This window comes from Mercenaria mercenaria, chromosome 11 (genome assembly GCF_021730395.1).
Source record: "Mercenaria mercenaria strain notata chromosome 11, MADL_Memer_1, whole genome shotgun sequence".
NCBI lineage: Eukaryota > Metazoa > Mollusca > Bivalvia > Venerida > Veneridae > Mercenaria > Mercenaria mercenaria.
The window spans coordinates 81,799,805-81,943,983 of NC_069371.1; the positions used below are offsets into that span (position 1 = coordinate 81,799,805).

Sequence of the window (144,179 nt, forward strand, 5' to 3'; positions counted from 1 at the left end):
TGGTCACTTTGTGACATGTAAGCTAAAAATAGAAAAACCTTGTGACCTCTCTAGAGGCCATACTTTTGAATGGATCTTCATGAAAATTGGTCAAAATGTTCACCTTGATGATATCTAGGTCATATTCGAAACAGGGTCATGTGCCATCAATAACTAGGTCAGTAGGTCAAATAATAAAAACCTCTCTAGAGGCCATATTTTTCAATGGATCTTCATGAAAATTGGTCAGAATTTTTATCTTAATGGTATCTAGGTCAGGTTAAAAACTGGATCACCTGAGCTCAAAACCTAGGTCACTATGTCAAATAATAGAAAAAACGGCGTCATACTCAGTTCAAAACTGGGTCATGTGGGGACAGGTGAGCGATTCAAGACCATCATCGTCCTCTTGTTTCATTTTAGACAATACCATAGATTTTATTCAAAATCAAAACTACACTGCAATGACCTTGTAATACTACTCTTACTAAAACTGAATTTGACATCACCAAATACAACATTCTAAAAATTAAGGCTTTTTAAAGAAAAGTGCACTGAAAACAGTCAAAATGTAACTATTTGGCATTTATCAGTTTTAATAGCGAAGTTGAAGTAAAATTAAAATTTGACCACAGTAATCCATTTAAATCATATCTGGACAAATTTTAATTTTTACCCATGATTTCTCATAACCATTCCAGCAGACAGATGGGTGATGGGCATCTAAGTATCCTTAAACCTCACCGTGAGCACTATGTACTAGAAAGTATAATATAACATTTTATAGGATTTCTTATACAGATTTATTATAAAAATATTACAGTAATTTACAAAACAATGTCATTATAAGTTCTAATCAACATCTGACCTACATACTTTCATCAAATTTACACAATATAACCTTTAGCCTGCTGGCAGCAAGTGATTTTGGATTTGCGACCAGTGCAGACCAAGATCAGCCTGCACAGATGGTCATGGTCTGCACTGTTTGCTATTCAGTGAGTAAATTTTCACTGAACACCCCTTCGAATAATAAATGGTACTGTCCAAATTGAGTGATGGACTAGTCAGTTTTAAAAATATAGCAGCGTTAAGGTTAATTCTCGGAAAATACCATGAAAACGTTTTGAGTATTATGACATATTTGTTAGATGAAGATGATGCTTTGAAAGTGATTTTTTTAAACAACTTCATGAAACATTAATTATAAAATTTTATGATAATTATTCATTTATTTCTCCATTTTCTCTGAAACAAAATTTACAAAACGAGGTACAATTGAACACTACAACTCGGATTTATTATGTACACAAAACACAGTCACTTATATTACATATAAGTTTCTCCTTAAAAAATGTCATGATTTATATCCAGAATCAAAACTTGAGTCTGTTTTATAAAAGTTTGAATTTTTTTCTGTATAACTTGACGGCGTTCCATCAAGCTGGTCAATACTGGCAGGATCAGTTGCAGGATTGAAATGGGCTTCGTGATTTGTGGAGCCGTCACTGTCTTCTATGGAGCTCATTATACGAGAGCTATCTGATGCACCATTCGCTCTAGCTGACGTATCATTCGATGTGTTTGTATCAGAAAATGGGGAAGAATTGCGCCGCATTAACCTCTTCATTTCTTCTTTCTTTGATCTTTTGAAAAATCCAACCTGTGTTAATAAAGAAGGATTAAATATTTCTAGGCGACCAGGTTTTGGATGTGCAAATAAATCCCCTATAAATCAATCACATGTACTTTCGAAAAAAAAAACCAAAAAAACAATCAGACCGTTTATGAACAATAATTCTTTGTATTTCTATTATATTAAGGTAATATTCATGTATGATTATTTGCAGATGTGTGAAAGGGGGAGGGGCTTAAAATAATGTGATATTCAAAAATATATCTTATTGGTAGACAAAAGCAATGAACTTTTTCACTGAAAAACTAAATACTGTACACAGAACAAAAGAATGATCTGGCAAAAATACAAAATAAATTTTTTCCTTTCATTGTTTTCATTTTACCACAATTAAAAATGCCCAGGTTGTATAACAGGGAAATAAAAATTAATAAAAGTTTCATTCGCTTGTTTTGTGCAACCAAAATTTCAAATTATTTCTTAATTTGTTATTACTTAAGAAAAAATATAAAAATAAAGAACATATAAGAATTAAATAAAAAAATCTTACCTTGATAAGAATGGCGACAATAACCAGTAAAACAAGGAATGCCGACACAACAGAGACAATAATAAGCCATATTGGTATTGAGATCTTCTTTCTTTCCATGGCGTTTGTCGTCTTGTGGAACATCGTCTCAACCTGTGTATTATATACACACAGGAAATTAACACATTCATATGGAGGTGCTATTGGTGTATTTACTTACCAACCTTTCTAACTCCACATTTTCACATTTTATTTTTGTCATTTTAATATCTCTTTTAAATATAGACATAATTCAGTGAAAACTGAACAAAATATTGAATGACTGTTTAATTTTAATAAAACATTTAATTTTATTAAAACATAACAAAGACAACATTTTTAACTTTGGGATGGCACTAGTTTCTACACAGCAGCCAGCACCCAAATCCACTTGTGAAGTGACTTTTGATTAAGGGTTATCTTATCATAACTGATATGGCTAAATGATTTTACTTCCAATCATTATAATTTTTATGTTTTATTAAAGTTAAATAAATTTTAAATATTTTGTCCCATTTTCACTGAAAGATGCCAATAGTTGACAGAGATACCAATACAACAACATTAAAGGCATTTACTTACAGGTTGTGGCTTAAAAAATGATCTTTCTTTAAGATTGAACTTTGGTCATATTATAAATATTATTTTTTTTGGATTTAACGTCGCACCGACAAATGATAGGTCATATGGCGACTTTCCAGCTTTAATGGTGGAGGAAGGCCCCAGGTGCTCCTCCGTGCATTATTTCATCAAGAGCGGGCAGCTGGGTAGAACCACAGACCTTCCATAAGCCAGCTGGATGGCTTCCTCACATGAAGAATTTAACACCCCGAGTGAGGCTCGAACCCACACCGATGAGGGGCAAGTGATTTGAAGTCAGCGACCTTAACCACTCGGCCACGGAGGCCCCCTATAAATATTAGAACATGAGTTTTTGCTTCTAAATTATCTTAACAATGCCAAATCCAGATGAAGAAAAAACATTCAAACCTAGGTCACCGTGGCAATAAACATTTTCTTGTGGTCTTGACAAATAAACCATGCAGGAATACGTAATTGACAAAACTTTATAATTAAGGCAGTTAACCTCCAGTAGCCCGTTACAAACACTTCCCAATTTGAATGGAAAAATGAGTAAAAGCAACTAATTCTTATGTGTTTCCATAACTTTTCACCTGTCAGTAACTAAGTTTAAATGCCTCCTTGAAAATAGCAATAGTTTTCTGATATCTATAAATTTTTGTTGGTGTCGTAACTATGATCTAGAGGTCAGTGCCTTTAACCAAAGTGTTGAGTTAGTAAAGCTGTCGTACCATGCTAGGATTGTGTTACTAGAAATTTATGGTTATAAAATGTGGGAAAGGTCTCGGAAACATAACAACAATGCTCATCCTAAAGATACCAAACAATGCCTGTGTGTTCTAGATGCATATCTATGCTTTAATTCTCTCTTAAAAAAACACACGCAAAATGAAACCCTTTTGAATGGAAAAAGCCCCCTTTTAAGGAGGTAAGAGTTTGGTGAGGGGATAGAAGTCCGATGATGGGGTAACAGTTTGATGAAGAGGTAAAAATTTGGAAGGTGGTTACCATTTGGTGGGCGGGTAACAGTTTCATAAGCTGGTAACAACTGGTTAATGGGGTAACAATTTAGTGAGGGGTTATAGTTTAATCAGGGCTTAACAGTTTGGTAAGGGGATAACAATTTGTAAGGGAGTGAGAGTTTGGTGAGGGGTAATAGTTCGATGAGGGGCTATCAGTTTGATGGGGGATACCTATTTGGAAGGGGGTAACTGTTCTTGAATGAGTATCAGATTGGTTTACATGACTGATTCTGCCTTTGAGATGAGTGTAGATCATGATCAGCCTGCACATCTATGCAGTCTGATCATGATCTGCATTGTTTGCCATTCAGTCAGTATCTTTTTGGTGAGCACCCCTTTTAACAGCTAATGATACTGTCCAAGTTGAAAGATGGACAAGTTCATTGTAGAAATTTAGCATGGTAAGGGTTAAGGAGGTAACAATTTGGGGTTAACATTTTTGTTAGAAGGTAACCGTTTGGTGAGGGATAATAGTTTGGAAAGGAGGCCTATGGTAAGGGGGCAAGAGATTGGTGAGTTTGGTAAAAGTTTATCAAGGGGGTAACAGTTTAATGAAGGGGTAAGAATCCTATACTGGGGTAAACATTTGGGAGTGGGTAACAATTTGGTGAGGAAGTAACAGTTTGAAGAGTGGAATAACAGCTGGGTGAGGGGGGTACAGTTTGGAGAGGGTAATACTTTGGTGAGGGGGTAACAGGTTGTTGAGGGGACTTCTATACATTACAGATCATTTCTTACCTCTTTGTCCAATGACTTTCCAAAGTTTACTTCTGGTATAGAAATTCTTGATGCCAGTCTCACAGTGTCTTTAGCCTGCAATAGAATTATGTCAACAGTTTAAAATCATTAAAAGTTCTCAATTCTTGTCTCAAAATGGAAAAATCTAACATCAACTTGAAGTATTTTCATCAAATTACTGAAATAAGACTTAGCAAAGGGTGATAATCAGACGTTTTAACCACTGAGACAGGTGACAAATTACATTATTGTATTTTTAATATTTCAAAAAGTTATGATTACATCATTTCCAAAGAGATATAAGGAACTTTACATAGTTCATAGTCTAGTTTGCATATCTTACTTGTGCATGATAATTCAAACAAAGTGTTTCAAGTCTTTGACATATCATATATAAACTTAAAGAAGCTTCTAACATGGCACTTGATATCTTGGATATCTTGTTACCAACAGTACATTTTGAAATTTCTTACACATTTAGAAAAATATGTTGTCAATAACATATTAAAATGTCAATAAAATCGATTAATGCTATGATATCATTTTCTTTATTTTATGACCTAAACCGAATTTTAAAGTCACAAAAATACAAATATATGCCTGTAATTTTTTTTTATAGGTATGTAAGTATTAACTCTTATCATGCTGGACACAACTGATTCTGTCTTTGTGACCAGTGCAGATCAGGATCAGCCTGCACATCCATGCAGTCTGAACATGATCTGCACTGTTCGCCATTCAGTCAGTATTTTCCGTGCAGTCTGACCATGATCTACACTGTTCGCCATTCAGTCAGTATCTTTATAGTATGCACCCCTTTTAACAGTTAATGGTACTGTCCAAATTGAAAGATGGACAAGTTCATTATAGAAATTTAGCAGCCAGTAAGGGTTAAACAGAATAATGAAGACTGGAAAATTGTGACAAGAACAAAATGATTTCTTTATCCTATCTCGGAATCTTGGGGCTTGGTTTGATATTGCAGTGAAATTTCAATATCGACAGCTCTGTATCTTATACCTGACTTTATCTCCATGAATTAAAAGTTAAAAACAAAACATCTGTATTTTTTATTATAAAAAAGGATTAAATGATATCTTTGCACACTGTTTGATCCACAATTTTTGTAACAAACTTTTACCTTTATATTCACTTATAATATAAGACAAAACAATTCATACTATATATTTAAAATTTTCATAATATCCCAGTCAGTTCTGAAATTGTCATCAAATCTGATTTTGAGAACGTATTTTCCATTGCAATTTCATGCTTTTTGGACATCAAAAATTTCCATTACAATGCTGTATAACTTAAGTCTGGATCTAGTTAAGTTAAGTTGCCATTCAGGAAAAACCCTGTTATGGATCGAACAGTTCACATGTAAAAGAACTCATAACTTGCCATCTGATTTTAACAAATCTAAGCACACCAGTCCTCATTCAAAATTAAAGGTTTGTACTTTCAGAATGGTAAACAATGTACAATATATTACCTGCATTAAGCAGCCAGGTAAGAGAATTATGAAATTTGACTTCTAAAGGCAGGCGGCTACATAAGACAGATGGAAAATTAGGTCAAAATTTCAATTCAGAAAATTTGTTGACTGGCTGCATAAAGCAAGTATCTCTTAGATACAAGTGGCCATTTAGGCAGGTTAACCTGTATGTGAGCAAGATATTTTTTTTAAAGAAAATACATAATCAAAAAGCAACAAGAATGGGAACAAATCTAAATATTTCTCTGAGAACTTCATTGAAGTCAGAAGTGATAGGGGACAAGGAACTCTACACTAACCTGCAGTCTTGTTAGAATCTGCCGACTTACAGACACATTCACAGATACCAGGATAGATTCATCTTTTTTGAACAACAAAAGATTACAGGAAAATCTTTGACACGGAAATGATGAACAGTCCTGTAATAAAAAAAAATGTTCAGTAAACAACTTCAAATAAATGGAAACTAAATTAACTTATTAGACTATAGCACTTTGAATTATGGTGTAGAGTATAATGCCTAGAGTTATGGTCTCGAATTATGGTCTAGAGTATAATGCCTAGAGTTATGGTCTCGAATTATGGTCCAGAGTATAACGCCTAGAGTTATGGTCTTGAATTATGGTCCAGAGTATAACGCCTAGAGTTATGGTCTCGAATTATGGTCCAGAGTATAATGCCTAGAGTTATGGTCTCGAATTATGGTCCAGGGTATAATGCCTAGAGTTATGGTTTAAATTACAGTCTAGAGTATAATGCCTAGAGTTATGGTTTCAAATTACAGTCTAGAGTATAATGCCTAGAGTTATGGTTTCAAATTACAGTCTAGAGTATAATGCCTAGAATTATGGTCTCGAATTACAGTCAAGAGTATAATGCCTAGAGTTATGGTCTCGAATTACGGTCTAGAATATAATGCCTAGAGTTATGGTCTCGAATTACGGCCTAGAGTTCTGGTTTAGAAGAGTGCTTTGATTTATAGTCTGAAATACAGTATATTGAGTGATGGCCAAAAATATAGTACCTTGTGTTATAGTCTAGAACATAGTTCATTGAGTTATACAATACAGTGCCTTTAGTTTTGGTCTAGAATATCTGGTCTACATTTACAACTGAGTATACATTATACACTTACTGACCAGCAAGTTTTTGAATCCATGTTTTAAGACATGACATAGGAAGTAGCAAAAACAATCATACGTTATATATCTATTTACAGGTCATTCAGCAAAAACTGCATATTGTACCAGGGATTTATATATTAAGGAGTCATGTAACTATATAGAAAGTTAGGATTGTTATTTCTGTAAATGTTTGTCCACCAGTGATTAACATGTTGCTATAAATGTTTCCTCAACTAAATTATTTTAATTGTGATAATATATACCACAGAGCAATGTCTACCTTCCTGTGTAGGGATGAGCAAATTGAAGTTTACAGGAAAAATAAAGGTTGGACATAGGCAAATTTTTTCAACAGTAATTTAGTTGAATATGGGCGTCTCCAGATTATAAACAGCTGAAATCATTTCCCTTCAAATAGCGTCCCTGTATATCGTCTTTGATGTACTCAAGTTCACCTTACCTGGGTATTTAACTCAAGACCTCTGCATGGGCAGTCTTGCTGGCTAAAGTCAGAGTAGACATAAAATGAAGCAATTTCTCAGTCTATGATAACAGGAGAGACTCTAGACAGTAAGACAATTTCATTCTTTATTTCAATAAACTTCTGAGATGTCATCATCAGAACATTACAGTTTTCATACAATTTAACAGTATATGTTCGAAACTGATTTTCAAGTCTTTAAATCCCAAGATCTATGTGTTGCGAGCAACTTTTGATGATTTTCAGCAGAGTTATGGCCCTTGATTCATCAAAACTTATGATGTTTTAGCTACTTCTCTTATGCAATAAGATATATTTCCACTAAGCCTTAAAGGAGTGACCAGTGCCAGGTCATATTATGCATATTATTGGCATGTTCTGGTTCAGTGATTTTCAGGGGGGTTTTGGCCCTTTATTTGTCAAATTTTATGATATTTTGGCAACTTTTATTACACCATTAGGCAGATTTCCACATAACCTTACAGGAGTTTTCAGTGCCAAGCCTAGTTACACATATCATCAGCATATTCAAGTTCAGTGAATTTGAGAAGAGTAATAGCCCTTGATTTTTTATATTTTACAGTCTTTACACTACTTGCTGTATACAGTTAGGCTGCATTTCACCAAACTTCATGCATGATTAGACTAAGAGTGAAATGCAGTTGTGCACATTACTGTCATGTTTTGATTAAATGATTTTCACGGAAGTCCTGACTCTTGATTTGTCAAGTTTTTGCTCTGTGCTGCTTCTCCTATCCCATTTGTTGGAATTCCACCAAACACCACAGAAGTTACCACTTTCAAGCCTTATTGTGTATATCTGTGAAAAATTATGGTTCAGTGATTTTCCCTGGAGTTATGGCCCTTAATTTGTGGAATTTTACAATTGCTGTGACGTATGTTTTTCAGGGAAAACAATCTCTACTTTTCTACAGAGATTTAGTCTACATTATACTGAAGTCAATATTACAGTTGTTCTAACACCACAATCATAAAGCATTCTTTTCATGTATATAAAAAATTATACACATTCAAAATTGCTTTACAATTAATAGTCCTAAACTATAAATAATTACCAATCCTAAAAAAAGTTTAAAAAAAACAACAATTTACCACACTGATGGCGTAACCTCCAGATGATTCAGTATTAGGAATATCTTCATCACCTACAACCTCGTAACATCGCTGTTTCAATGGTGGATCAGTCCCATACGTGGTCAACTGAAATAGTGTCCACAAACTGCTGTTATTGAAAAGTTCTTATTTAACTCTGGCATTACTAATTATATATCCTGAATAATTCAGGCAGAAATTTGCTAAACAAGTATAGGATGCGTCTTTTTACTGGTCATTTACTAGAAGTGATTAAATATAAATGAAGAATATTCAACATTAAATTAACGAATGAATTTATTAGGGATGAATTGTTAATCTCTCTACTTGAATATTTCTATTTTTAAAAATTCGAAAATAACCAAATTGTAAATTTCTCATATATTAGAATGTGTCATGTGATGCATTTGTGAAAACAATTTTGAATAACATCTCAACCGCATTTAACACAGTATTTTCAATTTGGATCAGATTTTCATATTTTTGATGGAAGTTTTATATCCTTGAATGTTTGCTATCTGTATTTGGAGGGAATTTCATATCAACCTTTGATAGGATTGCGGTACGATCCACCATGGTAGGAATGTGGTATCGATCTTTGGCAAAAATGTGATATCTATCATGGAATAAGGAATTTGATATCTATCTTGTTAGAAACTTGATAACCACCTTGGAAATTTGATATGAAATATGACATACATGTATGATATGTAAGATATTTAAACAGTGGTTATCAAGATATCAAATAACACACCGAGCTCAGTGATTTTACTTTCTGAATTTGTTTTGCACAATAATGTCACTCATCTTAAAATGCCAGACCCCAATAATCGAGAATTATAATAACTGAGAATCTGTTAGAACACATAACATAGAATATTTCACACAAAATTGTAATTACCCAGACAGATATATTTGTAACTAGTGGGTCTTTTCTATGTATAATAGCTGGAACATAGGCCAAAATCTCTGCATTCTCTAGTGGGCTCGGCCCGAAATTCTTGATAGAATATCTGTGTTCTACAGGTGTCCAGTCTTCAGATGTCTGTTGTACACTTAGTGTGACCTGTTCCGGACCAGATATACTGCAAACAGAAGTTCCAACATTAGAGACACATTCACAGGTTGTACACTTAATGTGCTATCCAGATATTTGAAAAACAAAAGGTACAACTGTCATAGATACATCTGCAGGATTTTGGTAAAAATGAAACATTTCAAATGAAAAACAAACGAAAAAATAATTGTACTTTAGGCCAATATGAATTAATGTTTAAATTTTCAAGCACTTCTTAAAGAAACAAATGATGGCATTTTTTTTATTGTGTCAGCATATTTTATTTCCTGTTGCTTTCTGGTTGATGGTGCAAAATGTACAGATGATGTTACTATTAAGAGAAAAATAATGGATACTTCAACTTCTTGTTGAGGTATTTAACAAAATGCACTTTAGCAAATAATTCTAATGGTATTCATGTATATGTAAACCTTGCTGAATAATGTATATATCATATAAAGCATTGAAGCATCAACACCAGAATATTATTATTTTCCCCTTACAACTCCAAATAACCTTATTTTCACAAAAATCTTTTCACTTTTCATGATTTTACTCTTTGCTCTAAAAATTTGGAGAAGCAAAAACATAACATAACCTCATGCGTGTTTGTATACCAGAAGAGAATGTTATTGCAGGTTTAAGAACTGGTAATAGATTAAAAACAATTTTTATTAAGGTGTTGGCAGCATCGATTCACATTACTTTCTCTTTACTCATTACAATAAGTCTTCATTGCAAAATAGGGGACAAGTGGAAGTCTTTCAGAAAGTTATCAGAAGTGATAAAAATGTAATAACATTACCCTTCGATTCGAAGTCCATATTCTGACTTGACAGGTAACTTTAGGATTTGTGATGCCTGATGATCATCCTGATCTTCTGTCCGTACAGTGAAGTTTGCTTCAAATTCTGTCATCTTGGCTTCATTTTCCAGCGGAATCTGCAGCGTGTATGTCACTTCCTCCATGGTTTTTAGAGGATACGGTTTTCTTACACGACATCGATGTATGGCCATCTCCAGTGCAGGGTCACTGTTATCATATTGTAGTAAAGCACAGTCAACGATTGTCTCCCCTGAAATTCAGTGATATCTGCTATTGCTATTTTTTGTATTGATTAGTTGACTCTAAAATGACTCTGTGTGTGTTTCTCTGAGGAAAACAAGTTCAAACATTTCAAATAATGAACAAACAAACAAGTCTGATCTTCACTGACTAATAGCTCATGTCTGAACTAGATCATTACAAACTATCAGTATGATTTGGCTGGGTCTGAGTCACATCATTTATATTATACACTATCATATTTAATTTATAAAAGGTTTAAAATATAGGGGAAATATTTCTTCAATATTCAGTTAGATTTATTGTATCTAATATTTTTACCCAAACCCTTTCTACCTTCATTGTATGTACATACCAAATGTATCCTTTGTCCTGATAGTGGACGAAAAGTTCCCCATCAATACAACATCCATGATTATATTGTATGCGTTTTCTCCATTGTTTAACAACCCGACTCTCACATCCAGATTCCTGTCACGTCCTGTTACAATATGACCACTTTCAGTGAGCGGAAGAAGTTTCAGCGTCAACCCAGTGTCACATTTATTGTCATCACCACACTGTTTGTCGTACTGTATCTGAAAACATTACACACATAATGTTAATCTTTTTAAATTCTTTATTGTGTTTTTTAAAGGGAGATACATGAAAGAGACAGGACAAAAAGAAGACATTATTAATTGTATCTTGATAATTAGAGGAATATCATTTTTTCATCTTTACTGACTGACATATTTACAGGACATTTAAATTGCCATATTCATTTCTTGTTACTATGGTAATTTGAAATGAAATTTGGTCACTTTAAAAACATTCAAAATTAAAAATGTTTCACTGAGAGATTTTTCGAAATTTATCATTTTTTGGGGAGATAATCGGTATTGAAGTTAACATGGATGCCTATGTGAAATATATAATTTCTTTGATTATGAGAATCTGAACTTGAGTTTCGAAAAACTTTTGCGGTAGAAAGCTGCATTATATGATCCTGATACAAATATCAAAAAGAAATCTAAAATTCCCCATAGGGAAAAGGAGATTTTTTTTTCTTCTAGTTTTCAGGGGAGATAACACATGAAAAACCAAAATTATCAGGGTTGGTAATCTAAAGGAAATTTTTGAGAACTTCTGTCACTATATAACTTGTCAATATGCACTTTAATTATTTCTATCGTTTGACATTTTCGAAGCTTACATTATCAAGTTGTAAGTGCCCTTTTGGAGAAATTGAGGCCTATAACGGTTAGTCATCCTTAAAAGGCATCTTACTTGGATGATGTACATTGTATTGTTTCTATGGTAACTTGACAAAGCTATAAGTCCAGGAAAATTCTGTAGGATACCAATTTGTTTTGAAGCTTTCTTATTTTTAGCATGAATTACAACAGTATGTTTTTTTTTTATTCAAGACATATTATATAGCCAAACAATGTTTTAATATATTTAAACACAATGAAGAGGTATATGTGCAATTAACATTAAATGCCTATCCATTCATAGGGTGGGAATTAATCGTAACACCTTTCTGTTACTATAAATGTACTTATAGTAGCAGATATAAAATTTTAGCGCTTTTAGCTCAAAGCAAAGTCCCGCTAATTCATGTTTACGCTATTTATGACAGCTGAGAATAAAGACTGTGATGTTCTCTATGACTTTGTTTTACATAAAAAAAACATTGTTACCTTTTTTTTGCACTAACATATCTTCTGCATGTTTCCGTTTCTTTTAAAAAAAACAAAATAACTAATCTGTTTCTTAAAAAACACAACACAAACAAAGTTTACAAAGCAACATTCTAATATGCTTGTTTCTGTTAAAACACGCTTACGCTAAAATGTCGTCACGTTAACATGCGATGATGCCGATGTTTTTGTTGCGATCAAGAAAGAGCGCTACTATATTTCATCTACTGTTTTAGAATAAGGGCACATTACAATTGAAATAATGTATAGCAAAATTGTGTTTTACCTAAATTAATACACTCAAAATTGGTTATACGCCGCCAGAATATTCACTCAGGCTACGCCCTCGTGAAATTATTCCGCGGACGTATTACCTCTTTCTGTGTATTAATAACTTTAAAACACGGTTTTTCTAATTACATTATTTTTTAATTATAATTCCTTCAGGCATTTCTGAGATTACTCGTAATTACTGGGATATTTTGAATTGCATGTATCGCATATTATCTATCACCAGCCATAGACTTAATCACGGCAAACTGTAAGCAACATATAAAATGTAATACAATTACGCCTATATGTTGACTGATGATTTTAGAAAACATTTTAATGTGAAAACATATATCAGTGTGACACTTATTCAATTTTCATTTATATAAGGGTTATCTTGTAAATGCAGTAGTGAATGAATTCATGTTTATAGATCTATTTTGAACACTTTTCAGAATAAATCTGCTGGGACACATTTTACTTCTACTGGCATTGCTGTTTTCGAATTTGCACTGATTTTCGGACATTTCTGTCAATGCGCTAAATTGGTAAATTAGCAGAGGTTAAAGGTGCGCTAATTCAAGTGTGTGCCAACATTTCAAATTTATTGAATTTGTAAGCAATGCGCTAAAAAATTAACTGCGCTAAAGAAAGTACGTTTACAGTATATCATTTTGAATTTTGAATTGTCTTTCATATGAAATAGTTGACCAAATATGGTAGCCCTCTTTTTCAGCACCATACTGGCACCAAATACTATGCTGATGTGACATCAATACTGCCATTTTATAATAAAAGTAAACATGGCTTTTTCATATTAGAATATATGTTCAACAAACGACTTAAACAACAAAGTTTTGTTTGATAAAAAAAAACAAAACTAAATACCATGCTGATAATTGTTGTTAGCATGCACAGGATTTCTAACCTCTCACACAAAGACTTCTGTAAAAACCAAAAACAGAGACAGACACTAACGTCAGGGATGTCAACAGAGAACATTTACACTCCTAGAGACTTTATAACATGTGAATGGTTGTCAGGTTGTTTTCTAGAAGTAAGTTCTACAGTCAAAGGACTAAAACTACCAGAAACAACAACATCTCAAAAATGTCAAATTTGGTATATATTGTTAGATTCTTAACTTACCACTTTTCTGAAGACATCTTGTGTGCTTGTTTGTGGATCTTTACCATTGAATCTCTCCAGGATTGGGCAGTTTCGGACACACTGGCTTGCTGTAGCAGGGTCAAGGCCATATCGTACCTCGACGTCAACATCTCGCCAGATATCCTGATACTAATAGAAACATAGAAACATCAGTACCATTCTAAATTAACTGTTTCTTTATATTTCTGCACATTGAAACACATATGAAAGAAATATAGCTTCATATAGTGATTCTTGCAGACCATGTTACTTTGTTAATTGTTCATTTTTATTCTAATATACTCTTAATCTATGATAAAAATGCAAAGTTCTGCATTCATTTCAGTGTAATCTACCTTACTTAATGTGTCAAAGTTTCTGCAAAAACTGTGACACATTGCCCATGACACTGAAATGACTAAAAATGCATCCAAAATTTAACAGGGTTCTACTACTGGATTAGCTATACAGATATAGAACCATGGGCAACATGGTTAGAGTTAGGTAAACAGATTTAGAACCATGGGCAACATGGTTAGAGTTAGGTAAACAGATATAGAAACATGGGTAACATGGTTAGAGTTAGGTAAACAGATTTAGAACCATGAGCAACATGGTTAGAGTTAGGTAAACAGATACAGAAACATGGGCAACATCGTTAGAATTAGGTAAACAGATTTAGAACCATGGGCAACATGGTTAAAGTTAGGTAAACAGATATAGAAATATGGGCAACATGGTTAGAGTTAGGTAAACAGATTTAGAAACCTAGACAAAATGGCTAGGGTTAGGGATAGAGATATAGAAACCTAGATAAAATGACTAGCGTTAGGGACAGAGATATAGAAACCCAGGTAAAATGACAAAGGGTTGGATATTCAGATATAGAAACCTGGGTAACAAAGTTAGGGTTTGTAATACTGATATAGAACCTTAGGTACAATTGTTAGGGTTAAATAAACCTAGGGAAGATGGTTAGGAATGCAGAAACCTTGGTATGCAGTTAGGGTTAGGTGTATTCATACAGAAACCTAGGTTATGTGGTTAGGGATAGGGATTGAAACCTAGGTATCATAGTAAATGTTAAATATACAGATACAGAAACCTGAGTGATGTAGTAGCAAAATTTCACTGAGTACTTACCGGTGCATAAATTCTAACGTTATTATCACAGACATGCTCATTCTTTTTGATTTGGAGTGCCCGTGAAATATACGGCACTTTGTTTGGTTCAAATATTGCCCGCACTGACCCTTCCGGGGTTGTTGTATCTACCAGCATAGTGTATGTAATATCTAAAATAATAAACATGAAATTGATAGGACATATTATACCTAAGTCAGTAATATCGTATTTTCATGGTATAGTAATCAAATTAATGATGAACCTATCTATATACAGATAACAGTTACCTTACTTTTTTTACTGGAAACTTCGACCTGGTCATTAGGTAACAAGCCTGTTGTGCCAACAAAGACTGAACTGACTGAATTCAACTTTTTCTTAACAGAAGACTTACCTAATGTTGATTTTTTAAACAACAGACTTACCTAATGTTTTTTTTTTAAACAACTGAAATGCCTAATGTTGATTTTTTAAACAACAGACTTAACAAATGTTGATTTTCTTTAGATTTACTTAATGTTGATTTTCTTAACAATAGATTTACTTAATGTAGGCATAGGAAAAAGATATCAATATAATTGCACCTTTACTAATCCTACCAGGTGTTCTGTATTACAAAAGTGCTTCTATTGTGACATTTTGATACAAGCAAAACTGTATTATCTGCACTATAAAATACTTACTGGTATTTCATTTTATTATCGGCTTGTTAAAAGTTAATTTTTACCATAAGTAAGTTGACAAAATCATAGGAACCAGTGGTTCAGGGGTAAATCAAACACATATTAATAAATCCTAAATGATTTTGTTGTGCAAAAAATGTATAATATTGTGTCTTAAACCGTTTTTGTTTTCTACTCTATTGTGTAATTGCAAGGGAAGTAAACTAATAAATATCTCTGCTTTAAAGTACTAGCCCAAGGCAAGAGTTGACATTCTTTGCGGATCACAACTTTGAATTAAATATTAAAATTTCTGTTATTGATATTAGCAAAACTATCATACATTGCACATTTATGAAATCATTTTTGTTAATTTCAAGGACTTGGAAATCAATTTCTAGACTTTATTTAATGTATTTCTATCAATGAAAATGTTAGGGTCTATCTCTACTTAATGTTGATTTTCTTAACAACAGATTTACTTAATGTTGATTTTCTTAACAACAGACTTAACAAATGTTGATTTTCTTAACAACAGACTTACTTAATGTTGATTTTCTTAACAACAGACTTAACAAATGTTGATTTTCTTAACAACAGACTTACCTAATGTTGATTTTCTTAACAACAGACTTACCTAATGTTGATTTTCTTAACAACAGACTTACCTAATGTTGATTTTCTTAACAACAGACTTAACAAATGTTGATTTTCTTAACAACAGATTTACTTAATGTTGATTTTCTTAACAACAGATTTAACAAATGTTGATTTTCTTAACAACAGACTTACCTAATGTTGATTTCCATAACAACTGACTTACCTTATGTTGATTTCCATAACAACAGACTTAACAAATGTTGATTTCCTTATAAACAGACTTACCTAATGTTGATATTTTAAACAACAGACTTACCTAATGTTGATATTTTAAACAACAGACTTACCTAATGTTGATATTTTAAACAACAGACTTACCTAATGTTTTTTTTTTTTTAAACAACTGACTTACCTAATGTTGATATTTTAAACAACAGACTTACCTAATGTTGATATTTTAAACAACAGACTTATCTAATGTTGATATTTTAAACAACAGACTTACCTAATGTTGATTTTTTTTAAACAACTGACTTACCTAATGTTGATATTTTAAACAACAGACTTACCTAATGTTGATTTTTTAAACAACAGACTTACCTAATGTTGATTTTCTTAACAATAGACTTAACAAATGTTGATTTTCTTAACAACAGGTTTACTTAATGTTGATTTTCTTAACAACAGACTTAACAAATGTTGATTTTCTTAACAACAGACTTACCTAATGTTGATTTTCTTAACAACATACTTAACAAATGTTGATTTCCTTAGCAACAGACTTTACAAAATTTTAATGTTGATTTTCTTAGCAACAGACTTAACAAATGTTGATTTCCTTAACAACAAACTTAACAAATGTTGATTTTCTTAGCAATAAATTAACTTCATGTTGATTTTCTCAATGACAGACATACCCAATGTTGACTGCAAGGTAGCAGCATTTCCTGTATATATAAAGCAGGTGTTTAAATCTAAATATGGCATTGAAGCTGTTATGATGTTTGGCCTGACGTACATCATTATCTTCATGGAAACCACTGGGTTTACCCGCAGAATGGCAACATTGTCAGTTTCATAGGCACCCACAGCAAATACTGAAATAATGTAACGTATAAGTTAGTGTATGAAGATGTTTTTGGAATGATCTTAAAAAAAAGGATGAAAAAAAATTAAAAAGGGAGAAAGAATGGGCTAAATCCACTACATAAACTGGTCCATTTGGATTAAATTATAACATAATTAGTTCAACATTACCTCCAGTGAGCTACAAAGGAAGACAGGATGTGCAGAATTAATGTAATCAATTCTTTACATTGTATATTATAATCAACTTAATATAGATTTGAACATAAGCTCGACTATTTGAATTTTTTAAACTAGAAGAGCTATTGTCACCCCCCTTTCCATCAGCATTGCTTGAGGCATCACAGAAGTTTTGCACGTAATCTGGTTTATCAGAAAATGCTCCAATGAATGCTTAAATACCAGTTTTTGGCAATGTTCTTTTTTAATCACGAAATTTTAGTGACAAGTTTCCCTTGTAAGCTGCTTTCTCAGCAACTTCTGTGGATAAGTTTCCTTTCGTACGCGATCGTCTAGGCTTAGTTATATGTAAAGCTGCATCACTACTTCCACTTTATCAAACATACAGAACAATGTTAAGAAAGGTACAGATATAGAATATGAACAAGAGGACCATGATGGTCCTGAATCGCTCACCTATCCCCACATGACCCAGTGTTGAACTGAGTATGACGTCGTTATTTCTATTATTTGACATAGTGACCTAGTTTTTGAGCAAATGTGACCTAGATATCATCAAGATAAAAAATTCTGACCAATTTTCATGAAGATCCATTGAAAAATATGGCCTCTAGAGGGGTCACAAGGTTTTTCTATTATTTGACCTAATGACCTAGTTTTTGAAGGCACGTGACCCACTTTTAAACTTGACCTAGATATCATCAAGGTGAACATTCTCACCAATTTTCATGAAGATCTCGTGAAAAATATGGCCTCTAGAGAGGTCACAAGGTTTTTCTATTTTTCGACCTACTGACCTAGTTTTTGACCGCACATGACCCAGTTACGAACCTGACCTAGATATCATCAAGCTGAACATTTTCACCAATTTTCATGAAGATCCGTTGAGAAATATGGCCTCTAGAGAGGTCACAAGGTTTTTTCTATTTTTAGACCTACTGACCTAGTTTTTGACCCTACGTGACCCAGTTTCGAACTTGACTTAGATATCATCAAGGTGAACATTCTGACCAATATTCATGAAGATCTCATGAAAAATATGGCCTCTAGAGAGGTCACAAGGTTTTTCTATTTTTAGATCTACTGACCTAGTTTTTAAGCCCACGTGACCCAGTTTCAAACTTGACCTAGATATCTTCAAGGTTAACACTCTGACCAATTTTCATGAAGATCCATTGAAAAATATCGCCTCTAGAGAGGTCACAAGGTTTTCCTATTTTTAGACCTATTGACCTAGTTTTTGACCGCACGTGACCCAGTTTCGAACTTGACCTAGATATCATCAAGGTGAACATTCTGACCAATTTTCATGAAGATCCATTGAGAAATATGGCCTCTAGAGAGGTCACAAGGTTTTTCTATTTTTAGATCTACTGACCTAGTTTTTGACCCCACATGACCCAGTTTCGAACCTGACCTAGATATCATCAAGGTGAACATTCTGACCAATATTCATGAAGATCTCATGAAAAATATGGCCTCTAGAGAGGTCACAAGGTTTTTCTATTTTTAGATCTACTGACCTAGTTTTTTACCCCACGTGACCCAGTTTCGAACTTGACCTAGATATCATCAAGATGAACATTCTGACCAATTTTCATGAAGATCCATTGAGAAATATGGCCTCTAGAGAGGTCACAAGGTTTTTCTATTTTTAGACCTTATGACCTAGTTTTTGACCCCACGTGACCCAGTTTCGAACTTGACCTAGATATCATCAAGGTAAACATTCTGACCAATATTCATGAAGATCTCATGAAAAATATGGCCTCTAGAGAGGTCACAAGGTTTTTCTATTTTTAGACCTACTGACCTAGTTTTTGATCCCACGTGACCCAGTTTCGAACTTGACCTAGATATCATCAAGGTGAACATTCTGACCAATTTTCATGAAGATCTTATGAAATATATGGCCTCTAGAGAGGTCACAAGGTTTTTCTATTTTTAGACCTACTGACCTAGTTTTTGATGGCACGTGACCCAGTTTCGAACTTGACCTACATATCATCAAGATGAACATTCTGACCAACTTTCATAAAGATACCATGAAAATTGTGACCTCTAGAGTGGTCACAAGCAAAAGTTTACGGACGCACGGACGGACGACGGACACCGCACGATCACAAAAGCTCACCTTGTCACTTTGTGACAGGTGAGCTAAAAAACCTGTATACTGGCCTTTAATTTGATTTTTTATATAAAAGAATCAATTATGAAATAACTGACTAAAAAGATGCACTGACCTTCACCTTCATTGACTGATCTAGGGGTCAATGAAGCTCCAAATGATTTAATGCCTTGTAGTATACTGGAGCCCAGAATCCTCTGTGTATATCTGGGCCACAGACCTCCACTGTATCCATTATATATATACACTGCTCCGGCTCCATCAGCCTCATACGGGGCTCCAATAGCTATATCTGCAACAACAATATATTATTTCATTATTTTTCAGTAAATTTATAAACTATCTTAAGTTTTCAGTGTATTCTGAAACTAATTTGATGTTTTCAGTCTAATTCCGAAACTATTCTATGTTTTCAGTATATTCTTGAACTGTTCTGTCATTTCAGTACATTCTGTCACCTGTATTAGTTAAAACTGTGATACAAAACGTCCTGTAAAACTCACTGTACAGGAAGCTTGTATGCTGTAACTGCATTTGTTTTTTGTTTTTCAACCTATGACCTCTATCTAAGCAGCTGTCTTTCATACTTGTTATATTTCTGCCATGTATACTGATCAAAAGAGGTATTAACCTAAGATAAGATACGATAAGATAAGATAAATTTTATTTTAAGTCGGCAAGACAGAAAAACAGTACAACATAAGCAGCAAGCGCTTTTTAACCGACTATATAAAACAAGGATAAACAGTTAAAACATATAGTAAGAAAGCTGTAAAATAAGAGACAAGGTTATAGCACATTACATGTAGCAGCACAAAGATCAAGTTAAACCTGTGAAAGATCTGATGCTCTTGATCAAAGGCCCAACAACCGCTTAATAATAACATGTCTGTTATTATTTCCATCCACTACTGATGAAACTTATATGTATTAATTATTAAGTTTTGTAATAAATTGTAGGTGTTATTGTGAAGTTGTACTTCAGTACAAATTTCACAAAAAAGGTGAGATTGGTTTTTGTGGAATTATGTTAACCTCTTACTTTTGGTAGGCTTATTTTTTGGTATATCAGAATGTACGGTTATTTTTGGTATAATTGAATGTAGGGTTATTTTTGGTTAGGGTTATTTTTGGTATATCAGAATGTAGGGTTATTTTTGGTATAATTGAATGTAGGGTTATTTTTGGTTAGGGTTATTTTTGGTATATCAGAATGTAGGGTTATTTTTGGTATAATTGAATGTAGGGTTATTTTTGGTAAGGGTTATTTTTGGTATATCAGAATGTAGGGTTATTTTTGGTATAATTATCAGAATGTAGGGTTAGCTGTTTTCATCAGTACAGTTGAAACTCTCATTCCATCTAGACTCCTAATATGATATATACTGTAAAAGCACATATTTTTGCTGGGTCAAAATTTCGCGAATTTGAAATTTTGAGTATGTTTGCGAGGTTTAATATTCGTGAAATTGTAAAAATGGTATCATACTTGAATTTGAATTATACTAATGGTGAATATTTACGCGTGTATTAATTGTCGAGAGATGTAGGGCCTCGCGCATATAGCGAAAATTAAACCTTTGCAAAAGTTTCTACTTTTACAGTACACTGGTAGAGACACAAGTTTTATGTGATAAGAATAAATTTGCAGGTTCATTTTATGCAATATATAAATATAGTAATTAAACTGCTTTAAATGATCTATTAGCACTGCTTGTTTTTTTCACAAGAATAGATACATGATGCAAACGAATAGATGACAAGTAAATATAAAAATGCTGTTCCTCTCTCTTAGGCCTAAAAAAACTGTATGTTTCTGGTAACATGCCCAAAAAATATAGGGTAGGTAGGTTGGAAATTTTATTTTTAATTTTGTTTAACAATGAAGAAAGCGCAACACAAAGCGAAAAGTATAAAAAAAATAGCGAAAAAATTGATTTTTTTCCAACACCATAAAAACATTTAGGGTCGCGGCAAAATTTTAGGGTAGGTCGGATACTGGAAACAAACATTTTTTTTAAGCATTAGAAAGACATATACATACCATTATAGGAGTCTTTATTGATGTCCCCTATACTAGCTATAGCACTGCCAAACCGAGCCTGGTTTGATGTGGAACCATTTATTCTATCTTCTTGTAACTCTAACTTTAACTGAAACACATAATATATAGTTACATATATGTCATCATATGTGCCATCATGTTATATATATATGCTGGTCATTATGTTATACATATATGTCATCATATTGTGCCTATGTGTCATCACGTTTTACACATGTCTCTCATCAGGTTATACATATATGACATACCATGCTACATAATAAATATTTATATGTGTGTGTCATCAAGTTATATATATTTGGTCAGCATTTCATACATATGTGTCTAATGATGTAATACATACATATGCCATCATGTTAAATGTATTTAAGTCATCATGTCATATATAATTTATGTTGGTCAGCATTATATACATGGGTATGTTATCATGTTCTACATATGTCTGTCATTTTGTTATCCTAAATGTGTCTTAATGTTACACATATTTGTGCCATATTATACATATGTGTGCAATCAATCATGTTATATAATTTGTGCATACCCATTTCTTGCATGAGTTTTGCATACAAACAGACACAAAGTGTACATAAAAGTTTCATAACAATTAAATGCTATATCTCACACATTTATCAAAAATTATGAAAAAATTTAAGATACTCATTGTCATGACAACATACAAGTAACTGATTATCACCATTTTAAGCTCTTCCTGTTTCTGTTTCAATTTACTCTTTGTTTTCTGTCTTAAGTTGTAAGTAAAGCTATAGTTTAATTAGCAAGTTTTGATAGATAAGAGTACACATGTCCATATTTAGAGGTAAGCCTTTGGTAAATCACCTGTTGTCTATTAACCATGCATAGATGATCACTAGCTAGCTATCAGTTACAACAACTGTCCATTTGCAGTATATAAAACTAAATACAGTAAAACACATTTTTAAGTTGAAATTGCAAACAATTAACAACAATCAGGATCCCAGTTAACAATGACACAAAATTTCAACCTAAATAGAAGAGAAAAATAACGGTATTGAAATGTACTTTCAACACAACTTCTAAGCTTCTGGGGGATCTTCTTATACTATTCATGGATTCACAACAGCAGTTTCTTAGTGATATGTTGCCTCACACTTCGATTCATCTCTGCGTTGTTATTTTATTTCGTCCTTTGGGGCCATGGAGTCCATTCAATATTTCTATATAAAATTCGGCTGAAGCCTGTGCTAGAGGGTGTGAGGGGTGTTGCACATTGCCTCTCACAACCAACCTCCATCAAACCAAGTCTGCTATTATTTTATTTTGTTGTGTTCTTTGCTTTATGGAGATCTAGATTTGATTAACAAATCAGAAATGTATGACATCAGGCAAAATTTGTGACCACAACTACATACGTTAGGTAGGATTTTTGACTTATTTAGTTTTGTAATAAAGAAATTGGAACATACCAGAAGGTTTAAATGTATGAATGAATCAGTATAAACAGTTTATAAATGATCATGTATATGATTTACCAAGCCTCTGTTCATGTAGACGTACACCCTCCCTTCCTCCGTGTTGTTGGTAGAATAATACGGCGCACCTACAATAATGTCATCCAACTGGTCATTGTTTATGTCAGTGGCACACAAGACTGAACCAAAATAGCTCCCTAGCTGATCTCCTATCAGGGGCTCATTTAGAATCCTGTCACTTTTATATTCAAACATAAAAACCTAAAAGAAAATGAAAAAAATGAGATATCTTAAATTGAATGTAATTGTTTTTGAAAGATATATAGATAATAAAAACAACACTCAACAGTTTAAAGTATTTAGTTTTTCTTTAGAATTACATCTTTCTCCCATAGTATAATTTCAAAAATATTGGTAAGTTAAATGTATGGCAAGAAATATTTGGTAAATTATGATGTAAGCATTTATATATTTATACAATTTTCTAGTCTGCAATATGACTTGTGTAAAAAAATTTTTGGTGTATGATGGTAAGTACAGTCTACCGTGAATTACAGAAATGATGATGCTAGTCCTACAGTTATTTGTGGAATGTACTTGTCTGTTACTTACAGATCCATTGAGGTTAGCTCTAGGTGCTCCAGCTATTATATAGTTTGTATTTGTCCTATACAAACGAGCAGATGTCACAGTGTAACCTTAAAATAAAAAAAAAATAAAATGAAATGAACAAAAAGCTTGCAAACGAAAATAATGCTCTGTTTTATTGTTTTGATGGCCAATATATTCATTTTTTTGCTCTTTACATGTTTTATGCTAGAATAAAGTAAATGCATGCTTGTTTCATGTTATAAAATCTGCAGAATCACAGGATCAGACAGCAACTAATCCCTTGGGATTCTACAGACTTCACAACATGAAACAAATAAACGTTAACCCTTCAATATACATGTACTACCCTATTAATTATTCCTTTCTGTGTGATATATCTTAACCTTTCTTTGTATGTAAAATTGCTTATTTCTAATTCTTATCTGTAAATGCAAGAACATAAAAGTCTTTGTCAGTAAATCCAAGAACACCAAAGTCCTTGTCTATAAATCCAAGAACATCAAAGTCATTGTCAGTAATTCCAAGGACATCAAAGTCCTTGTCAGTAATTCCAAGGACATCAAAGTCCTTAATTGTCAGTAATTCCAAGGACATCAAAGTCCTTAATTGTCAGTAATTCCAAGGACATCAAAATCCTTAATTGTCAGTAAATCCAGAGACATCAAAGTCCTTAATTGTCAGTAAATCCAGGGACATCAAAGTCCTTAGTAAATAACCTCTGCCAGATAATCTTACAAACAATAAGCAAGGATCAGGAGCAACAATTGTAAAAACAACCAAAGAATCTCCAAAAATTAGTTTACCAATCAGCCAGTTCTTTCGGTCATCAGCTAGGGGCTGAACGGTGAAGTTTCGGCGAAAGTTGTCCTCAATTACAAAACCTCCTAAAATAGAATATTAATGTATGTATAACCAAAACTTTTTTTTATAAAAAAAATGTGTGTATTAAAAAAAACATTGTTGAAATATTTCGTTATTATATTTCATTTTAATTTCTGAATACTCAAGATATTGTTCAACTTCCACGTGCATCCATTTGCGACTAAAGCAAAATTACGAAAGTTTACAATACAGCTGGTAAGATTGTGTAAGTTATGTTTTTCTGATGAATACACTATATGCACATGCTCACAATAAAAGCTTGTTTCTCTCCGAGAGTGAGTACGAGCCTTACTAAAGAGTTTTTGCATATATACAAGAAGCCGTCATGCTGGCTTATTGAAGGTCGGTGGTTCTACCATGTGCCCGCCCATGATGAAATAATGCACGGAGGGGCACCTTGGGTCTTCCTCCACCGTCAAAGCTGGAAAGTCACCAAATGACCTATAATTGTGTCGGTGCGACGTTAAAGACAACAAAAAACAAAAAGCAATAACAGGGCTATGTGTGGTATTGACATACATACTGGTATATGCGTGGTATTTACAGATATATAAGTGGTATTGGTAGATATACCAGGCTATGCGTGATATTGACAGATAAACCAGGCTGTGAGATGTTTTGACAGATAAACCAGGCTGCGAGATGTTTTGACAGATAATCCAGGCTACAATGTATATGCAATATTGACAGATATACCAGCCTATGCGTGGCATTGACGTACCTTGCCAATCGTTTAGACCAGGTGCCCCCATCACTAAAGCGTCGCCATTCTGTAAGTACAAATTAGCAATTATACAATAAATTCAAATCGGATTTGAAAAGTTTTTTTAAAATAAATTTATCACTAGAATGAACCATTTTCGTCGCTTGGCTAAATATGAAGCATAATGTCTCTAAGTCACAAGTAGCCTAAATATTTTATTTTATATTAATTACAGAACAAGCTTTAGCATTTTCACACATATAAAATGACGATCGGTGACCAGTAAAATGGTGTAAATGTCCGTTCATCGGAATCGAATACGCAACGTCCGTTGTCTAAGTTGTTTCGCGCCAAAAATTCAAAATGGGCGCGTGGTGTTTCGCGAGCATGTTTATTACCATTAAACATAAATATCATCAGTATACCTTTGTGTATTCAACAGCTTGTCCAAGAGCACCGTAAGCCCATATTGGATAACGTTCCTGCCGATGCACGAGACTATTGTAATCTACCAAGACCGGAAGTAGTCTGGCCGGAAGTTGAAATCCTGCATCAAGCTCGTAACACAGTCCTTGCATGTACAGTAAGTCGTTTGGCATAACAAACTTCGAATCTTTCCACCTGTGCGCACACACCTGAATAAAATAAAGTATGAAAAAGGGAGATAATTCTGAAAATATTGATAAAGCTGTAGTCTTATAATTTGTAAAGACTGTTCGAGTTCATTTAAAGGGTGCAGAAGTTATTACCTTAGATATTCGGGGCGAACGGAAGGGACAAAGTGACTCAAACATAGCCCCCGACCCCACACCACAAAAAAAAAACAACACACGCTTGTTGTTGCGTAACAAGGGAAGAGAATCTAGAACAAGAAATGATTACTGTAAAACGCTTGATCATTGGCGTAAAAATTATTATGGCGCTATTGGCACTCGAAGTCTGCAGCGCCAAAATAAATTTCCGCCAATTAATCAGCCGCTAAATTTGTTCCCGACAATATTGGCCTGGACATTTTTAACGTCACGGTAGCAATTTAAGCAAAATTACCTATAAATGTTTTATTCCCTGGAACTTTTTATTTAAAAATATTTACAACTCTAACAAACAGACACGTCAATCACTACCTTAGAAAAACGATCTTTTTATGATTTGTTTCGTCATAAAATACACGTATAGCCAGTCCAAGCAATTGCGATAATAACCCTAACCCTGTAAAAAATGAGACAAAAAAAGAATATGTATACACATGCACTTACAGCAAATCTGTCATTATTTGGAGCTACATCAACCGACACGCCAAGCCACTGGTTATTTTTATCGTGATCAAAAACTTTGGTTACACCATAAAATGTCCCTGCCACTCTTACATTCCCTGTAAAGAGAAACAATTATAACATTTTTCTTTTTATGTTTTGTACTGCGACAATCATGATTGTTTAAGAGGTATACAAGTAATCATATTTTAGAAACTAGCTCTCTTTGTAAAAGGAATACTTTTCAGACAAAACTTCAGTACAGTAGTGTAATACATTGTTGTTTGGCAGATAAAATTGTTATTCTGCGGAGAACGGTTTCATTTTGGCCGTGTATTTACTCGACATCGTCGGCAATAAGTCTCTTATCTTAAAATTATTAGAGAATGCTTCATATTATTCTTGGTTACAACGGTACGACGTGTCTTAATGAGGTACCTGAAGTGTCTACGACCACCTCCTCACAGCGGACACTGTCGCCATCTAGCGGACACCTCAGTAACACACCTGGGCTTGTGATACCTTGTTGAAGAGGATCGTTGGCTCTCGGTGCACCAACAAGAAGCCTGCATTAGATAAAACACTAGGTTATGGCAAATCTCTGTAAATATCACATACATGTACTAGGTAAATATCGCGTACTAGGTAATTATCACATATTAGGTATATATCACATACAATGTTTTTATCGCATACAAGGTAAATATCGCGTACTAGGTAAAAATTAAATGCTAGGTAAATATCGAATACAAGGTAAATATCGCATGAAAGGTAAATATTACATACTAGATAAACATCACATACTAGGTAAATATCGCATACTAGCACTAGGCAAATATAAGGCTGCCACAGATTCATAGTTATTAAGGTTGCATGCCTTCAGATTTATGCCAGATTTTTCGAAATTAAGGATATTATTTCAATAGCTTATAATTGCAATAAAAAGAAAATATAAAACTAATACGTGCTTTTCAGGACCTTTTTTCTATAGAAGTACTCTTTTAATCAATGAAATATTTAGAAAACTTTCAAAAACCGTTAGTCATACTCATGAAATTTGATGCAAAATAGCATGAATTTAGCCGTATTTATACAATACACATTAAAATATTCGATATCTAATGTCAATGGCAATCTGTTTAAAAAATGATTTCTATATGCTAGAGGCATGTCCCTTTAACCTTACTCTTGGATGAGACGACTCGTAAGGAACCACATCAATGTATACAATTAAATAAACTGTGAAGTTTGATCAAGATTTACCAGATATTTAATGGAAGAGTCGGACACACACCAGCTCGGTAAATGGAATATTACAATAAGGAAGGGGCGCAACTTCGGGAATCACGTCTTCATATAAATCATTCATCCTGGCGTTGTTGTTTTCATATGCCCTTAAAGGGCCTTGGCTTTTATCAATAAACTTGAACTTGATCCCGGCAATTATGACCTCTTCAAAATTTCTTGAATGCGACACAGAAGACCAGACTGACACAATTAAATATACAAGTATATGTTCTGTCCCTAGTAGACATTTACGGATTAAGTCTACGTGGACTGTGGACACCTAAGGCGATAGATTTTTTCAAGGGGACCGTCTCAACATAGTTTAATTATATTATGCGCGATATGAAAAAGAGTTTATAACGGCAATAGGGTTTGAGTTATTATATCATCACTATGCGGTAGGTGATATAAAATTTTGATGTGCCTGTTTTTAGCTCGACTTTTCGAAGGAAAAGTAAAGCTATTGCATTCGCTCCGGCGTCGGCGTCGGCGTCTCTGTTGGTTAAAATTTTAGATAAAGTCAAATATCTCTGTTACTGTCAAAGCTATTGACTTGAAACTTAAAATACTTATTTACTATCAAAGTCTACACAAGGAAGAACAATCCCCATAACTCTGATTGAATTTTTACAGAATTATCCCCCTTTCTAATTTAGCATTTTTGGTTATAGTTTTTGATAAAGTCAAATATCTCTGTTACTATCAAAGCTATTGACTTGAAACTTATAATAGTTATTTACTATCAAAGTCTACACCAGGAAAAATAATCCCCATAACTCTGATTGAATTTTGATAGAATTATGCCCCTTTTAACTTAGAATTTATGGTTAAAGTTTTTGATAAAGTCAAATATCTCTGTTACTATCAAAGCTATTGACTTGAAACTTAAAAATAATTATTTACTATCGAAGTCCACACCAGGAAAAACAATCTGCGTTACTCTGATTTGAATTTTGATAGAATTATGCCCCTTTTTAACTTAGAATTTTTGGGTAAATTTTTTGATAAAGTCAAATATCTCTGTTACTATCAAAGCTATTGACTTGAAACTTAAAATACTTATTTACTATAAACGTCTACACCAGGAGAAATAATCCCTATAAATCTGATTTGAATTTTGACAGAATTATGCCCCTTTTTAACTTAGAATTTTTGGTTAAAGTTCTTGATAAAGTCAAATATATCTGTTACTACCAAAGCTATTGACCTGAAACTTAAAATATTTATTTACTATCAAAGTCTACACCAAGAGAAACAATCCCTATAACTCTGATTTGAATTTTGACAGAATAATGCCCCTTTTTAAATTAGAATGTTTGGTTAAAGTTTTTGATAAATTAAAAGTCAAATGTCTCTGTTACTATCAAAGCTATTGACTTTAAACTTAAAGTAGTTATTTATTATCGAAGTCTACACCAGGAAAAACAATCCTCATAACTGTGATTTGAATTTTGACAGAGTTTTGTCCCTTTTTAACTTAGAATTTTTGATAAAAGTTTTTGATAATTTATGTTTTTGATTTAACGTCGCACCGACACATGATAGGTCATATGGCGACTTTCCAGCTTTAATGGTGGAGGAAGACCCCAGGTGCCCCTCCGTGTATTATTACATCACGAGCGGGCACCTGGGTAGAACCCCCGCCTTCCGTAAGCCAGCTGGATGGCTTCCTCACATGAAGAATTCAACGCCCCGAGTGAGGCTCGAACCCACATCGATGAGGGGCAAGTGATTTGAAGTCAGCAACCTTAACCACTCGGCCACGGAGGCCCCCAAAGGTTTTGATAAAGTCAAATATCAGAGGATGGGAGCAAAATTTAAAGAACTTTACTGTTGAAGTCCTAAGGAAAATGACAACAAAGGGAAGAAATTCCCCGAAAAACTCTTAGTCCACTAAAATTATTAACAGGTACAGATGTGTCAAAATACACCTTAACTTTGCAGGTACCATCCATGTTGTACCAAAGAAAAGTGGTCTCGGTTTTTACCTACGACTAATAATAAAAAAGTTACGAAATAACCTATTTCTAGTAACATAAAAGGGAAGTAATTCAATAAAAAATATTGTAAGTGAACAAAAAAAAAGAATCTGCCAAATAAAAACAAGAGCACCGCAATGCAAAGCAACATAAACACAAAACAAAGTCATGTGACCTTTAACCTCTAAGTGTGACCTTTACCTTGAAGCGAGCTATGTGCTCTGCACGTCGTCTCAATGTGGTGAACATTTGTGCCAAGTTTTTTTTTAAATCCTTCAAGCAGTTTAAGAGTTACACATCGCACTCGAAACAAAGTTATATGACCTTTGACCCCTAAGACGGACACACAGACAAACAGACGGTCAGACGAACACCAAAATACGTTCCTTCGGGCGTATAATAACAACAAAGGAATGGAGACGCAAGATATTACGTTTTCTACAGTTTTCACATGTTTCACCTGCTGACCTACATTTTGATCCCAGCTAACCCAGTTAAGATTTATTTTCATTTCGGACGACGACGACGATGGAATACGGATACATTGCGAACAGATAAGCTCATCTTTTCAACTTTATCGCAGATGCGCAACTTATAATATTGAAGAACCTTTCGGGAAAGTGTTATGACGCTAGATCAAATACTTTTTGCGATATGCATAACAAAACACCTCTCTGGCGAACAGACAGACGGACAGACAAATCCAAATCTTATCCTGTGCGGTAACATAATAAGCCAGACCTTACCATCATTATTGGAATGTTTTCCTACCACACATAAATTAAAATTATCATGTTGAGACGGTCCCCTTGAAAAATCGATCGTCTTAGGTGTTCACAGTCCACGTAGACTTAATTCGTAAATGTCTATTTGGAAGATGACAAGAGTGGCGAGAGGACAAAACAACAACAACAACAACAACAAAAAAACAGCAACAAAAACCAATATTTACACAAGTCAAGACTAAGGCGAATGTCAAACCCAGTCGGAAGGAACCCGACACTGATGTTTATGGCGTAGTGTTTACCTCGGCATGGTCATGGCGTAGTGTTTACCTCAGCATGGTTATGGCGTAGTGTTTACCTCGGCATGGTCATGGCGTATTTACATCGGCATGGTCATGGCGTAGTGTTTACCTCAGCATGGTCATGGCGTAGAGTTTACCTCAGCATGGTCATGGCGTAGTGTTATTCGTCGGCATGGTCATGGCGTAGTGTATACCTCGGCATGGTCATGGCGTAGTGTTTACCTCGGCATGGTCATGGCGTAGTGTTTACCTCGGCATGGTCATGGCGTAGTGTTTACCTCGACATGGTCATGGCGTAGTGTTTACCTCGACATGGTCATGGCGTAGTGTTATTCGTCAGCATGGTCATGGCGTAGTGTTTATGTCGGCATGGTCATGGCGTAGTGTTTATCTCAGCATGGTCATGGCGTAGTGTTATTCGTCGGCATGGTCATGGCGTAGTGTTTACCTCGGCATGGTCATGGCGTAGTGTTTACCTCAGCATGGTCATGGCGTAGTGTTTACCTCGGCATGGTCATAGCGTAGTGTTTACCTCAGCATGGTCATGGCGTAGTGTTTACCTCAGCATGGTCATGGCGTAGTGTTATTCGTCGGCATGGTCATGGCGTAGTGTTTACCTCAGCATGGTCATGGCGTAGTGTTTACCTCGGCATGGTCATGGCGTAGTGTTTACGTCGGCATGGGTATGGCGTAGTGTTTACCTCGACATGGTCATGGCGTAGTGTTTACGCCGGCATGGAAAGTATGACATCACGGTCTCGTATTGTGTATAAAACCTAGACAAACTATTGTAAAGCGATGCGCCAGCGTACCCTTTATTTGGCCTTAATGACCTTCTTTTGGACTATATTTGAGCTGAACTTTGGTGTGGGACAAAATCTGACTTACACAGGCAAGTCAAATTACTATAACAGACCGAAGACGAATCAATGGACAATTACAACACTATAACTGCCACATTGTCTACATCAAACTCATTATCTTACAGGCTATATACTTTTATAATATCTTTATTTTTTGCTTCAGCTTGATCTGAAAACGAACAGGGTGTATCGAATACCTTAAAATGCATGGGTAAGTGGGAAAATATGTAAATAAGTAAAATATAGGTCCGGGTAAGTAGACCGATGTATCAAGAAGGGAAATAGATTTTTATTTTGTTTGGTTTAACGTCGCACCGACACAATTATAGGTCATATGGCGGTTTTCCAGCTTTGATGGTGGAGGAAGACCCCAGGTGCCCCTCCGTGCATTATTTGATCACGAGCTGGCACCTAGGTAGAACCACCAAACTTCCATAAGACAGCTGGATGGATTCCTCACATGAAGAATTCAACGCCCCGAGTGAGTCTCGAACACCACATCGATGAGGGGCAAGTGATTTGAAGTCGGTGACCTTAACCACTCGGCCACGGAGGCCCCATCAAGTAGGATAAAGTAGAAAGTTTAAAATGCCTGGGTAAGTAGAAAAATGAGATATATAGAGTACATTTAAAATGCCTGGGGTAGTAGGAAAACATGTATAGAGTACGTTCAGATCGCCAGGGTAAGTATGAAAAGATGCATAGAGTACGTTTGAAATGACTGGGTAAGTATGAAAAGATGTAAAGAGTACGTTTAAAACGCCTGGGTAAGTATGAAAAGATGTATAGAGTACGTTTAAAATATCTGGGTAAGTAGGAAAAGATGCATAGAGTACATTTGAAATGACTGGGTAAGTAGGAAAAAATGTATAGAGTACGTTTGAAATATCTGGGTAAGTAGGAAAAGATACATAGAGTACGTTTAAAATATCAGGGTAAGTAAGAAAAGTTCCATAGAGTACGTTTAAAATGCCTGGGCTAGTAGGAAAAAATGCATAGAGTATGTTTAAAATGTCTGGGTAAGTAGGAAAAGATGCATAGAGTACATTTGAAATGACTGGGTAAGTAGGAAAAGATGCACAGAGTACGTTTAAAATGACTGGGTAAGTAGGAAAAGATGCATAGAGTACGTTGTACAGAATACGTTTTAAATGCCTGGGCAAGAAGGAAAAGATGTACAGGACGTTTAAAATACCTGGGCAAGTAGGAAAAGATGTATAGAGTACGTTTAAAATGTCTGGGTAAGTAGGAAAAGATGTATAGAGTACGTTTGAAATATCTGGGCAAGTAGGAAAAGATGTATAGAGTACGTTTAAAATATCTGGACAAGTAGGAAAAGATGTATAGAGTACGTTTAAAATATCTGGGTAAGTAGGAAAAGATGTATAGAGTACGTTTAAAATATCTGGGCAAGTAGGAAAAGATGTATAGAGTACGTTTGAAATATCTGGGCAAGTAGGAAAAGTTGCATAGAGTACGTTTAAAATATCTGGGAAAGTAGGAAAATGACACAAAATGGTTTGCATAAAGTATAAAGTGAAAAAAAAAAACTCCGCACCACCTGTTGATGGCACAGTATGATCAGTGTATAGTGAAACTATAATACGGAACTCATCCACCATGTGATATATAGATTCCTTTTTTCGAACGGAAAACCAAATGTCATGTAAAGCAACAATGTAAAATAATGGGAACCGGACAATGTCAAGTTGTCATGGAAACGCAAGGCTGAAAAAGACTTAACGTTTCATATATTACCAGTGTTTGTTTAGGAGAGTACTAGATTCTATCTTGTTAACAGTGTTCGTTATTATAAATTTTACGTTAAGGCAAACATACCTAATATTTTACTACGTTTACTTCCGTTGAGTACGTTATGTTTGTGTAAACAGTTATGTATCACTTATTTGCCTGGGGACATATTTTTGACTGTCAACATTTTTATCGTTTCCCATTTATATACAGGATGATTGAGTTTTTGACAGGACGAACATTCATTTTGTTAACCTCGGTGTAAAACGCTTTAATTGCGTTCACACTTTTATTAATCTAATTCAACAGGTGTTTCTTTCTTGGAGAAAAGGAAGAAAACACGGATAGATAAGATCCCCAACCCTCGAGTATTTCTCATTTGCGGAATTCCTTTTTGTAGTTAGTAAGATTTTGCCTTAATCAGATGTCAACGTCTACATATACGTGCTATAGAACGGCGGCACGTGATGGCACGAAAGAAAAACATCCACGAGATAATATTGACATATCAAATAGAAAAAGAAACAGAAATAAAGGGAAGTCTTACCAATTGCCTTGTATATTCCGTAACATTGCAAGAGAATATCCGAAATATATTCCAGCTGGACCTTGGAAAACTTTAACATTTTTGGTATCCACATTAAACGATAAAGCACCGTCCAAACAAAGTAGAAACAACAAAGCACTAGTCAATATATATTTTACACGTGCATGTATACAAATTGTCAAGGAATCCGATTTCATCATGGATATTTTCTGAAGAACCATTTTGCTCTATATGCTAGTTAAAAATTCGTTCCAAATGTCAACTATAATTATAAACCATTTTCCGGTACATAAGAGAAATGTCACACTTGTTTGTCACAGAGCACACTAGTTTTCGTATAGTAATTATGCATTTATTCGTAGCATTTATTTAATTTCCTAGCAAATACATGCATGCATTATTATACAGTTTTATTAATAGTATTATTTTACGTTTCTGCTAAACATTAGCAAGATGCAAATTCTTGAAACAGCTCTGCTTGTAGTTCCTTGAAGTTAATCGCTTTTGTTTCACTAAACTTTCAGCAAATTGCAACGTTTTTCTGTAGTTCTCACTGCTGGAGTCTTTTTCTTTATTTCAACGACAGCTCTACTGCTGCACACGCGTTTGAGTTAAAATTTCACGAGTGCTGAACGTAATAATTAAATCCAATGCTTTCTCAAAAACAATTGAAGCTCATATAAAAAATAAGAAAAACACAACGTTCACGGTAGGGATGATGTATGTTTTTATCTATCCCGCGAGCATATCTGTGCTATGATGCATACATGTATAATTAGTCGGCATAAAACATGACAGAATGACTATTGTGACCCCAATAAAACCAAAGGATCACTCATAACTTCTCACTCATACAAATGTAAACAATGTCAGTATTTGTAACTTCGGGAACGGTCGCATACAACTACGTGGTCAGCCTCAACTTTGTACCACAACACCTGTCCGCCTTATCATTTCTGTGTTTAAAAATCTAAGTTTGCCCGCTTCAGGTTTTCAGGCTAGTTTTACCGATTTTTCTAAGAATATGATTACTTTTCTACGTCGTTTGTGCTTCCGTACTTCATTTGTTTATATGTGGACAAGCGCCTACAAAAAACCGAATGCGTTCGATCTTTTGTTTATAGTTATGTACTCAAATAAATAACAGGTTTTATTCGCAAGGTAATTACAATTAGTTATGTACAAAGAAGTGTATTTACTCTACCGCTGCTCCGTTTCAAAATTTAAGCGGTGAAAAATAATCCGTTGTCACGTAATTGTTACATGTATCGAAAATTAATCCAAATTCTTGTAAATGTAACATATATTGAAAAACAATTAGTATCCATGTGAACACATCATATGACGTTACGTTGATTGACAGCAACGGTGCGTACTCCCCTTCAGTGGCGGAAATTCAATCATAATTAATCAATACATGTCATCGATCATCGATCTGGTCCAAACACATGTCTATACATTGTGTATTTACCTATATAATGTGTACATATGTTTACATGGCGAAGAAATTATAACTGTATAATCATTTAAATTCATAAATATTTCTTGAATGTACGTAAGTTATTAATACATCTTTTAGCCATTTGCCTAGCCGCCGTTGGAGCAAGAACTTCTGCTTCTAGATCGGTGTCAAATTATTTGCAGTTTCTGAGACATTAAATAACAGCTTTTATCAATCAGAGCGTTAACATTTAGATATCAAATGAGCCGCTGAACTGATCAACCCTGCAGCGAGTGCAACCTCGCCGAGAAAGCACAGGCATCAATGGATACCCTTGGCGTAGATGTCCACACTGGATGTTGCCAAGTACTACCATTGAGGTTGAGGATATAGACCATAATTATACTGGAATAAAGCCGTGATCGGCGACTACAGCTGGAGAAATGGCTCTACAATTATCATATGACGAGTAGGATGGACCGTTTTAGACTCATCGAAACTCTCTATGGTGATAAATCTACCTTAAATAGGCTCCAGTCACTCAGATCCATTCGTGTGGTATATTCATGACTCCTTGACTTCGGCGATCGAATGCACTTGAATGCGGAAAGTGAATTTCTACAGGAAACGTTATCACCAAGGAGGGACATCCAGCCTGCGACTGGAGTGTATATCAAAGAAGAGAGGGTACCACATGTAGACTCCTCATCCTCCATAAAACTGTCAACACCTTCGGCATATTGTCTGTTTGAGAAGTAATTGAAACCCTTTTGTGAAATCAAAGGAAGTTAAGAGGATGCCATACCAAATTTGGTGAGATATCAATACAAGATGCTACATAGCAAGTCTGGTGCTGGTGCATCAAGTTTAACTTGCTATTCGTTGCGATTTTTATTTTAGCTCTCGCAGTCACTTTGTGCACTGAATGAAATCAACTGAAGTTTTGAACACGTCTGAGACAGATCACGATTGAAAGAGGTCAAATAAGAACTTCATATGTAATGTTTTTCATTAAGTTAAGGTGATAGTGTATATGGTAACAGAGTCTGCATGGTAACAGAGCATCCATGGTAACAGAGTCTGCATGGTAACAGAGATCCACGGTAACAGAGTCTGCATGGTAACAGAGAATACACGGTAGACAGAGTCTGCATGGTAACAGAGCATCCACGGTAAAGAGTCTGCATGGTAACAGAGCATCCACGGTAACAGAGTCTGCATGGTAACAGAGCATCCACGGTAACAGAGTCTGCATGGTAACAGAGCATCCACGGTAACAGAGTCTGCATGGTAACAGAGCATCCACGGTGACAGAGTCTGCATGGTAACAGAGCATCCACGGTAACAGAGTCTGCATGGTAACAGAGCATCCACGGTAACAGAGTCTGCATGGTAACAGAGCATCCACGGTAACAGAGTCTGCATGGTAACAGAGCATCCACGGTGACAGAGTCTGCATGGTAACAGAGCATCCACGGTAACAGAGTCTGCATGGTAACAGAGCATCCACGGTAACAGAGTCTGCATGGTAACAGAGCATCCACGGTAACAGAGTCTGCATGGTAACAGAGCATCCACAGTAACAGAGTCTGCATGGTAACAGAGAAGCAGAACAATTGACCATAGGTAACAGAGAATACCTGGTAACAGAGCATCCACGGTAACAGAGAATACCTGGTAACAGACCATAGCAAACAGAGTAACTATTAGATGAGCTAATAATACTGAATTTTAAACAAACTGTATGCAAGTGTTGCAGTAAACAAAATGCCTTGTCAGATCAGCATCTCAAATGTTATATTGTATAATAGTAAACCTTCCCTAAACTCATGTGACATATATAGGTTAAAGCAGTCCAAATACCAACAATGACAAATCTGCATACCATAGTACGTTTTGAAAGGTGTCATCACACAAAGTATGTACTTTATTTCATGTCATGAATATTGTTGATAAATATTATTTAATTCATTTAAAACAACAGTTACTTTTCCTATAACTTTCCTACGGAACCATCAGTATTCAGAGATGGCCCAAAGAGATTGATATTCACTGTTCAATAATCTATCAAGAATTATAAATCTATTATGGAAGAATAAAAGTATGGTAATTGTTTAGCTTTACCCAACAGCACCATATTTTACTCAATCACAAAATAGTTTTGCATCATCTGAGAGGATGGTGTTAAACTTGACAAAATAGTGACCAGAAATGTTCCTAAAGTATTTTGCAATATGATGACTAATATCAGCTAGAGCATTAACTGATTTGAAAACAAACTCCAGAATCAACCTATAGAAAATAATTAAAAATTCTATGACAAAAATAGACCAGTAATATACAGTACAATTGAAATAACAAAATTCTCTGCTACTGTATTTTTTTTTTTTTTTAATTTTTATGGCATGGCATACTAAAAAGTTAGCAAATGTAGTTTTTAACCAAAATCACACAGACAGTTTTGTTATAAGAGTGTTACATTATAAAATGCAAGCAGAATGTTTTTTCTTGGAGAAGGCAGTGAAGATTATACTTGCATTGATTGTCTGATATTTTTTCACCGATACATATGTAAAGCATACTAAGATATGAAAAGTATGCATGTAAATAAGAAATGATTACTTATTGCTCAAAATATGTCATTTCTTTAAGTTTCTCCAGTTACTATGGAAACCTAAAACTTTGGTGCTATTGACTCACTGACCTAAAAGAAAATTAATGGAAGTAAGTCATTGTGTAAAGCTAGAATCACACTGATGAGTTCAGGATAGCATCCGTAACATATCCGTAGAACTCCTAACTCATTCATAAGTCATCCGGTGTATCTGTTCAGAAAACGGGGGGCATCCAGGGGCAAGGGTGCGAAGTTTTGAACATGCTCAAAATTTTGCCACAGATAATATATCCATAATAAATATGCAACAGTTCTGAAAAGACCGTAATAGTCCGGAAGACAATCAATGTGGTCAAAATACGAGCTATTACAGTTTTATTCCAGTTCTAATAAGGTTAATAAAAGGTTCTGTTACGATTGCATTATTTGCAAAACCCTTTTTTTTACACATCCAGGGATTGGAATCCAGAACTCATCCGCAAGCCCATCCGGGTATTAGTCAAACAGAAATTCCCAGTTACATTCCATAAATAGACCTGTCACTGACTTTCGTACCAAGTTTCTGTAAAATGTGAAGGAATAAACCCTAACCCTAACCAAAGAAATGTGTATTCAAAGCCGGGTAATGCCCTTTAAAATATCTGAAATGGAACTGCTAAACTCTGTAAAAATAAAGTGGTACTGAAAATTCCACACAGTGTAGCACAAAATAATTTAAGAGAACAAAGTTTGGACAAAAATATTCCATATACTTCTTGGATACCATTTACGAATGAAACACATATACTTTGAAGCATAATCGCAGTGACTATTTGAAGTATCTGCCTATCTTGCCTCAGTTAAAATTTTTCTCAAAAACAATTTTAACAGTACGGTTATGCAATACTGAAGCAGCAGAATACACTATTTCATAATAAGACACTCTGCAGCGGATACATCCCTACCCACACATACCCCTGCTGTGGGCATCATCAAATATCCAAAGAACTAGGTTCCACTGCCCTCTCTCATTTTTCTTGCTCATATTTAATCTCTTACTAACTCCCAGGGAAGTCATGAAAGTTACAAATATTTAGTTTTAAAAACAACTTTTAAACAAAAACAAAAAGACTGTATTTCAAAACTAAGGTAAGGGGAGGTCATGTAAAAATAATACAGTTAGTTTTCACTCTCCATTCAATTCTTTTTTGTTATAACTTATTATATATTATATCTCTCCTATCATTTTGATATACTTGTCTCTGTTTTTAAACTTAAAATGTTTGCATTAATACGGTATGTTTGTCCATTAGGAGCAACAAACTGCACATACTGTCCTTCAGTTTCTCCCTCAGTTACCTGCCCCTGATCAGCAATATATTGAATATCCACTGTTTCATAATTAAGCACTTCCAGGTCAGGATTTGCTTCATTTATAATCTGATCATTTGTGTTTGTTCCAGAGTTTGATTGATCTAACGCTAGCTTAAATGTTTCAACAGGCAGGTTATACTGAGTTCTCACAGCAGGTAAATCTTGGGACTGACTGTCAGAAATAATTTGTAGACCTTGGTCAGATGTCAAGTTAGGATATATTTTCACATTGTCAGAAATCAGATCTTGCACTATGCTTGTACCCTGTGAGTCTTCAACTGGTGTAGAAAGTTGTGGAACATGTTCTGTATAATTAGGCTCACTTGAAGAGGTTAAGATCTGACCTATATCATCACCTTGAATGCTGACAATGTTGATAGTGTCTGAGCCCACATTCTCCAATCCTGAAACACAAAGAGTAAAATGTGACAGGAAAAAAATGTACTTAATGTAAGAAATTAAATATATTTTCTCTTTCATTTTGCCCTCTAACATGTGGTCACATCATTGATAATAGAGATATATAAAACACGTAATAAGACAGATAAAGGAAAACAAACAAAAGGTCAGGGGGGACTCTGAGGCCTGCCATCAGATATTATGAGATAATATAATCATCAAGTATGAAGCCACAGAATCAAATACTTGTTTCACCTGCTGTTCACCGCTGACAAGAATGTATATGTAACATTTTGTACAAACCCACTGACAAGAATGTACATGTAACATTTCGTACAAACAAACTGACAAGAATGTATATGTAACATTTTGTAAAAACACACTGACAAGAATGTACATGTAACATTTCGTACAAACAAACTGACAAGAATGTATATGTAACATTTTGTACAAACCCACTGACAAGAATGTACATGTAACATTTCGTACAAACAAACTGACAAGAATGTATATGTAACATTTTGTACAAACACACTGACAAGAATGTACATGTAACATTTCGTACAAACAAACTGACAAGAATGTATATGTAACATTTTGTACAAACCCACTGACAAGAATGTACATGTAACATTTCGTACAAACAAACTGACAAGAATGTACATGTAACATTTCGTACAAACAAACTGACAAGAATGTATATGCAACAATTGTACAAACCCAGTGACAAGAATGTAGATGTAACATTTTGTAGAAACCCACTGACAAGAGTGTATATGTAACATTTTGTAGAAACCCACTGACAAGAGTGTATATGTAACATTTTGTAGAAACCCACTGACAAGAGTGTATATGTAACATTTTGTAGAAACCCACTGACAAGAGTGTATATGTAACATTTTGTAGAAACCCTCTGACAAGAGTGTATATGTAACATTTTGTAGAAACCCACTGACAAGAGTGTATATGTAACATTTTGTAGAAACTCACTGACAAGAGTGTATATGTAACATTTTGTAGAAACCCACTGACAAGAGTGTATATGTAACATTTTGTACAAACAAACTGACAAGAATGTAGAGGTAACATTTTGTACAAACCCACTGACATGAATGTATATGTAACATTTGTACAAACAAACTAAGAAGAATGTAGATGTAACATTTTGTACAAACCCACTGACAAGAATGTATATGTAACATTCTGTACAAACAAACTGACAAGAATGTAGATGTAACATTTTGTACAAACCCACTGACAAGAATGTATATATAACATTCTGTACAAACAAACTGACAAGAACGTATATGTAACATTTTGTACAAACAAACTGACAAGAATCTAGATATAACATTTTGTACAAACCCACTGACAAGAATGTAGATGTAACATTTTGTACAAACCCACTGACAAGAATGTATATGTAACATTCTGTACAAACCCACTGACAAGAATGTATATGTAACATTTTGTACAAACCCACTGAAAAGAGTGTAGATGTAACATTTTGTACAAACAAACTGACAAGAATGTAGATGTAACATTATGTACAAACCCACTGACATGAATGTATATGTAACATTTTGTACAAACAAACTGACAAGAATGTTTATGTAACATTTTGTAAAAACACACTGACAAGAATGTATATGTAACATTTGTACAAACCCAGTGACAAGAATGTAGATGTAACATTTTGAAGAAACCCACTGACAAGAGTGTATATGTAACATTTTGTACAAACCCACTGACAAGAGTGTATATGTAACATTTTGTACAAAGAAACTGACAAGAATGTAGATGTAACATTTTGTACAAACCCACTGACATGAATGTATATGTAACATTTGTACAAACAAACTGACAAGAATGTAGATGTAACATTTTGTACAAACCCACTGACAAGAATGTATATGTAACATTCTGTACAAACAAACTGACAAGAATGTATATGTAACATTTTGTACAAACCAACTGACAAGAATGTATATTTAACATTTTGTACAAACCCACTGACAAGAGTGTATATGTAACATTTTGTACAAACAAACGGACAAGAATGTAGATGTAACATTTTGTACAAACCCACTGACAAGAATGTATATATGTAACATTCTGTACAAATAAACTAACAAGAATCTATATGTAACATTTTGTACAAACCCACTGATAAGAATGTATATGTAACATTCTGTACAAACAAACTGACAAGAATGTAGATGTAACATTTTGTACAAACCCACTGACAAGAATGTATATGTAACATTCTGTACAAACAAACTGACAAGAGTGTATATGTAACTGAGAGCAGTAACTAACTGTTATATCTTGGGTAATTTTTATTCATGTTCAATTTTTGCCTTTCTGTAGGATCAGAGAATTATGGAAACGATTCTGTTCAAGTCTTCCACAGTTACTCCATAAGACACTCCAGCAAATACATTTTCAAAATTTATGAGCATATTTACTGGTTGCAGAAGGGAATATCTAACCTACAGCTAATTGTTTTTGCAGTAATGGGGCACAGCCAACTTCAGGCTCAAACAGTTACATATGAGCTGGATGTTCCTATCTGTTCTAACAACCAGGGAAAGACTCCTTTTCATATCTGAAAAATTCCTCTGGTATGCAAGAAATTTTTATCTTGGAGTCAAATTTGACATCAAAAAGGCAGATACAATTGAGTACAAAGGTTAATATTATCAAGTTGTGGAAACAAACTACTGCACTCACCTTGAATATAGACTTCCCCAATATCGCCGGTAGATTGCAACTGACCAGACACAGTTTGTAGATGCTGGGTAAACTCTCCAAGATTATCAGAAGATATTGTAATTGTCTGAATAGCAGTTGCATTCTCGTCCAGCTGTTCCTGACCTTGACCTTCGGTAAAATCTTGCTGCTCACCAACATCATTCACTCCAGCAGAGTTGCTAACTTGACCTAACATTCTTTTCCCTTCTGAATTTTCTTGCAAGTTTAGATTATTTTCATCATCATGCTGGCGTAGATGGCGTTTCAGAGTGTATTTGGAACTGAAACTACGCTTACAACGAGAACATTCATGCCAGTTTGTTTTGAGGTGAACTCCCTGTAGGTGGCGCTGCTGCACTTGGCGGGTCTTAAACATCTGTCCGCATATATGGCATTGAAACGAACGTACTGTTGTATGCACAGACATGTGCTCTTTAACATGGGCCTGGAAAAATGCTATTTAAAGTCAGGAAAATTTGCTGTATCTGCTTGTTTCTACATTCACCAAGGTTTCAATGCATCAAGGTACTAATGTACCAAGATACCAATTAAACAGGGTACCAATGTACCATAGTACCAATGAACAAAGGTACAATAGCACCAAAGTATTCATGCACAAAGGTATTAATGCACCAGGGTACCAACATAACTGAATATTTAAAATTATATTATATATGAATAAATTCAGATATCTGCCGACAAAGCTTATACTTACAACTTAAAGAAGACAATAACTCTACAGAACTTTATTACCCTGCTGAATTTCTTTAATTAACTTGTCTATCTTTCAATTTGGACAGTACCATTAATGTTAAAAGCAGTGCTTACCAAAAACAGGCTGACTGAATGGCGAACAGTGCAGATCATGATCAGACTGCATGGATGTGCAGGCTGATCATGATCTACACTGGTCGGAAAGGAAGAATCAGTTGTGTCCAGCATGAAAAGGGTTAAAGTATTGAAGACAGTAACTGTACAGAACTTTATACAGGAACATATTCATAAGTCAGGGTGGATACAGAAATCCATGAAGTACAATTCTTTGACTGTTGATAGAACGTAATTTTTTGTCATCTGAAAAATATTAATTATTTCACCTTGGCCTTCCTGTTGGAAGTTAGTTGGTATGCTGGAAACGCAAAGACTACGTGGTCATTTAATTTCTGAAATAGATCAAATATAAGAGAAAAATCTTACAAACAAGAGAAAATCTTACCATAGATTTAAATGCTTTCTGGCAGACTTTACATACAAACGGTAACTTTCTTTCCGACCTGTCCTTATGTACTTCTTTGTGGATACGCAACGCATCAGTTCTGCAAAAAGGGTATGTTTCATAGAAAAATAAATGGATTTTTTAAAATTCAACTTCAAAACTACCAGATATGTCTGATTTTGGTCTTTAAGCATGCAAGATGGAATGTAACAATTACAAACCTGTAATACTGGTTTGCTGGAAAGAAATTTATAAATGTCATTTCACATTGCTAGACAATAATTTGTTTAAAATCAGACGTTCACCGAATTCAAAGTAATGAAGTAATTTTATAACAATGAAGACTCTAAATCAATTATCAGAGTTTCACTGCTAACATGAAAAACTTTGGTAGAGGGTCACACACGCATAATATTTTTTTTATATAATATATAACTGTTTCAGACAAGAACATTTTTTAAAGTTTCCACTATATATACTTTATAAGAAAAATCTTGGTAACTAAACCTAAGAGTCTAAGACATACTAACTTGGAACTGAGTCACTGAAGGATGTTATCTAAAAATCTGACCATCAAATTTTGATAAAATGACCTTTGAAGATTTTACAATTAATACATTTGTTATCAAGTTTTTTGATGAATAAAATTAAAGAATGTAAACAATCTTGCAGGCGTCCCCCAAGAAATATATCTGCGAAATTATCTTAAATTCGAAGCAGCAATCGGAGTACATGTCAGTTAAAGATATTTCTATTCTTAGCTCTGGCCTCCACATTTTAGACAAATCAGAAAATATGAATACTCTTGGTGTGCTGGTGGTCTAGTGTTATGCTTGACTGTCAATCCAGAGGTCCGGGGTTCAAATCTTGGTCCAGGCACTGAAAATTTCTGAGATGCTCTTGAGTGTCTCCCACCTAACTAAGAGGCCTGTACTGGTTCTTCCCAGGAAAGATGGCTTTGCCTGTACCGGTGCTATACACCGAGCACATTAAAGAACCAGACTGTCTATTCACAAAGAGCTAGGCTAAGTTAGCTGGACAAGCCTGTATCTAAACAAGAGCACCGCCTTGCGGGTGCTGACGCTCATCTGATTTTTTTTGTGTAATAGAAATATTGTCCTACCCATGATTTTCTAAGTCTAAAAAGGGCCATCATTCTTGCAAAAAGCAGGATAGAGTTATGTTTCTTGATGTACAGTGTCTACTTATGATGGTGAAAAACTGTTGCAAGTTTTAAAGCAATAGCTTTGATAATTTATGAGAAAAGTATACTTAAACATAATACTCAACCAAGAAAATGATTTTCTAAGTCCAAAAGGGGCAATAATTATTGCAAAAAGCAGGATGGAGTTATGTTGCTTGCTGTACAGGGTCAGCTTATGATGGTGAACAAGTGTTGCAAGTTTCAAAGCAATAGCTTTGATAGTTTAAGAGAAAAAGTTCACCTAAACATAAAACTTAACCAAGAAATCTGATATTTTCTAAGTCCAAAAGGGGCCATAAATCTTGCAAAAAGCAGGATGGAGTTATGTTTCTTGCTGTACAGAGTCAGCTTATGATGGTGAACAAGTGTTGCAAGTTTTAAAGCAATAGCTTTGATAGTTTAGGATAAAAGCTGACCTAAACATAAAACTTAACCAAAAAAACTGATTTTCTAAGTCCAAAAGGGGCAATAATTCTTGCAAAAAGCAAGATGGAGTTATGTTTCTTGATGTACAGGGTCTGCTTATGATGGTAAACAAGTATTCCAAGTTTCAAAGCAATAGCTTTGATAGTTTAGGAGAAAAGTTGACCTAAACATAACCAAGAAATCTGATATTTTCTAAGTACAAAAGGGGCCATAAATCTTGCAAAAAGCAAGATGGAGTTATGTTTCTTGCTATACAGGGTCAGCTTATGATGGTGAACAAGTATTCCAAGTTTCAAAGCAATAGCTTTGATAGTTTAGGAGAAAAGCTGACCTAAACATAAAACTTAACCAGGCAACGCCAACGCCGACAACCGCTCAAGTGATGACAATAACTCATCATTTTTTTTCAAAAAATCAGATGAGCTAAAAAAGGATTTCTCTCTATCTGTTCTGGGAGCTTTATCTCACTCTGTTCCTCTGGTCAGATCGCTCTGTGTCTAGTAGAGGATGAATTTCGCACCCTGCGTGGCTGCGTTTGCTATACGCAAAAGCACCTTTGGACGTGTTTATCATGTAAAGGGCGCTATATAAATCTGGTATAATAATAATAATAGGTGGAGGGTCCTCTTGAAAACATTATTTCAAATTGTACAAAAAATTGTACCAGTGGTTAAAGGAGACGTTTGAAGATATTTCTATTTCTAGTTCTGGAAGCTACGTTTTTAAACCAAGCAAAACAATTTGGACAATTTTGGTCAAAAGTAACCAAGACAACACTTGTGCAGAGCCATTTCAAAATCAGGTAAGCTACTTCTGGAAGACACAATTTTTATATGCACTTTAACCTTTACCTTGCTAAATTTCTTAAATGGACCGGTCCAGTATTCAATATCGGCAGCACCACTTATTATTCAAAAGGGTGTTCACTGAAAATTTATTGACTGAATAGCGAACAGTGCAGACCATGCTGATCTTAGTCTGCACTGGTCGCAAAGGCAAATCGCTTGCCATCAGCAGGCTAAAGGTTAAGCATATATGGCAAACTGATCAAGACCCTTGGTGCAAGGCTCCAGATAAGATGCGTATTATCATAAATTACGCTTTGAAATAATGCATATACGCATGTCTGCTAATTTTTTAGCATATAAAAACGTACATGAAATTACAGAAACGCATGCAATGACTTTTTACTAGCGTAAACAAAATCTGAATCGTCTGGATGCTTTACATAACAGCACGATCGCCATTCATTCTGCCACATTGAACGTATACAGGCATTGAATGATACTCTATAAACCTAGGTTAAACTATATTATACACTCAATGCGTGCACAAATCAAATTGTTGGGAATTAATATTGATGGTAAGGTAGTGTATTTTAAAGCAGTGTCGATTTAAAACAACAACATGTCTCTTTCTAAGAATGTATGAAGTAAACAAACATGCTACGTATTCTTTAGACAAAAAAATGATTCCCAAAACATTGTTAAAGGTATATTGAATAATCTATTGGATTTGGCAGCGAGTGTGAAGCCAAAGCAAGCCAACGGAGAAAAAGAAGCAAAAACTTGAATGCTGAAAATGCAGCTGAATCGAAACTGAACTGCAAACAAATTCATGGGTGTTACACCCAATTAATATGTTATAAAACTTATTTCTGTTTTTTTTTCATTTACAAATTTTCAGGAGTGAAATTACTCCTAGTCAATTTCAGGTTTTACCATTTTACTCATTTGCAAGAATTATGATGAGTAAATACTCATAGGCCAAAAAAATTATCTGGAGCCCTGCCTTGGTGACCAAGAATTTTGACAAACCAAATAATTTGAACTGTCATGGTTGATGGTCCCCATGTGGAACATTTCAGTAAAATTATTTTGTAAACTAGCCAGTGGTGTTTGATGATGAGAATTTTACAGCTTTTCCTTTTACTGCCATAGCAACCAGAATCGATGAGCTAGATTTGGAGAAATGTTAAAGAGGACTACCAAAAGAACACTCCTTTTGTCAAAAATAGCTAGATGGTTTAGTAGATGTTACTTAAAGAAATAGTGGATGGTGGAAGAAAAACAACTTGAGACAGGCAACAGATATCCAACTATCTTAAAAGCTCACCATCAACATTTTGTGCTTTCATGAGATAGTGTCAAACTGCTTATAAAATTTCCAAACAATTTCAAAATCCTGATTGAATTTTTAACAAAGAAAAGAAACACAGTTTATTCAACAATAGTATTAGCCTGTCTATCTTTAAAATTTATGGAGCATATTGTTTTAAACAGAGGCACATTAAGTCTTTTAAAAGCAGTTATACTGAAGATGTTACTGAATAGTAATTGTCTAACCTTTTAAATGCCATTCCACAGGTATCACAGAGGTGTGGTCTTTGATTTAAGTGGACTGCCCTTTGATGCCGCTGGAAATTTAACTTATTTGTCGTATTATACATACACTTGTTGCAGTGGTACGTTTGGTGTTTTTTGTTGATCCCCTCATCAGTACTCATTCTTTCTTCAGGCAAATGGGTTTCAAGATGTTTTAGTAATTTCTTTTTATAAATTGTTGAAAAACTACATAGATGACAAGAATGGGAAGTTTTGCTTGAAATATGTCTTCTACGATGCATTCTCAACAAAGCTTCATTGTTTGTAGTGTACTGACATTCCGTGCACTTTAAGATTTTTCCTTCATCTGAGACATGAGTAAGAGAGTGCCTCTGTAGAACACTCACCCGAATTGCAGAAAAATCACATTTGTCGCATTTATACAGTTTCAAATCTGGATTTTTGCTATGCAACTCTAGGTGCTTAAAATAGTGACTTTCTCGTTTGCTTTTGAATGAGCAAATATCACAGAAGTATTTAAAAGGGAGTCTGTCTTCATAATACTTTTTAATACCTTTCTTCCCTAATAGGGCTTTTTCATAAATATATTGCATTCTAGGCTTGGCCTTCTCCCCTTTATTTAAATAAACATTGCCACTAACAGTTTCTGTAAAATCTGTCTCTTTTATTTGATCAGCTTTAACACTCTCGTCATCCTCCTGTACATCCGTTCCTACCACATTGAACACTTTTGTTTCTTTTACTTTTCTTGGCCTTCCCACTTTTCTTTTGGTTCTTCTTTTGGGTAAACTGTAGCCAACAGTCTCAACCCCTTCATTGTCCACATCTTCATCTTTAATTTCCAGCAACATGTCCTCATAGTTTGTCAGTTTTGGTGGTATTTTTATCTGCCTTCCACTTTTTGAAATGACAACCGTTGTATCTTTGCTTTCTGTTTCATGGATTACATCCGAATTTTTGAAATGATCTTTTTTCGAGACATTTTCAAAATTTTTTGGATCTTGCTTTGCGTTAGCCCAGCCTACATCTGGTTTTTCTTCATGATCCTCAACATCTTGTGGTAAATTTTTATCATCTAAGTCTTCTGGGCTTATTTCATCTGAATTGCCCAGAAGTTGGTATTCTAAGACTTGTTTACATCTATTTATGTCTTCAAGCTTCCCAGTGAGACAGATTAGATCTCTGCCATCTAGCTGCTGATGGGTAAGTACATTCAATGACCCCAGATGGTTGCTAAGGAATTCATCTTTGTCTCCAGGAATTAGCTTAATTAATGACTCCGACAGTGTGGCTATTACTTGTGAGAAAACCTAAAGGGAAAAAATAGAAATTGAACATGCACTTTACATGTAAAATGACCATCTTACAAGAAAAAGTATGCACATTTTCATTAAAACAAGACAATACTGACATCATGTCAACATATTTTTTGGTGCCATACACCCAAAAAGTATGACCAAATATGATCCAATATTTAAAATAAAAGACATTTAAGAACTGAAATGACAGAACAAAATGACTTTACACCTGATTCACATACTGAATCAATTATTAGGCCCGCAGAATATTCATCAATAATTCACTATTCAAACACCATGTTCTTTTAAATAGTCTTTAAACAGCAATGATGACTTAGAAACAATGATGATTAGTTACACACTTATATTTTGAAACAAGTTACACTGTATGTCATGTATATTGCTCATATGCTGCCTTAAGATATCCAATAGCCATCTTTCACAATTGTAAATATTTTATTGTTTGATATTTACTTCAAATGTATAAAATTCTCATCAAATGTATCCAGGGGTGGTATAGTACGTCATCAACAGGTACGCGCAACACTTCCCGATGCGGCTTTTTTATGTCAAAACATCTCGATTCGGTGAGTAAACTTGCGATTATAACATTGATAGCGAATAGATTCTTAAATGAAATATAGTCTAAAGTACCCGCACATGTGTCCAGTTTATCATTGACGTTTGCATTTTTCAAGAAAGCCTTCCATTTAAGAGAACATTCGTGCACAATGCATTTCATAGAAACACTTCCCTATTCACCACACCATATTATATCGCATAACAAGAGTTTCCATGCATTTCTGACATATCCAAGCATTGGCGGGTGTTCTTTTATAGTAGACAGATGTCAGTGATACCTTGATTATTTATCGGAATCTAAACTTCCTGAAAAATCAGTAAATTAAAATTTCGCCTTCCCGGTTCATCAGCTGAATTGACGTCCTTCCCGGCTCATCAATTTCCAGTACGACTAAAATCGGGACAGCGCTCACTGTAAATGTGACCTCTCTTGCCTTAAAGTTCTATTATCTGGAATAAATAGTCGTTTAAGTGCTTGTACTAGATGGTCCGTAAACTTCATTTAAACATTTGAAGGTTATATTAAAAGAATGTGGCATATCTTGAACATTTGTTGTATACTATAAACGTGTATGATATATGTTCTATCATTTCCTTATTTTTGTTATTTTAGGTACATGAAAGATGAAAAAGAAAACCAAATTTCTAGTTTTCATCAATGGAATTGTCAATATATGTTAAAAATGCTTGCTGAGTGATTGGCATGACAGACATAATTGACGTAATATTTTCGAAAAGATGTGCGATATAACACTGAGAAGTGACAGAATTGCCACAGACAAGGATTTCTACGCTCAGGGGTCTTGTACCAAACACGACTATGTCGGTTGCTGTTTGAAGGTATGGATATAAATGACTGATTTGATTTAATTAATTTTACAGTATATAAACCTTAGTCAGGAGTAGTTAGATAGGCATTTCAACACGTAATGATATTTAGTTTCACTTTAAATAGAAAGTATTTTGGAAATCATTAGTTAACTTGTTACTCTAATTACTTTTTCACGATAACACATATGTCGTGTCATCGAAAATGATCGAGTAGGATGGCTTTGATTCCGAACTCGAGTTCAAGGCAAGACTCGATGAGAGAAATAAGAACATGCATTGATAATATCATGCTAAGTAAAGCAAAATTGTATAGTAAAATTATTATCATGTACTGTGTTTTTAAGGAGCAACATTTTGATATAACTATGAAGGTATTAAGTCGCACCAATGCAGTTTAGTTTTTAATGATATGCTGCTATTTAATTTTGTTTAACGTTTCAGGGCCCACGTGTTCATCACAATGAGAAATAACTGTCTCGCGCCCATGTAATTTTCGTATCAAAGGGGTTTATATGTGAACAAGGAAAGAACAAGAAGGACAGCAACTGAATTATAATTACCACTTAGTAGAATGGGACATCGATCGAATCTACACTAGAAAGCGGTTCAGAATTTGATAGTGACCAATGTTCAGATTTTGCTGGCAAATCTTAACGCATAAAACTCGTAGTGAGCTTGAACACTGGTAGAACAATTTACTTGCAATGTAAATTATATTTCTTTTCATAAACTATTCAGTTGTTGAAAATGTTGTTGTATAAAAGATTATTCAAATTTGAAAATTTTATTGATTTTGTATTCAAACCCTTATCAGCTCATGTAATATATTTACAAGTTTTATTAGGATCGCGTATCTGACAAAGTCGTTCCACTTTTGTATGCCTTATTTTTTTTCGGTCAAGAAGTAGTGTACATCTCTATATCACATATTCTCAACAATTGGTAATATTCAGACATGACAGGAAATCCTAAAATAATTTTAAAAAACCTTTTGAGGTAATTTTATTGTGAAAGAAAAACGATAAAGATGATTGGTAATTTATCATTGCATATTCTAAAATGCATAATACACTCAACAACATGGTTATTATGAAATTAAAGGTGTTTTATTTTAATTTGCCGTTTGTTTTCATCTACATTCTGAACAGACGACAGCTGCTTTCTGTGGAAAAAAAAATGTCAAAGAATATGTCAACATATGTAGAGGAAGGAATAACAAGGAAAAGAAAGCTCTGAATGTTATTGATAAGTTACCGTTAAGGACGCTCGCTACAGTTTCGTAATTTTTTTCTCAATAATAGATTTTGATGAAATGTTTTGTATTAAATGGTCATGTTATGGTGTATTGAAAAATGAAATAAAAATGCTAGGTCACCAGCTTTGTTTCAATTTAATTTGCCCATAGATATGGTGCTATTTTAAACATTTTTCAAAATTTCTGTAATCCTAAAATATATTTCAGTAAAGTACAATAATCAGCATAAATTTGATTATCTAAGCATTTTTATAACGGAAAACAATATATCTATTTGAAACATGCTCAGAGAAATCAAAAGAACATGATTTTGTAAAGAAAGGAATACTTGTTCAGCAGACCCAAGGGCTATTTTTGCATATTTTTGTCAGTTTTAAGTTGGTACTTCTGCTATTTTATCGAGTTTCACATAATAGAATTTAATCAAACTCTGCACATACCTTTGGTTATGTCTACCTAATCTAAAACAAAAAGAAAATTGATAGGTCACCATATTAGATTTCGCTTAAATCAAATTTCAACGAAGTAGGGTGTGGCGGGCATTTAAACAACGCAGGTTGGTACTAAATACTCTTTCAGTGTTTGAGCAAATGACTTAGAAATATATATATAAAATTATCAAACGGCAGATTTCTTAATAAGCGGATTTTAAGGTGTTTCTGAAGCATTTTGATGGCATAGAACGATGAAAGTTTCCGCCCTTTTTTTAACAAAACCTATAGTTTACGAATGTACGGTACGGGTACGATACGGGATTAGAAACAGCTGTGACTCAATGCAGAGTTTGGGCGCTGGTATAAATAACAGACTCCAGTATTTGTCGGACTGAAGCAATTTGAACTAAAAGTACTTTAAATGTATATATTTTCTAACCAAGGTGATACTTACCCTAACCTTAAGTCAGTATGTTATACATTTTGTACATTAAATGCATGCGAACATACAATAATTTGCGAATTTTTGTCATACGCGACATTAGATAATCACTTCCGGCATGCGCAGAAGACCGCACCAGCTCTGCAGTGAGCTACATCGATTACAAATTGGCACGGTGTTGGGGTAAATATCGACCCGTCCAGAAAAACTGTAGCGAGTGCCTTTAAAACCTATTATTGCCATGATATACACCATGTACATGTTTTTGTAATTATAAAAATTATATCTTGAAGTGGAAATGCACTGCCGCTATGCTTCAAAATCAACAAAAATCAGAATATAATAACTCTTGAAACTATTAGATTAGAAAATGTTGAGATTTTGCACAACTACACTTATATTTTAACTCCAAAATGGCATTAAAATAACACAAAACTTGATAAAGTGGCAATGTCTCTATATAATTTGTGAACGTTTATTGACCGAAACATACAGAAAACAAAAATATTTACATTGTTGTGTTCTACCCGTTATGAGTGTCAACTATATTTCATACAGTTTCAAACTGCTGTTGCCTTTCATCAAATACTGTCAAATGATATTTAGAAGACAGGAGAGGCACTTCAACACAGACAGATGAAAATGTTTCTTTAAAAAAAATCACAATTGTTTTAAGGGCACCGTAGTCACGCAAAATCACATTAAATTCCGTCTACAAAAGTTCATGACTACATATTTTACGGTACTGGTCACACGTAACAGTGAGCTGTTTTAAACGGTGTCTGCACATATTACAAGTGAGTGAATCTCAAAAAACGACTTCTTTTGTGGTCTTCATTTCCGACATTTAATGATTTTGTCGCAAACTTCCACAAAAAGTGGGCATTGTTCTTTCTACAATTCTGATTTTTTGGACGTATAATTTATTCATTCCCGAGGAATGCATGAATTACTATATGCAGTTTATGTTCATCTGTCCACGGATATCATACTGCTGAACTCCAAGTGCTTGGCTTCAAATTTTTGAATTCTTATAAACAGTTACGACTATCTCAGGTCTTTTCAGTTGTGATCTGAAAAAGAAAGAGTAAATCTGTCAAAACATAGCCCTTACAAGGTAAATGAAGCACTGTTTATCACTGACATAAACGTTCATTGCTAAATACTAGTTTTGCTGGTATGGCAACTTAAGTATCATGCGTCAAAATAAATAGAAAGATTACTCAAAAGTATTATCACGATGCCACACGGGCGGTGAGCCGGGAAGTGCATCGTTTTACCTGGTGAACCGGGAAGGCGAAATTTTATATTACTGATTTCTTTGAAACTATTGATTCCGATGATTAATCAAGGTATCACTGAGCTCCGTTTGCCATAAAAGAGCACCCGTCAAGGCACTGGGTCATTAGAAATGCATGGAAACTCTTCTTATGCGATATAATATAGCGCGGTGGATGGGGAAGTGTTTCCATGAAGTGCATTTTGCTCGAATGTTCTCTTAAACGTAAGACTTTGTTGCAAAATGCAAACTTCAGTGATAAACTAGAGACATAGGCGGGTACTTTAGACTATATGACATTTCCAAAGCTGTTCGTTACGAATGAAATAATCGCAAGTTTACTCACCGAATCGAGGTGTTTTGACATAAAAAAGCCGCATCGGGAAGTGTTGCGCGCACCTGTTGATGACGTACTATACCACCCCTGGTATCTAACTATACTAAATATATAAAGTTTGCATACAGGGCTACATACAAAATTAAATGTCATGAAGTACCAGCTGAGCGTAAAAAAAAAACAGCCAGTTTTTTTAGTGGTAATACACATTTATACTGACGTGTTTATCTATACATGTAAACAGTGTGTACTACAAACCTTACTGATAAAAAAGACACACAATGTCATTTATTATTTCTTAAAAGCAATACACTATCTATGAAGATGTCAGTGTGAAGAATGTAAAGGGTAAATAACATTGGTCAAAACGTACCTCCACATCCGGCATTCTGACATCTATATGACTTCTAATATCTGAAAGTAGAAAATAGCATTTTACTACATAAATCTGATCAAATCACGGACAAAATTGTAAACTGTTGTAATTTCATGATATGTTTTAGAAATCTATATTTACTTCATTCACATCAAATTTTGATGAAGATTGTGTTGTCTTATAACGTAATCTTGATTTCCATAGGACACTTGAGTGAGCGCAACTGTCAACACAGAGCCTCTGGGGAAGTATCTACGGTTGCCCACATAAACCCATGGCCTTATATATACAGCTTTATCAAATTCTCATGAGTGTTAAAATTATAATACTTCTGTTTCTTGTCACTTGCAATATATATTTGAAGGAAGTGTCTATTGGCACAACAGTCATGCCAGTTATTTTTCTTATTTGCAGGGCAGTCGTGACAATTAGTACCCTTATTCGCACAACAGGTGTTTATGTAGCTTTTCTATTTTTGGCTTATGGTATATCGTAGTTAAGACTATCAGCATTATGTTCATTTTTTAAGATATTAACTCAATAGACATTAACTTGTTATTAAAACAACACCGCAACAAATGATATTATATTACATGTTAAATTGATTAATTCATTCATCAATTGCACAACAAATAAAGAAAAAGAATGCACTGAAAACTTACACATGTATGCATTAGTTATTATTATACCTAAGACTTAATATCATGTTTCTTACTTGTCATATTATGTTTTTAATTAAAAACTAGATGCCCATGGGCAACATGTCGAGCCCGCCCTTTGACCCCTAACAGTGACCTGACCTTAAATGAGATAGAGTCTGTCTCACTGAGTTAAGCATTCAGGCCAAATATAAACAAGATTCCTCAATGTTATGGACCAGACAAGATCTGACATGACATTTGACCTCCAACTGTGACCTTGACCTTTATGATAGGAACCTGGGGTTTGCGCATGACACTCTGTCTCACTGAGATAAACATTTATGCCAAATATAAACAAGATTCCTCAATGCATGTCAAAGTTATGGACCAGACAAGATCTGACATGACATTTGACCTCCAACTGTGACCTTGACCTTTGAGAAAGGAACCTGGAGTTTGCATATGACACTCCGTCTCAATGAGGTAAACATTCATGCCAAATATAAACAAGATTCCTCAATGCATGTCAAAGTTATGGTCTGGACAAACAAATCCAGACGGACGCAGGCACATACACCGAACAGCCATTTGGACAACAGTTTTTACTCTCTTCGCTTCTGCAAGCTGGCTTGACAAAAATTGTACATAATTAAGTTATTCAACATAATAATTATAGATATTATATATTACGTAGATATTATATAAATATTTAAAACAACAAGAGGGTCATGATGACCCTGAATCGCTCACCTGAGTATAATATTATTGAACCACATGTTTCAAATGGCAAACTGATGCTAAAATATTAGAAAGAAGATCAGTAGGTCACATTTATGGTCACTGAAAGACAGTTTAAAGACTGATGTGAGATATTATTAAGGTGAACATTATGACCAATTTTCATGAAGATCCATTGAAAAACATGGCCTCTAGGGAGGTCACAAGGTTTTTCTATTTTTAGATCTACTGACCTAGTTTTTGACCGCAGTTGACCCAGTTTCGAACTTGACCTAGATATCATCAAGATAAAGATTCAGACCAATATTCATACAGATCCCATGATAAATATCGCCTCTAGAGAGGTCACAAGGTTTTTCTATTATCTGACCTAATGACCTAGTTTTTGAAGGCACGTGACCCAGTTTCGAATCTGAACTACATATCATCAAGGTGAACATTCTGACCAATTTTCATGAAGATCCATTGAAAAGTATGGCCTCTAGAGAGGTCACAAGGTTTCTCTATTTTTAGACCTACTGACCTAGTTACCGCCTCGGTAGCCTAGTGGTAGAGCGTCCGCTTCGAGTGCGGGAGGTCGTGGGTTCGATCCCCGGCCGCGTCATACCAAAGACGTAAAAAATGGTACTAGCAGCTTCCTCGCTTGGCGCTCAGCATTAAGGGGGTAATGCTAGGACTGGTCAGCCCCGGTGTCAGTATAATGTGACTGGGTGGGGTATCATGTCACGTGTCTACGGCGTGATATTCCAGTGAGGCAGCACTATAAAGCTGGGCATTGTGCTCACTGCTACAAGTAGACACCGTCGTTTATATGACTGAAAAATTGTTGAAAAAGACATTAAACCCGAACTCACACACTGATCTAGTTTTTGACCGCATGTGACCCAGTTTCAAATTTGACCTAGATATCATCAAGGTGAACATTGTGACCAATTTTCATGAAGATCCATTGAAAAATATGGCCTCTAGGGAGGTCACAAGGATTTTCTATTTTTAGACCTACTGACCTAGTTTTGGACCGTACATGACCCAGTTATGAACTTTTTGACCTAGATATCATTAAGATGAACAATCTGACCAACTTTCATAAAGATCCCATGAAAAATGTTACCTCTAGAGTGGTCACAAGCAAAAGTTTACGGACGCACTGACGACGGACGCCGCGCGATCACAAAAGCTCACCTTGTCACTTTTTGACAGGTGAGCTAACAAAAATTTTTTTGATATCATCTCCACTTTTTGATAGATAAATTGTGATCTCCTCTCTGCAATTACCATTTTCAGTATTCACATTGATTAACAGATCGACATACAGGCCTATACAGGTTGTCTAGAAGTCCAGTTACTGAACCCCTAGTCATTTCCAACAAGCAAGTTCCACTTACCTGTAGCCGATTCCCACTCATATTTACAAGGGGATGAATGGATTTTCTACCTCTGCTATGTGACAATAACATAATATACGACACAGATTATGAATGTTTTTTTCTTTTTAGAGAAGTATTTAGGCCCTTGGTCAAGATTAGCGCTACTCTCACAGGTCTTAACATTTATTTATATACTTAATGCATATGCCTATTTTATGATTAACATAATTATGTGCTATAACTCATATGATGATTAGTCAAAATAATTTGACGTTAGATTGTTTTATATTTGTGACTGGCAATCTAAACGTCAAAACTTTGGACCAAAATAATGGAGGATAAATCACAGTACACAGTCATGTAAAGTTATTGGTTTTATCGCATATATACACATGGTAAACGTTAATCGTGTACAGTACATGCATAGGTTTAAATCACCAGAACTTTCATAATTTTGGATATCATTTGATAATTTTTACATAAATCAATGAGGTATTGAATCTCCTTTTGATACATGTAAGTTTTATTTGAATTTATGGCAAATTCGTGAAATAATTGGCATTAAACCTATAGCATGTAAAGCGTTGGCAGTGATGAAAATTTCATCAGAAATTGCTTCAACTATTTTGGTCTTTCGAGTGTTTGACACAAGTCGGGATATTGCCCATATGAAAAAAATCTCTCAATATTTCCTAGGATAACGTCAAATTAGTTGGACTAATATGATGATTTGCGTGTTACCTGTTTTTGTTATATATGTCAGTAAATAGCTATACATAGCTAATGTTTTCCTGTTTATATATATGCACCAAATTTAAATAAAATTTGTATTGTATAATTTGTATTGCAGGCTATCTATCTATCTTCCGTTGACGTCAAACCCCTTGCAGGAACGTAGACGTTTTGCGCGTCAAAATCAAAAAGAGAAAGAATATTGTGATATAAATTTAGAGAGGAAGAAACTAAAAATAACTTTGGTGTGCAGTAATTAACCTATAACAGGTCAGAGAGATGGCCTGTTTGCACCAGCTAGTTCTTTTGAACCAGGCTGGTCCAATTGACCCATAACAAGACATGTACACATGGGCCTAATGAACCATATTTGTCATAATAATAAAATTGTGATGAAAAACTTGTAAAAGTATGCGCTTAGAAACACATTCGCAATCTTGTTTTGATGTGTATGCTTACTTCTGAGCATGCACTTCGTACTCAGACAAGCTATATAAGCTGCCTTGACTGGATTTTTGCCGAAGAACGACGAGAATATGGAACAGATTTAGAACTTCAGTAAAGCAGGAGTTATTTACATCTAATTTACGGTATTTTTCAACTTTTATATATTATTTTGCTGTGTTTCATCAGTTCGCCGCCATTTTGCAATTTTCCCAGCTGTATTATGATCATGTGACTGAACGTAGCCATTTGATGCTGGCGAAAGCAGGGAGATAACTGAAATAGTATAAAGGGAGATAAATGTTGCCATATTTTAGTTACGGATGCAGCAGGGTACGAATATGCGGTTGCATCTCAAATCAGCGGAAGTCAGTATGTTTTCTTCCTCCTTTATCTCTTGGATTTTACAAATGGCCGAAATAAAGATTTTCCAAAAGCAACATTATTTTATTTTAAGAATTTTGCAAAATCTATGGTGACCCAAGTGTACAAAACAACGTACCTGTTTGCAAAGCGATTCACAGGTTGTTGTAAGTGTCAAATTCATTGAAATGTAGTTGCATTGCATAAGTAAAAGTTCAGTAAACCATAAAATGTCTGTACCATGATGCGAATATCCACACAATAATTGTTAGTTCTCTTCTAAAACCTCCCAGTTATGATCAGAAATTGATTGTTGGGAGTATCCCCGTAGATGTAGATGAAAACCAAAAATTCGTGCGTCTCATGATTTGTGGTTCATTAGGCCTATGTACACATGTCTTATTATGGGTCAATTGAACTAGCCTGGTTCAAAAAGGCCATCTCTCTGACCTGTATAACTTAGGGAATGGCCATATCGGGTCATTGGGGTAAGGTAATCTACGATTAGGATAGCAACCAGATCATGATGAATCTTATAGAAGAGTGATAACCTAGAATCTATACGCCAGGCTAAGTATGGCTAGACACTTCCTAGATAAAAAGACTGCAAGTACCCGAATCCTGCACTGACCGAATACTACTTAATACAATCTGAATAAACATTATTTCAAAATTTATATATGGTTTACCTTTAATACATTGGTTAAGTGTATTCTTTAATGTTTAATTATCGAGAGATTGTATTAGTTAAACAAATAAAGAGGCCGCAAATCACGAAGTGTCAAAAATCTACTTTTTCTTCTTCAAGGTAAAAAATTACCTCAACACCGGTCAGTCTAAATATGAGTATACGGTATCCTACCATCCTGCGCAGTAAAATTCAAGAATGTCAATTTTAGGTAGCTGGTTCCAATACAATACAATAAAATACAATACAATACAATAAAATACAATACAACAATACAATACAATACAATACAGTTTTTACAAGAAAGCATTTTTTTGGGAAGTTTTAAAATGATTAAAATGTTCTTATTATATATAGAAAAGTAACAGAAATATTTAACGAAGACAAACGACAACATTTTGTGTCTGATTTGTGAAAGTACAAAACTCCATTTACTAGTTGTTTCATTTAATTTGTTGTTCAACCGAAACGATAAGTTTTAAATATAGAATATGCAAATGATTATTTTGCTTTTACTCAGTTTCTGCTAGTACTCCCTTAATGTAGGTAGAGATTTCTGAAGTTGAAGGGAAGCAACTCCTGCGCGCAGTTTGACTTTTCTTAAAAAGACTGCCCCAGTCAAAATAAGAAAAGTCATATTTGGAAAGTTATTATTTCGTACTGGCAACAGGAAGAGTTTCGTATAGTGGTTTGAAAGCTACAATTTCCCCCACCCTTTTTACACAGACATCTATTTCAGCTGGATTTTTGCTTGAGAAATGCGTATAATTCCACTTTAACGAAGAAAAGAAAATTTTGTGTCTGATCTTGTTGCAAAGTAAAAACTCCATTTACGTAAAAGAACTTCGTTTCAAATTATTTTGTCTGTGTTCCACCAGAAACGTAATTTTCAAATATAGCATTATGCAAAGTAGTTTTTTTGGCAAATTTTACCACATTTTTCAACTACCTCTTAAATTTGAACAGTGAAAATGCTTCCCTTGAATGAATTTATATACATATAGCTTACCATTTCCCGTGAATCTTTTGTCACAAAAACAGAGCTTGACACTAAGAGTCACAACGCAGCGACTGTTTACATATGGCACATGAAAACATGCATTTTAACGAAAGCTGTCCATGGAGAAAAAAAGGAGAAAAGTCCAACAGGAGAAAACACATTTAAAGAACGTATTTACCTATACAGTGCTCTATACTACACACATACTGTGTACACATATACACAAACAATTAATCCAAAAAGATGTAACAGAAACAGACTTACATAAAAAGGAATGCTTAGCACGATCAGTGGTAAAACCACCACTCGGGACTCTTGAACCCACCATATTTAATATTGATTACAAGACAGTGTAAATAAGATTCCTCCCCGCTTGGTGAATCCCTTACATTCTAACAGTAACAAAAGGAACGCATAGTAAAATATAAGTATGTTGATAATAAAAACAGAAGGAACGGTAATCTTAGGTAATCAACGATATTGCAGACGCTATAGCACCAAAACACCATTAAGGGCGCGACGAAGCTGGGCGGGGCAATAACCAAACCCTTCTGTCACGTTGCCCTGGCATCGCATAATCAAAGAAAAAAAAGACTAATAATTAAACATGCAGTGTGTCTTAGAACAATACGGTCATATTCTCTTTCAATTATGTGTTTCATAGTTTAAATAAATAATGGGCGGAATTAAATGGCTCTGTCCGAAAATCTTAAGTTTGTAAATGAACACTTCCTTAAAATCTTGTGATATAACTTGCCGCAGAAGTGACTTTACAATTAATAATTATACGTGCGTTATAATTGAACGTTACAACGTTCGCTATTCCAACAGCCGGCGTTAGTTTAAAATATTTTACCATTTCAGAGATATATTACCTTAAAAGTATGTATCACTGGGACAATGAAATAAATATGAAAGAAAGAGAAAACAAAACTTTAAAAATAAGGATCGATTTGTAGTGATATAATAAAATACACTGGGCTTTTTAAAATACGAACCAGTGTCTTCAGATTAATGTAATTTTTTCTTGATTTAAGTACAATAAAATCTGACTTGGATCGTAAATATTTCACGGCAGTTTTGCTCACCGACAACTTTGCACATGAACTGCTCAAGTTTGGTTACAATCTTTAAGTTTTCATTATGTAAAGCTCTATCTAGGTATGGTGATTCAGAAAACATTTGAACAATTTAGAAGAGCTGGCATGAACATACCTTTGCTGTTGTTTTGTTTCTGAATTACATGGTTATGATGAAACAAAAAAAAAAAAGAGAACAAACCAGAATATGAGTCCTGGAAAATCAGCCAAAATATTAAAAATTGAACCAGAATCTGTTGCCATTGATTTCTTGTAAATTACGAAAATAACAGTTATAAAGTTCGATCGAGGACCCTTGTGAATATAAATATATATCTAGAAAATTATGTAAAAAGATTAACTATTTTGAAAATTTAGCGGTTGTTTCAGTTAGGCAGTATTTTAGTTGGCACACCGGCACAATTTTCGTTTCAATGCAAGAACAAAAACTCCAAGTTCTCCTCTGAATATTTTTTGTTTGTTAAATGTCACACCGACACAAATGTAGGTCATATGGCGACTTTCCAGCTTTTGATGGTGGAGGAAGACCCCAGGTGCCTTTACGTGCATTATTTCATCACAGGCGGACACCTTGATAGAACCGCCGGCCTTTCGTAAGCCAACTGGATGGTTTTCTCACATATAGAATTCTAGGCCCACAGGGGCAAATGATTCAAAGTCAGCGATCTTAATCACACGGCCACGGAGGCCTCTGTTAGACAATGTTAGTGTCGTTTCATATTACTAACAAAAATTCAAAGAATATATGCATACCAAGGACCATCTTGTGGAGTGACTACACGTGAAATACTTGAGCATCTGTGTCTGACTTGTGTCTTTTTAGAAACTTTGTATTTTGACAATTGAAATGTACATTTGGAGTTAACGCCAACGTGGCATTCACATCATAGCCACTTTTCTAGTCATTACTACTTTTTCATATTGTCTATGTCTATACAAGAGCTTTCAAAACATCTACTTTTGAAAGACATCTATAATGGCTTAAAAGTTGCTATTGTTGTTTGTGGAAAATATGGAAAATCATAAATTGGAATAAATCTCAAGCTAATCTTAAGTTCATACACATTTAGGAATAATATGTTTTAGCACGGAATAATAATAATAAAGTGTCTAAAATAATGTTTCAAAATGTACTCGGGTGGAAAAGTGCATTGTTTTGTATCTATTTGCACCCGCGTGACGCAAAAAAAAATATAACAACATGACATATGAGACTGATGATAATCCGCGCACCAAAACCCTAGCACTCATTAATCTTCGCCAATATTTTCGGGCGTTTTCGTTATTTTAAGCTACAGTCACACATACGGATATGTCCGTGCGTTGAGGTACGGTGCGGATGGGATTGGTCTGTGGTGGGGGCGGACACGGATAAGTACGGAGCAGTAGGTCTTAGTACGAGAAAATTGTGAGAAACGGGGAACAAAAAAAATACAGGAGGTGAATAGGTACTACGTTGAATTACGTTTTACTGCGCCTGGCAACTTGCTCAGCGCATGGACAGGTCTGCGTTCAGTACGGATAACTACGTTTTAATACGTTTAACTACGGATGAATAAGTTTCAACCAAGTTGGACTAAAGTCACGCTCAAATGGGATCGCTCAAACTTTTGTGCATGTTCAAAAGTTGGAGAAACTTGCAAGTTTGGGATAAGTCTTGAATACGTTTTGACCAAGTGTTGGTACGGATTGATACGGATTACTACTTTGAGGTACGGCTCAGGTACGGATCGATACGGATTACTACGTTTCTATCCGTGGCTAGACGAAGCTATCCGCGCCGTATGTATGACTGGGGTATTACGCAACATTGCGACGCAGTGGCGTAGTTATAAGCTTTCTGACTACAGTGCACCTTACAGTGAGTTCGAATTCAGTTCAAACCATGTTCTTAAAATCAATATAAAGTCTTTTATCGATAATATCTTTATTCTTACATTATCTTAGTTTATACTAATTTATTTTAGCTCGATTGTGATGAAAGCTTTGTTACACCTCAAAATGGTAGCAACGCACTTTTGTAGCGACAAACTGCGTTGCAAGGGTACATATGATATGTTAAGGATCATGGAATGGAACATATTTTGTTATTTTTGTCTACATCAGGGGCTGTGCTCATTTTTACATTACGCACAAAAGAGAGAGATAAAAGGAGGGAATGTCTTCTATAAAAATGGTGGGGGAGGGGGTTCGGAGTTCCCCTCCCGAGATATAGTTTTCGTATAAAAACAACCAAAATGTAGACTCCTGAGCGTGTGAAAGGGGCTTCAAACGACGCTTCCTATGCAATAACATTGTATTGTTTTGTTGTTTTAATGTGCTAGTGTTGTCGGAGGGATAGTCCATCGAGATTTTTTAAAGCACGAAAATGTTGAATTCTGTAAAACGAAGTATAAATGTGAGGATGGCACTGGGTCCTCCACTTAGATATTTTTAAAACATCAATGTTTTAGGGTCTTAGATAAATATTTCCGGCAAAAAAGATCTTTTCTCTTTAAAGGTGAGGGGTTTCGAGAGTCCACCACAGATATCTTTGAAACACAACGAAAAAGTATGGTAAAATGTGAGCGTGGGCTTACTTGAATAATTTTCCAAAACTAAATTCTCCGTCGTTAGATTTAGATTTTTATTTTGGTGTATACATGCGAGTGGTATTTTGGTGTCCTTCCCGGACAACGCATGGAAATGGTGGGTTCTGTGTGTTTAGATGGGTAAGAAATACATCATTTACTCAGAAATGAAGCTTCCTCCGCAATAAGATATACAATGTCATGTATCTTATTATTTATCTACACATATTTAATTGTATTTGACTATATTAAACAACATTGAAATATTCTAAAGATTTTTGGTGGATAAAGGTTGCATGTCTAAATTGCATATACTTTTAAAGATATTATACAACCCGTCTTATGTGACATTTTCTCGTGAATCTCCTGAATTTTAATCTCAAACAGTCTATACTTACATATGGGCGTTTGTGAAACCTGTCCCAGGGCCATGCGAACGACGCATCAAATAATTGTGGTGAACAGTTGTGCCAAGTTCCTTCAATATCTCTCGATGTATGTCAAAGTTAGAGTTGCATTGACCTCTGAATCTAGGGCTGTAATATTTTCAAGGTCAAAAGGGCAAGGTCGGATGAGCGACTAAGTTCCATCATGACTCTCTTTGAAATAATATTGTCCATTCGTCACAAAATATTCTTTTTGTAAATCATGAGATTATTTTGCTTTGGATGTGTACATATCCAACGCATTTTGGTACTACATTTTTGTAAACTACCAAATTGCGTTGAGTGTAACGCACTTTGGTAGTGACTTACAAAACTCGGCCGAATTTTGGTTGTGACTACCAAAATGCGATGCTACCATTTTGAGGTGCAACAAAGCTTAAAGCTTATTTGAACCACTTGCGAGTCCGCTTCCTGGAAAAAACTAGTACTGTAGTACTGGTGTCGTATGAGAAGTCATGGTCGTGACCCCAGTGGGGCTCGAACCCACGACCCCGGGTTGATCTTATGTAATTTATTTCTCGTTTTTAATTGTTTTTCTTTTTTATTATGTCTTGTTTCATCTACTGATGCCAGTTGCTTGAAATATTCGTTGAATGAACGAAGTCCTGCCCAGTTCTGGATATTCCTGAAAATATTTGAAAACGCTGATGACTTTTACTGTCACGTTCATAGAAATATGTTGAACACAACTCCATTTCTTTCAATAAATGAACCATAGAATATCATGGTAAGTGTGGCAATATTCCGCCGTTAACCGGCAGATAAAACTTATAAAAATATCAAATAAAGGCCCTAAATAGAGATTGGCAGCTAAACGTTTTGTCCACACAGCTATCTGCATATGCGACATAAGGTCAGTTAAGAAATGTATATTTTTTTACTGCCCTATCGGTACTTAGGACATCGAAACATTTTGGTTAGTGTTAGGTCAATACTTACGGACAATATATATATAAATTTGTATATAGAAGTAAATACATACCAATAAATAAAGAAAGCACTATATAAATTTCGAATAATTTCAATTTAATCTAATCTACAACGATTAAAAGTCCGATTACGAAGTTTTATTAAATAAATCTCAGCTACCAACCTCAAAAATTAGAAGATTAAGCTATATGACTGTAGAAACTTGTAACATAATTAATAAGCAAACAGCATATTATCTGGTTGATTCAATAAATTACTATAGACAAAACTTATATGCATGTTGTTGTTGAAAATAGCTACCACTTCATGATTTATTAAAATCAAAAATAGTTCTTATTCTTTTAATATACCCAACGCAGTTGAGAAGCACAAGATACGGTCTAAACTCTTTCCGTTCTGCAGCTCTTAATTTCTGGAACTCATTACACTAGTATTTCAGGGATGTAACGGGACTAACTCAGTTCCGGAGTCTGGCCAGCACGCGGGAGTGTCAGAATTATAGATGCTGTTGTTAGGCTACTCTAATTAAAGTTATCTTTGTTCTATTCACCTCTTCATTCGTTGCCATATTTTCATGGCATGCAGCTGACATTTGTTTAGTTCTCTTGTTGTTTTGTTCATATTTTAGTCCCCGAGCTCAGGCATACCTGATAGAAATTTCCCATGCAGGAAAACCTATGATCTACTGCAGCTTCCAGAAAAAGCTGTTTTTGTTTCACATGATACAACTGTTGTATTTTACTCGTGAATTAAGGCAGATACTGACCAGTTTTTGATACCAGATTTTTAATAAACTATCATTTCGTTTCTATTTACTTTTCTGACATTAAAGTAGTGAAAATTTGATTATGTAAACGTTCTCTTATCAACAATCTTGCAAACTTTTTAATCCCCCGCCACGGGTGGTGTGTATGTGTGTGTATGTGTGTGTGGGGGGGGGGGGGGGGGGGGGGGGGGGGAGGGTATAGAAACGGTCTCCGTCCGTCCATCCGTAACAATCGTGTCCGTTCCATATAACTTAAACCCCTTGAAGGATTTTCATGAAACTTGGTCAAATAATCACCTCGTCAAGACGATGTGAAGAACTTATGAGTCAACCATGTCGGCTCAAGGTCAAGGTCACAACTCAAGGTCAAAGGTTTGAGCCTTCCATTTCGTGTCCGCTCTGTATCTCCTAAACCCCTTGAAGGATTTTAATATGACTTGGCTGTAATATTCCCCTTATCAAGACAATGTGCAGAACTCAAAATTCAACCATGCCAGCTCAAGGACAAGGTCACAACTCAAATGTTTGAGCTTCAGTTCAATTTCATGTCCACCCCCCCCCCCCCCCCCCCCCCTTTTTCTGCTAAACCACTTGAAGGATTTTCTTGAAACTTTGGTCAACTGTTCACCTTATTGAGATGATTTGCACAACCCACGAGTCAGCCATGCAGGCTCAAGGTCAAGGTCACTATAAAATATACTTAACAACGTCAATGCTTCCACCTAATACCACCAACCCTTTCACTATCCATACCAGCAGCAGGAGATTTAGCTGTCTTTCAGACTGCCGCCTTGTTTAATATTTCGTATGCCAAATATGTATATTTTAACATTGATATTAATAATTTAGTTCTAAGATGTCAATTTATTATATTGTTATCATGCTGGTCAATAGCGATTTTTCGTTATTGTACACATACCGACTTTAAATAAAATTTGTATTCTGTAAATCTGAAATGCGTCCCTTTAAAAAACTTTTATCAAAACCTATTGTGAAAGTAAGCCTTATGTCTTAAAGTTCAACGAACGTATCAGATATCATACAGTTCCTTATTTTGCTAATCCTTAACTTGATTTCTCTCAGTTCTGAAATATGACTGTGAGCACTTCAAACGTCTGTAGGAAAGAATCCAGTTAAAGTCAACTGGACAGTAATTAAATACCCTAATAGGATTGAAATAAACCTTTTATCGCATAGTTAATATTTCATAAAAGCTTTTCAAGTGACTTTTAAGATGTATGTTGTGCGAAAATTCCTGTAGGAGTTGGTGAAAGTTTAAAAGATATTGATTCTGGAATAACGCTGTATGTAAAGGTAAGGAAATGCGTTTTACAGGTATCTTATTTTACACCCCATTTGTTAAATGCATGTTAAAGTTTTTGTCCTAAGTGTTATTGTTCAGCATAAAGCAGTTTTTGTTCGCTAGCAAAATCGTGTTCTGTCGTTCATTTTGCACGAACTATGAAGAAATAATTTCATTTCTTTAATGACATCAAATGTCACGTGAACATTCACGAGATCACGACTGTTTATACATGTCACGTCGTTATATAAGATACGTGCATTCTATCGCACGTTAACCATGGAAACCGTGCTTTGTTAGAACATTTCCTATTCCAACAACCGCCATTAGTTGATGAATTTGTTGTTACAGAGATCTCTTAGTTAATAAAAAAATGCTACACATCGGATCAGTTAGAAAGATAAAATAAAGGCGTTAGTATGATTGCGGTTTTGGTATAAAATACATGCCTCTGCATGAAGGCGGTTGGCCTCAGCGTACTTTAAACACACCCCCATGTATTTCATATTCAAATGAAAACTTAGAATGAATCTATACCGGAAGTAAAATGTAATCTTGATAAAATGTATCAAATGACAAAGATACTAATACGTGTCTCAAAAATCAAGTACCATCGATTACCAGATCGAATTTTAGCAGCTATCATTTAAAGTAAAGACCGTATACTTACTGCATAATTATGTATTTTCCTACTAAGACTTCACGGTGATATAGTCTTTCATTTCCCGTTTTTGTTTTAGAGAAGGACATATGTTATCATTTATCACGAACATAGAAAAAAAACACCCAGTTCAGCCAGTATTACACAAGAGATATTATTATTATTATTATTAATAATAATAATTTGCTAGAATTTGTCTTTCTACGAAGTGGCTTCAAATTTCGTTTGCCTTCATATAATATATTTTATCAAGGTCGGTAATTCGGTCAAAAATGTGCTTCCGTAATTTATCGAAGTCCACTGTAAATAGATCTTATTTTTTTCCATATTTGCGCATGTTTGTGAAGAACTGGCGCTTTACTCACACTTTTCACTGCATGCGCCAAGGATTGCATGTTTTACTGATCAGGGCTGGAAGTAGGGGTTTGGTATGTGGATAAAAGTAAATATGCGTCTTTTATAGGGTTGCAGACCACCACTCACCTGCATTAACTAGGACATTTTCAATCTCTTATGTTCTTTCTGTTTGATAGACCTGGTACTCAGATCGGATATGAATTGGTCGTTTTTACATGAAACAAAGAAGATGTCTTAGTGACATTTAACCTTTAAAAACATTCGCAAGAATAGTCACGGAAACTGGCTATTAGATACGGAATATATGATAGCGGGGGCCAGTACATTCCAATCTAATCCAAAAAATTAGCAGTTATTAAATTTGTTTCAAGTATTTTATTTGTTTTGTAAGAATGGTCATAAAAAGCAAGCTACAATTATAAGATGTAGGTATTACAAATCTTGATAGTGTTTTATTTTCAAACAAAATCATAGAATTAAAACACTTAACTTAATCACAGAATTTCTTTACCTAAATATTTACTCGCCGATAAGAAATATTTAGACTGTCGAAATGTCATGAATTGTGAATTTAGTAATATTTGTGAGTGCTCAATTTATTTAAATATTTGAATGCAGTTCTCCTTAATGGATTAAGAGCAACAAATTATTGCTTTTAATACATTGTTGCGGATAATACAACTTATCTAGGGTCTTATCAGCTTGACTTATAACTTGCCATTTAAAACATGACATTAAGGTTGACAGATACCCGCGTTCTTATGAAGTTGGACGGCAATCGGAATCAGAAAATCGGTAAAAGATTGGTTCCGTTTCACAAAACGTTCTACAAATAAAATTGAAATTTAGGAGTAAGTTGTTTCATGATAAAGATAAGGAATTGTTATAAATAACAAAAAAAAAAAAAAAAAAAAAAAAAAAAACACACACACAAAAAAACAACAACAACAACAACAACAAATACAGAAATTAGGACAGTCTGCGATACAGGCCTCCAACCGATATTCGACTTTTACTTCAAATATTATTTTGAAATCGACTCTAGAACCCCACAATGAAGGTGGCCACAAGACTTCATATACTAGTAATTGCCGAGACAATAGGAAACAAATAAGATCAACAAAGATATTCCAGATATTCCAAACTAAAAAATCCTTTCTTATGAAACTTGTAATACTAGTACAATAATTAGATAATAATTGATATGGCAATTTTCAATCAACATAGACCATTAAGTTTACCATTGATCGGACATTTCGAAACACATTTGTTTTAAAGATATATGAATGAAATTTGGTGTCATGAAGTAATATAGCTAAGGAGTAGAGAATCTAACATGCGTGTCTTTTCATATTGAATCTATTAACCTTTACTCCGCTACATTTCTGAAATGGAATGGTCTATCATTCAGTTTGGGCAGTACCAATTATAATTTGAAGGGGTGTTCAGCGAAAATTTACAGAAAGGATGTGCAGGCTGATCTTGGTCTGCGCTGATCGCAAAGCCGGAATCACGTGTCGCCAGCAGGGTCAAGATTAAACGAGTTGAATGAATGAAATGTGAGGCTCTGTATTCTGTCATGTTTCACAGAGACCAATTATAATACTAAGTAATGTGATGATGATATTGCATGTTTGTTTGTAAGCATATTTATGGTCGCCACCTGAAACCAATTTTGGCGACTTCTCCAGAAGACTGTAAGTAATGATAGTGGGATGATAGTGCAAGGTACAGTCCATAGCGTACCAGGTGTAAAGCAACCATACACGGGACTCATACTCCAATTTTAACTTTTTTAGTTTGAGGAGCGGGGACTCTAACTCACGACAAGTTTCGTAGTCAGACAGAGTTACCACTGCACCACTGCGTCCACTTTTACGATAATGTATCAAGCAATAGTGGCTACTCATAAGTACTCGTGTAATATCCTCTATGTAATGCTATTTTGACGTTGACGTCGACGTTGGTCGAATTGACGTCGTCTCTGATAGGTAAAAAGTTAAGAATTTTCGATGCTGCAGCAGAACAGAAAAAGCTAACATGTGATAAAAAAAAAAACTTTGAATATATTGAACTATTTGAATAAGATGGTAAAATTCTCGGTAAAGGGTCGAAGTCTATTATTTTATTCAACTTGTTTAATAAATTCAAAATGAAAATACATTCATATAATATCCTAATGCGTCCTTCGTGTGTTTTTTTTTAATGCTGGCAAAACATAAAAAAAAAGGTGAGCAGTGTTTCAAAAAAATTCGAGAAATACATGCTAGTTTATGGATAAAATCAGTCAGTAGAATAATGGATTGCTTTTTTCTGCAACAGTGTACCCTTTGTTTTCAAGAGAGGTACATGTATGTGACACATTCCCTGTTACTGGTACTGTCCATATACCTTAATGATAAACATTTGGCACCTGTCTTTCTGTTTTATATTGTTTAACCATAAAAGACGCAAAAGAGCTCAGTCAATTTTGGGTTCTTATCTTTGGAATACTCGAGTCAATTTCTCCTCTAATATTCGTTCCATATATCAGACATAGATGGCTTAGAAAGCACGAAATGAAACTGAATCTGAATTTTTTTATTCCGAAAGTTTTTGGTGTTACTGGGAACAAAGAAAGACGAAGGTGGGTATTGTTTGATTATAAAATATATCTATCTTTTAAGTGTACATAAGGGTGATTTCGTACATGTTGTTTTCTTTTTATTCACTTAAAGCAGTAACTGGAAATTCTTGATGTTGAAATTAAATGTTTTGGTCTTGTGCATATATGAAATCCGTGTTTTACCCTTAACCTGCTAAATTTCTATAATGAACTTGACCATCTTTTAATTTGGACAGTACCATTAACTGTTTAAAAGGGGTGCATACCAAAACGATACTGACTGAATAGTACAGATCATGATTTACACCGGATGCAAAGGCAGAATTAGTCGTGTCCAGCATGATAAGGGTTAATGATACGAAATTTCAGATGACTTCTCATTCCACTTAAATATATAGATCCTTGAGAATTAAAACGTTCTTAAATGTGTACCACGTGCAAGTTATATCATGAGTACAAATCGGTCAGCCAAATTCACAAAATCGGAGTCTAATATTTCGAATAATAAATTTAATTTAAATTGATCAGACACGCAACTCCCATTTATTTTAATAAACGGTTTGATATAAACAAATTATTTCTGCTATTTTAGGGCGAATAATGTCCCGATTGTCAAAATTTATTTGACCCTTTGATTTGTTTAATTCAGCCTAATTACTAATTTTCACGTCATTCCCACAAAACCTACCCGATCACGTGATATAGAATGTCGTGAGACACAGAAGAATTAATCAACCTAAATTAATTATCATAAATAATTATCATAATTGCTTTTGTTTGAAATTGTGTTCGACTATTGTCTTAGCAAGAATGTCAGTACGGTCCGTGCAGCGGGAGGTTTTGTATTAAACATTTGACAATCAGCGGGTCATCTTATTGTGTATGGTAAATAAATACCAGCCCAGTACAAGATCAGTGTACATGTTAATGAATAAATTTAATTGTCTCCATTTATATAGCTTAAACAATGAATAATTTAAATACGCCATGATGAATGGAGTAGACCGATAAAGGACGAGGAAAGAAAAATAAAAGCGGGATTTTAAAATAAATAAAGTAAATGTTATATGCGGTCAGTTTAAACGCTCGGTTGTGCAAAACACTTAACAGCATTTCATAAGATATTAAACGAAAAACACTTTTGAAATGCAAATACAGTGTAAGTTCAGACATGCAATGTTGGTGTAAGAAATACTACTTAATTTTTTATTTCTGTTATTAATACTCGAATTGACAGAAGGAAAAGAAATATATGTAATGAGGTATGCATTCGTTCAATTCTGACAATCTTTGACCTAACCGGAGCTTAATATCCACTCGTAAAGGACTAAATCAAGTGTTAATGAACATATTTGCCATCTTTTCAAAAGCGCTATTTGTAAAGGTTGCTGATATTTCCTATATGAAGTGGTAAACCTTGCGCATCCTCGTGCTGGAATTAAAGGATGTATCAATGGATTTATTAATATACGGTTTGAGGTAAAATGTCATTCACTTTTGCCTAATCCAAATTCGTTTTGCATACTTATTAAGGATTATACTTAAATGTGCCTTAATTGATCAATATAGTTTAAATATTTATTCAAAAGTTGGATCACCCGTATCAAGATGAGTGGATGTTTGGATAAAACTCTTATAGTCAAATGAAAATAAACTTCATTTGTATTTTTAAATTAAGTAGTCAATTTTTATCTTCAGACTTTGTCTTTTTATTACCATATATACAACAGCTGATCAAAAATGAGATAAGTGTGAGTTATGACAATAAAGCGAATAAAACTTCATCTTATTTTTCTGAGATTCTTTGAATGCCTTTAATACCCAGTCAGTGCGCATTTTTTTCAGTAAAAGGTCGAAATGTATTTCATTGACTGAACATCTGGCCCCGTGTTCACAAAACATTTTCAGTCTCAGCTGAGTTTGATAATGAAACTTTATTTGTTATTTATATCTAAATAGCATGTTTAAAACTAAATTTTAAGTTAATAACTATTTTCAAAAGACTTTTCAGTACAGATGGTCAGTTTCAACTGGAATTAAGTCTTGAAGTTTTGGTAAAATTGATATTAAAATTTCAAGCTCAAACTCAGCTGAGATCGAAAAATCTTTGTGAACACCGGGCCAGATGCACGATTTTCACGGTTGGCGTATCCAAAAGTGAAAATTTAATATCTGGAGTTCATGAGTAAAATATATTTTTGGCTTTACATGTAAAAGAGATATTTTTTCTTTTGTCAATATTGCTACGCATTTTGCAATTCTGTATGAATCTACTTGCTACAAATACATTTGAATTATTTGGTATACTTCACTGTTATATTTCAATAATTGTGATAAAAGAACATAGTCAGTAATTCGATGAATTGGCAGGTAAAAACAACAGCAGGTATTTTAGAGAAAATGGGTGTCGGAAAAATATTTTATCTAAACGCGCACGTGGCTCTCGGTAAAAACCGAAGAATGCCGAAATCGCATACGGAGAATACACAACTTGCCGAGTTGCATTTAAGTACGCGTGCACTACTTTATTATCTAATACTGTATGTCTAAACAAGTGTATAAGTTGCGGATAAATGATAATGAACTGCATTTAAAGAAAATGTTTTAAAAGAAATTCGTAAAGAATTTTTAAGTTAGACCTATTCTTGTGTTGTGACAAATCAATCTGTTGGGTAGTTTATTTCTACTCGAGTACATAATTATCAGAATGGACCGACACTAAACAGACAGGTTTCCATTTAAATAACCATCACTTTTGCCAGCATATATTAAAAAAAAAAAAACCTTAAGAAGAATTTCTATATGGATGCAGTTATTTGTAAGACTTGTAACATAAAATTCTTAAAGTAATTTGCATAGGTCCATTTATTGAACTGTTATCGACAGTGTAAACAATTTTATCACATGACACTTAATTATTAGTCTGTCGCATCTCGATGTCACAAATGGAAATCGCCAATAAAATCATATTTGTTTTTACATGCGGTTTAATATTGCATAAAAGCAATTCCATGTTCCTGTTTCATATCGAAAAGTTTGAAAGTCATTCAGTTGTCTTAATTATATTTTTATGCTTGTTCAAATGAAGAACTTAAAAAGTTGAAAATCATGTTTTTATTTTTATTTCAGACTGTTTTTCAAGAATGAATGAAAGAAACAAAGGATTACCGACTGTTTCATCAATTTTGAAAGTTTCGGATACAGAACAAAATATGCTTAATCGGAAAGATCAACGGCTATTAAAGTGACAAAGGGAATTACAAGCATAACTACAAGAAGCAGTTTAAACATACAGACTCTAGAAGGAAAAAGTGATATTCTGAAGTATACAGAGATATTAAAATCCCTGCTTTAATTTGGAGAAGCGAAGTGATTTTAATTTTTATCCATCAAATCTCAATTACAATGCAACAAATCAATCAATTTTAAACTAACTGTCGTTTAACACCGTCATGCTAACTGAGTGCGAAGATTAAGGTTTGATAGGACTTTCTCCTTATCATTAAAATCAATAACAAACAAGCCAGTTATATACATAAACTGTAAATTGAAAATGATATAACTGTTGCATTAATCACACCTGTGTTAGAGAAAGTACTTACATACCCTCAAAACAGGAATTGGATACGAATGTATCTGATATAGTATATAGGATTTCATTTTTCGTTCAGATCATTTGTTTTAAAGAAAGGAAAAATCAAGATAAAAAGTAAAATGGCATTTGGAAATTGGCCAGTTGCTAGCTTTAGACAGCGTATTGTTTATAAAACAGAATTTGATATTTTCAAACAAAACAGTGACATAGACTTAATAAGTCTCGCGAGTTACGAAGATCAACCTCCAAAACACTTAGATAATGAAGGTGTAAGACCAAAAACTGTTCCTGAATCAAAAATACGGTTAAAACAAAATTGTAATGGAATAACCGCAAGAACTACTGGTAGAAATAGAGTTCAAAGTGCCTATGATACAGATTACAAACTAAATAGGAAATATCAACCACAGGAAAGAGAGTTCAAACGTCGCACGTGGACGAAAAGTGAAACAAGTATATATAAAGACTTTGCCAGGACTACAAGAACGTTTCTCGCGCAAAAACACGGATCGTCTTATCAAAGGAAAGAGAATGATATAAATCGTGATTGTAAAAGTGCGCTTGAAGTCCGCGATCCGTCGTCAGAGCCTAGTGTACGCAGTCAAACTACGTGTGGGTTTCATCCGAATGAGGGAAACTGGATTAAGTCTGGTAAAACAAATACCCAGGACGTGTCAAGCGTTGGACAAACAAATAAAGAGGTTAAAATAAAACGCCATATAAACACCAAAACTGACAAATCAATATTGAATCATATTTGGAGAACTAGGTCGGCCCCAACAAGAGAGCAAACAAATAAAACCTTTCCACCAAAGAGACGAGACTCGTCACATCATGACAATTTTACTGTAGCTGAATCTAAACTCAATAAACGACCCCGCAGTGGATGGAGCGAAGACAAAGGCGAACGAATTCTTAAGACAAAGAAAACGTGTGTCGATAGGACAGATAAAAGTCGCGAAGAAGACGTTCAATCTCCTACATCTTCGACAGTCACTAGAGATGTTAGTGGTGTTATTGATGATAATGAAGTAGTAAATGTGGTTTGTACAAGTGATGACAACTATCATAGTGAAAATAGAAATCTAACGGAATGGGAAGCACTGGAATGTGTTGAGAATGAAACTGTAACATGTATAGTTGAAAAGGCAGATGAAAATTGTAACTTTAATGGAAACAGTAAAGAAACTGTTACGAGCTCAGTAACAAACTTAAATGAAGACGGAGTTTGCTCTAAAGATAGTGGATTTGCTAGTAATGCCGTTACACCAGAGCTAGAGTTCTGGAATAAAAGTAATACCGAAGACTGTAAAGACGAACTTAATTTTGAGAAACATAAACATGTAAAATTTAGAATACAAAATCCGGAAACCTGCGTTGGTTTGGAAGAAGCAGAAACATGTAGTGTTATAAGTGAAAATGGAAATTCGGTTACATTAAGTGATGCCGAAATTGAGACAGAGAGCAAGGTTTCTGAGATTGCTTACGATATAAATGACTTGATAAGTGATCTAGAAAGAATCGGTGCAAACAGTAGACTGTCCGTGATCAGCACAGGTGGACAAAGTAATTTTACAGCTGACGGAGATTTAGATTCTCTAAGCGGAGACGTGGCACAAAAGGCTCTTAGAGAATTACGCGAGGCCGAAGAACAAGAAAGAGCAAAGCTTGAAGAGGATAATAAAGAACTTAATAAACCAAAAGATCTAGAATCTTTAAATATGTCTAAAGAAGCTAGACATGCTATAATGGAAACCTTGCATGATATGGGTACTATGAAAGGTAAAAAGAGAAGTAAAGAGAAAGATTCAGCTGATATAAGATTTAAAGGAGTAAACGCACAGAGGAGACAAACTAACAACAGGAATAAATATGAATACTATATGAGAGAAAGGACTATATCGCATTACAAAAACCAGTTTAAATCTATTGATAGTGTAGGGAATGAAGAAAATAGTTCGTCATATAGTTCTCCGAGGGAAGCTAAAGAATGTGATGACACATCAAGTGAAGAATATGCTAAGGGAAAACTCTTTCCTTCTATAAGAGAAAACACGAAGTTAAGTAAAACAACAAACTCAACAAGCAAATCTAAAGTACTCACATTAGACCAAGCGAAAAAGAAAAAATATAAAATTCCTGGAATTGGAAATTATCATTTGATCGCAAGCCCGGATAATGACTTTGAAATCACGCCACCTGGTTTTGATAGCAGGTACAATCCAAGGCCGATAATATCAAAAGAGGAAATGGAAATTCCGCCACGTATCATTCGAGAAAAATCTATTCAGAAATGTAGGAGTTGGTTGTCGAATGTAAACATGTCCCCAATGTCTCTTAGCCCAGTGAAAAATACAAAGTAAACGACGCTTTCTATACCTCTTGAAAAGAGAAAATATGAAAACTATTCAGTTATTTTACTGAATTCATTTGTCACAGCTGGGAAAGATTTTTGTGCCAATTAAAGCAAAAAATTATGTTTCGTCTCAATAGTAAATGCAGCAATACATTGTACATTTGAATTGTTCAACAATACTCTGTAAAACTGTGCGACTGCTTCAAAATATCATTATCGGCTAGTTTTCTACGTTTACATAAAAACCGACTTGCACAACAGCAGTCTATTCCCGTACATGGACTCAAAGTTATTTTTTCGGGCTCTTTGAAACCATGTTGTCCATTCAATGTTCCGCTTTTTACAGAATTGTTAGGGGCGGGAGGACTGTACTCGTTTAAACCGTGTCTGCTAAGTTTTGTTTGGTGGCGATCTTTTCTTTCAGCGTATTACTATTTAGAACATTAAGTAGACAAATTGAACTAAATCAGAAAAAAACCCAGCGGAGAAGCAATATCTGACTGTTTCGACAGACAAAGTGTGCCAACAAGATGAGATACATAGCAGAACCTTGTTTGTGAATTCAGTGCAACAACATTCCGTTATATCATTTCGATTCTGAAATCATGGATCAAGTATAAAAAGCACTCTCGCGCAAGAAAATATATCGACGTGACGTCAGATTTCCGTGTTTTAACGGAAATGTGAAATGGTTTTTCATATCAGAATGAAGATTTATCATTAAAGAAGTAAATAATTGTATTGTAGTGTAAATAGACCCACTATTTATTTTCATTTGTTAATTTATACATAATACTGTTATGTATTGCCATATTTTACCAAGCATTTTTAGAATTATTTATTATGATAATAAAAGAACTACCACTCAGTTTTCTCTCTTTTAATACCTTGCATGAACGGCACGTGCAATAACATGTTCTCCGTACAGATATTAGCTGGGGGTTATTTACGTTGAAAACATTACTTCATATATATACATTTTTAAATGAAAACGTAACGTAACGTATATTTTGATCAAACAGGACATTTCTTACTGTTTCCATAGATTACTTTTTACACAGTTTTCAAGTCTAAAAGGAACTATGCAGTTAGTTAAATATTTATAACGAATAACTATACGGCGTATTTAGGTTGGTACATTTGCCAAAATTAACGTATAGTAGTAGCTGTTTTGGCCTTGTAAACGTGGGAAGTTTTACAGATAGGAGATCACGCCAGCCGCTGGATATTCGGCCAAGAGATCACTGTAAATTGTGCTTTATTGATCGTGAATTGACAATATCTGACTAAAATAAAGCTAATAACATGATCAACGTAATTGTCCCTGATATAGATAACAATTTTATAGTGTATAATACTGCAATAATATCTAGAAAGAAGACTCTATCAAAACCCACAAAACAACATCCACATATTATACAGGCAAAAGTAGAATTTATATAGTTTTAGATGAAAAGTTATTTCTTAACTTATTTCTAAATACGTATATATCCATCTGGTTTTTATCTAATGCTTTACGACCGATTTGTTCGTCCTATAGAAGTCAACACGTCAATTTCTAGTTGGTTGGTTTAAAATAAACGAGGGTTAATGACGTGTGTAAATATATGATTGACTCCTAACAATTAGCTTTATTCCACATTCTTTAGTCTCGTCGTATTGAAATATGTAAGACATTAAAATGTTAGTGCAGTATTTGTTTCAACTGATAAGGCATTTATTTGATAGCCAATTATATAACATAATTATTCATTTTTCTATGTACTATAATGAAAAAGAAATAAGAATGATAAATAACAGCAGTTACGTTCTGTCTATTCCGACAGTATATTTGTAATGCTTGTATTTTAGGAAGTGGTAAATGTCAAATATATCTACGGTATCAAAATAACACTAACGTGTTGTAAACTTTTACTAGTATCTTTTTCCCCCTGAGTTGTTGATCAACAGTTTACACTTATCATATCACTCTCACAACAAACTTAATAAAATCACTAGCATCATTATTTGTCAGAACAAATGGAAAAAAAAATCAGGAATGATAATAACTCGTATAGCGAGAATGACTTAGAAAGAATATATCTAAATTATATAGAACATCAGGAGTGATAATAACTCGCATAGACAGAATTACCTTAAATAGAATAGACTTACAAATGATTTTCTTTTATATAAAAAAATAAATCATTTTCTTTTAATTTATCCACAACTGTACATAAACACTTGTATAGAACATATTGAATAAATAGGAATGATAATAACTCGCAAAGCCAGAATGACTAAGATAGAACAGACTTACAAGTGCATGTAAAGAACATCAGCAAATGTCCAATGTCTTGTTTATTTGACTCCTGTAACAAAAATAAGGAGGAAAAACAAGTCATATTGGAATCTCGGAACACATTCTGTGAACTTGGATAGACGCAAACATGACTTTCACAGAAATGTCTGAATAAATAATAAAATCTGTAAAAAGATCCATGTGGAAGCAAAGAATGCAACCAAGGAGAATAATAGCAGACTCGGTTTGATTGAGTCTGTTCATGAGAGGTAATGAAATGTGCAACACCTTTCACGCCCCCCTAGCACCGGCTTAAGCGGAACTCTATTACACATATGTTGAATGGACTCCATGATCCCAAAGGACCAGAAAATATAACAACACTGAATCCAAGTACGGGGAGACATTTTACAGCCGCCACACGGCACTTAAAGATTGCTGTTGTGATAGTTAATAAAATCTGTAAAAAGATCCTTTGGAAGCAAAGAATGCAACCAAGAAGAATAATAGCAGACTCGGTTTGATTGAGTCTGTTCAACACTTGTCATTGATTACAGAAACTTTATACATCCTTGGAGTTGGGACATGTACCAAAGTAATTTAAGAGTTCGAGTACAAGACCTCTCCTCAAGAAACCTTGTCTTTAACTAAATATTCTAAAAAAAATAATGGACCATGTCCAATTTCAAATTCCATTTAAACATCTTGTGAGAGCATAATATGAAAGTCTAGAGCCACATCTCAATGTAAACAAACGTCATGAGAAACTGCAGTCCACATACAGAAACTTTCATTCAACTCAGTCAGCTTTCCCCGATCACATGACTAAAATCTGTAACGGCCATCTTTCTGATTGATCAGTATGCAGATTTCGAAACCACTTACCACCCCAAATACTGTTACATCGCCTCAAACACCCTTCTGGAGTTATACATAAAGCTCATGCGTTAATCACGTTATATCTAAATCACAGTTAAAACACAGTATACTTGGATGGTGAGTAATCGGCTGTGTTGATGAAATACAGAGTGCCTCAAGGATCAGTTTACGGACATAAGAGCTGGAATAAACCCATGAGTGCCATACACAGACCGTACACAGACTGCTTCTTTCTTAACGATTACGCTGTTGACTTCCATTTGTACATCTCCTTAATAGCCAACAGATGCCATGACTAGGAGCCAGGCATTGAATCACAAGAAGACTTGTCTCGCTGATATCGTCTTGTGGATGAATACAATAGCAAAATGCTTAAGATAAATGGTGATAAATTAGTAGTAATGTTGTTCAAATCATAGAATTTTTTTCTAAGCACATTGCTGACGGTTTCGTGACTGTGATAAAATTATCAAACTGTATGAGTTATTTGCGCGGGGATATGGGTTTCAGCGTTAGACTCCAGTATAGATTTGACAAAACAAATCAACTCTGCGTGCCGGGTTGGATATGCACAACTATGCTGGCAAATGTAATGCCTTTTAAACTTTACATTGAACAAAATGAAACGTTTTCTGAAACACAGTAGCTCTTACAGTCACTAGGATATTCCGCTGCATTTATATTACACCCATTAATTATCCATGGAAGACAGAGTACAAAATGACGTTTTACATTTATGATCACTCATCAACCTATCTTAGAGAGACATGATTTAAACCTAAAATCACAGGACACTGTGTCCGTATTGTATAGCAGTAAGAACCTTTTCATTGCTTCGAGGCTTCTCGCCACGATTACAAGAGCTGATATGCTGATTGCTTTTAAATGTCTGCTAAATCTCAATTCGTTGCACAACACTTCGAAACGGACTGCTTTATATAACAGTATAGAACAACATTTTACACTATTCGTCTTTTAGGGTTCATATTCATATTTGTTTGGCGGTATTTATTTGGTGAATTTAAAAGCAGTTTGTTTTCTGAACTCTTAATCGTTTGTATTTTTGGAATGTATTCTGCAAAGCACTTTTTTAACGTGTGCATATACATATAAAGTGTGCTATAATATCAATGTCATACCAAAATACTACTACTACTTCTGATACTACTACTACTACTACTGCTTCTGCTACTGCTACTGCTACTACTGCTACTGCTACTACCGCTACTACTACTACTGCTACTACTGCTACTTCTGCTACTGCTACTGCTACTACCGCTACTACTACTACTACTGCTACTGCTACTGCTACTGCTGCTACTGCTACTGCTGCTACTGCTACTACTGCTTCTGCTACTGCTACTGCTGCTACTGCTACTGCTGCTACTGCTACTGCTGCTACTGCTACTGCTGCTACTGCTACTACTGCTACTACTACTAGTAATGATAACAATAATAATCTACGGCATTCCATTATCTCATATAGCTACTACTACTACTATTAGTAATGATAACAATAATAATCTAAGGCATTCCATTATCTCATATGCCTTGAAGCATGTTCGGTAACTGTGAAAAATAATAAGACTATTTTCATTGAAAAAAATGTATCACTGTTGTCACAAGCTTGTCAAGCTCAAGTTCATCTGGTGGCTGAGTAGACGTAAAGACGTAAATTCTGGGGTTGTCCTCGAGTAGACAACCGTTTTTGTGGTTTCCTCAAGTCGAAAACCGTTCTTGTGGTTATTATCGAGACAAAAACGGGGTTTGTGGTTGTCCTCAAGTCGACAACGGTTCTTGTTGTTGTCATTGAGTAAACAACGGTTCTTTAGTTGTTCTCGAGGAGACGACTTAACCCGTCTACAGTATTTTTCCGTTACAGCATCTTTTTGTTGTGGGCCTACTTTACAAAGCATGGCTCTATGGCTGTGTTTGGGGTGCTCTGTGCTTCCGGGAAATCTACCCTTACCTTTTATCTTGTGGTTATCCTTAAGTCGAAAACAGTTCTTGTGGTTATCTTCAAGTCGAAAACGGATTTTGTGGTTGTCCTCAAGTCGACAACGGTTCTTGTTGTTGTAATTGAGTAGAAAACGGTTCTTTAGTTGTCCTCGAGTAGACGACGGTTCTGTATTTGTCCTCGAGTAGACAAAAAGTAGACAACGGTTCAGGTATTGTGTTTAATGGGATTTAGTTCTAAACTTGTTGCAGGTCGTTAAGTTTTATCAAAATGCACTCAGCAACTTTGAGCAAGGTTGCTATGAGCACTTGCACCAGGTTGCTAGAAGCACCAAAATAATTGTCAGTAAAATGTCTGCAGAAGAGTTTAATACAAACATATACGATATAATTACAATCTTCCAGTGAATATCGAGCATAAAAAAGCTGCAGAATAGTAGTAAATATTATCGTTAGTGTTCATTAGAATACTGTTTGTATACGCTGAAGTGCAGATAGCCTGATAAGTGAACATGTTTAAAGGCGCTTAACACTCAGGGTAACTTCCTCTACCAGTACCAGTACAGATACAGACTAATCTGACCGGAGGGAACGTCTTCGCTTTGCAGGACCGATATACGCAGCGCCGTTTTTCCTGGGAAGAACCAGTGCTGATCTTTTAGTATAACACTCTTTTCTTGTATATATACGTTTTCAAAAGTGCTTTTCATAACTCATTCTAAAAATATTTTAAACAATTGCTGATAAATAAAAATTGAAACATAAAAGCAGGCTGGTTTCAGTGTAAAAACGTGAGATGTCCGTTTGCAAAATGTTGACTAACAGCTAATCAAAAGTAGTATTGCATCGGCATCTCTTGTTGGGATAGGGGTTCATAGTTTTGCAGAACTCTGCATAAAGTTCCGGTTACCATACGTCACTGTTCAAGTCTTCCGCACAAGCCTTGATCTTAGGTTTGTAACCAGCCGGTTTAGTTCTATCATGTTCAAGGTATAGTCATAATTGTCCTTTCAGGTATGTAAGCCTGAAATTTAGACCTTACATTGGCGTAGGAGCGTTTTCAATAGATATCGCATCAAATCCTTATCAGTACACCTAAATGTCTTCTCAGATTGCCGTTTCCTCCTATATGTACTGTTTTTTTTCTGATGACAATATGTTTTGTGGTCAAAAGTTGCTGGGTGGGGGTGGAAGGCAAAGCATATGCTGGGCCCCACTCTTAGAGTTTGGGGCCCCTTGCTCCTACGCCTATGCCTTAGTGCCAAGATCTTCTAAGAAAAATGGAAGTGGGAAAGAGACACTTAAAAATCCAACATGAGAACCAAACAAAAGCTTCGTATAAGAGAAACGTATAACCCTATAAAATATCTCGGCATATGGTTTGGCACAAGCATGAATGGCAAAGAAACTAAACCCAGTTTGAAGAATTTGTTGAAACAGATCCACGATATGGGAAAGTTTCAAATCCAGATTTGCCAGTATCGCCCTCTGCAACGTCTAATGTGGCCATGGTCACTGATATTGCATTTTTTTGTTTGTCAGTTCTTCTTTTTATGACTTGTTAGCTCCATTGTATGTAAACCTGATGTCAAAGTCTAAACTGTATAACTTGTAATTTTGTATTCTTAAAAATTATGCTTCCTTAACTACATATGCTTATTTGTATACTCCGGGTGACCAAACCCTTGTGCCCTTTGTGATTTTCTCTATTTTCCATAAGAGAAGACTATACAATTATCGACTTTTTAAGGAAAAGTCAATAATTGTTTTATTACATGAATAGATGTATAGTCAGTCTTGTTGTTACAATTGTATTCTCATTTAATTGGACGATTGAAACTGGAAATATTGCCATCTATTTTTAGACCATATCAGTTTCCAAGCACCTACTTCGATCTATTTTTATTATCGTACTATTTAAAACCCAAGATAAGTTGATATGGTATTTACTCATTACTTTTCAAACCGTTTTCAGCCAATCAGAGAAACAATAGAATACAGTCATGTAATAATATCTGTTGTCAACTGGACGAGTAGACTGGTTGGACAGAAAAGACATTCAAACGTCAGTAAGAGCCAAGAGTTCTGATTACATTGGAGTATGTGTTTCATTGTGTTGTTTGCTTCTCTTTTATTTCCGTAGGGCATTTCTTAGCATGTAAACTGTAAATATGTCTGCTTTAGCTATTTTTTAGTCAATGTCTCTATTTTATAAGCACATTATGCTATTCCAACTATTTATTATAAGTATTAATAGATACTATTTATTATGCTTTATGAATTTTTAGCTGTTTTATTTTTATTTGTTTTAACCTTGTCATATATGCTAGTATATATAATACATTTGTATTATTAAAATATGTTTTACATTTTTTACAGCAGCTATTTAATAGATTACATTATTTTTTAAATTAACCGATTGCTTTTAATCTTGTGATAATATGGTAGATGACAGATGTGGGTGTGGTACTATGTATGACCCTTTCAGGCCCTTTATTCCCATTCTACACCTTTCTTTAAGTAGTTTGGGACACAAATACTTTTACTCAGGGGATTAGGTTTTGTCATTCACTTGTCACAATACCCGACTATCAACTACTAAATTTTATTTGTTTTCCTCCTTTCTCTTCTAATGCATGTATCATATGTATATCGATTCCCTTCTTATTTGCTAAGCAGGGGAGTAACCAAGTCATTAATATATATCTACTGTAACAGGGGTACTTCCCTTACCTTACCTTTAATGCTTGTTTTAACTGTGTTTTTTCTCTTACACCTGCTTTGAGTTTGTTATTACTTTACCACTGTTTGTCGGGAAATAGCTTTAAGCTAATGTTATTTGTAATTTATCTTGTATATATTGCATGACGTATCGCCATCAACAGAAGCATAAAATGTACGTTTTATCTACAAGTATCTGCGTTACAAGTTTCAGCATTTTAGGTCTTAGGTACTAAAACAATAGTCAAAGAATGACTAGACAGTAAATGCAGACTTAGACGTCGTCCAAACACGAATGCTCATAGGCAGAGGTCAGGAAGAAATCAAGGTGATGCAGATGAAGTCCATTGCCATAGGACTTTGAGAGGAATTCTGCAAAGTACTCTCAACTCGTAAGTGAAAAAAGAAAAAAAAGGAATTGAGTGTTTGGCTTCTCCAGTTGAGTAGGATGCAAAGCGTTCGCTGCCAAGTTCATTTGGAGAATGCTAAAAAGGCTGAGGTTCGAGGTGTAAACAGGAAGAAAATGATGCAGAGTGTGAGCAATGCCACTTAAAAAGCATCTAGCTGGATTTAGCTCCTAGTCATTTTAGAATGTCTTCGGACGAAAGAGAAAAAACCCTGCATCTGATGATATAAGTAGATCTGTAAAAGTACAGACATTGAATTGCAAACAACATATCGGTATATAAAGGAAAGTTAAACTACATTTAGTTTGAATTGCAAGTAACGTTCATTTGCATCGGTGAATATGATTATCAAACAAAATATGACGCATGGCGTAGCTAAATAGAAAAGAACTTATAATGATTTTATCTGATAAAGTGACAAACAGACCTATTTGACGAACATGAACAAGTTTCCTAGGTATCTGGTGATATTTTGAAATTACCCTGGCCTAAATATACCCAAGATTCAAATTGCTCCTCATTGTTTACATACAGAGACCTTGTTCCGGACAATTGCATTTAACGTATGGTAATATGCAGAGAATTGCTGACCAATACTGATATAAGCTTGTCAAAGCCCCAAGTGCCTGTGGTTAATTATGAACGATAAGTACAACATCAACTTAAATATGTATACTTCTTCATAGAGCTTCAAGCAGACATTTGCATGTCAGATGTTTCCAAGTTTTATTCAGTATCCCAGTATCTTTTAGGTGAGAGCCACTAAGCATCAGCAAGTTAGCTGGCTTACATGAATTAATTCGATTGTTGGCGGGACTTGAAGGTTGGACGGAGCCATTTGGTGGCGGTTTAATAGGGTGTGTTGGTGAGGTTGAATGGGGTGTGTTGGTGGGGTTGAATGGGGTGAGTTGGGGTGGGGGGCGAGTTGGTGGAGTTGAATTGGTTGAGCTGGCGGGGTTGAATGGGGTGAGTTGGTGGGGTTAGAATGGGTTGCGTTGGTGTGGTCTGGGTGGGGTTATTGATTTGAAATCAGAGGCATTAACTTTTTGACCAGAATAAATATTTGAGCACGAAAGCGTCCTTTCACCTCGCATGTTTACTGCATGGGAGTTGTCCTTCCTGTGGTCATAACTAAAAGCATTGTTTTAAAGTATTATTTATTGATATAAAATGAACTTTGACAAAAGACAAATATTTTAAGACATAATTTAAATAATTTAAGGGACTTAATACTAATTTTCTAGGAATCTCGTCTTCCGTTTCTAACAGGTACTTTCTCTACGCTAATATGGCAGAATTATGTACGGGGACTTCTAATAATTAAAATACAAATCAAATTGAGGGTGGAAATAAAAACAAAAATACATTTGATATTATGCTAATGTATTTATTTCTACTGAATCAAGTTATAGTTTCTAGAGTACGCTGTAACAGTATATAATATAGTCACCAAACACCATAATATTAAACAGCAGCTACTAAGAACGACTTACAAACAAAAGGAATAAAATTTAAGATTATATTATTAAATACAAATCAATGCATTGAAGGTGGAAATAAAAACAAAACACACACAAAAACAACAACAAAAACATTTGTTATTATGCTCATGTATATATTTCTACTGAATCGAGTAATAGTTTCTAGAGTACGATGTAACAGTATATAAAAAATAGATCAGTGAAATGGTTTCAGTCCTCATTCACTCTCACCAAACACGGAAGAATATTATTGTGATGACAGGATAATAAAAATGTTATTTAAAGTCCAGCAAATAGAACACGAAGGGTTTGTGTTTCTTTCTTAGCCTTAGCAAACATTGGAAGGATGTAAAGTGTTAAGGATCTCAAAGACTAAAATGAAGCTGCAAATATTGACTGATGGGAATTTAGTTTTCAGTTTGTGATCTTCCATTTTTTATGGATGAACGGTAATTCTGTTTATTGGGCAATACAAGAGGGAAAGCATACAGCAATGTATGCATAGTTTATAACTGATCATGTATAGAGCTTCAAAGAAAACACAGCGGAGCCTGGAGACCAGTCTCTTACAGCAACATTTCACTAGGTTGTTTAATTTTTACCCTGCTTAATTTCTTAATTAGACTGGTCTATCATTCAATTTGGACATTACTATTTATCATTCGAAGGGGTGTTCAATGAAAATTTACTGACAATAGCCAACAGTGTAGACTATTTTCGTGCAGGCTGATCTTGGTCTGCATTGTTCGCAAAGGCAGAATCACTTGCTGGCAACAGGCTGATCTTGGTCTGCATTGTTCGCAAAGGCAGAATCACTTGCTGGCAACAGGCTGATCTTGGTCTGCATTGTTCGCAAAGGCAGAATCACTTGCTGGCAACAGGCTGATCTTGGTCTGCATTGTTCGCAAAGGCAGAATCACTTGCTGGCAACAGGCTGATCTTGGTCTGCATTGTTCGCAAAGGCCGAATCACTTGCTGGCAACACATTTAAGGTTAAGAACTAAATCTAGAAATTGACAAAATAGCAAATACTAGTATGCATTTCTAAACTTCAGGCACGGAACTCAGACTTGTAAACCTTAAAACCTATATTACAGTCATGTTTTAGCTTTATAGAGAAATCCTGGTCAGAATTTTGATTCTAGAAAATATCTGGCTTGTAAAGTGTTGATGAATACCTGAAACCTGAATTAAAAAACACACAGTAGATCATGTAAACTATTATTGAATGTTGGAAATTTGATAGACATATTATCTTGTCATTGGAATGGTAGAGATTTCTGAAGTTGAAAGGAAGCAACTCCTGCATGCAGTTTTACTTTTCTTGAAAAGACTGCCCAAGTCAAAATAAGAAAAGTCATAATTGGACAGTTATTATTTCATACTGGTAACAAGAAGAGTTTGGTATATTGGGTTAAAAGTTATGATTTCCTCCACCCGTTTTACACAGACATCTATTTCAGCTGGATTTGTACTTGAAAAATGCCTATAATTCCACTTTAAGGACCACATTCATTTGATGATAAATAAGTAGTGACCTGATAATGCCTCTTTATTTATGACAATGAATCTAGCATAGCAAAAGTATTCTTAAGGAGTAAATTTTCTGTGTTTAAGATTTGACAAGAGTCATTATATTTGTTAATATATAATTTTTATAGGTTGTAAGAATTTTGTTGAATAAATGAGTGTAGAAGCATAATTGAATTGCTCAGGAACATTGCATTAAATCATTTAAGAATGCCACTGATCCAGGCAGGTGACTGAAAATTCATAGCAAAACGGTTGCACATGACAATTGAGTAAAAATAGAAATCTTGCATTTATTGTTATTTATTAGGGTTGTCATGTGTGCTTGCCAGTTTTTGTGTTGCTTAAAAGACCAATGGGGAATTAGAAACTAGGTCTTCTTAAGCATACCTTTGCTCTCAGCCTGTCAAAATTAACCTTTGCCCTGCTAAATTTCTAAAATGGATTGGTCCATCATTCAATTTGGGCACTACCACTGGTTTATCAAAGGGGTGTTCACTGAAAATTTACTGACTGAATGGCGATTAGTGCAGATTATGTTCAGTCTGCGATGCACTCTGGTCGCAAAGGCAGACTCGTTTGCCGCCATCAGGCTAAAGGTTAAAGATATTATGTACATTTGATTTTGATAAAATTGTACTTGAAGAATAGGATATATATTTTCATTTAAACATAGTTAAATTTTTTAAGTTAATGTAACATTCATTCATAAATAAGATTTAACTTCGAGGTGTTGAGATTATGTATTAAATTATGTTACCAGAAATAATTGTTTGTATGTATATAATGATTTTCCATACTTAAGAAATAATATATCTCATCCAGTGATTTGTCGTTGATGCCCGAGTGATATAATAATACGCATCTGAACGACAAACAATGATTTATTCAATAGCAAATCACTGTATGAGATATATTATTTCGATTCTAACACGTTACCAAGGATTTTTAAATACATCCTTGACGACATTCATTAAATAGTTGCCCGTTTTCAATCGGTTTCTTTTCCAGCGCGCCGCTATGCCGTTTGACGCCATGACATAATAATTGTGACGCCAGAACAGTGATTTGTTGTATAATAATTCACTGTTTTCTGCCTTCTTTGTTTAATAGGAAAATGAATAGGATCATGTTAGAATAGAGTTTATACTCTAACTTTCACCTGTAACAAAAATAAGTGCTTAGACGTTTTACTGCCGAGTGTTATAATTGACTTCAAGGTCATTAGTTGTAATTGCAGCAATATAGTTATATCTGTTAGACTTCAAGTTTACCTGTCCATTTTGCCTTTTTAATTAGTGTTTAATTTATTCTGTATATATGTATATATGTCTTACAGAATGTTGAGTTCATATTAATGATCAATGTCTTTTTTAAATTGCATTTGTATATATTTTCATATTCACGACAGACTGTTAGCCTTTCTAAGCTAAATATGGAGAACACAGGTTTACAAATCATGGGGTCTTCAGTTTGATTTCCACGCGAGGGGTATGGTCACCATGACAGTAAGATGAAATACACTGTGTCATAGTATATTGCTCGCATCTCATTTATTGAATTGATTTATTATCTAAAATTTTTTCCTAGGTCTTGTAGATGGTTTTCAGTATAGGTTTTGTAGACTTTGTTAAGCCAAAAATGTGGACATGGTACTCTAGTATTATTTTTTTAAGCCCGCTTATCTAACGATTATGTCACTTAAAAAGTGTCACATTAAATCTGAAAAAAAAAATACTAGTATTAGAAACTTCATGAAGTGATTTTAATACACTTGAACCTGTGGTTATCGAACATCATAGGACAACTGCCTTTGGTTAGTAAGCAGCCCCTGATGTTTTATGGTCATATGGTCATATTGTAACAGAAATTCTATTATGCTTTTCTCTGTTAAAACACTCTTACGTTAGAATGACGTCACGTTAACGAGCGGTGACGTCAATGTTTTTGTTGCGACCAAGAAAGAGCGCTACTGTATTTTATCTACTGTTTAAGATTAAGGGTATATTAGAATCGAATTAATTCATAGCAAAACCGTGTTTTAACACTATTTATACACTCGGGCGGTAATACGTCGTACAAATAATTTCACTCGTGCAGCGCCCTCGTGAAATTATTGAGTCCGGCGTATAACCGCCCATCGTGCATAAATAGTGTTAAAACACTCTTTTGCTATAAATTATTTCTTTAAACAGATACAGGAGAATGCTTAGACCATCATACTTTGTAGGGTGATTGCATGTTATCAGTTGTTTAAGATGTCAGTAAGTCAAAGGTCATATTCGCAGTGACCATTTGTCTCCGCCGACCAATTACTTTGAAATACTATTAAACTATTATACTCTTTCATTGACAGTGGTTGGTAGTTAACCACTGTTGTACTTTGATTCAGTAGTTCAAAAATGAAGGCCACAGTGGAAAATCCAACCTTCCCAGATAAGTGATTCGAAATGCTTAGTTAGTCTGTGGCTTATATTTCAAAAGACTGAGTCACTAAAATTACGTACTTGTAATCAGATATGTACGACATGCCATTGTATTGGGATAAACATAATAGATAAATTATGTGTTTTACAAGCATTTCTTGTATTATTTCTGTGATTAATACGGGATAAAAACTGACATTTTACGTCAATGTCCCTTCTTCTGTATTTGTTTATTGTTAAGATTTGCTAACTTTTTATTAAACATGCCCACAGATTTCTTATGTCAGGTCAACAGTTATATAAAAAATTGAACCATAAAAAGTTGTAAAGCCCAACTAATATCAAATTGCTGAGCATTTGATTTTTTTGTTGCTTTAATTATTTTTAAAAATGTATTTTATGTATTGTGAGCAATCGTTTTTGTGCTTAGTAAACGTATTTAAAGGATGTGTTTTAAGTAAAGCTCATATGTAAGTACCTTTTGTTTCTGTTAAGATTTCTACAGTTAATTGTTTCATTGATATTTATTATAAAAATATGTAACATGATAAATTTAACCAGTGTGTCGTCATATTTTACTATCACCTATTTATTGGAAGTGCCTCCATGGCCAAGTGCTTAAGGTCGCTGACTTTAAATCACTTGCCCATCACCGATGTGGGTTCGAGCTCACTCGGGGCCTTGAATTCTTCATGTGAGGAAGCCATCCAGCTGGCTTAAGGAAGGTCGGTTGTTTTACCCAGGTGCCCGCTCGTGATGGAGGGGAACATGGGGTCTTCCTCCACCATCAAAGCAAGAAAGTCACCATATGATTTATAATTGTGTCGATGCGACAAAAAAAGTAAAAGGTATGAGCTGGTGAGTATTTCCAGTATGTAGTAAAGTTCTTAAATACTAAACCGAGATATAGGTAAGACACAATAGTGTAGATAGATACCTCCGTACAGTAAACAAATTATACACTTATTGTATGGCTTGCCAGACGATAGTAAAAAAATGCTGTCGGTCTAAAACAGTCAATAAGTGGTAAGTTAGAAATGAATTATTATATTTATCCTGTGTATTTTGACTTTAGCCCAGCAAAACTCAGTGTTGAACTATAGACCAATCAATTGCACAAATCCTGTAATAAGTGGAATATATATTTCAAAGAATACCCTTTCTGTGGGTATGAATATTTTTCAACATGCACCGGATCTGGACGTGTACATGTAGCTTTGACCTGGATGAAATTATCCAGTTTTGGCAGATAAATGCATTTATTATATATCTACGAATTTTCTGTTTGAAACATAGCTTTATTTTAGCTCACCTGAGCCAAAGGCTCATGGTGAGCTTTTGTGACCGCTCAATGTCCGTCGTCCATCGTGCGTCATGTGTCCGTCAACATTTTCTAAAAAAAATCTTGAAAACCTCTGGGCAGAATAACACCAAACTTCACAGGAATGATCCTTGGCTGGCCCCTTTCAAAATTGTTCAAAGAATTGAATTCCATGCAGAACTCTTGTTGCCATGGCAATCGAAAGGAAAAACTTAAAAAATCTTCTTATCCAAAACCACAGGGCCTAGGGCTTTGATATCTTGTATGTAGCATCATCTAGTGGTCCTTCCGCGATTGTTCAACTAATGCCCCTAGGGTCAAATATGGCCCCGCCCCGGGGGTCACATGTTTATATACACTTATATAGGGAAAACTTTTAAAATCTTTTTGTACAAAACCACATGACCTAGGGCTTTGATATTTGATATGTAGCATCATCTAGTGGTCCTCTACCAAGATTGCTCAATTCATCCCCCTAGGGTCAAATATGGCCCTGCCCCGGGGGCCCCAAGTTTTACATAGACTTATATAAGTAAAAAAGTTTTAAAATCTTCTTGTCTGAAACCACAAGACATAGGCTTTTGATATTTGGTTTGTAGCATTATCTTATAGTCCTCTGCCAAACTTGTTCAAATTGTACACCTGGGGTGAAAAGAGGCCCTGCCCTGACTTATATAGGAAAAAACTTTAAAAATCTTCTTGTCTGAAACCACAAGACCAAGCTTTTGATATTTGGTATGATGCATTGCCTAGTAGTCCTCCTCCACCAAAATTGTTCAAAGTATGCCTCTGGGGTTAAAAGGGGCCCCGCCTCCGGGTCACTTAGTTATTATATGAGTTATATAGGAAAAAATATTTTAAAAATTATCTGATCAGATTTCTAAGACTGTTGAATTATAATTACCTGATGACCCCAAGTAAAATGATGTCACTTGACTGTGACCTTGACCTGCTGACCTACTTTCTTGTTTTTTAAGATACAGCCTTGAAATTTGGGTGACATACACAGTCTTGCACACGGATCATAAAACTGACTTTCATTGAACATGAATGTGACCTACTGACTTTCTTAATCTTTTAGCATCAGTTTGACATTTGAAACATGTAGCTCATATTACTCAGGGAGCGATCCAGGGTCATCATGACCCTCTTGTTACACTATTGAATACAAAACTCTGTATTCAACTCTCATCATATATGGAAAATACTCGATGGTGGAACTAGAACTACTTGTTTTAGTTGCGAAGCTCTATGCGTCAAAAATGTCATCGTTTCAAACGAGTTTTCAGCCTGATCTTGACTGATGTAACGGTAGGAAAAGGTATATTTATTCGATAAAAGGGCCATTAAAGCAGAACTTGATCTGCAATGATGCATTCGGGATTATACACGGCAAAATCGTCTCATGGGATTCATGCCTGTCAAAATCCACAGAGCCGAATTCAACATTACTGATCAAGGTACTGTTGTAATTAACCTATTTTATTGACTAACATACATTTAACTGGAATATAAATATTTCACTATTTTCTTACATTTATTGATCCGCCAAAGGAAAATGACCGAATACGCTGGAATGATGGTTGATAGAATGTCAATTATCCGGTACACGCCATTTTTAAACAGTATTTCACGGCGGTATTGAATAATAGGAACATTTTGGGTTGGGTGCTAGTCTAAATCTGGTGAACTCTTTAAATATGTAGTTACGTTAAGCTATTAAACAAGTTTTATGGGATTAAATTTCGTAGCACGAGGAGATGGAAATGAAATGCCATCAGAACACTTTTATTTTTCAAAAATCTAAATTTTCGGTCATCTTGATATTTGCCGCTTACAGACTTTCGAAAATTGTATTGTAATATTTGATTATATATAATATCATATAATAAACATTTTTGCACCATTTGCAACATTTAATGTCACTAAGATAGGCTAAGTGTTTTTAAGATTGGCGACCTGCTTGAATTTCTGCCGCCATGTTGTCATGCAATATGTGAAATACTGTTCGCTGTAACAATCACTGTAACTTAGTTAATCAATTTTATACTCCTACCCCCTCCATTGTTTGTCAGTTAACCGATTGAACCATAACTGCTTATTTGTTCTACACAAGTAACGGATGGATCAGAGGTAGAGGATGAGTGACTGGGTTTATTACGATGGAAATTCGCCTCGATCTGGAGAGCAAACTCGAATTACTGAGCACCAGTCAAGTCGTATCCACATGACGTGCGGAAAGTCGCAGGCTCCACCCAGGTTGTGGAATATAAAAACATGTGGCAGCATCCAGTTACTTTATTTTTAAAAAAAATTCCGTCACAAATGGAAATTGGGCCAGATCTAGTAAAAGCCGTGACGGTCATAATGTCCGTGACGGTTTTATCACGGACTGTCTCTAGTTTAGACATATCTTCCTTAATTAATCATATATTTTGAATTTATCAGAAGGTAAGAGATCTTGATCAGAGAGGGCTGACTTTGAACGGCAGTTTAAGAGATTTAGTACCCGATCTCAAAAGATTTTCCCTGTTATTTCTTAACTAAGTTTTGTACTGAAATAAAATTGTATGTGTACATGTACTATATATACATGATATATACTATCGCGCACAAAACCACTGGCCCGATTTTGCAAACTACACGATATATAACAAAAGGTTAAAATGGCACACTTAAGTATGCGCGATAGCAAAACTTGAAGATGCTGATATCAAATCAGTTTTACATAATTTAGTTGAGACATCAGTGACTGAATAATTGGTCATGCACGTAAGCCGCTCAAGTTCTGCAGTCAGCGCGACTATTGTTCAGAATCATGGTGGAAATATTTTCCCAGTGCGCCAGGAGATACACAGAAGCGTCAGCCAGCAGTTCATATATGGGTATGGACCCCGTCCGGCAACTGTAAACCCTGTTTTCGACCCAGAAGGTAAGTGTTCACCAGAATGTTAGTTGTGTTTTCGGGTTTCTTTCTCATTCTTTTCCACTGGTCAGATTGTTCTGTATTAGTACCAGTAGAGGATGAATTGGAGCCATAAGTGGTGCCTTTGCATGTACAGCGCTTTAAACATATTTACCACGAAAAGGGCTTTATATAATTTTTTTTTCAGTATATACTCGTACGTTTTGTATAATATACTAGATGTCATTTTACAAGTACGTGATATCTAAAGCCTTTGCGCCATTTGCGTTACAATTGTGTAGTGTTCAGCCCAGACCTTTGTAGGTATACATTGTCTCTACCTACAATTTTGAATGAAGTTATTAACTTCTTTGCAAATAATACCGTTGATAAGTGTTCTTAGAATGATTTCTATGTCGTAGTTTTGGATAGATGTAGGAAGATTTGGTCACTAAGTCCCATGTGCACAAAACAATTTCAGTCTCAGCTGAGTTTGATAATTAAACACAATTAAATTTTGTCATTTATATCCAATTTGTATGTTTAGAATTAAATGTTAAGTAAATAATTATTTTCAGTCCCAATTGGAATTAATTTGATATTGAAATTCTAGTAAAATTTACTATCGATATCAGCTGAGACCGAAAACTGTTTTGTGAACATGGGGCCACGGCTAAGTAAAAGCAGTTGAATAGACAAATAATCTTTGGCGATAGTGTCATTCGTAACCATTGGGTGTTGCTAATTGGTTTTTCGTTTTAATACTACATATTTCAATACCACAACTTGGGACATTTAGTGGTTTATTGTGCAAACATTTAGCATATTTCTAATGTATTTTGTTGACTTATCAATTTGCATTTGTGTCTAAGATATTTAAGTTATTCAAATATATTTTCCTATCATGTCGAGACATCATTGTAGGACTATCGTACTTGCAATTCCACTCATGACGATATTAAAATATACAAATATATTTCTGCAACTATGTTGTTTGTTGAGTTTTACGTCACATCGACATAATTATAGGTAATAACTTATGGAGACCCCAGGTGCACCTCTGGCCATTATTTCAGCGCCAGGATAGACCAATGAACTTGCGTAAGTCAGGTGAATGGCTTCTTCGCACGAAATATTTCTATTCCCCAATTGAGATGCAAACTCAAATCGGCAAGGGGCAAGTGATTTTAAGGAGGTAGGTTACCTTGTAACAAGGGTAATTTCAAATTAGTTGAACCGCAGTATCTTTTTGTATTTCGTGTAATATGAAGTTTTAACTGCTAAAATCTCAGTTTCATTTGTCTCTGTCCCTTCTAGTTCAATTTTTGTCCAGGTTTGAAGAACATGACCCTCCAAAGGTATTTCATATTGAAAGAAGAAGGAAAATACGGATATTTAACACTTTTCAGTGTATTTTAGTTTCACTGATATCCGTAGAAGTTGGCATAATCTATAATTTTACTAGTATGCACGTAAGCTTTCTAATATAAGCTTAAAATGTATATGTCGCGGGGCTCGTGTTTCCATGGTAACGCATTTTCTCTCATTTTTAAACAACTATGTATAAAAATAGGGGTTTTCGACGGCTTCAGTGCCATTCTGTTAATGACCAACATGGAATATTTGGGTACTATTATTAGCAAAATACCAAGCACTATACATGGTAACCTATTTTTCTTAAAGTTTAAAGTAACCATGGCAACAGAGATGTTTAAAATGGCTTACTTCTTGCTTTTTTGTCGTAATTTCTTATAAAATAATATTGAATAAGATTATCTTTCTAGTTAATGTAGCTTTAAAACATATTATTTCTAATGTAAGTTATATTTTCGTGTTATCTGCATTTATTCAAACAAATTTCTAAGCTTAGAATACTTACAGCAGTACCCCTCGTCTGGCATTTTTCATGGAAAAATCGTTCAGCATGCTACTATTATTCTCATGGGTATTGTTGAAATGAAAATAAAAAGCCGAAGCTGTGTTTCTTAAATATACTAGAGTCAACGCTTTAGAATTTTACATTTAGATACATAGGTCACGGGCTTCGTTTCCATGGTAGCATCAATTCAATTCAAGAAACCACAATTTTCTACTGAAATTTGAACAATTTTAGATCTTAGTTTTAGTATATAAGTAACAAAATAAAAACGGAACCTGAAAAATAGGTATTACAAATCAAACTGCTAGATTTTTTATTTGAAAATGGCCGTAACAAGTAACCTCTCACCCAACTATATTCCAAATAACATTGGTTACCATCATCCATTTTTTTACATTCCACATTTCAATATAACTACATAAAAGAAGCAAAATATTGATTATTATTCAGAGCAAAAGACTCATAAAAAATATTTCAGCAAATAATGGTTATTTGAAAATAGTTTGAATAAAGAAAATGCACAGAATTACGTACTTTCAAGATAAACGCTATTAATTTTGCGCGGTAACTGACACGTAACGTCATGACGTCAATGACGTCATTTTAAGGCAACATTATTTTGAAGCGTTCCTGCGGCAATTTATTCATTATTTCTGCATTATTAAACCATAAAACGTCAGATCGAAGACAGGTCTATTATTTGTTTTCAGAAGAATGAATATACAAACACATTTAGTTTGTCGTAAACGTCGTCGTAAATCGTCACGTTAGCTTCCGGTTGGACATGCGCACATACAAATATGAAGGTAACCTACCTCCTTAAGTAGGAGACTTTAACCGGTCGGCCACCGAATCCTGCCCTAATACAGCATAGAACAACACAGTTATGTACATTAACTTGTAACAATATCGTCATACGTGTACAAGTATAACATTATGCACTAATTCCGTTTTCTTTAAAGCCATCGAATATCAGCCACAGGCGATAGGTTATGGACCAGCAATCCCACGACCGAATCCAGAACTGCAAGCTGGAGGCTATGGTCATCAAATGAAGGATACATACAAAACGAACCTGTTGCACCCGTTATCATGAGAGGCCAATGGCAGTCTAGACCTGATGAAGAAGGGCAAGCAAAAAGCGCGGACGAAACAAAAGAAGCAAAGAAAATTCCAGTATTCACCATTATAAAACGCATTTTCTCTGCGTTGCTGATTATTGGAGACGTTTTCATAGATTGGACGTCCTTCGCAGATGTGATAATGGGAACCACTTCTGACAAGACGAATGAAAAGTTTGCTTTCTCTTTTCCAAAAATAGACGAAGCATTTGCTGTAATAAACAAAAGCAAGTCAGAGAGAATAAGTGAGTTTTAAGTTTAACATCTATACACGTAGAATATTTGTCTGCCCTCTAGTGGTTAACTTATTCATAAATACCGTTCTGAAACACTAAACAATAGCTTGATTCTCCTATTCCGTTAAATGGTTTTACGAAGGTTTTACGAAAATTTCGGAATAAATAAACTTATAAGTATTTCATTTACATGAAAGGAGTAAGTTTGGCTTCACCAAAGTGGAACTAGTTTACAAGTTGCGTCCTTTACCACAGCCAGTAACAAAATTAAGTCACGGGATGTTAGTGTCCCGAAAGAGGCTAAAGATACCTAAATTTCAAAATTAAAAACTTTAAAAATTTCGAAATTTACGACCCATTCTGCCTAGGTTTAAAACTGCTGTGATCCAGATTTTTGAACATATAAGAAGAAGCTATAAGTTTTCGGAATGACATCTTCTAATGATTATTTCGAAATGTGAAAAGACTTAGATATTTGTGACAATGCTAATCATTAAATTCGTCATTAAAATAAATATTTATTTTATGTTTGCAGAATGCAGTTCTACGGAATATTCGGATTATAACACATATTACCTTACGTATTCCTACGGCATTTTCGTACTGTTCGGCACATTGTTCACGATTGTCAAACTGCTGAACATCATCGGAGAAACCATACGTGAAATTGGAGAAAGGGACCAGAAAGAAAAGAGGAAAAGAAAGAAATCGGGAGAAAAGAAATGAAGTCAGTTGGGTTTCAAATACTTCACGACTGGATGGAAACGTTTCTAGCGCTTCTCTTCGAAGATCTTCCACAGAACTTAACATTAATGCTGTACTCGTGGACATGTAAAGGTAAAGCCTTAAATTCATCTAAAGTACTCGTTTCAATGATTGGCTCTTCTGTGAAAAACATGGTTCGAAAATCAACATGTAAGCAGAAAAATGCGTGCGCCTGCTGCCTTTACAGGTATGATTGCGGTTGCATGAATTTCACGTGTTGCTCATTAATTTGCTGTTCATGCCTAAAAGCGGCTCCAAAGTTTTATCCCGACGGGAGCTTAATTGCATACGGCAACATGATGCCTATCGAAGATGTAGAGGACGACTGCATATGTTGTAAATGCGTTATCCTTGAGTGGGGATATGAAATGCATTTTCCACCCGTATGCTCTTGTGGTCGTTTCATCTGTATCAAACAGATGGGGTTCTGTATAAATGAGTTTGAAGAAAAAGCGTGCTGTGAACAGGACTGTTATGGCTGTTGTGGGAAGAGAATTGACAAAGACCCGGTATGGGTAGAGAAATATATCAATCGACTGCAACAGGGTAACACTGTCATTATTGTCTTGTATTATTTTAAAAACGCTGTAAACTTTATTTTACGCATCCTCGGCTTCTGAATACTTTGAAGAGAGCAATGTATCATGTATTTGGTGTTTTCTACAGACAATTCCTTTATTGTACACAATTATAATGTATGTATTTGACATATACACGGAAGCACCAAATTACTAACCATGACATGTATTATCTTATTACATACTCAAATCTATCTTATGATCACAATGTTATAAATTGGTTTGCCTGAATAGATGGCTTTTAATTTGCATTGCTTCAACATTAGTTCAATCAAAGTTTGTTTATAGTTGTTATCAGTCGAAAACAGTGATTATTTTTCCACTGCACTTATATTCTAGTATACTGTCATTTTTGGGGACCAAACACTTTTCCGTTTATAGTGAACATTCGAAAGGCGGTGGCATCGGGATTAAACTATCAAAGATGTCAACAAAATATCTCAGAAGAAGCATGGTATTAAACTATTTCATCATTGTAAGGAGTCAGTAGGAATATAAACACTCAGAAGGAGGTCACTACCACCTTTATTAGCTGTATTCCATTAGGGTTTATGATGTATGTTTTCAAACAAACTTCTAATATTTGTTTTACTATCACAATATCAGTTTTTAAGTGCCGTGTGGCGGCCGTAAAATGCCACTCCACCCTCAGTGTTATATATTTTCTTTTTCTTTAGACCTAGGCAATATATTCAACATATCTGTAAAACAGAGTTCCGCTTAAGCTAGTGCTATGGCCGTGAGTGGTATTGCACATCTTATCACCTCTCGTAAACAAACTCGGACTCAATCTAACTGAGTCTGCAATCTTTTTGTTGGAATGGTTGCTATTGATGTCAAATGTTTGCTTCGTCCATTATTGTAATTTATCATGTAACTGCAGTGTACGCCTTGATTATAATTTCATGATTATATTAAATAAAATAACAGTAAAATAAGTTTTGTTTTGGGTTATAAAAGGTGCAAGTTTGGCTGGGACATTGTATCCATTATCGTAACCGTATGATGTGTAATCAGTCTAGATTGCACTATCATGCATTTAATGTACATAACGGGACTCCTGTATGTACATCTTAGATAAATTATACCCAAGGTATCATACAAGTGGCTAAAATATAAACAATTAGTACAATATTCAAATCAACTTAATCAAGTACCACTCACCGGATACTTCTTTTTACGAGATTCGAGCAGACATTGATATCAGATGTTTCCAAGTTTTATTCATCCCAGTATCATTTAGGTTAGAGCCAATATGCATCAGCAAATTGACTGGCTTACATAAATTAATTCGACTGTTGGCGGGTCTTGAAGACTGGGGGTAGTTTAATAGTGAGGGTGTTGGCCGAGTTAAATCGGATGAGCTAGTGGGATTGAATGGGGTAAATTGGTGGGGGCGAGTTGGTGGAGTTGAATGGGGTGAGCTGGCGGGGTTGAATAGGGTGAGCTGGCGGTGTCGAATGGGGAGAGCTAGCGCGGATGAATTGGGAGAGTTGGCGGGGTTTGACGGGGCTGCGTGGCTGTGGTCTGGGTTGTGTTATTAATTTGAAATCAGCAGCATTAACTAGTGGACCAGAATGAATATTTGAGCACGAAAGCGTCCTTTCACCTCGCACGTTTACTGTATGAAAATCTTAGCATGTTTGTAAGTATTAACCGAAAAGGCATTTAATACTAAAAAGGCATTTAAACGAAAATACACAAAGCGTTAAACTAATCAGTGATAATACTTGATATCACAATATCCATATACCAGTGTACTATAACACATGTTCATAAACCTTAAAATAAATACTTACTGATATACCACTTTATAACTGAAGATTTAATATTTCAGTACATATCTCAGTGTCTGCACTTTGAATCAAGCGCTCAAGATTAAGCTTTTGTCTGCCACCAATTTCATAGAAATGTCTATCTCGGTGATGTGTAAGTAATAAGATTTCATATTTGTCTTAGTTTCAAAACAAACTAAATTTGATGTTGATATTAAAGTATTCCCAAGCATAATCTCTCTTGCAATGTTAACTTATAGATAGATGTACGTTGTGTATTACTGATCCTTGAATACATACATACCCGAGACAGGAATTGTCCTTTCTGTGGTCATAGCGTACTCTAACAATAACCATTGCTTATAAAGTATCATTTACTGATATAAATTGAACTTTGACAAAAGACAAATTTTAAGACATAATTTTAATAATTTAAGGGACTTAATAATAATGTTGTATGATTGTCGCCGCCCGTTTCTAACAGGTACTTTCTCTACGCCAATATGACAGAATTATGTACGACCACTCTAGTACAAGTATCTGTGGACTTCTTATAATTAAAATACAAATCAATGCATTATGAATGGAAATAAAAACAAAATACATTCGATATTATGCTAATGTATTTATTTCTACTGAATAAAGCTATAGTTTCTAGAGTATGCTGTTACAGTATATAGAAAATGGATTAGTAAACTGGTTTCAGTCCTCATTTACTCTCGCCAAACACAGTAATATTAAACTTCAACCAACTACTAAGAACAATTTACAAAGAAGAGGGATAAAAATTAAATTTTATACAATTAAGGGAAAAGTGTTAATCTATTTCCAACAAAAGTTATCCAGAAAAGTAACAATAGGAAGATATTATAAACAACTCGGTTTATTCATATGGCGATTCAAAATGCTAATTTATTTTCTACAAAATTTCTCTAGGAAAAAATAAACACTAATAAGATACCTTGAATAACACGACCTAACCTAGTGGCGATGTAAACTGTTACCAAATTTCTAATATATGCAATTTATTTATGTTTTCACATGTTATGTGATTTAAATCATGAGGAATAAATCGTTTTGGAAAACAAATTTAACTTTATAAAGAAAAGACTGTGTACTTTTAACAATTATGTCGTGCCTTTTCATGAATGTTTCTGAACCAAAGATTAATTCAATACGCTGAATATAGCAGTATGGTTATTTTAACCATTTAGAAAATTATATGTTGAAATGTTTCCAGTAACGGTTACATTTTAAAAACTGGAAATATTTAGTACTAATGAAAAATAAATAAAGCCTGAATCCCATTGTATAAATGGCGTTTTGACGAAACTCATTTAAGCGAGTTTAATATTAATATTCAGTATGCACATTAAATGACAGATTTCTTAATGTATTTCTTTTAAAATGCGTACCTTTCAAGGTACGTAAGTGCGGATGATAACAGAAAGCATTTAAATAAGACATGCAATCTTGATTCCATTCATTAATACACACTCTTTCCATCTTTGTGTCTGTTTTCATAAGCATTAAAACATCAATGTTCAATGATATTTTTGTTCAGGACGTATTTCTTTGAAATTATTACTTCAAATATGTATCGATACTCCTGAATGCAACAAGCCCACATATATAAATAAATAGAATATCTAATAATGATAATGTAATATCATAAAACAGTGATTACAAATTGAGTACATTTAAACAAAATATACAATAATTCAGATAAAATCAGGGTTACGAAATGCGACAGATGAGTAACAGTTATCTGCATTATAATCTATGATTTTGACTTTATACAACATGAGTCCTGAACTACACAAGATGTTATAACTGATACAGTAACTGTAACAGTCAAAATGATACAAAGGGTTGGAACGCATAGGTTATAAACTCATGTACTTGCCTCCTAATGAAATTAAAGTTTGAAGCAACGGGGCTTAAAACACAATTACTCAAGTGAGATAGCCAAGGTGCCTGAATTTACATGAAATAATTAAAAGAAGGTCGGGAAGGCAGTTCTTATGATATTTAGCTGCTTCGATATCTGCCTTCTGACTTGTTTTGTTTTGCTTTTAATGGGATTTCTCTTCATTCTCTGTCGTCTGCAAGGGCATGCGTGTAGGGTTTATTTGGCTTTATGTACTTTATAATTTTATACGAACATTGCCATATTTTATATACTAGGCTTTTTAACATTACGTGTTCAAGTTTCACTGTCATGTAAATTTGAAACATTATGAGGTTAAGAGTGAGTTTTAGTGCAGACATCATCTATTTAAACTACCAAATGGTCTTTTTGCCATTGACCATTCTATGGCGGTGCTCCACTCCATTGTTTTCCTTTATTTGTTTTGTCTTCACTACCTAAATGTTTTTATTGGTAGATGTATTTGCGTGTATAATTTTCATGATGCATACACATCCATACATAATAACAATGCTTTACAGTATCAAAATGATGGGGCTGCGTATTTGAAGTCATCATCTTGTTTTTGTTTTATGAGTAATTTTCCCTGTATTACCCATATAAGATCTTTGTTTTATGAGTTTCTTTTTCACAGTATTAATAAACTCAAACTCAAACAGTTTATTACTATATGACCACCGGCCCTGGTACAAATGATATATACTGAACATACGATCAGACTATACAATAAACAGTACAGTGCAGTAAACAGTACCCATACATCCGATCTTTGTTTTACGAGTTATTTTCCCAATATCACCCATACATCCTATCTTTCTTTTACGAGTTATTTTCCCAGTATTACCCATACATCCGATGTTTGTTTTACGAGTTATTTTCCCAGTATTACCCATACATCAGATCTTTGTTTAATGAGTTATTTTCCCAGTATTACCCATACATCAGATCCTTGAAGTTACCATTATGACTTCAAATATGAAACTGGGCAAGAAATAGAAAAAAAAACACACTTCCGAACATTTCAGTGATTATATACAATAAAATAATGTTAAACATTTGCATACATGGCAAAAGTAGAAAATTTTCTAAGATGCTTAACAAAATGATAATACAATTTAATCTAGGCTATTATAACAAGAAATCAAATACCGAATATTAATATCCAACATTGTTCTCCGTACCTTAGATAAATATTGAAATCCGAAAGTGAAAAAGAATTTTTACAATTGTAACACAGCAATATTATACTATTATACAATAACTTTGTGATTTCACACCGAACAATTTCCGAAAATATAATTAAAAGGAATACAAAAGCAAATATATGGTTGATAGAATGGTAACGACTTACGACTGTCAAGCGTAACACTAGCATAATACAAGTTTAACATTAATCATTTGAAAGTATTGCAATTATGTCTTTTTTTTGCTTTACGGAACTGATCCTTTATTTCATCAACTTGCCAGATTATCAAACACACTGTAGCAAATTATCTAAAAGAAACATTTAATAATCGAATATATAAAAAAATATTATAAGTTATGATGATAAAACAAGGACAAAAAAGATGAAAGTCAACATGCAATATCACACAGTTTTTGTGACTTACATTTACATGAAATATGATTTCACGCTCTTATACTTTTGCTCTTTATGTTTTATGAAATAAATAGATTGCTAATGATATAGCCATACGAAATTTCCAAGATTCTTAATTTAAACTTTGATGAATTTTTATCCTTAACTAAATGTTTATGAGAATTAAGGAATGGCAAATGAATGTTTATAAAACACTTTTGTAATATCAATATTCTGCAATTAATAAAAAGAAAAAAGAATGATTCTTAGAAAACGCATTATTAGATACATTTGACCATTCGAAGCAAACCCTCATATTCAAAGTTCTAAACATATAATATTATACTGTAATAACGAAAGAACAAAAGTAACGTACACAGAGCAATGTGAAAAATGCATCTGTGACAATATAGATAACTCATTACAACGATTACAAAATACTAAAATCATTCCATGATTCCAATCAGATACGTTGCAAAAGGTTGTTGAATAACCTATATTATATTAAACATAGGTATCATACGTCGTACATGAGAAAATAAGTTTGTGGAAGGTAACGTTTTGATGTGACGATATTTCTGTGAAATTACTTTATTGAATTTAGGCTTAAATAATTTTGAATTAATTGCGCAAACCATACCTTAAACCTACTGAAAAGCCTACATGAAAAAGGAAAACAAATCCAGGTATCCCCACCCCTTTATGGCAGGCATTAACCATCGATTCCTCCACTGATTGCCATCGAGCAGACAGCAGATAAACAATTTATTTAATATATTTTTAAAAATTTTGTTAAGTCATTAATACGTATGGAACGTAGGTTATTGCACCTCTCATATCATACTTTAATAGTATGTACGAAAGAAATTCTTCATGTGGTGTATATCCTCCTTAGATTTGCTAGAGCGTCTGCTTTTGTAATGTCATCCCACGCTTCCGGTATACATGATATATCATACTTGTACTTAACTGCCAACTGACATTTATATGTTGCAACAAACCACATCCAGAACATCGAGCAATCGGACATATTAGCGTTTGGTTCTATATCCCAGTCTGGGATAAAATCTTTATAGTCTTTGTAATTGTGCCATTTCAACTCGCAGGGTTTCATATTTTGAGGATTGCAGCGGAAACCAAAAAGATCACAATGGTGTACTTGCACAGACTGCACATTATAATTACAAGAAGTTATGGCAGCTTTATGTGTGAAGTCTTCACGTGCTCCGCTACAACATGATATTCTATGTTGCAAACTGTAATGATTAGTCCCACTATGACTAAAACCTTTGGCACAAGGCTCCCCACAAAAGGCACATTGTTCAGGACATCCCCATGCCTGTTTAAACAAGGGTTTCAAGGGGCTGTCAGGTCCGGTGAATTGTACGATTCGTTTGGCTTGGTTATTTGACTTCTGTTTCACATTTTCAACGGAAACGTTGAGATTTTCAATCAGAATACTGCTAAAATTTCTTATGTCTTCTATCTGACATAGAAACTTTGTAATATTTTGGAATTCTGATTTACTAATGGCACATTTCGAAAAATGTTTCGTGAACATATCTATCCATTTTTCTGTCGAAGGGTTCTCAGTTCTGAACAAATCACAACTTTTGTTTACACTTCGTTTAATGTCATCGTAAAATTCATTTACAATAACCGTTGCCAGTTGTGAAAAATTCATCATGTTTGAACCAAATAGGTATGTTTCCGCTTTTTCCTTCATCCACTGTTTTACAAACTTTCTGGGGTTCTTTATGTACTTGAAAAATGATTCAAAATCGTCAGCATTTGCCATATATTCCAGAACTTCTACTATTAAATGGAACTTCAACTGGGGCAAATTTTGCTTAAGAGCGGTCTTGATAGTCACTTGAAGGCGTTCTTTTATTTTATCCCACAAAACATTTTCCAAAACTGCAATGATCTGCTTAGCGGCGGCTTCTTCTGCTTTACGGTCCTTCACGTAAGCAATAAATTGTTCTCTTACTTGACATTTGTATTTATCAAGCTTTGCATGTATGCCATTATTCTTTGCATATTCGGCATTGTATGCTTTAAATCTTGCATGAGCAAAATAACTCACATGAAGGCACAGTTTTACAACACCTGTTATTTTGAAAGTAAAGCCAACATTTTGGTTCTGCGTTTGTAGGATTTCTTTGTGGGCTTTTAGCAGAACTCGTCTGACTTCTCTGTATGAAACTTCGTCCCTGTCTGTCAAGCAGGTATCAACTGTCGTGTCTGTTTCTGCAAATATATTGTCAGCTACGTTTTCTACACGTAAAAGTTTGGCTTCATTTTCTTCCCCGTAAATTTCAGTTGAAAAGCTGATGTCATCAAAATCAATTCCAGACGAGCTGAACGACCCAGTTAGTGATTTCATATCCCGAAACACAGACGTGCAAGGAAAATGTTCCTCACACTTACCTCCTGGTTTGTGACATACTGTCTGCTTTTGCAACTCTGATTTTAATATAAGTTTCTCTGTATTGAATATGTCAAATAGACATTTTTCGAAATTATCACTTAGCGACTCCGTGGAATCTTGCAAATCTCCAAAGTTAATTATTTCACGGCTTATAATTTCCCACGTTTGTTCAAATTTATTTTCAATTTCTTCCATGTGAAGGCATTCGCCTTTAATAGCTTTTGCAACCTGCAACGATCTTTCATACAGCTCGGCTTCATGTTGTAAGCTTTTTTCTTTAATTGTTAATTCTACACATGTTCTGTCCCTTAAACGAACTGTTTCCCTCTTGATTCTATCATCCAATTCATTACTAAGCGACTTTACACGATTAATTGCAAAGTCCTCCCACTGTAAAATAGTATCTTTGTAATCATTTTTCTCACAATATTCTTTCATTTCGATTATTGCATCTGACATCTTTTCCGTCAAAACATCACGCATTTGTTTTATTAGCTTATCTGCTGCGTTCTGTACTAGGTTTTGTTGAATACACTCAGAAAATAGTTTTTGAGAAGTTATAACATGTTCGTTTTCGATGATATTTTCAAACTTAATCAGGATATCTTTTAAGGCTTCTTCCATATGTATGTAGGCTTTAATTTCAAGACTATTTCTGAAACAAAATACAAAGTCCTCAGTCAGTACGCCTTTCCACAAGTCTTGCATATGAAGAGAAATGTCATTTAGTGATTTGTATGACTTATCTGTGCAGGCCAATGCTTTCCCAAGTAGTTTATACCTATGATCAAAAATACGTTCGATGTAATCTGAGTTGACTCTAGCCATAGGTGGATTTCCCTGCCAGTAATTCGGCAGATACCATACATTTGCATTTATATCAAAGTCAATAACTTGGCGGAATGTTGTTATTTCCCGTGTACCCTCTATTTCTCCAGCGTCTTTTGCAGCAAGATCAAGGGTTTCCATTAAAACATGTAACCCAGTCCTCATGTTATCCCGGGCAGAAATATCCATCACGTTTTGATGTACTAAGTAGAACATTTTGCCGATATCTAGTTGTTTGTTTACAAGTTTCAACTTGAGAAATGCATGCACAACAACCTGTACAATGTCTCGAATTTCAGTGGTGTTTTCACCCATTACGTTAACAAGAGTAATATCTCCTAGGCCCGCTATTACAGTTGACAATTCGTTATCGTGACTATGCCCTCTCGAACTAAACTCAGTAGCTCTTAGTCCTTCGGAATCAATAACTATCACATAACGAAACGGAAGGTTATTGCTGGATGAAATTGGTAAAACCTGCATATGTATTCCTCTGGTACATCGGCCAGATTTTACAGGAAACTGAGAACCAAACAAAGAGTTCAAGAGCGTTGACTTTCCAGAACTTTGAACACCAAGGACAGATAGAGTAAAAACCTTTTTCATATTAATGTTTTGTGACATTTTCTCTAGAACTGACCGGACCCAGTTGCTTGGTAAATAAAAATTATCTCCGTCAACTATTTCAAAAGTATGTCCTTCATTTAAAAAGAAAACCATTGCCTGTATTAAAGTTTCAACAGACGGTAGTTCAAATGCTCCAGGACTTTTATGTAAAACAATAAATGTTTCATATATGTGCCCCATTTCTCTAAACAAATGTTCTATTCCAAGGGTTGCGTCTTCAATAAGTTCTTGAGACATTATAATCTCATTTGACAGTGATTCTAACTCTTTATCGTTAGGGGTTGTCTTATTTTTTAAGTCTGCAAAAGTTTGACGTTGCAATTGATTTTGAGAAATCAATCGGGGCAGTTGTTTTCTCTTTTCATTTTCTAAGAATATTGAAAGCCATCTTAAGAAATATTGTTTGAGTCTTGGTGAATCATTGTCATCAACTACTGACTGTATAAATAATTTCACAGGTTCTGATATATGTTCGAGCTGTTCCTCTCTTAACTGTTTAATCTTTTTTTCAACATTACATGTTTCTTTTATATCTTTTAATCTATACAACATTTGGATATAGGATCCGAGTCTCTTTGAATGAATATAATGTACTGGCGTTATAGAACGTTTCCACTGGCCTTCTTTTTGGATCTTCTTCATAGACTGAAAAATTCCCAGAGCTTTTTCTTTACCCTTTATACATTCGGGTTCCTTCTCGTCATTGGATAAATTTGACAATTCACTGAGGCGATCATCTAGTGATTTTGCAATATATTCCCTAAAATGACTCGCTAAAACATTTTGTAATTGTGCAACCATCTCTTTAGGATTCATTTGTGTGACCCCCTTATATTTACTGACGAACTTGAACAAAAGACTTGGGGGTAAATTCCCGCGAAACTGTTTAAGTATTATCATGTCCGATTTGTCCAGCGAATTTGCTATAATTACTATAACAGACGTGAAACAAGAAACGATTTTAGTTAAAGCTTCACCATCAGTTTGGAAAGATGATTTGTCTACCACAAGAACAAATGTATCAGAGAGTTTAGAAATGCACTCAGTAACATCATCTGTAAAGTCCGATTCTACACTACCTCTCATATTAAAAAATGTCACCGCTTCTTCAAACCTTCCTCTACCACTACCTACTAACGGCATCGAGAACATTTCTACTTGTCCATTGCTAATACATCTTTGTGACATACCTAGTGAGCAATTCATATTGTAAAACGTATCTTGAATGTCGTCAGATAATAAATCATTCATTAACTTTGACTTTGAGTAGAGTGGCCTACCAAAATTCGCAAAAGTAACTGTCTTGACAGGAAGTTCAAGTATTTCAATTTCAGTGGTCCTAGTTTCGAGAGATTGAGATAAAAATTTACTTTCTACAACTAAAGAACGAAATGGCCAAACTAATACTACCCATTCGCTTGACAGCCTATCGAATTGTATGAATGGGAGAGCTATTTTACAAAGATGCAATTTCTTGAACAAAAGCTGTTTTAGCATCGGATCACAACACTGAATGGTAATGAAAAAAATGTCAAAGGGACACAAAATATTATTATCGGGAGTTGTATCTTCAACTTGAAGAAGATCAAAAATGTTAACTTCACTCTCTGTATCTTCTGCCTGTTCATTGTTTTCCTTACCAACAGTGGCTATTGAAAGATCTCGTGCTTTACTCTGTACGCTTATTATTCGTTTCAGTAAAACCCAAGGCAATCCCTCGTACGTATTTTGTTGTTGGCTAGTCTCTTCAAGATCTATAGACATAATGTCCTGTACTGATATTCCTCCAGGGTATTTGTCTGTCAGTGCAGTTTTTTCTAATATCTGATTTAATGTTACTTTTGCATCGCCTTTGGAATAAATAAATTTAACTTAAGCTACGTCTTTCGAAACAAAATAAATATCTCACAAAACCTTATTCAATTTTTACTTTATTCAGAACTGATTTAAGACACAACAGTGAAGGGTTTACAAAATGTTTGTTTTTATTACGTCATTAGAGAGCTAGAGTTTTTTTTTATAAATAAACAGACTTTTGAATTATTTACATTAACACCGACCCGTATTTTCTTTACCCGTATTTTACCGAGCATGACCTGGCTCAGACTCAAATAAGTTTAAATAATATCAAAATACAAATAATGATGGCACTATACTACATTCTATAGCAGAGACTTCCGTTTGCGAGATATTAAGACTGCTGACTTTAACTTACATGCTCTCCGTCAGCGTGTATTCAAAATCTTGTTTGATGTGTAAAATTCTTACTTATGAGAACGTCATTCAGACGGCTGTGGTTCTACCCAGATCTCCACTCGCTACCAAAAGCTAGAAAGTCATCATATGACGTTAATTCCATTAGGATGAAAATGAAATATTGGAATTGATACAAGTATTATATACAGTTGTCGTCTGTAAAATCAAAACAATGCATTGAAGAGTAAACATTTTACCTTTGATTTCATCATCACTTTCTGGCTGTTCCATAACGGTCGTCTGATCACAAGAGACTTTGATCTCCACTAAACATAAAGCGAACGTTCATCATAACATATCAGTCAAAACAATAGAACAAAAACGACATCTTCTATCTTATCACTTACCCAAAAGTAACTTGACTACCTAGATAGGTTTTATTTTGTTACAAGTAAACTCATTATTTTAACTTTTATTGTTCATTATTTTTCCTAGATGAAAATCTGAATATTACGAAATAAACACTTCAATAAGCAAATATATTAGAAATATGAAAAGTTTCTGGGTAAACTATCACACATTTTTTAACTATACTTTTAGCGCACTTACCACGAATGTCTTCTATGTCTACGTCATGTCTCTTTGCACTAATTGCACTCATTACATCAACATTCGTGTCTTTCGTTTGAGCTATTCCGGCTAAAGATGGTGTAAAGAAATACAATCCATATCATACAGTAGCATACAGGTAATTTTCAACAGAATCAATTTGTTGAGTGTAAGTAAATTATTCCGTACAACTGGGACAATTTTAATTAATGAAGATAAAATATTGAGCACTCTGTTCTAGGTTAGGGAGATATTTGTAAATAGTTTTTAATTAAAACCACGTCCCTGTAATATAAATATTATCGATAATAACTTTATCATGTTGTAACTATGTTTTCTTGTCAAAATAACCCCGACTTACATGCTTTAGACGCATGCTATGCAGAAATCTTAGAAAAATATTCCATTTCCGTAAACATAGTTTGTATGCATTGTAATTATGACAATGCTCTTCAATATGGAAAGAAAGAAAGCTAAATTATTTATGAATTCACACAATACCCGATGTGATTTCCATCGAGACTGTTGATGAATCATTACAACTACATGACGAATCGTCTGTAGTATATGGTACAGCAATCAAAGGCTTCTGGCGTAAAGTATAGGTTCCCTTGTCTACCACCCTTTGAGCAACTGAAAATAAGTTGGACAGAAATAAATAAAACTATTTACAACTTTTTGTGACTAGTGCCTGAATAAAAAGAATGTGTGAAACGTTTATAATTATAACAATACTTTATGTTATTACTGTTTGCATTTTTCTCGGTGCTTTCGAGGGATCTACTTTACAGATTATATTTACTTCATCTACTTTACTGCTTAAGCCGGTGGGCAGTGTTGCATTTTCCATTACTGTTCATGAACAGACTCAATCAAACCGAGCCTGTAGTTTTCACTGTTTGCATTGTTCTCGGTGCTTCCGAGGGATCTACTTTACAGGTTATATTTATGCATTGAACTTCTAACTTGGTGGCGGGTGAATATCAGGGGTTTCTTGAAATCTATACAATGAGTTGTGTTTTCGATAGGAATGAACAAAAAATTGAACAAACACTTCGTTCGCTTCATTTATGTCAAGGGTTTATTTTTGTCAACTGCAAAGTTCAACTGAAAAATGTTTGAGGTTTTGTCATAACGTTGGTGTTACCATTTTCATATAAAAATGACAAAAGCGTTTATGCTTTAGTGTATTTACTTACCTGCAGTGGATTCAAATGTGACCAGAGCGCTTCCGTCCTTTGTAATTTTGATGTCAACCACATTATTTCCACCTGAGCTATCTTCATCTTCAAAGTAATATTCTAGTAGCTCTTTTACTGAATAGTCCATCTGAATTCCATTAACTTCTACGGTAGAAGAAGTGCACACGCTGGAGCGAAAACCTGCGTCTGTTGTCAGAACATCTACCTCTACCACTGATCCGAATAGCACAATCGGCCTCTTCTGTAGAACTGACTGGACAGCTGAAAATACTTTACAGGTCGAGACAAGTGTTAAGCAAGATTATTCCTTGAAAACCCTTCCGATGCTTCATTTGAACTATCTGGCCGCTTACAAGGTTTTCATCCAAAATTATAATGACGGTCCGTACCTTGACACACTCCCCTGTAATATTGGGGCGGTAGGGGTATATGTCAAAATACACCTATATTGAAAGTACCATCCGTATTTTACCACAGAAAAATGGTTTCGGCTTTTCCCTACAGCCGATAATAAAAAAAGTTACAAAATAGGCTAACATAACAGAGAAGTAATTAAAAAAAATATTGTAAGTGAAAAAGGGATCTGCCAAAAAAAAAAAAAAAAAAAAAAAAAAAAAAAAAAAAAAAAAAATACAACACCGCAATACGGAGCAATATATACATGAGACAAAGTCATATGACCGTTGGCCCATAAGAGTTAGATTGACCTTGAAGCAAGCCATCCGAAACATGCACACTGCACGTCGCTTTGATGTGGTGGCCAAGTTTCTTTGAAATCCTTCAAGAAGTTCAAGAGTTATAGAACGGACACGAAACAAACTCATATGAACTTTAACCCCCACGTGTGACCTTGATCTTAAAGGAAGCCATCTGAAGCATGCGCTTTGCACATGGTGAGCATTTGTGTCAAATATCTTCGAAATCCTTCGTGGGGTTCAGGAGTTACAGAGCGGACACAAAATTGCTAACGGACCGACGACAGACGGACGGACATCGGGGGTATAACATAACACGTCCCTTCGGGCGTATAAAAAGCCATACCGGGACGACTTGAACTACCGATCCGATGCATATACATGTATTCAATATATGCACAGATGATGTCCTATGACAAACATATACAGTCAAAAGCAAGCTGTGTAGTCAGTCACAATTAAATAATTTCAAGTTTTGGTTTGTATTGTTTAACTAGGACATTTTGTTTTAGCAAACACCAGATCTCGCATTTTATTGTTTATGACAGTACATGTTTTCGCTGGCTATCGATAAATAAATCAATATCCTGTTATATTGAGTTACAGTTATTTGTAAAATATATCAGTCAAATGGAGAGTATTTTTATTTAAAAAAATAATAATCTTCGTTCTATTTTACGATGTTATACAAGGGAGAACACTGCAGAGAATAATCAGACTATCTCTGATTTACACATTCCGATAGTATTTCTGTCATTGTACACACAGGGTTTTGTATGGAATGGACTCCTTCTATACGACCATAATCTGACAAACTTTAATTTCTAAACCTATAAGCCAAATCCTTCAATCAACAGCTAATCATTACATTAACCTCTTTGACACTATCAAAGGTAAAGGAAGGTTTATATTTCGCATTGATGTCCTGGCGATAAGCTAATCTAGCATTAGTCTTAAAAAATACGCACGCATGTCATCATTGTCAAATGATATTGATTATGTCTTTACTGCGCAAGTCAACAGAAGGAAACGTCAAGTTTATATGACAATTAAGAGTTTTAATTTTCGGTCCACTATTTGACCTGAATCCCAATGTAAAATCAAAATGGATGTGTGAACATGGGTCAAGTGATTAAAATATCACATGAAATGTTTAGAACAGCAGACTGCAATTTTGATGTATGCTACGAATGCATATGTTTGTTATACGAAAATGGAACAAACAAATTTATTACGCACTTGCAGATTGTTCAAACTGAATTAAAGAAGATCGATCGTCTTCATTGAAACGTATGTTGCTGATTTTTCCTCCGCCATGCTTCCTGGCATTTTTAAATACCAATAGCAGATGCTCCATGTCTACACCCTCAGGTATACCAGCAACAAGTATTGTTCTCTGCTCTTGATCGGCATCTAAAGGTAGGAAGTTTTAATATTCATTTACCCTAATAAATGCAAAACGCAGACAAGTATAAAAATGCTTGTACAACTGTGCTGTATCGTTTGATGATATGAATAATAATAAATTTCACTTTTTCCTTATATACGTATGTACAATGAGTGACGCTCTCTACACTATCTACAGCTTTATTTGTACGGGAAAGATGGGATGGATTTTGACATGAACCAACAACTGCATTACTAATACGTAAATAAATATTTCAACGACGATTCTGTCGCTTATGGTTAATTAATTACTTTTGCAAGAAATCAGATTCTATATAAAAACAAACGTAGTCAGCTTGTCAGCCTAGTCAACATGTCAGCTTATACGTCATCTATATCAAATAAGCGTTATTTATCTATCTTCAAAACTGACATTATCATGAGTGATGTCTGTTATCTACAGTGTTTTGAAAAGGAATGACGTCTGTTTGTGTAAGTTGGTATCATCTGTTTGATTCATGCATTGATAGAAATGTAAATATATTAATGAATAGCCTTGACAAATTACCGTTTTCCCTCGGTCCTGGATTTGACTCGATGCCTGATATCAAAAGAAGTAGTCCAATGAACAATACACTTCCAGTAACCTTTATCCCTCCGCTCAGATTTATGACACAGACAATAGTGACAACATCGTTTCCATATGCAAATTTGAAAGTGCCTATTCTTCCGCGGTAAGTGTCAATGTCTACACCCATGATGCTGAAAGGCAGAATTAATACATGTGTTTTTTCTTATCCCTTACCTTATATAGATTAATATCATGAATCTTAAATCCGAATCATATTTCACACCCGTAAAACTATTGTATATTGCTTCTGCATTTGATGAACCTGTTAACGATTTCAAATGAACTCACATGGCTATGACGTAACGCAAAGGCGGAACATTCCAGAAGTCACCACGCTCGATTTGCTACGACTGATTACATCCGTCACGTCGGCATATGAGAAACGTGAATTCTACCACACGTTACACACACACAAAAAACATCAACAACAACAATAAAAAAACAGTACTTTGTGTCGCGGCGTATGAATGTTTGCTTTTACAATAAAGTAGGCAGTACTGAAACTGTAAATATAATACCGATTATGGTAATTATCTTAACAATTAATTATTTTTGACAGCGAGTCCAATTTAGCCGTGACCTGTCACCAGACATGCAGTTTTATATTTGTATTGTTAACCTTATTAGTGTCAAATCATAACTGAAAAACATGTAAAAATGTCGGACCCAAACCCGAGAAAAAGGTGAGGGGTTTTATACTATACTCATTATACTGTACTTATTTGAAAATGTCAAAACATGGGGTACATGTATATTGTATTAAAGAATGCAGTGGTAAAAGTATTCCTAAATGCTCCTAAAAATGCCCCAGAATGCAGGAAATGAAGCACTGAATTTCAAAATTTTCCAGACCCCTTAGCTAGTCCCCTACTTTTCAATTTCAGTCGGCTAATAATTATAATTATAATGTGTGCCCCCACCCCTCCTCCCCTACCCTCCCCCTAATCTGAAAACGGGCCTGAGGTATATTTCACCTTTTAGCAATTTCCATTTGGGTGTGAAATACAATGCTAAAAGTATGCGCAGAGGCACTCGTTTCATTTTAAATGGCATGCATTTTGTATTGACAATATTGAGTGGAGATGATAAAATAAGATACAGAACTAGATTAGTTAAAGCTCAAAGTCTGGTTTGTAACGACGTATAGTGTTACATTAAGTTACAATGAGATTATTGAACTTGGCAATAGATAAGATGATCTTAAATGAATGGCTTTTCGTACTGAATCTATTAGGTGATTCGAATAAAATAATCATAATTATGCAAGGCTCTGTCGAGCATTTAAAGATTTAAAGAATTTTTTCGACGAAGTTTAATGGAATGACAAAAACTTAATATTCCTTTTGTTATAATTTAGATTGTTCTGCTGTACATCGAAGTTGTTTTATTGTTAGCCTATCATTGGCAAAATCGATTCGACTGTACTTCACGACAAAATATAATCACTCTAGTGAGATATAAAACAACTTTACTTCAACGTTGTCAAAAAGCAAAGATAAATATTCAACAGGGAAGGCCACATTCTAAAAACGCGCCTCCCCAAACTTTAACAAAACACGCGGGCGCGCACACGACCAACACAAACACTCGCACAAAACAAACACACAGGACAAAACGAATAAACTAACCTCACCTTTATCCCCACACTGTTCCAAAGACATAGGACAGTGTAAACAAAGGTTATTCCCACCAAGCAACATCCAAGTACACGCAATGGCAACAGAAAGGCATGCTCTTACATAAGCATATTTTATACAAAAAGGCAAACTCCTTAAGAAACTAAAAATGCATGTTCTCAATACTTTTGCAGAAGAGAGACCAACAACGGAAACGAAACACCCTTAAAGACCATAGGAAAGAAGACGGAAATCAAAATAGCTCAGTCTGACGGAACAGATGGATGACTCTTTAAGACTCTTCAAAGGTCCTCCACCTGTTCCGTCAGACAAAATCAAAGAGGGAAGCGTAGCGTCCAACTGTATAAGGGCTGAACACTAAACATGCGGTGTGTCTCAAAACAGTTCGGTCATAACCAATTTTAATTAAACGTTAAATAACTTACTAAATATAATTTGAAAATCGCCATGACTCGAAACCTAACAAAATTTGCAAACCACATCCCTATAAAAATCGGGTTGTAATACACCTTCTCGCAAAAGTGTCTTTACTATTAAATTTTAAAACCAAACCTGAATTACGATAGTAAAATTTTGCAAAGTATTTACGTAATGTATAAAAGCGGTGGCCATGTTGAAGACGCTTATTTGCAATATATTGATTACGTTTATTTAAGTACTCAACATGACTATACGCTCTTGCAAACCGAATAAATTGAGAAATATATATCCCATAATGGTGCCTGGGGCACATCCCCATCCAAATGGGGGAAATTTACAATACTGAAATTAAAATAATCCCTCTTGTCATAAATTTTGGTACGTATAATATTGTCATAAATAGAGAGATATAAATCTAGCAATGAAGCAGTAGTATCCGAATTGTTAGTTTCATTTATTTAACTAGAGCTCCCGATGATAAATAGCATCCACCAATTGAGCAAAAACGGATTATCCATATTAAGTATATCATCAGTTCTTTATAGATTTTGTACATATATTTGTCTTGTTTGTTGTTTGTTGCAAAGTTACTGGAGCGTGTCAAACTTTATTGATTTAAGCAGTTCTGCATATAAACATGTAAATACTGACCTTTTTGGTAAAGAAAACATGTAAAGAGCAAGGTTGAATCATGACAATTAGATTTGATAGAAAGGAGGATAAAATGTCAATATGGATATAAAAAGACTTTGCTGAAACATTTTAGTCGAGAATTTCATTGTAATTTCCTCATACAATATCCTGGTGGTTATAACAGAAACCACTGGATCGTGACAAATTGTAGTCATTGATATAGTGGACGCAACTTGACCCCGATGGTTGAACTTTGCATTATAATACATAATGAGGTACAACCTATTATTGAAAAGGAGTGTACGTAAAACACGAGCTGCACGAGAAAAAGGAAGTATAATTTTGTATAAATATATATTAGTGTATTTGGAGGTTTTATAGGTATCGCACAGTAATAAGGCGCTTTGAAATGTAAACAAACAAAACGATAGCTTAGATTTAAGTCAATACACTACGTTTACGATTCAAACAGTAATTCCTCGTTGGCCGATCGGTAACGGTGATCGTGTTATACTTTTTCGTCGGGAGTTCGATTCCCAGACCGACCCGAATTTTTTTTAAACCGTATTTAATTTCTATTATCTTTAAATACGATTCAACGAAAACAACACGAGTTGGTTAATCTAGTAGTAACTTATTCACTTACTTATAAATGTATATATGTCACGGTTAACACGTAATTATGTTTAAATACGCTTTATCTTTAATATGATTTAACACTTGAAGCTTTTGTGAATGAATTCGTAACCAGAGGAAAGCAAACTTATACAAAGAATGTAAATTAAAATGTAAAATGAAAGAAAAGGATGGATGCAAGGTTCTACAAAAATCACTACAAAATTATATTATGACTATCCACTCAACCTACTGCGACATCAAGCCAACTATTGAATTCATTCTTATATCTTTTATCTTAAAAGGGTGCTCAGTACTGATTCTTTATTTAAGTGTTGCTAAAAATAAAAACGCCATAATACTGTGCGGTTTTTATAGCTGATCAAATGTACAGCTCGTTTTTGTAAACATCATGTTTGTAAACGTTGAAGATTGCGTTTTGCAACCTTAACTCAGAATTCCATGTTTTAGTGTGTCTTGTATAAAAAAAACGTGAGCTCAAGCTAAAACAAAGCATAATCAAAAAGTACAAAGGTCACTTTGTAAGTAGAGAAATTATGGGTTGAAAACGTGTAAACACGTATGACCTATTTAATCGAACTGTAAGTATATATACTTTGATACTGCACTGTATACAAACTAATTCCACATAAATATACACGGCTAACCTAAGCACCATTGATTTCTATAATGAAATAATCGATATGAATAATCAGCTTAAGGTCAACCATCGCGGTCAAGTTGCGACTACTATAACATGCACGAATTTATTTGTAAATATAGAAAATTACTTCTTAAAAAAAACACAAAAAAACACACAATAAGACATTCATTTGTAATATGGCAAAGCGTCAAAGCGTTAAAGTGAGCGTGACGAATATGTTACAAGAAACTATTCACTACTCAAAAAGAAAGTGAGGGTTCGTGAGAAATTATTCACATAAGGTACGAAGGTAGTAATTTGCCGATTAAAGTGTAAAATTGGCACAAGACAACAGTTATTTGCCTTTGGTTGACCACAATATGGAAGTGGTTACGCGGACAATAGTTCCTCTGTTTGATGGTGAATATTGGTGAATTTTTGAGTGAAATACCTGAAATAAATGGCATGATTTAATAGAGGAGATGTGAAATAGTAGGTACATGTACAATTTGACAGAATGAGAATGTCTGAATATGCATAACATGACTTTTTGATAGGACCTGTTTTGCCTGTTTGCGGCCATCTAGAGAGTATTCTTCATACACATGTGATTTGGTTCAAAATGGTTGAAAAAAAGAGCCGGTCAACCCCATGTTTACTGTGGCTGGATTTTTTTCTCTTGAATAGTTCTGTTGAATTCAGGTATTTTTGTAGGGTTTGGAATGCATGCAAAATTGTTATAGTGTCCAGTGCCTATATAGAACATATAGTAAAAATAACTGTGGTCTTAGGCCAATTATATTTCCAGGGGAAAATGATGAAATTATGTCTATTTAATGCCTGTTTTGATAGACCATGACAAATCAACGAGCAATGATATAAATAGTAGGATAAAAGGATGTCGATAATGCCATCCTATTTTCCTGTCATTACTACCGTAAAACCCTACTATTGCTGCCTACAACCTACCTACCATCGCATCATCGTCATCCTACTATTGCGCTTTACTTATTTGCCTATAAAACAGAATTCCGTGGCATTTAACCGTAATAAAATATTTTGGTGTGGTATATTGTCCGCTATAAATTGTGTTCAACCATTTTTCAAAAATTCTAACCAAACGTCAAATAGATATTCTCATCTGAATACATCAGGAGGGTGGCAAAGCTTTTTGCAATTGATGAATACGTAGAAAATTAATAAAACGCACCATCTATCCTTAAATTTTTTTGATGTTAAAAAATATTGAAACTTCAATGATAAGTTAATAACTATGAAAAATTACCAGAATAGTTGCAACCTTGGCGCAAGGTTTTTAATTTTTACTTTTGCTTCCAGCAAATATATCATTAGGTTCGATTCTTGCGGTCATTCAACGGCATTAAGAAACGATCGCGGCAATGAGTCACTTTCAAGAATCTTGTGGTTGGGGTTAGGAGCAGGCTGGAATTTCAAAATAATATTCTATGTCATGTTATTATTTTTTTTTCAAATACTTTGCTAAAAGTTGTAACAATACTTACCATTGAAAAGAACATATTGGTTCAATAAGTTTTAAATTTTTCACCAAAAGCCCATTTTGATAGAGTATTTTCTATAAATTGATTAAGGCGAGGGGTTAAATGTTATACATTTTATTACCACTCATGAACAGATTCGATCAAACCGAGCCTTGGTAGTATTCTACGCATTCAGAGGATAAAGAAATGTTTGAGTACAAAACGTATTCACGCATTTGGGCTCAGCGTCGATATAATTTTGGTCCCATGAAATCACGGAGTCCATTCAGAAGAAGAATAATTTGAATTACTAGAATTGCACTTGTCAATTGATTAAAGTCCTAGGTAAAATGGCATGTTGAATTCATATTGTTGGTATGACATTTTTTGTATGTCAGGTTTTTGATCTGGTCAACTTATGTAATATTGTTTGCTTTTTGTAAAAGGTCACTTAAACTATTTTTGTTCGCTCTTTCCATCTTATTTTCTGAAAAAATATCAACAAACAAACAAAAACGTCTTACATAATCAATTTTGCAAGGCCTTATACTCAAATAACAAAAGAAACACATTCCTTTCATGAAAATATTATGTTTTTCATTTGTGTATAAAATTGATCGCACAAAATAAAATTTACAGTTGCTATTGTCCCTTATTATCCCCATTTCTTTATAATTTCTTCAATGCTTTTTATCAGATATTCTTATTTGCACATATTTCTTGTTTAGTTATAAACGTCTATGCAATTTCTTAACTTTAATTTAATATTAATGATCAGGAACAACATAGTTTATAACAGCAAGAACTATATACGGAAATGTTTGTAATAAAGTAATCATTAAACTATTTTCGAAGATATTATTATATTATTATTATTATTATTATTATTATTATACCACATTTGTTGAGCGCCCTTTTCATATGAAAAATACGTTCAAGGGCGCTTTACAATTAAACATGTGACATATCTCAGATATGTAGGAAAATCACAAAACATGACATATGCAATCATAAAATTGAAACTGAATAATTTGATTAAACGTCTATTTTTATAAATAATATGTTAAATTGCGTTGTACATAATAAAAATACATATTACCGGCAGATCTATTAAATGCACAAGCTATTCATGATTAATTTACCTATCATATTCTGTCTTTCGTTTTGCATGAACTCCGAAAAAATCTCATTTCAAGTAGCTCGATTGTATTTCCTTTCCAATTTTCATAAAATGCACATATTCTGTCGTATTTTAGGTTAAAATAAGCTTCTTGGTAATTCATCTCAAGACAAAACAACTGTAATGTCTTCTACACAAAATTCTCCCTGGGCGTCCTCAAAACAACCATACAGTATCACCTAGCGGTGTTATCGTAACTTTCCATTTCGGTTCATAAAAAATGAACATCATAATTTTCAAATGAACGAACAGGGAAAATGTAAATGTAAACTTAAATATGCAAATATGTTTAGCAGCTAGTTTTATATTAATTCCTTTAGCAATATATGTTTGATACCTTACATTTTGCACCCATAATTATGCAACGTAATCATAAGCCATGGATGATTGTTAAAAATCGAATTTAAACTATATGTATATAATATTAAAACAAAAGAATTTATTACATATTCATTTAAAAACACGATATTATCAATTTCACTTAAGCTTAATATCAAATTTGAACCATTATATTTATTGATTTTATGTGTAGATGCGTTATGTAATATTAAAAGATGATCAGATTTGCATCGATAAATATGCACTCGTTCTTTCGCGGAATAATATTGTGCCTTAAAGCCATGCAATATTTCTCGATACAAATCTTATAACATATATATACAACTGAGATAATTGAAACCAAAATATCATTTTTTATATATCTACACATATCAACATTTTAGTAGAGTAAACAGTAATAGAAATAAAAATAAAATATACCACTTACTCATTGTCCAAAACCGTTAATAGTTCAGTTGTTCAATTTGCGCACAAAGTTTCCTGGCATTAGGTGATTTAAAAACACACACGTGACAGGACATGTAATTATCATGCCGTACGTCTGAATTTGGTTAGTCTTCACTTTTGGCGGAAAATCAAGTGCAGCAAATGGATGCCTATGTTTAATATACCTAAAAGAACAAAATCGATATAAATTTCCCCAATTCTCGATATTTTCATACTATTTCCTTTTTCTTTCTTTAACGAGCTTCTAATGTCGAGGTTTAGAAACAAAGCGAAGCGTTTAGCCAAGTCCTTGTATCAAAATATAATTTGTCATTTAAGAACGTCGATTGTTAAACATTAATATGGACAGCTCCTTTTGTAATCTTTGATTTTTGTATAAATAAGTGCAGTTTTCGGTTCATTATACTACCTAACCGCCGCCAATTTGGCCGCTCTATTGTAAAACAATGTCAACAAGACGAGTGTCTGTACTGATTACATCTTCATATTATTTTCTAATTATGAATGGGCAAGAAAACAACGTCTGCCTTTGCCAGTAAGTAATATATTGTTTTAACTAATTGCGGTTTACAGTTGCACAATGTACTATAGTGAAACCTGTTTTAAGAGACCACTTAAGGGAGACAGGTGGTCTCATATGACAGGTGGTCTATTAATACAGGTTCAATCTATATGAATTGACCTAAAATTAATGGTCTTGTAACACAGGTTTTGCTTAATACAGGTGGTCTCTTAAGCAGATTTGACTGCACTTTAGAATTAACTAAATTAATGCAGCTGTGATTTTATTATGCACTTGATACAGATTTTGTGAGAATAACCGTTAACGCTTCGTTACAGATCTCATGTTAATTTCTTAAAATGATATTAAAACAGTTAAAATTGACTTACTCAACGTAGTTACGATTTTACAGATATAACACTATGCTGAAACATGTGAGAAACCTGACTTCACATATTACAGGTCAGAAAATGCTAATTTTAATCCTTATTGATCTTAATTTAAGTATGATTTATGTAGTTCCCCCCTCATGCAGAGGCAAAAGATATGTTCCTTGCAAAATAAATTGAATGTAATCTGTATGATCAGCGATTCGATCTGTTATACTCACGGACCAACAGGACGACTTGTGTAAGCTGATACTCCTGGTAAAAAGACTGTACGCTACGTCAGCCTTAAGAGTCTTAAAATTACATTCTGCTAATTTTTCCTTTTGTAAACACATTACATACTAAAATAACATACAGTACAAATACCGAGTTAATTCTATATATTTTTTTCATTAACTGTGTGAAACACTGGTATAACAAATTATGTTTTTAGGTCTGTAGTTTTGCAGTCATATCTGTGTTATAACAAGCAAATTCAATGAATTGGTATACCCCGCCGAAAGGGTTTGCGGAATGGCAGAAAATAGATCTGGCAAAAAGTTAAAGATGTTACTAAGAAGGAAATAATTTCATTAATCAAAATCATTTTAACAGACTTTTTTGGGGGGCGGGGGTGTGGGGTGCAGTGGGGATGACCGGGTGAGGGTATATAAACTTCACATGTTGATTATAAATATTGATGGAAAATTAAAAAAAAAATGGGGGAGGGGGATGGTTGCATGATCAGGGTATGGGCATGACTGAGTGGAGAGTGAGATGAGGGAACAGTAGAACTATGCATGTTGATAAGATTTAAAAAAAAAGGAATGATCTTTTTTGGGGGTGGGAGATAGGGGAGGTAGGGGATAGGGTGGAGTGGGAGTGTGTGTGGCCAAGGCAACAACTTCACATGTTTATAATAACTGTTCATGGAAAAGAATGAAAAAAGTTTAATGAAATTCTACCAATTGGTTGGTTTGTTATGTTCAATTCTGTGGATTTTTTAACAATTAAAAGGCAATAACTCTAATGGAAACTGAATAAAAAAAATGACGGGCATCATCCTGGTATGCTGGTTCATGTTTATTTCAAGTTTTATGAAATTCTATCTGATAGTTCTGAGAAATTTCTGCAGATGGACATTTTGGGAGCATTTTACATTAATAAAGGGCAATACATCTAGAGGAAATTGACCAATAAAAAAAAAAAAAAAAAAAACTTGACGGGCATCATTGCATTATGTTGTTGGTTTTGTATTTACTGTATTTACTTGTATTTACTGTGAAATGGCTGCGGACGGACATTTTTGGGCATTTTTCAGTAAATAAAGGGCAATAACTCTACCAGTCCAAATAAAACTTGACGGGCATCATCGCAGTATGTTGGTTCATGTTTATTTCAAGTTTCATGAAATTCTACCTGCTAGTTACTGAGAAATGGCTTCGGACGCACGCACGCACGCACGGACGGACGGACAAAGCCATTTTAATACCCACTTCCCGATTTCATCAGCGGGGATAACAAAGATATTCAAGATTGCGTCCAATTGGCCACCAAGATATAAATGATACAGAAATATTTTGCAATTTGTCTACCGCTTCATATGAAACTGCACACTTTCATAGGATTTTGGATTCTTACTATTTCACATTTCAAAGACAGTGCGTAAACATTTTTAAATGAATATCAGATTCTGTTGACTTTATGTTAATTTTATTCTCGCACCTTATTTCAATCGAACTTAATCTAGATATTGTTTTCCCATGTGGGGATTGTGTATACCACACTGTTTTTGAAAATGTGTAATATTACAAACATTTCATTAAATGTTAAGGTATTCGGAGGGGGTAGCGGAACGTTTTCCGCAACAGTCAATTATGTATGTTACATATAAAACGTAATAAAACTCTATTTATTTACATAAGAACAAGTCTTTATTTACTGTATTTACTTTATTTACTGTGTAATGGCAGCGGACGGACATTTTTGGGCATTTTTCAGTAAATAAAGGGCAATAACTCTACCAGTCCAAATAAAACTTGACGGGCATCATCGCAGTATGTTGGTTCATGTTTATTTCAAGTTTCATGAAATTCTACCTGCTAGTTACTGAGAAATGGCTGCGGACGCACGCACGCACGCACGCACGCACGCACGGACGCACGGACGGACGGACGGACAAAGCCATTTTAATACCCACCTCCTGATTTCATCGGCGGGGATAACAAAGATATTCAAGATTGCGTCCAATTGGCCACCAAGATATAAATGATACAGAAATATTTTGCAATTTGTCTACCGCTTCATATGAAACTGCACACTTTCATAGGATTTTGGATTCTTACTATTTCACATTTCAAAGACAGTGCGTAAACATTTTTAAATGAATATCAGATTCTGTTGACTTTATGTTAATTTTATTCTCGCACCTTATTTCAATCGAACTTAATCTAGATATTGTTTTCCCATGTCGGGATTGTGTATACCACACTGTTTTTGAAGTAATATTACAAACATTTCATTAAATGTTAAGGTATTCGGAGGGGGTAGCGGAACGTTTTCCGCAACAGTCAATTATGTATGTTACATATAAAACGTAATAAAACTCTATTTATTTACATAAGAACAAGTCTTGTCTGATCTATCAGCTATAAACATGTTTAATTTTTATCAAAGGATTTTTTTGCCTTCCTTACAATATAATGTTACGAATAACGTTAGCCGGGAAATACCAATATTACACATACATCAGTTAGCATCAAATATTCATAATTTACATGGAACGATCAAAGTGATCAAATTATAAAAGTACATTGCTTTCCTAAAGAAATAAAGCATATTTCACTTCTTGATGTTAGTGCAGTTTTGTATTTAATGGTATTGTTTGTAAATTAAAGTATCTCATACAATTAAAATTGGACCGCTCCATGGGAAAACCTGTAGTGACCAAAAAGATCAAAATCGAGATAACAAAATATTGATCAAGAACATTTATTTACCTTTCAAATCTGAAATTTTGAAGTGAAAAGTCACCGAAGGCATTTGGTTCAGCAATAATTCCTTAGATGATAAGTCATTGAGTGAGTTGTCGCCCAAATAAGTACTGAAAATTTGACCGGGTTGACCGTTGAATTGGATATAGACAATACTGTTTCACTCATCTATTAGAAACTGAAAAAGAAGATAATTATGTCCACGCAACAGGTGAAATTATTGTTGATATTGATATCATGCCAAACAGATTCCAGTATTTATCGAGACTGACACTGATGGCTCCTATACCACTTTCTAAAACAACTCACCAGGCTATCTGTTTATGTAACTCCTTCTTGAAATAAAAGAGATTGTATGTACAATTACCTTTTGTTTCTGTTAAGATTTCTAAATTTAGGTTAATTGTTTCATTGGTATTTATTATGAAAATATATAAAATGATAAAATTAACCAGTGGGCCGTCATATTTTACTATCACCTATTTATTGGAAGTGCCTCCATGGCCAAGTGGTTAAGGCAACTGACTTCAAATCACTTGCCCATCACCGATGTGGGTTCGAGCTCGCTTGTGGCCTTGAAGTGTTCATGTGAGGAAGTCATCCACAAGACTTACGAAAGGTCGGTTGAATATTCTTTCTGTGGGTATGAATATCTTTAACAAGCATCGGATCTTGACGAGTAGCTTTGACCTGGATGAAATTATCCAGTTTTAGCAGATAAATGCATTTATTTTATCTATAAGCTACGAATTCATATTATAGAAAACCCTGTATTCAACTGTTGTCAGATATTGAAAATACGGTTTTATGTGTCAAAATTTACTCGTTTCAAATGAGTTTTCAACGGTGTATATTAGTATATAGCGGAGCTATTGGACTCGCCTGGGCGTCGGCGTCCGCGTCGGCGTCCCGATTTGGTTTTGGTTTTGTATGTAAGCTGGTATATCAGTAACCACTTGTGGTAATGGATTGAAACTTCACACGCTTATTCACTGTGATAAACTGGCGTACACTGCACATATTCTATAACTCTATTTTGGTTTTTCATAAAGATATGCCCCTTTTTCGACTAAGAAATTTTTGGTTAAGGTTTTGCATATAAGCTGATATCTCCGTACCAACTAATGGGAATAGATTGAAACTTTGCACACTTGTTCACTATCATGTATCTGGCATGCACTGTGCAGGTCCCTTAACTTTACTTTGCATTTATTTTTCAAAATTATGCCCATTTTTTGAGTTAACAGTTTTTTTGTTAAGGTTTTGTATGCAAGCTGGTATCTCAGTATCCAGTTGCGGGAATGGATTGAAACTTCCCACACTGGTCATGATATGGCATGCAATACATAGGTTCAATTAATTTAATTTGCATTTTTACAAAATTATGCTCGTTCTTTTTTAACTTAGCTGATTTTTGTTATTTTTTATATGTAAGGTAGTATCTCAGTACCCACTAATGGGACTGCTTCGATAGTCTAGTGGTAGAGCGTCCGCTTCGAGTGCGGGAGGTCGGGTTCGATCCCCGTCCGCGTCAACACGTTAAAAATGGTACCAGTAGCTCCCGTGCTTTGCGCTCAGCATTAAAAGTGAAATCGGCCTCTTCTTTCAAACCCTCGGGTTAGGGTTAGGCGATGGATTCCATCAGGAATGCGGTGTCGAGAATGATTAAAATAAGTTGTAGAACTTGCGTCTCAATCGACCTAAAATAAATTATGTATAAACTAATGGCAATAGATTGAAACTTCACAGTCTTTTCACTGTCATGAGCTGATAAGCACCGTGCAGGTTTCGTAACCCTGTTTTGCATATATGTACAAAATTACGCCCCTATTTTAACTTCTGTATTCAATTGACAAGGCTGTTGAATAGTCGAGCGTTGCGGTGGAAATTCGGCTGGAGGGCAAACTCCTAGGTTGCCAGTCAGCCAAGTTGTAAACACATGGCCTACGGAAGGTTCCACCAGGTTATGGAATATAAAGCATGTGGAATCGACAGTTTATTTTATAACAATGCGGTCTCAAAATTAATGGAAATTTGGCCACATCCACTAAAAGCCGAGACGGTCATAATGTCCGTTACGATTTTATCACGGACTGTCATTGGTTTGTGCATATCTTCCTTAATCAATTATCTATTTTGAATTTATCAGAAGTTAAGACATCTTGATCAGAGAGGTCTGACTTTAAGCGGCAGTTTAAGAGATTTAGTATCCGACCTTAAGAAATATTTTCTGTTATCTCTCAACTAAGATTTTTTTTTTCTGAAGTAAAACTGTGTATCTGACGATATTTGATAGTACTATCGCACCCAAAACCACTTGCCCTATATTGCCAACTGCGCGCTGTCAAACAAAAGGCTAAAATAGCACCTTCAATATGCGCGATAGCAAGGCTTGAAGAGGTTGATATCAAATCAGTTTAACATAATTTAGGGGAGACATCAGTGGCTGAATAATTGGTCATTAAACCATGGAGAATAAAATGTACGTAAGTCGCTCAAGTTCTGCAGTTGGCTCGACTGTTGTTCAGAATGCACCAGGAGATACACAGAAGCGTCAGCCAGCAGTTCATATGTGGGTATGGACCCCATCCTGCAATTGCAAACCCTGTTTACGATCCAGAAGGTAGGTGTACACCAGAAGGTTATTGTCTCTGACAAGGCCTAACTAATGGTTGTTTCGCTCTAGAATATTTTAAAAATGTAAGTTCAATAAAAATCTCTCTCTCTCTCTCCACTAGTCAGATTGTTCAGTGTTTGAACCAGTAAAGAATGAATTAGGTACCCTAAGTGATGCCTGTGAGGCGCCTTTGCTGGTACAGCGTTTTGAACGTTTTTATCATGAAATGGTCGCTATAAATACCTTTGAAATGGTCGGTATTAATACCTTTTTGAGTACATACATTTCGTATACTATATTAGATGTCAATTTATAATTTTAATGCGTGATATCTTAAACTTTTGAGATAATTTCGTAACAACATTGTGGTGTACATCCCAGAGCTTTGGGGGCAAACACAACTGAGACCGAAAATTGTTTTGTGAATAATTCCTGCCAGGGCTTAGAAAAAGCAATTGAATAGATAAATAATCTTCGACGGCGATGATATCAAATCATATTCAATAAGATTAGCTGAGTATCTTTGTTGTTTTGTGTGAACATCTAACATATTTGACATGTATCTTGATTCCACTCATGATGATAGTATTATGTACACATAATAAGTAAATATTTGTTTAAGTTATAACTTAAGGTGACTGTCGGGCAGTTGATAGTGGAGAAAGACACCGGCTGCACCTCTGGGCATTATTTTAGGTTAGGGAAAGCACCTTTGTAGACCGATGAACTTACGAAAGTCAGATGGATTACTTCCTCGCACGAAATAATTCAATGCTATTTCCCAACTGAGTTTAAAACCCATATTTGCAAGTGACAAGTGGTTTTAAGTATGAGACTTTAACCAGTCAGGTCTAATACCGCATAGAAGAACGTAAGTATGTACATTTAACTTGTAAAAATATCATAATATGTATTATATACTAATTTTGTTTCCTTTAAAGCCATTGAATATCAGCCACGGGCGATAGGCTTTGGATCGACAATTGCACGACCGAATTCAGCATTCGAAGCCGAAGGTTATGGACATCCAAATGAAGGATACGTGCAAAGCGAACCTATTACACCCGTTATCATGAGAGGCCAAGGACAGTCTAGAACTGACAAAGAAAGGCAATCAAAAAGCGCTGACGAACCACAAAAAGCAAAGAACCACGAAAAGAAAATTCCAGTTTTCACCATTTTAAAAAGAATTTTCTCTGCGTTGCTAATTATTGGAGACCTCTTCATAGATTGGACGTCCTTCGCTGATGTGATAATGGGAACGACTTCTGATGAAAATTCACTAAAGAACAATACAAAGTTTGTTTTTTCTTTTCCAACAATAGACGAAGCAGTAGCTGTAATAAACAACAATAGAACAGAGATAGGTGAAGGTGAGTTTTAAGTTTAACATCTTTGCATGTAGAATTCTTCTGCATCTAGTGGTTCAGATTATTTATTATTATCGTTCGGCAACACCAAAACAATTTGATTATCCTTTTTCGTAATAGGGGTTTACGAAACCTTAGAACGAATAAATGCACAAGTATTTCATTTATATAAAAGTGGTACCTGTTGCATACCCAAAATATATGTCTTCTATCTAATAAAAACACAATATGAAAAATACAGATTGTGCAAAACAAGTTCTTTACTGGATATAATTAAGCCAAACGGGATATTAAGTGTCCCGAAAGAGATTAAGAAATTATCTGCATTTCAAAATTAAAACCTCTAAAATTTCGAAAATCACTACCAATACTTTAGCTTTAAACAGCTGAGATCCAGATTTTTGGACAAATAAGTTGTTTTAAGTTTTCTGAATGTCATCTTCTAATATTTCGAAATAAGGAAAGGACTTGACATTTGTGACAATGCTAGACATCAAATTCGACAATAAGATAAAATAAAAATATATTTTATGTTTGCAGACTGCAATTCTGACCAAGTATATATTCTTACGTATTCCAACGGCGGTCTCGTACTCTTCGGCACATTGTTCACGATTGTCCAATTGCTAAATATTATTGGAGAAACCGTACGTGAAATTGGAGAAAGAAACAATAAAAAAGAGAGAAAAAGTAAGAAATCGGGAGAAAAGGAATTGAAGTCATTTGGGTTTCAAATACTTCATGGCTGGGTGGAAACGTTTCTATCGCTTTTCTTCGAAGATCTTCCGCAGAATTTGACACTGATGCTGTACTCTTGGACATGTAAAGGTAAAGCCTTAAATCCTATCAAAGTACTCGCTTCAATGTTTGGCTCGTCTTTGAAAAACGTGGTTCGAAAATCAACATGTAAGCAGAAAAGTGCGTGCACCTGCTGCCTTTTCAGGTATGATTTTGGTTGCATGAACTTCACGTGTTGCTCATTAATTTACTGTTCGTGCTTCAAAGCGGCTCAAAAGTTTTATCCCGACGGGAGCTTAATTGCCAACCCCAAATTGATGCCTATCGAAGATGTAAAAGAAAGCTGTATATGTTGTAAACAAGTTAACCTGGAGTGGGGATATGAAATGAATTTACCACCCGTGTGCCCTTGTGGTCGTTTTATCTGTATCAAACAGATGGGGTGCTGTATAGACGATTTCGAAGAGAGAGCGTGCTGTAAACTGGACTGTTATGGCTGTTGTGGGAAGAGAATTGACAAAGACCCGATATGGTTAGAGAAATATATCACTTTCCTGCAACTGGGTAACATTGTCATACCCATTTTGTATATGTTAAAAATGTTTTTAGATTTATTTGGCAGTGCTTTCTAAAGGGAATTCCATTCCTTATTTTGTACACAATTTTAATGTTTTTTTTTGACATATATACGGAAACAGTACCATTACATGTATTATCTTATTATCTACTCAAATATTTCTCATAAATTGATACGCGTGAATAGATAATTTTTAATATACATTGCTTCAACAACTGTTACATTAGTTCAATCATAATTTGTATTTAGTTTTTATTTATTGACAGCAGTGATTCTTTTTCCACTGCACTTATATTCTAATATACCGTCATATTTGGGGACTAAACACTTTTTCGTTCATAGTAAACATTCGAAAGGCTGTGGTACCGGGATTACGCTATCAACAATGTCAACAAAAGATCTTGGAAGAAACATGCTACTAAACTGTTTTATCGTTTTAAGGAGTCAGTAAGAATATAATAATACACCCTAAAAAGAGGTTTCTGTCACGTCAATAAGCTCACTTTCATTAGTGACTGCAGTCTGTCTTTTCAAAACGAACTTCTAAGATTGGTTTTACTATCATAATCTCAGTTTTAAGTGCCGTGTGCCGGCTCGATACAGTATTAAAGTTAACATTGTTTCGCGCTGAGAACAACCAGTGTACAAAACGTTCATAGAGAATCCATTATACCAATAATTTTATTAAAATAATTCTCACAGTATTAGTTAACAATTGTAAAACATAAAATGAAACGTCCTAGAACATCTTTTTCTAGGGAGCCTCAAGTAAACGGATTCAAACGGATTCAATCTGACAGAAATTTAGCTCTGGCGCTGAAATGTTATGGCCTAGTCCTGTGAGACTATTTGAAATTTGCTCTAAAAGAAATGTATAGAAAACAAATTGGTCCTAGCGCGAATTGAACGTACGCCCTCCTGAAAAATTAGAAGTTTTATGGTTTAGGAATGGAATACACTTCAAAAGGAGGTACACTGTTACGGGTCCCTGCTTTGGGATGTAAGTGGCGTTGCACATCTTATCACCACATTTTATCACCTACAAACTCAATCTCAGACTGAGTCTGCCATCATTTTGTTTGCATTGTTGCTGTATATTTCCTATTTACGTCAAAGTTTTGCCTCTGTGTTATTGTATTTGATCATGTCATTAAACTCTGCATATTGTACGCCTTGATTATAATTTCATAATTATAATAAACATTTTAACAGTAAAATAAGCTTTGTTTTGAATTATTAAAGCTGCAACATTGTTGTTGCAAACTGTTTGTCTCGGACATTGTCACCATTATCGTGAAGATAGGATGTGTAATCAATGATCTAAACAACACTATCATGCAGTTAATGTACATATCAGGACACCTGTTTAACACTTGCATATGTACATAGATAAATCATACCCAGCGTATCATACAAGTGGCTTGATTATGAACAATTAGTACAATATTCACATCAGCTTAGATAAGTACTACTCACTCGATATTTCTATTTATGAGTTTCGGGCAAACATTTGGATATCAGATGTTTCAAAGTTTTATTCATCCCAATACCATTTAGGTTACAGCCAATATGCATCAGCAAGTTGGCTGGCTTAAATAAATTGATTCGACTGTTGGCGGTGACCAGCCTGTGATGGTTTAACTTGCGGGGAGGGGGAGTTGGCGGATTTGATTGGAGTAAGCTGGTGTGGTTGAATGGGGTACGATGGTGGCGGCGAGTTGGCGGAGTCGAATGGGGTGAGCTGGCGGGGTTGAATAGAGTGAGCTGTCGGTGTTGAATGGCAAGAGCTAGCTGGATGCGGGGTTTGAAAGGGCTGCGTGACTTGATGGGGTAATTGATTAGAAATCAGCTATTAGGGGACATAATGAATATTTGAGCACAAAAGCGCCATTTACCTCGCATGTTTACTGCATGGAATGTTTATATGTATTAACTACAAAGACATTCGAACACAAATACACAACGCGTTAAACTTATCGTATCATAAGTGTACTTTAACACATGTTCATAAAGGTGAGCGGCAGTTGTTAAAATAAATACTTACTGATAAATTATACCACTTTATCATGTTTATTACTGAAGGTTTGATATATCAGTACATATCTCAATGTCTGCACCTTGAACCAAGTGCTCAATGGTAAGCTTTTGCGGTCACCGATTTTATAGAAACGTAGGTCTCGGTGATGCATATGTAATAAGATGTCATATTTGTCTTAGTTTCAAAACAATCTCGATGTTGACATTAATGTGTTCTCAAGCATAATCTTGCAATGTTAACTAATAGATAGATGTATTACTGATACTTGAATACATACCCGAGACAAAAGTTGTCCTTGTGGTCATAGCGTACTCTAACATTACCCATTGCTTATAAAGTATCATTTATTGATATAAATTGAACATAGACAAAAGACAAATTTTAAGACATAATTTTAATAATTTAAGGGATTTAATACTAATGCTGTATGATTCTCGTCACCCGTTTCTAACAGGTACTTTTTCCACGCTAATATGACAGAATTGTGTACGAGCACTCTAGTACAAGTATCAGTGGACTTCTTATAATTAAAATACAAATCAATGCATTAAGGATGGAAATAAAAACAAAAATACATTTGATATTATGCTAATGTATTTATTTCTACTGAATAAAGCTATAGTTTCTACAGTACGCTGTAACAGTATATAGAAAATAGATTAGTAAACTGGTTTCAGTCCTCATTTACTCTCGCCAAACACAGTAATATTAAACGTCAGCTACTAAGAACAATCTACAATCAAGAGGGATAAAAAATAAACTTTATACAATTAAGAGAAGAAAAGTGTTAATCTATTTCCAACAAAAGTTATCATGAAAAGTAACAATAGGAAGATATTATAAACAACTCGGTTTATTCATATGGCGATTCAAAATGCTAATTTATTTTCTACAAAATTTCTCTAGGAAAAAATAAACACTAATAAGACACCTTGAATAACACGACCTAACCTAGTGGCGTTGTAAACTGTTACCAAATTTCTAATATATGCAATTAATTTATGTTTTCATATGTTATGTGATTTAAATCATGAGGAATAAATCGTTTTGGAAAACAAATTTAACTTTATAAAGAAAAGACTGTGTACTTTTAACAATTATGACATGCCTTTACGTGAATGTTTCTGAACCAAAGATTAATTCAATACGCTGAATATAGCAGTATGGTTATTTTTACCATTCAGAAAATTGTATGTTGAAATTCTTCCAGTAACGATTACATTTTAAAAACTGTGGAAACATTTAGTAAAGAATGAAAAATAAATAAAAGCCTGAATCCCATTGTATAAATGGCGTTGTGACGAAACTCAGTTAAGCGAGTTTAATACATTCGGCTGCAAATTGGTTTGATACCATTGGGTACGTTTACAGCATAATTGATATAACATAACATGTTTTGTATTAATATTCAGTATACACATTAAATGACAGATTTCTTATGGTATTTCTTTTAAAATGCGTACCTTTCAAGGTACTTAAGTGCGGATGGTTACAGAAACCATTTAACTTTGACATGCAATCTTGATTCCATTCATTAGTACATACTCTTTCCATCTTTGTGTCTGTTTTCATAAGCATTAAAACAACAATGTTCAATGATATTTTTGTTCAGGACGTATTTCATTGAAGTTACAATTATTACTTCAAATATGTATCGATACTCCTGAATGCAAGAAGCCCACATATATAAATAAATAGAATATCTAATAATGATAATGTAATATCATAAAATAGTAATTACAAATTGAGTACATTTAAACAAAATATACAATAATTCAGATAAAATCAGGGTTTTGAAATGCGACAAATGAGTAACAGTTATCTGCATTATAATCTATGATTTTGATTTTATACAACATGAGTATTGAAATACATAAGATGTTATAATTGAAACATTAACTGCTACAGTCAAAATGATAGAAAATATAATTATATGGGGTAAGAACGCATAGGTTACAAACTCGTGTTCTTGCCTTCTAATGAAATTAAAGTTTGCATCAACGTGGCTTAAAGCACAGTTACTCATGTGAGGTAGCCAAGGAAGGTACGTGAATTTACATGAAATAATTAAAAGAAAGTCGGTAATGTAGTTCTTATGATACTAAGCTGCTTCGATATCTGCCTTCTGGCTTGTTTTGTTTTCCTTTTAACGTGATTTCTCTTCTTACTCTGTCGTCTGCAAGGGCATGCGTGTACAGATTATTAGGCTTTATATACGTTATAATGTTATACGAACATTGCTATATTTTATATACTAGGCCTTTTTTCACATTACGTGTTCAAGTTTCACTGTCATGAAACATTATGGAGTTAAGTGCAGATATCACCGGTTTAAACTTCAAATTGTCTTTTTGCCATTGACCATTCTAAGGCGGTGCTCCACTCCATTGTTTGCCTTTATTTGTTTTGTCTTCACTATCTACATGTTTTATTTGTAAATGTATTTGCGTGTATATTTTCATATTTCATATTTGCATACACATCAATACATAATTACACTGCTATGCATTATCAAAACAAAGGCGCTGCGTATTTGAAGCCATCGTCTTGTCTTTGTTTTATGAGTAATGTTCCCTGTATAACCAATACATCAGATCTTTGTTTTATGAGTTATTTTCCCGGTATTACCAAACTCAAACTCAAACTCACACAGTTTATTACTATATGGCCACCGGCCCTGGTACAGATAATATATACTCAACATACAATCAGACTATACAATAAATAGTACAGCACAGTAAACAGTACCCATACATCCGATCTTTGTTTTACGAGTTATTTTCCCAGTATTACCCAAACATCAGATCTTTGTTTTATGACCTATTTCCCCAGTATTACTCATACATCAGACCTTTGTTTTATGAGTTATTTTCCAGTATTACCCAAACATCAGATCCTTGTTTTATGAGTTATTTTCCCGGTATTACCCATACATCAGATCTTTGAAAGTAGGCAAGAAACAGAAAAAACTCACACTTCCGAACATTTCAGTGATTATATAAATAAAATAATGTTAAACATTTGTATACATGGCAAAAGTAGAAAATTTTCTAAGATTCTTAACAAAATGATAATACAATTTAATCTAGGCTATTATTACAAGAAATCAAATACGGAATATTAATATCCAACATTGTTTTCCGTATGTTTGGTAAATATTCAATTCTAAAAATGCAAAATAGTTGTTACAATTGTTACACAACAATACAATAAAAATGTATTAAACAAAAACTTTGTGATTTCACAGAGAACAAACTCCGTAAATATAATTAAAAGAAAAAAAGCATACTTGCGGTTAGTAGAATGATAGAACGATTACTTCTGTCAAGCTTAACACTAAGCTGTACTGTAATCATTTTTGTCTTTTTCACTGATCCTTTATTTCGTTAATTTGCGAGATTATCAAATACACTTTATCCAATTATTTAATAGAAGCATTCAATAATCGAATACATAAAAAGGTATATACATCTATTGCAAATGCACATGATAATAAAACAATGACAAAAAAAAGATGAAAGTTAACATGCAACAGCACACAATCTTTGTGACTTATACTTACATGTAATATGATTTCACGGTCTTTTATTTTTGCTCTTTATGTTTTATGAAATACGTAGATTGCTAATGATGTAGTCATAGGAAATTTCCAAGATTATTAATCTTGTACTTGATGATTTTTTATGAGAATTAAGGATTGGCAAATGAATGTTTATATAAAAAAAACTTTTGTAAAATCTATATCCTGCAATAAATAAAAAGATAAAAAGACAGATTCTTAGAAAAAACATTATTAAATACATTTGACCATTCCAAGCAAACCACCAAACTCAAAGTTCTAAACATATAACATTATACTGTAATAACAAAAAAACAGAAGTAATGTACACAGAGCAATGCATATGAGAAATACATTTAGGACAATAAAGATAACTCTTTACAACGATAACAAAATACTAAAATCATTCCATGATTTCAATCAGATACGTTTTCAAATAGTTGTTGAAAAATCATATTGATATCAAACATAGGTAACATTATGTCGTACATGAGAAAATAATTATGTTTGTGGAAGGTAACGTTTTTATATGACGATATTACTTATTTTTGTGTGAAATTACTTTATTATTTAAAAAATAGTTTGAATAGTTTTAAATCAATTGCACAAACCGTGCCTTATATCTACTGGAAAGCTTAGTAATACATGAAAAATGAAAAAGGTCCAAATACCCAAACCACTTTTTAACAGACATTAACCACCGATTCCGCCGCTGTTTGTGATCGAGCAGCGGATTAAGAATTGCAATTGGTTTCTTATAATTTAAAAAAAAGTTCAGTCATTGTTAGGTAGTAGTATAACAATTATAATACACAAGAAATGAAGATTACAGCATTTTACATATCATAATTTAAGGGTATGTTCCCTACTTTGTCTACGATAGATAGAAGATTACAGCATTTTACATATGATAATTTAAGGGTATGTTCCCTACTTTGTCTACGATAGATAGAAGATTACAGCATTTTACATATCATAATTTAAGGGTATGTTCCCTACTTTGTCTACGATAGATAGAAGATTCCAGCATTTTACATATGATAATTTAAGGGTTTGTTCCCTACTTTGTCTACGATAGATAGAAGATTACAGCATTTTACATATCATAATTTAAGGGTATGTTCCCTACTTTGTCTACGATAGATAGAAGATTACAGCATTTTACATATGATAATTTAAGGGTATGTTCCCTACTTTGTCTACGATAGAAAGAAGATTACAGCATTTTACATATCATAATTTAAGAGTATTTTCCCTACTTTGTCTACGATAGATACACTTTATGTGGTGTATATCCTCCTAAGATTTGCCAGAGCGTCCGCTTTTGTAATGTCATCCCACGCATCAGGTATATATGATATATCATACCGGTACTCAACTGCCAACTGGTATTTATAAGTTGCAACAAACCACATCCAGAACTTCGAGCAATCAGACATATTAGCGTTTGGTTCTATATCCCAGTCTGGGATAAAATCTTTATAGTCTTTGTAATTGTGCCATTTCAATTCGCAGGGTTTCATATTTTGAGGTGGATTGCAGCGGAAACCAAAAAGATCACAATGGTGCATTTGCTCAGACTGCACATTGAAATTACAAGAAGTTATGGAAGCTTTATGTGTATAGTCCTCCCGTGCTCCGCTACAACATGATATTCTATGTTGCAAACTGTAATGATTAGTTCCACTATGACTAAAACCTTTGGCACACGGCTCCCCACAAAAGGCACATTGATCAGGACAGCCCCATGCTTGTTTAAACAAGGATTTCAAGGGGCTATCAGGTCCGGTGAATTTTACGATTATTTTGGCTTGGTTATTTGACTTCTGTTTCACATTTTCAACGGAAACGTTGAGATTTTCAATCAGAATACTGCTAAAATTTCTTATGTCTTCTATCTGACAAAGAAATTTTGTAACATTCTGGAATTCTGATTTACTAATAGCACATTTCGAAAAATGTTTTGTGAATATTTCTATCCATTTTTCTGTTGAAGGGTTCTCAGTTCTGAACAAATCACAACTTTTGTCTACACTTCGTTTAATGTCATCGTAAAATTCATTTATAATACCCGTGGCCAGTTGTGAAAAATTCACCATGTTTGAACCAAACAGGTATGTTTCCGCTTTTCTCTTCATCCACTGTTTTACAAACTTTCTGGGGTTCTTTATGTACTTGACAAATGATTCAAAATCGTCAGCATTTGCCATATCTTCCAAAACTTCTATTATTAAATGGAACTTCAACTGGGGCAAATTTTGCTTAAGAGCGGTCTTGATAGTCACATGAAGGCGTTCTTTTATTTTATCCCACAAAACATTTTCCAAAATGGCAATGATCTGCTTAGCGGCAGCTTCTTCAGCTTTACGGTCCTTCACGTAAGCAATAAATTGTTCTCTTACTTGACATTTGTATTTATCAAGCTTTGCAAGTATGCCATTGTTTTTTGCATATTCGGCATTGTATGCTTTAAATCGGGCATAAGCAAAATAACTCACATGAAGGCACAGTTTTACAACACCTGTTATTTTGAAAGTAAAGCCAACATTTTGGGTTTGCGTTTGTAGCATTTCTTTGTGGGCTTTTAGCAGAACACGCCTGACTTCTCTGTATGAAACTTCGTCCCTGTCTGTCAAGCAGTTATCAACTGTCGTGTCTATTTCTTCAAATATATTGTCAGCTACCTTTTCTACACGTAAAAGTTTGGCATCATTTTCTTCCAGGTAAATTTCAGTTGAAAAGCTGATGTCATCCAAATCAATTCCAGATGAGCTGAACGACCGAGTTAGTGATTTCATATCCCGAAACACAGACGTGCAAGAAAAATGATCCTCACACTTACCTCCTGGTTTGTGACATACTGTCTGCTTTTGCAACTCTGATTTTAATATAAGTTTCTCTGTATTGAATATGTCAAATAGACATTTTTCGAAATTATCACTTAGCGACTCAGGGGCATCTTGCAAAGCTCCAAAGTTAATTATTTCACGGCTTATAATTTCCCACGTTTGTTCAAATTTATTTTCAATTTCTTCCATGTGAAGGCATTCACCTTTAATAGTTTTTGCAACCTGCAACGATTTTTCATACAGTTCGGCTTCGTGCTGTAAGCTTTTTTCTTTAATTGTTAATTCCACACATGCTCTGTCTCTTAAACGAACTGTTTCTCTCTTGATTCTATCATCTAATTCATTACTAAGCGACTTTATTCGATTTATTGCAAAGTCCTCCCACTGTAAAATAGTTTCTTTATAATCATTTTTCTCACAATATTCTTTCATTTCGATTATTGCATCCGACACATTTTCCGTCAGAACATCACGCATTTGTTTTATTAGCTTATCTGCTGCATTCTGTACTTGGTTTTGATGAATACATTCAGAAAATAGTTTTTGAGAAGTTATAACATGTTCGTTTTCGATGACATTTTCAAACTTGATAAGAATATCTTTTAAGGCTTCTTCCATTTGGATGTAAGCTTTAATTTCAAGACTATTTCTGAAACAAAATACAAAGTCCTCAGTCAGCACGCCTTTCCACAGGTCTTGCATATGAAGAGCAATGTCATTTAGAGATTTGTATGACTTATCTGTGCAGGCCAATGCTTTCTCAAGTAGTTTATACCTATGATCAAAAATACGTTCGATGTAATCTGAGTTGACTCTAGCCATAGGTGGATTTCCCTGCCAGTAATTCGGCAGATACCATACATTTGCATTTATATCAAAGTCAATAACTTGACGGAATGTTGTTATTTCCTTTGTACCCTCTATTTCTCCAGCGTCTTTTGCAGCAAGATCAAGGGTTTCCATTAAAACATGTAACCCAGTCCTCATGTTATCCGGGGCAGAAATATCCATCACGTTTTGATGTACTAAGTAGAACATTTTGCCGATATCTAGTTGTTTGTTTACAAGTTTCAACTTGAGAAATGCATGCACAACAACCTGTACAATGTCTCGAATTTCAGTGGTGTTTTCACCCATTACGTTAACTAGAGTAATATCTCCTAGGCCCGCTATTACAGTTGACAATTCGTTATCGTGACTATGCCCTCTCGAACTAAACTCAGTAGCTCTTAGTCCTTCGGAATCAATGACTATCACATAATAAAACGGAAGGTTATTGCTTGATGAAATTTGTAAAACCTGCATATGTATTCCTCTGGTACATCGGCCAGATTTTACAGGAAACTGAGAACCAAACAATGAGTTCAAGAGCGTTGACTTTCCAGAACTCTGAACACCAAGGACAGATAGAGTAAGAACCTTTTTCATATTAATGTTTTGTGACATTTTCTCTAAAACTGACCGGACCCAGTTGCTTGGTAAATAAAAATTATCCCCGTCAACTATTTCAAACGTATGTCCTTGATTTAAAAAGGAAACCATTGCTTGTATTAGAGTTTCAACAGATGGCAGTTCAAATGTTCCAGGACTTTTATGTAAAACAATAAATGCTTCGTATATGTGCCCCATTTCTCTAAACAAATGTTCTATTCCAAGGGTTGCGTCTTCAATAAGTTCTTGAGACATGACAATCTCATTTGACAGTAATTCTAACTCTTTATCGTTAGGGGATGTCTTATTTTTTAAGCCTGCAGCATTTTGACGTTGCAATTGATTTTGAGAAATCAAACGGGGCAGTTGTTTCCTCTTTTCATTTTCTAAGAATATTGAAAGCCATCTTAAGAAATATTGTTTCAGTCTTGGTGAATCATTGTCATCAACTACTGACTGTATAAATAATTTCACAGGTTCTGATATATGTTCGAGCTGTTCCTCTCTTAACTGTTTGATCTTTTCCTCAACATTACATGTTTCTTTTATATCTTTTAATCTATACAACATTTTGATATAGGATCCAAGTCTCTTTGAATGAATATAATGTACTGGCGTTATAGAACGTTTCCACTGGCCTTCTTTTCCGATCTCTGTCATAGACTGAAATATTTCCAGCGCTTTTTCCTTACCCTTTATATATTCGGGTCCCTTCTCGTCATTTGGTAGATGTGACAATTCACTGAGACGATTATCTAATGATTTTGCAATGTACTCCCTAAAATGACTCGGTAAAATATTTTGTAATTGTGCAACCATCTCTTTAGGATTCATTTGTGTGACACCCTTATGTGTACTGACTACTTTGATCAAAAGACTTGAGGGTAAATTGTCGCGAAACTTTTCAAGCTTTGTAATGTCCGATTTTTCCAGCGAATTTGCTATAATTACTATAACAGACGAGAAACGAGAAACTATTTTAGTTAAAGTTTCACCATGAGTTTGGAAAGATGATTTGTCTACCACAAGAACAAATGTATCAGAGAGTTTAGAAATGCACTCAGTAATATCATCTGTAAAGTCCGATTCTACTCTACCTCTCATATTAAAAAATGTCACCGCTTCTTCAAACCTACCTCTACCACTACCTACTAACGGCATCGAGAACATTTCTACTTGCCCATTGCTAATACATCTTTGTGACATACCTAGTGAGCAATTCATATTGAAAAAACGTATCTTGAATGTCGTCAGATAATAAATCATTCATTAACTTTGATTTCGAATAGAGCGGCTTTCCAAATTTTGCAAAAGTAACTGTCTTAACAGGAAGTTCAAGTATTTCAATTTCAATGGTCCTATGTTCGAGAGATTGGGATAAAATTTTACTTTCTACAACTAAAGAACGAAATGGCCATACTACTATTTCCCATTTGCTCGACAGCCTATCATATTGTACGAACGGGAGAGCTATTTTACAAAGATACAATTTCTTGAACAAAAGCTGTTTTAGCATCGGATCACAACACTGTATGGTAATGAGAAATATATCAAAGGGGCTTAAAACGTTACTATCGGGAGATGTGTCTTCAACTTGAAGTAGATCAAAAACGTTAACATCATTCTCTACGTGTTCTGCCTGTTCGCTGTTTTCCGTGACTACACTAGCTATTGAAAGATCTCTTGCCTTGCTGTGTACGCCTATTATTCGTCTTAGTAAAACCCATGGTAACCCCTCATACGTATATTGCTGTCGGCTGTTCTCTTCAAGATCTATCGAAATGATGTCTTGTATTGATATTCCCCCGGGGTATTTGTCCGTCAGTGCAGTTCTTTCTAGAATCTGATTTAATGTGTGTACTGCATCGCCTTTGGAATAGATAAATATATATATAAGTTACGTCGTTTGAACATACCCCATATGATAAATG

The 144,179-nt window shown here is 34.5% G+C and overlaps 8 protein-coding genes across 11 annotated transcripts in view; 3 read left to right on the plus strand and 5 right to left on the minus strand.

Annotated features, from left to right (window-relative positions):
• Positions 1–763: 763 nt before the first annotated feature.
• On the minus strand, positions 764–36,664 carry LOC123531191 (integrin alpha-2-like). The gene is made up of 21 exons (XM_053517916.1): positions 34,171–36,664; positions 27,154–27,281; positions 26,719–26,834; positions 25,888–26,097; positions 25,481–25,529; positions 24,681–24,761; positions 23,878–23,963; positions 23,326–23,526; positions 21,794–21,902; positions 19,865–20,041; positions 17,273–17,452; positions 15,112–15,263; positions 13,969–14,118; positions 11,220–11,442; positions 10,604–10,874; positions 9,643–9,826; positions 8,742–8,849; positions 6,323–6,442; positions 4,526–4,600; positions 2,166–2,297; positions 764–1,642 (listed from the first exon to the last, which is right to left on the minus strand). The coding sequence occupies exons 1-21, from the start codon at positions 34,389–34,391 to the stop codon at positions 1,337–1,339; spliced, it is 3,279 nt and encodes a 1,092-aa protein (XP_053373891.1). The 5' UTR covers positions 34,392–36,664; the 3' UTR covers positions 764–1,336.
• An 837-nt stretch (positions 36,665–37,501) lies between these two features.
• LOC123531749 (zinc finger protein 236-like) lies at positions 37,502–59,873 on the minus strand. The gene is made up of 6 exons (XM_045312986.2): positions 59,731–59,873; positions 54,754–54,794; positions 47,923–49,232; positions 43,948–44,047; positions 42,711–43,176; positions 37,502–39,982 (listed from the first exon to the last, which is right to left on the minus strand). The coding sequence occupies exons 2-6, from the start codon at positions 54,766–54,768 to the stop codon at positions 39,447–39,449; spliced, it is 2,427 nt and encodes an 808-aa protein (XP_045168921.2). The 5' UTR covers positions 54,769–54,794; positions 59,731–59,873; the 3' UTR covers positions 37,502–39,446.
• A 12,553-nt stretch (positions 59,874–72,426) lies between these two features.
• On the plus strand, positions 72,427–78,286 carry LOC123532216 (uncharacterized). 3 transcript variants are annotated; one of them, XM_045313599.2, is made up of 2 exons: positions 72,427–72,946; positions 74,597–78,286. In XM_045313599.2, the coding sequence occupies exon 2, from the start codon at positions 75,182–75,184 to the stop codon at positions 77,423–77,425; it is 2,244 nt and encodes a 747-aa protein (XP_045169534.2). In that variant the 5' UTR covers positions 72,427–72,946; positions 74,597–75,181; the 3' UTR covers positions 77,426–78,286. The 3 variants fall into 3 exon arrangements, with proteins under 3 accessions (XP_045169534.2, XP_045169535.2, XP_045169536.2); XM_045313600.2 differs by having other exon boundaries at positions 72,427–72,729; XM_045313601.2 differs by having other exon boundaries at positions 72,427–72,626.
• Positions 78,287–95,172: 16,886 nt separating this feature from the next.
• On the plus strand, positions 95,173–100,822 carry LOC123532608 (uncharacterized). The gene is made up of 3 exons (XM_045314076.2): positions 95,173–95,352; positions 98,167–98,570; positions 99,097–100,822. The coding sequence occupies exons 2-3, from the start codon at positions 98,297–98,299 to the stop codon at positions 99,285–99,287; spliced, it is 465 nt and encodes a 154-aa protein (XP_045170011.2). The 5' UTR covers positions 95,173–95,352; positions 98,167–98,296; the 3' UTR covers positions 99,288–100,822.
• Positions 100,823–102,289: 1,467 nt separating this feature from the next.
• Positions 102,290–123,504, minus strand: LOC123531739 (interferon-induced very large GTPase 1-like). The gene is made up of 8 exons (XM_045312967.2): positions 123,187–123,504; positions 115,731–115,924; positions 115,016–115,189; positions 113,079–113,342; positions 112,381–112,512; positions 111,880–111,969; positions 111,528–111,596; positions 102,290–110,924 (listed from the first exon to the last, which is right to left on the minus strand). Exons 2-8 carry the CDS (start codon positions 115,918–115,920, stop codon positions 106,060–106,062), a joined length of 5,784 nt encoding a protein of 1,927 aa, XP_045168902.2. The 5' UTR covers positions 115,921–115,924; positions 123,187–123,504; the 3' UTR covers positions 102,290–106,059.
• A 6,094-nt stretch (positions 123,505–129,598) lies between these two features.
• Positions 129,599–131,118, plus strand: LOC123532091 (uncharacterized). Its single transcript, XM_053517928.1, has 2 exons — positions 129,599–129,692; positions 130,628–131,118. Exons 1-2 carry the CDS (start codon positions 129,599–129,601, stop codon positions 131,068–131,070), a joined length of 537 nt encoding a protein of 178 aa, XP_053373903.1. The 3' UTR covers positions 131,071–131,118.
• An 8,130-nt stretch (positions 131,119–139,248) lies between these two features.
• On the minus strand, positions 139,249–143,409 carry LOC128546842 (interferon-induced very large GTPase 1-like). The gene has a single exon (XM_053518240.1). It carries the CDS (start codon positions 143,407–143,409, stop codon positions 139,249–139,251), a length of 4,161 nt encoding a protein of 1,386 aa, XP_053374215.1.
• Positions 143,410–143,433: 24 nt separating this feature from the next.
• LOC123531378 (uncharacterized) overlaps positions 143,434–144,179 on the minus strand; it is a 12,405-nt gene continuing 11,659 nt past the window's right edge. For both annotated transcript variants that reach the window (XM_053517921.1, XM_053517920.1), the window contains exon 8: positions 143,434–144,117. In XM_053517921.1, coding sequence (XP_053373896.1) covers positions 143,435–144,117 — 683 coding nt within the window. In that variant the 3' untranslated portion in view covers position 143,434. The remainder of the gene's footprint in view (positions 144,118–144,179) is intronic.

What these genes read in the sequence shown, in the direction of transcription:
- LOC123531191 (XM_053517916.1), bottom strand. Translation starts at nt 34,391, where the DNA reads ATGGTTCTTCAGAAAATATCCATGATGAAATCGGATTCCTTGACAATT. An exon ending in ACGTTAGAATTTATGCACCG is followed by an intron (nt 14,119 to 15,111) that starts GTAAGTACTCAG and finishes TGTTTCTATTAG; the next exon opens with TATCAGGATATCTGGCGAGA. An exon ending in GAAAGTCATTGGACAAAGAG is followed by an intron (nt 2,298 to 4,525) that starts GTAAGAAATGAT and finishes TATAATACACAG; the next exon opens with GTTGAGACGATGTTCCACAA.
- LOC123531749 (XM_045312986.2), bottom strand. An exon ending in AGAAAGCATTTAAATCTATG is followed by an intron (nt 43,177 to 43,947) that starts GTAAGATTTTCT and finishes GCATTTTTCCAG; the next exon opens with GCCCATGTTAAAGAGCACAT. An exon ending in TGGGGAAGTCTATATTCAAG is followed by an intron (nt 39,983 to 42,710) that starts GTGAGTGCAGTA and finishes TTTGTGTTTCAG; the next exon opens with GATTGGAGAATGTGGGCTCA.
- LOC123532216 (XM_045313599.2), top strand. Translation starts at nt 75,182, where the DNA reads ATGGCATTTGGAAATTGGCCAGTTGCTAGCTTTAGACAGCGTATTGTT.
- LOC123532608 (XM_045314076.2), top strand. Translation starts at nt 98,297, where the DNA reads ATGAGAGGCCAATGGCAGTCTAGACCTGATGAAGAAGGGCAAGCAAAA. An exon ending in AAGCAAGTCAGAGAGAATAA is followed by an intron (nt 98,571 to 99,096) that starts GTGAGTTTTAAG and finishes TTATGTTTGCAG; the next exon opens with AATGCAGTTCTACGGAATAT.
- LOC123531739 (XM_045312967.2), bottom strand. Translation starts at nt 115,920, where the DNA reads ATGGGTGTAGACATTGACACTTACCGCGGAAGAATAGGCACTTTCAAA. An exon ending in TCCAGGACCGAGGGAAAACG is followed by an intron (nt 115,190 to 115,730) that starts GTAATTTGTCAA and finishes TCCTACCTTTAG; the next exon opens with ATGCCGATCAAGAGCAGAGA. An exon ending in TCAGTTTGAACAATCTGCAA is followed by an intron (nt 113,343 to 115,015) that starts GTGCGTAATAAA and finishes AAGTATTTTCAG; the next exon opens with CTGTCCAGTCAGTTCTACAG.
- LOC123532091 (XM_053517928.1), top strand. Translation starts at nt 129,599, where the DNA reads ATGCACCAGGAGATACACAGAAGCGTCAGCCAGCAGTTCATATGTGGG. An exon ending in CCCTGTTTACGATCCAGAAG is followed by an intron (nt 129,693 to 130,627) that starts GTAGGTGTACAC and finishes TTTCCTTTAAAG; the next exon opens with CCATTGAATATCAGCCACGG.
- LOC128546842 (XM_053518240.1), bottom strand. Translation starts at nt 143,409, where the DNA reads ATGCCGTTAGTAGGTAGTGGTAGAGGTAGGTTTGAAGAAGCGGTGACA.